Source organism: Opisthocomus hoazin, chromosome 17 (genome assembly GCF_030867145.1).
Source record: "Opisthocomus hoazin isolate bOpiHoa1 chromosome 17, bOpiHoa1.hap1, whole genome shotgun sequence".
NCBI lineage: Eukaryota > Metazoa > Chordata > Aves > Opisthocomiformes > Opisthocomidae > Opisthocomus > Opisthocomus hoazin.
The window spans coordinates 3,433,671-3,574,660 of record NC_134430.1 but is presented as its reverse complement, the minus strand read 5'-3'; the positions used below and the strand labels follow the sequence as shown (position 1 = coordinate 3,574,660).

The following is a 140,990-nucleotide window of genomic DNA, read 5'->3' as shown; positions in this document are numbered from 1 at the left end:
CATCCTTACCTGTTTGCAGAGTTGGGAACAGCGGGGGGGAGCACCTTGAAATGGAAAGGAAACAATGATCTTTTAGTTTGCACAGTATCGCTGTGTGCCAGTGAAGCTGGGGGGGAGGGCAACACGGGCACATTTTACATGATTTCCCTCCTCCCAGTCCATCATTTTTCCTACACAATTAAACCCAAATATCTGTGTGTGTTTCTTAGATTAAATGAAACCTGATATAAAGAACCTATCTAGGTTCTCCTCCTCTGCCTAGAAGAGACTTGAACATATATCTAGCTAGACCCAAAAGCAGGTCGAATCTCATAACCTGCTTGGGATCAAGGACCACGTTTCTCAGTGAGTTCTTTGGCTGTAAACCAGATTCTTGTAGTCCCTGATTTTGATGCTGACATATCAGCACAGCAGCCGCTGCAGTAGGATCCTACAGTATTGTCACAGATGGCTTTTTCCCCCTTTTCAACAAACCGAGACAGCTGTTTCTTGAGGGAATACTGACAAGCTCTGAAGGCGCTGGGTCTAGGTTTCCTCAGGCTCAAGGGGACAGGGAAGGGCAGAGGACAAGCGAGAGATGTCCCACACACACAGAGACTGGTACGGTCGCATTTTTCTATAGTTTACTTTCTGCTGCTATTTTTCCTACCGCTGCAGTCCTCTGTGGAAGCTGCAGATGATACCTGCAAACCACAGGAATACCTGGCTGGAAGGAACCTGGAAAGGCTATCTCGCCCATCACTGTTGCATGACTATCCAGGCCACTCCCGACAGCTACGTCTTCAAGTTCACCACATTTCCACAGAAGAATTGTGGTTTGTTTTTTTTACATAATACAAATCATGTCTGGGGAACTGATCAGTTTGGAAATGAGGGGGGTGACAGATGAGGGCAACAGGTTGGTTGTTTTTTGCAGGGACTTACCGTGCCACACCTCTGCAGGTTGGAAAAATGGACGTTGGGGATAAACAGGACTGGCTGGGTTTCGAGGTCAGTCTCTGGCCTCAGGAACGTGATTTCATTCCCTCTGAAGCCAGAGAGCAAACAGCCTTTCAGACCTACAGATGGAAAGTCCAGTTCATCTCAGTTCAGGTGGCAGTTTAAGAGGTAACTACACGCGGAGAGGGGAAAGCTCCTGCCCAAGGCCTCCCAACAGAAATATCAGAAAAAAGATGGGAGCCCACAGAACCAGGTCTTCAAGGCTTGCCCAGTGCTGTCTCCCCTAGGGAAGGCTCCCTGCCAAGACCCCAGGCCAATTCAGAAAGCTTGGTCAGTATTAATAAAGGGCTTTGAGACCAGGCAAGGACCTGACTGACAGGCTGTTTCTGAACGGTGCTGATTTCGTCAGGCCTGGAAACACCCAGGGCCAGATCTTGTGGAAGTTAACGGACAAGCCTACATGGATTTCAACACGCTTCGGATCAGGTAACAAACACCAGCACTGACCATTGTTATTGGAGTCCAGGCATTTTCCTTTCCTTCTGAACTGTTTCCTTTCATCATCCCGCATTTTCCTCTCTGCTCCCTGTGGGGAAAATAAGGCAAAAATTAGGACATTGACAGTTCTAACACTGGCAAGAGAGAGTTTACTGGACATCTCTGGGCAGTAAGCCCATTAAGGTAAAGGCAGCCGTTATTCAAAAATGCTTATCTCCGAGACCTTCTGCAGGTCATCCTGAACTTTCTGATACTTACAAATTAAAAAACAAAACCAAAATTTGCTTTTAAAAATGAAAAATGCAGATAAAAATAGCCATGAGAATTTTTTTCATGAGAAGATATTTGAGGCTGGGGAAGAACCTCTAAGAAGATGCTCATCTCTCCTGCTTAAGTTTTGACAAGTCTAAAAACTTGTCAAAAATAGAGTTTATGATGAGGCACAATCCCCTGTAGGTCTGATATGGGGAAAACTTTCTAATGACTCTGTTCTACAAGGGCCTCAGCAGTGCAGGTGCATCCCCACTGTCCTGTCTCACTCACCTGCGGGGGGCTAACCACCTCTATTCCTCAGCCCCGACTTCTAGGCTGTTCTAGACTCTCACAACCTTTCTGTTTTTAGTCCTGGAGTCACTGGCCACTAGTTTAAAATTCTTCTTGGACAACCTGGTGGAAAAGCAGTGTTCTACCTTATCGCAGAATATCTTGATCTGGCAGACGGCACGGTGCACCAGCTGGCTGGTTCCATTGCCGTAGTCGTAGGTGTCTATCTGGAGGTTGAGCGGGACACCTTTCACTCCTTTCTGGGAGGAGAAGTCAGTGCTCAGGCAATTCACCCCAATAAATACCTGCAAATGGGAACAGAGATTGATACAGCTTGTTGGTGCCAAAAACATTATTCTCAAACAGCAGCAGGTAGGAACAAAAGCTGCTCTGGAGACATCCTTCAAACCCTCCCAGCATCAGCCAAGTGTGAGCTGTTGGTTTCCCACCGGAGTGCAACCACCAGTCCTTCCTAGCCATGGTCTCCCCGAACACCTATTGCAGCTCTCCATCTCCACATTAACACTGTGGCTATCCACTCCATGAGCTCAGGCAAGCGTCAGACCAGATGCAAAGTCTGCCTGGGGATGTTCGTGCTGATATTTTGGCTCTTTCGTTTGAACAAGGGACGCTCGCTGGAACAGCAATGCCTTGGAGGCAGGGAGGAGGGCTAGACTACAGCTTCAGGAGTTACAAATCATTGCTGCTAGTTAAATGAATATTCATCACACAGTGGTCTCCTTTATCCTACTACTCCTCCTTTAGGATGTTGTTACCTCCAGTGGGAACTTCTGAAGAAAAGCTGAGCACAGACATAACCTGCATTGTATCTCCAAATTACCAACTCATTTGTGTGACCTTGAAATTTCCCCTGGACTCTGGGGACAGAGTTGCAGCTGCTGAAGCTCCCACAGCTCCCTCACCAGGGCTCTGGCTGAGGATATCAGCCCTGAAACCTGATGTCAGATCTACTCAGTACCTATACATAGAAAAGAAAACCACTTCACTGTGGCGTGAAGTTTAATTGGAAGAAGAGAAGTCACAGGTGCTACAGACGACCCAAATACCTGACCCCTCCTGTTGGGCTCCCAGCCTTCGCAGCTCTCTGAAGTCTCACCTTTACCTGCCCCAGGCCAGTACGTGTCCAGAGTTTCTGCTAAGAGTTAAATCCAGTTTTGCTGAGGTGCCCTCCAGGGCTTGCCACATACCTGACATATTTCCATTTCTGACAACTTTGCCTTAAAGACATTTGTTAACCTCTTGGGTTGTAAAAGACCAAGGTCGCCTTTGGGCTAAAAGCAGGGCTTATTGAGATCCCAAAGCAAACCAGAGTTTTCCCAAGCTACCACCTTCAGAGAGATGGGGTATTTATGCTTTTCTTTTTTTCTTAGTTACTTCATCTTTTTTTTATGTTCTCCCCACACTAGATGCAAAGTCTTAATGAGAGAGTCTGAAGAGATGCAGAAGAGACAGCAGAACTAGAAAGATGTTGATAAAAGCTTTACAGATTTTAAGGTCAAAAGGGATCTTGTGACCTACCTGGCTCCCTTCCACATCACACAAGCCACAGAAGGGTGGTCAGTCATTTCTGCATCGAAATGCTGCCTTGAAAGGAAGGTCTTTGTTCCCTAAGCTGTGGTTTATTTAAAAAAGGCTTCACCTACATGTGAGTAGAGGCCTGATCTAGGCTGCCTGCTGCAAAATGCTTTCTTCAGAGTTATCCATCAGCACTAAAAAAACATCTCTGAGCCAGTCTCCGGTGTACCCAGCATGTTTATTAGCTAATGGCAATGCTTAAACACACAGAGAAGCATGGTGTCCTTCCTCACTGTCCTGGCAGACAAACACTACCTGGGGCCACAGGAGTGGAATTGTTTGGGTTTGAAACTCTCCCTGTCTTTCAGCTGAGAAGTGGGGGGAGTGTGCCTGGGCTGTCAGAAAGGAGGCTATGGTTTTGTAGCCCAAAATATTCCTTCCACAAGCAGTTTGTACCTTTGCTTCTTCGTGGATGTTCCACACGAAGGACAGTGCGTTGTAGGCTAGCTCCTCGATGTTCTGTACCGTGTTGAAGTTTTCTTTACAGTCAGCTGAAACAACGGAGAAGCAGTTTATATTCTGGCTGCAAAACTGGTTACATTCCCTAGGCTTTCCACTCCCCAAAAGCCTGCCTCTCACTGGCTCCAAGGCTAACAGAAGCCTTGTAATATACTAGAGGCCATCCTTGATACCACTGGATAAACCTTAGTGTGCATATATAAGGGATAGGCCAGAAATGACTCAAGGATATTGGCTGGTGACGGCTGTTTGAGTAGTGACGTTATGCAAAGTCAATGCAGATTGCTTCTAAATTCAAACAACTGTGTGTCTCGCTCCGAGCCGCAGGGTGCTCAGTGAGGTGCTCAGCTGGATGGACAAAACCTCTGTCTGGCCCAGCATAACACACTGTACAGCCTGCGTGGTGGCAGTGGAGAAGGACCAGCAGCACCAAAGCCTGTTCTAGCTCAGATTCCTGGACTCCAAGAGGCCACGGGTCACATCTGTAAGAGCCAAAATAGTTTTGCAGTTTCTGTCTCTCTGACTGAGGCTTTTCTTTGATGTATCTTGGGCTCCTAGCACATGTGCCTACACTTGGCAAACACCATCTTAAACCCCCAAGAGCTCCTCAGCCAGAAAGGATCTGAAGGCAGCAGATCAACCTGCTCCTCCCCACTTTCCCCCCAGCTAGAATCTGGAGCTTCCACTATGTTACTGTGCATTGGAGTAAAATGGTGCTAGAAGTTATCAACCCCACCCAGCCATCGCAATCAAACAGCCCCACTCGTACCGACGTCAATGACTCTCTGCTTGGCCGTGGGCTGGCGGGAATGCCAGTGCTTCCAGAACTTGAGCTGCTCCGTCGGAATCTTTTCGTTGTCAAAAACAATCATCACAACACTCTGCAACATAGCGAGGATATCCCATATCAGTATACACAGCAGGCTAAAGCTCGGTGATCTCATTGCCCTTTCCATCCAGTGCATCCATGCAATGGCCAAGGGCAGCTCAGTGTCATTGTTAATGTTTTATTGCTGGGGAAACTGAGGCAGACAAGGTAAGGGACTTGAACACAGTCATGCAGGCCGAGACAGAGCCAGGAGCAAACCCGAGATGCCCTGTGTGCCCCCTAATTGCACTGCCCATGAGTTTCCACTGACTCCAAGGCATATAAGGATCCTGTGCTGAGGGAACCTTAGCAAGTATTAGGCTGAAAAGAATTATCTTTTTCTAGACAATCTTAGTTTCAGGAAGCCTGTAAGTCTTGAGACATCCGAAATCTAGCCCCTAAATACCACTCAGGATTAGAGGACCAGGTTTCTCTGCCAGGAACTCACACTCAGCTTAGTCTTGGAGGTGGCACATTCCAGGAGCAAGACGGGGAACCTCTCTCCAGCTCTGACGTCCTCCCACCAAGGGCCTCAGGCAGCCATCAGCTAGGGAGGCCCTTCTACATCCTGACTTTACTGTGAATGGTTTCAACTGCCAGGTAACATGAAGGCTGTTGCTGTGCATCAGAGGATTAGCTTGCTATGAGTGAATCGAACCCATTCACTGCTTTAAGCCAACATGAGCCACAAAGCCATTACACTTCATGTTCAGCTCTGTTCCCAGGCCAGGACAATTGCTGGATGTCTGATTACAGCATGTGTCAGCAAAATTGTCAGCTTGTCTCTTACCTTCACTTTATTTGAGGACAAGTGTAAACATTTGCTGTCTCCAGCTGTCCGCAGCGTGATGGGGTAGAACTGTCCTTTGTTGAGGTAGGCCATGGGAGAGTCCCCGGATTTGATGTGAATAGCTTTGGGTGACCCCAGAGTGTATTCAAAGTCACTTGTATGGAACAAAGAGAGAATGATGAATAAGCACATGCTGCTGTTTCACTCCAAAAGCAAAACAAGGAGACATGCAAGTCTCCATCCTTAGGTTACAGGTTACAGACACTGTACACACAGGAGTCTCTGCCCTGTTCCCCATCTCACACACCCCTACAGCTGTGATCGAGCACCTCCCAGCGCAGCACATACTGATCCTCTCCAGCACCCTGGGGAGCAGCAGTTCTCAGATATCCTCATTTTACCCTTTGGTTTTGGCTTAAAAAAGCCTGTACATTATTGTAACCAGTATTTTTCTGTGGATGGCTACAAAAATATTGCACAATCAAAAGCCTAAACCAAAACAAACAAAAATAGGTACCTGTGATGAGACTTATAAAATGTCCTAAACTCAGATTCCTGTCTCCAAATTCACACCCATAAATGGCTGACCCATGAAAAATATGTCCTAATGGGTCCTGTAAAAACAGGAGGACCTGCAGGACACTGACATCTGCTTCTTTATCCAGGTGCTTACAAGTGGACTTAAAAGCCCAGCTTGTTGAACTCTTGGTCTGGTGGGCAGCAACTTTAGTCTTTACAGAAAAGATCTGCAGTGTTACACAGAGGAAAGAGCCACTGTTGACAAGCAAATTTAAAAGAAGAGCCTGATTTTCAAGAAGCCCTGCTCTTGGGCATTCACCAGCACCTGCGAGCATTCAATCCATGAGGCTATATCTCAAGCTATTTTCTTCTGTAAGGAATCTGTGCAAGCCACCACCTGTACACGAGCCTTCGCACAGACCCTTCAGGTACCCTGGAGTTGAAGATCATCGTATTCCTGTTTAGTCACCAACTCATCCCTTTTTCCTGCTCCACCTCCCCTATGATGCCATCTCTGAAGATAGGTTTGGCAACTCCTCTTATCTAGAGCCAGGAGAGCCAGAGAGCTTTAGTGCACAAATAAACAGCAAACAGAAAGCCTCTCGCTCACGAACACGAGCTGCTGTCTGTGTGAAAATCCCCACGTCTGACAGCTGAGTCACGGAGTCAGGTGGCTCAGGAGGCAAATAAAAAGTGGGAGGTGGAATAATGTTACCTACTCGGAGGTTTGATGCAGTATCTAGAACAAGAAAGCTCTGCCTGAGAGAGGGGTGGAAAGGAGGAAGAAATCTCTCTCATGTTTTCGGAATGAGAAGCAGCGGCACCTTCCAAACTCAAGGCTGACTAACAGTGCTAAACCCAAAGTGAGAATCTAAACCTTAGATTAGGGGGCAGCTGCTTCTCACCCTCATCAGCTGCCACCCTCGTTTTCTCTGTCATTTACCCCATTCCAAGTAGCTTGTGGAAAGATGGTGCAGCCGCCTGGATCTATCTGTAGCACGGGAACCAAGCAGTGCTCCTGGGAAGGGGCTGTAATGCCCATCAAACCCTCGCATGGAAGACCTCAGTGCCACATCTCCCCTTGTGCTGAGTCAACGTGCTGATGAGATGCGACCAGAGCAGCGGAAGCAGTTGGCACTGGATTTACACCAGTTTGGCCAACAGAATACAGGCTGAACCACACATGAACTGGCACAACTCCAGCTAGTAACTTGAATTTAAGATTGGTTTGGTTTTGATTCCTTTTCAGCAAAACATTTGAAACCCTGATCCCTGCTGCCTACTACAAACACTAAAATTCATCACCGCTTTGTGTCTGAAAAGTCATGGAACAGCAACTTGCTCCTAAGACACCGGGGGGACACAACTTGTCTCTGCAAAATCATGAGATCTGTAAGTTTGCAACTGTTACTGTCAAGCCTGGCACTGGGGTGAGGACAGGGAGCCAGTCTTTGCCCAGGAAAGGGACACAGCCAAGTGCACTGGAAACCCAGAGACCATGGATTGGCAGTTACCTCTTAGCACCGTCCGTAGCATAACTCTCGGGGCAAGGTGGCTCTGGCTGGGGTTTGAGGATATCACTGAAGAGTAGTGACTGTAGACAAATGGAAATAAAATAGTCAAAAGTAGAATCTCATTGCTCTGTCCATCCACCTTCTCCCAGACATTACCACAGAGGCCACAGATAAAACATGGACCCTCATTTCAAAGCTTTATCCTACTTCCAAAAACAATATAAAGCCCCCAACAATTCAATCGGAATGGCATCAAGCTTCTAATGCAAAAGCAAAGCTCCCACTGACTCCGGCACGAGCAAACCCCAAACTAGAGACAGCCTCATGCAGTACCCCCTGGGCTGCACGGCCAGCATGTGACCCACTAACGGCTCTGACCTCCTGGGGATCCTCTTTGAAAGTGCTGTCTGGCTGCCACCTCTGCTGTGGTGGGGCTACGGGGATGGTCTCGAAGAGGGAGTTCAATGAGCTGTTGTCGTATACATCCCCTGGAGGGACCATGTAGTTGTCTGGGGTGGCATCCAGCTTGCTAGTGCCTGGTGGAAGCATGGCTGGCTTGTGAGGAGGAGGGACGCCTTCAAGACTCAAGCCGTTCTTCTTCTGTGGCTCACAATATTCTTGGGTCATGGAAACATTTTCAGACAAGAGCTTCATGAGATGGGCTGAGCTATCAAAGGATGCAATCTCTGGGTCGTATTCCATTCCGTGGCAGTGCCTGGTGGAGAAAGGGTCCTGTCTCAAACCAGGGCGGGAGGGTGGACAACCCCAGCAAGCTGTCACAGCAAGAAGCAAGTGCCTTGATGTGCTGCTGGGAAGCAAAGTGCACGGTCTAGCTGCCAGGTGCCCTTGAGTCAGCTGTGTACATCTCCTGCTTGATATAGGAGATCTGACAGGCCCATGGGTGATCTCCACCCACACACACACCCCTCAGTGCAACCAGCAAGAGCCAGAGGTGCTCAGTAGGTAAGAGATGATCACACAGAATCAGAGAATACAGTTTAGACACTGTTTGGGGCTGCAGATCCAGGACCTACATCCATTATTTCTTTATTTAGGCTATTAAACACTCAGAGCAGCAGGGGCAATAAGAAATATAACTGTTATGTGGTCTTTCCATCTTAGGCTTTTTAAGGCTCATTGATACTGTAAGCTGATTTTTTTAAAATGTCTCTTTTTTTTTTAAGGAAAGCTGATTCTTGTACAAACTCACAAACTCCAGGAGCTTAGGAAGCAAAACTCCCAGGAACAGGAGATCACTGAAAACTTGACAGTGCTGCAGTATTGGAAGTGAGGTGTATGGCCCAGACTTCAGAGCAGAAAATACTAAGTATAGGAGCTATCAAGGGATAAAGACATGTGAAAAAATGCACTCCTCTCACACACAGAAACCATCTCTTTGTGCAGCATCCATTCTGCAGCAGTGACTCTGTGACCCTAGCTGAGCTGGGAAAAGATGGCTTATTGCCCCTGTTACCATGCTCAGAAAACAAACCAGCCCCCACACTGGCAACCCACACACCTCTTGGCAGCGTGAGCTACCCCCAAGGGAAGTAAAGCTGAATGAGTAGATCCCACCCACCCTGCTTTGAGTGCTTCACCTTCAGGTATGTGCTGAAGTTTCTGTAATTAATAAAAAACATACCACTGTCCAGAACGCAGTGGCCCTTCAGAGAGGAGAAAACAGCTTAACTCAGCTTACTTACGATGCAGGAATGGAGTAACATTCAACAAGCTTATTCTGTCAAGTAGTTAAAAACAGGCAACCAGAAAAGGTTGCCAAAGTACACAGCATTCAGGAAGGGGAACTGAACTCAGAGTGGCAAATGAGCCCTTAATTTAATAGTTAATTATCTGAAAACCTCAAAGGACAAATGGGAGTCACTGGAAGAGAATCCTGGGAGGCTGGAAGCAAGTGGAACAGAAATCCTTATCAGCCTAGTGAACAGAAGAGGACTTGGTCATTCCCTCCTTGCTGCCAGTGCTTAATCCCTTTCCCCTTTACAGTTGTCACAAAGTAGGAAATAAAGACAAATACTTCAGTTGTTGCCAATCAGTGCAACTCCTCTGAACACAGCTAGACAGATCCTCAGTTGTGTAAATGGGTGTAGCTCAATTTATACCTGCTTGGGATCTGGCCTAAAGAATTTTAATATATGTCTCAGGGTTAATAACCTCCACTGTTGTTGGTAATAACACTGTGCTTTGATGTCTATTTTATGCAAGCTAAGAGACCCATCATGCATGCAAGCAGCTGCAGGAGAATTAGACAGCTATAGAGAGCAAAAAATGAAGCTAACCTCTTTCCTAGTTCATTGCGTCCCATCACACCAGAGGGAAGAATCCTCTTCTCCTTTGGGACCTAGAACAAGGCAGAACAAAGAATATGTTTATTGTTAGATTTTATTAATGGAAAACAGAGGCAAAATTAGCCATGTCTGTGTAGCAAGTGAAGTCTCACAGATAAAACACTGGGTGAATAATAAACACAGGAGGCCTGGGCTCTCTTGCTGCTTCTGCTGTGGATTCCCAAGGTAACCTGAGGCAAGCCACATCATTTTGCTCTGGGAAGGACTTCCAAAAGCACCCAAGTGAATGGGAACATCAGTCCCATTGGTTTCAGTTAGGGCTAAATCATATCCACACTTCTCGAAGCCCCATCCTACAGCAGCGCTGGAAAAATAAAGATCCTAGGGTCTGCAAGGCACCTAGCTATTCCAGCTCCATGTGTCTCAAAGCATTCCTGTTTCTTGTATGAAAACTGTCTGGTAAAAAACCCCACCAGGCTAAGACTCAAGACACCCAGGTTCAGTTTTCCCCCTGTTCTGGGTGGAACCCAGATACCCTCTACAGTATAATGGTGTTTTGTGCCTCAGTTTACCACCCGTGCACAGTGGATAACAGCGGCACTCTATGCCTGGGGGTGTTACAATGTTCATTGCACAAACAGCACGGAGAGCTCAGGAGAGGGGTACTCTCCTAGGGCGGCTCAGCATGTATTTTAACTTCACGCTTCTCCTCTGGGACAAACTCCCCCAAGACATCCAGCCCCGATGGGGACGCACCATGTAGTAGTCATAGAGGAGGCTCAGGGCGGCCACGCTGTCATCATCTCCATTCACCCTCATCATCGCTTTGGTGGCTGCTGTCAGGGGGTTCTCTAGGTAGGTCTTCCAGGCTTCGTCTTCATTGGTATAGGGGAATTTCTGGAAGTTCATGGTGTCATTCTTCATCAGACGCACCGATCTAAAACTGAGCCAGGCAGAGGAAACGGAATGAAGGATACTAATTTTCCACAGCAATTTCCACGCCACCCAGCTGAATGCATGAAGGGCTTCCCAAAGGCCCTGCTGGAATGGAGCAGGGATGCTTTCCTGGTCCTGAACTCCCAGAGTCTCTGGGATTACTGATTCTTCTGCCTGTAGCTACATACAAAATCAGGCCAGAGTCTCTCTGGGGAGGCCGTGCAGGGAGGCAGATGTACCTCTGCTTCCTTCCTCCTGTCCCACGGATGCAAAACACCACATCATCTGCAACTGCTCCTTCCTCAGCAAGCACACGCTACCAGCCAGCCAGCTCACGCACCGTCAAGGTGGGATGTTGGTCAGTAACTTCAATGCAACTTGATCGGGAGACTTTGCAAACTATTTCCTTGAATTTGGAGCGAAAGGCCAGTGCAGCCCACAAATGTAAGTGATCACTCAGTGTTCAGAGAACTTGACCTACCCAGATGAAACCAAACCCTGTCATTTTTCTTCGCTGTAGTTTATGGTTTTTAAATTTAGTTCCAGTCTAACTTAGCTTTTTTCAATCATTTGTATATGATTTTACTTAGAGGGAAACAGAGAGGCAGATCACAACACCCTCCCTTCCACTACAAAATTCCTGACAAAGGTGAGGCTCATGGGACTACGTGAGCTGAGAAGCAACATACCAAAATAATGCCCTGCCTGTCCTCTCTTCTGGCACTTTCTCCAGGTCTCTCCATCTTATGTTAATAAACTGTCAGACACTTAATTACCGAAACATTGGTCATCTTTCCTTTTCCTCCAGCAAATCCTACCAGCAGCCAGCACAGAAGTGCCTCCGCGCATTCCCTGGGTGCTCTGTGCTGCAGGTTCACCCGGCTCAGAGAGGATGAATCAGTGGCCGTACTCCTGTCACGTCCTTCAGCCACGTGTGTATGGTGTCACCACAACAGCTCATGCTGTTCATCATAGAAAACAAGCTTTGTGGACAAAAATTACTTTTTCATCAGAGTGGAAATGTCCAAGAAGGGCAGACTGGTTTTTATTAGCGGAAGAAGTTATAAAGAATGAGAAGGATTTCTTTAAATCTTCAAAGTTGTCAAGAGCAGAACATTTGGCAAGGTGAAGAAAATAGACAGGAATTTTGGTAATGAATTATAAGGAATATGTTGTTTCCATTAAGGTACTCTACGTATGTTTATATTAAGTCCTGGGCTAGACTTTCAAGTGAATAATTCAGAGAGCAATAATTCCTCTTGAAAGGAACACGGCATCTCTGAAACTCCCAGTTATTGCTAATCACGACAGATACTGCCAGCCCCTTCGGTGTGAGCTGCCCACGCTGACAGGGTGAAAAACCTGTGCTCAGCGAATGCTCCTGGGCTGGAGGTAGAAGGGTGCAGAGGTGGACCTTGGAGCGGGTAAAAGATGCTGGTCTGTCCTCCCTGGCAGCTCAACTGAGACAGCTTCGCTCCTGCACATGCACCAATCTCTCACACTGCCATGTCTCCAGCAAGGAATATGCATATAAACCGTGCATGGATAGTTTTGGGAGGCTCCTGGATGAAACTCAAGCTGTCTCCTTGGCTGAGCAGAGTGGCAGCCCTATAACAATACACAGTCCCTCACAGAGCAGCACAAGGGCCATCAAGGGCTGCCTCTGCTGTCCTCGTCACCTTACTATTAAAGAATATGTTGCTTCCACACAGAGTCCCTCCACATACGCGCTGCACAGCAGAGCAGCTAGGAACAGCTCTGCTAATGGCCTGAGGCACCCAGTTCCCACTGGTTTCTACGCTCACAGGGTGGCAGGCACCTGAGCTCAGGGTGGTACAGCGAGCAGCTGCTTCCACGTTACGGTTCTGGCCACCGCCAGCTCCCATCACGCGCTGGTATAACAGAGACGCTGAGTTTGCTCCTCTTCTCCCTCGCACGTCAGGATGATGCACTAACACCAGTTTCACCCCGCACATGAAACTTCACCAGGTGTTTTGGGAGTTTCGTTGTCTTTAGTGTTTCTCACACAGCCCTCCCTCCCCTTCAGTGCGCTGCTGTCTCCAAGGCGAGCAATCGGCATGACTCAGATTTCACTGCTGTCGACTTGGCGATGGGCTGTTCAGTCCTGTCTGGACAGGAATCCTCACCCGTTCTCAATCCGATCTTCTCAAGGAAGAATAGGCAGCAACAGAGCTTGCTGTCAGGGTGAGACTCAGCTCCTATCACTCGTAATCAACACAGATAAACACGCTATGGTAAGATGTAGCAACAAAGCATTCAGGAGCTTAAAAAAAGCACAGATATTACAAGGAAAAATGCTTTGGAGCTTTATTCTCCCTCACCTGAGCCCCCAGCTGAAGCAGTCCTTGTTGTGTGACTCTGTTCCACATCCCTGCCTTGTCACTTTGGTGTTGCACAATCACCATATGCATGAGCAGCTGATGTTTTAGCATTTTATCACCTGGTTTGCACTCAGGAGGCAGAGGGATGTTGGAGGGAGGGGGCTTAAGACCTCAACCACTTGCAGCTGTGTCCAGTTTATGAAGAATACAAGTCTGCAAAGTGCCCTAGCAGCCTGCATCTCATTTTCACCTGTGGCTCCTGGCTACATTGGGCAGCTCTGGCTCTGCTGCTTGCAGACACCACCACCTCATCACTGCCTGCCCCACGCCTCTGCGAGGAGAAACTGTCCCTGCAGCAGAGGTGGCACAATGGAAAACCTGCCCTGCCCTCCGCCTGGCGTACTAAGGCAAAGGTGCTTTCCTAAAGACATTCGCTGTGCCCTGAACTGGAGAGAGCTACAATGTAGGCACGTGTCGCCTTATCATATTCCTGTTAGAAAGCAGCAAACTCCAGCAGAAAGGAGGGATGGAAGATCAGGACAGCAGCATTTTAGGCTACTTCAGCAAGATCCACTGAAGGCTTCAGTCAGGACTCTGTAGTGCTTAGAAACTGCAAAGTCCTTGAAAGTCAGAGGGCCAACAGCACAGAAAACACAGCAGCCCCTTCCATGTGCTGGGAACTGCATTGGTACCACTGAGTTGCGCTGATTGATGCAGCTGAGGACTTGCACAAAGGTGGCATGATGGAGATTGCACGTTTGTTCTGCCTTGTGTCTTTTCCAGAGTCTATAAGATCCCTAGTAGTCACTGAAATATATTTGAGTGGAGCCAGGTGAACAGCCTCGGATAAAACTCTGCAGCGAGGACAGCTCTGCAGATGAGATGTAACACAGACTCCATCCCATCTCACTTTTCCAGAAAGTTCTGCTTTGACCCTGTTCCAGAAGGTCAACAGGGCCAACTGCTATCTGAAGAAAGAGGGTGATTTGAGGAGGTAAGCAGATATGATGACATGTTTAGAGGCACCTTTTTGACATCAGATGCATTTCAGTTCGTGCAGCTACAGGATACCATCATGTCAGTTTGCTTCTACAGCCTGCTTCCAGCTCAGCACTAGCAATCTCTGGGAAGTAGAGATGCAGGAAAGAGACATCCACATCCAGATCCAAACACATGTGAACTTTCCTTTCATCGCTCCCTGTGATGCCCTTTCCATGTGGCTACACCGTGGTTGTCCACTGCAAACTCTCTGCCCTCTGTTTGGCAAAACAAACTTTCCTCTGACAGGCAGTCGCCCTGGTGCAGTGGCTCAGACAAAGCCAGGATCGGTGACTGAAACACAAACACGTGGGGCCAGCGGCCCCCCCTTCTTGTGTGCACAGACTCACCCCCCTGCAGCCTCGGGTCATGTGCAAAGCAGTGCATGATTTGGGGAAGGGAGCAGTCTATTTGTTTCCAAACAGTTGAGAATTTGACACAAGGTGATACCAGCCCCCTTTCCCACTCCATCCCACCCAATCTCTGTTTCCCCTATTTATCTGCCAAGTCTACCATAACAGTGGCCTCCTGATTATGAATAAACACTCAGGGCTGTGCTGAAACAGCAGAATATGCCCAAAGGGTCTAGGTGGGGAGATCAGCCAAGCAGGAAAGATACGCTTGTATTCCTTTTGCCTTTTGTTGCGTTTCAGTGGGTGGTTTTGCCAGCCTTTAAGCTTTGTGTTGCTTGTCTTTGTTCTCTCTCCTATAGCTGATTAGGCCTCCAACCTAAATATTAGCCATGCCAGATGCTGATGGCTACAGAGAAACAACACATTGTCAAAGGAGCAGAGAATCCATGGCAACCAGCAGCATAGAGACCCGAGCCCACAGGACATCAGACGTACCCCAGGCAGTTCACGCAGGTGCTTTCATTAGCTCCGGCTTCATGCACTGCGCTCTCCTCCCCATTGAAATAACCCTGGTGTTCCCCATGAGCCTCTTGCCAGTAATATGGGGAAGGATCAACACTACACTCGAAAGAGCAGGACCGACGAAGAGCAGCATTTACCATGACTGTAGAGATTTTAGCCTGTAAACCAGGCCCCCCTGCCAAGGAAGAACAGCATCCTGCAAAGCGGCTGCTTTACTAAATCCAAACTTCTCAGCTAAATTCTGATTTTACCCTATCTTTACAAGTTTAATAAATAAGGACATCTGAAAACAATGTGACAGCACAGCCACCAGTAAGCATACTGTCACAGGCCCGTCCCCAGTCAGGCAAAAATCCAGACAGTGACAGAAACAGGGAAAAAAAACACAAAAAGAAACATAACAAACACATGGACTGATGATGAAAACATTGTCTAGATGCCAAGTACAATACCGTGTCGATCCATAGGCGTCAAAGGCCTAGGAGACCACTAATCTCATGGACCCCGACCTGCACTGCCTACAGGTTCGAAATATTTTCTCTGGCAGCTGGAAAACAATGTGGCCTCTGTCACTGGATTTCTTCAGGGCCATTTCAGCAGCACGATCGGCCTAAGGGTAATACAGTACGTTAACTTAGCACAACAGCTAGATGTTTTCTAGCCATCCCTCAGCCGTTTCACCCACAAAGACAGTGCACGAGCCTCTCCTTTCCTGGCCACACGTGGCCTGCGTGGCACATGCGTGAGCCAGGCTAACCCCACCGTGCCCAGCCTGAGACCCTGCCCAGATGCACCCAGAGGGGCATCCACCTGCATTCCGTAAGCGCAGAGCAGAAATGTGCTGTGGCTGGGATGGAAAGAAAAGGGGCCATCATGAGCATCTTTGAGAAATGGCTCCTGTTTCCCAAAAGGGTGCTGAGAGTCCTCAGCGTCGATGCAAGCCCAGGAAGGTGGGTTAGCCGTGTGGTGGGCTCTGGCTGTACAGCGGGGAAGGTGCGGTGCGTCCCTGTGGGTGGGATGGAGGAGGGAGGGGATCGGGGCAATGCACACTGTGCTGACACTCAGGGAGACAGAATCCTGCCAAGCTCTTTGAATCCCCCACCCCAGCTCTCCTGCGGACCTGAAACCAGTTGGAACGGTTTGCAGGCTGAATGCAAAGCGGCGTGGAGCCAGACAAACCTTCCAGCGGCAGGCACTACCTGCGTAACACCCAAGGAACTCGCCTGTCTCTTGGCCCTCTTGGGTTACTTACAGCTCTTCAGGACTCACAAACCCAAGACCTGAGCTCAGTATTCTTCCATTTTTACACCAGCCTAACTCCTCACTTTTGAAGATATTTATTATCACAGGAGGAAAAACTGAGGCATGGGGACTGACACTAAAATTACTTCTCCAAGGCTGCTCAGTGAAGATGAGAGAACAGAACCAGACCTGAACCTCTGTGCTAAACCTCGCCAGCACTGGACTGGTTCCTGCCTTTCTAGCCTGAAGGGCTCCCTGAGCCGATGCAGTGTGGAGTGATGTTTGGGGGACACCAGCTGGTATTGTGTTTTACCTGATAACATCACCCTCCAGGTATCCACCCACACAATCACATTTCACAAACGATTCGTGCTGTAGTGCCTTCCCTGCCTAACAAAACAAATGACAGCACAGAATTAGTTTGCAGTTCAGGAATTACGGCTGATTTTTTCCAGAAGCAGTTTATGATGTCAGATGCTTCAGTTTTGAGGTGTCCTGAGTTTCAGGATGATCTGCCTCCAGAGAGAGGACACACAACCAGGCCCTGCACAGTGCCTCTGACTGAGCATCTGCTACCACCTGGCACTTCTGGTCTAAACTTCACTCGCTTATTTTCACTGTAGACAGAGAAGGACACCTCGTGTACACAAACCTTCATCTCTACCAACACTTAACACACGCAGACGCACACTACGTTGAAGCTCGCAGTCCTTCAAACACCATAAGAAAGATTACACATGATGAGAAGAGCTTCCTAACTCCAAGAGTTTAGGTGCTTTCAGTTGTCTTTTTGTTCTCAGTGCTTATGGATTCCTACCCCCAGCTTCCACATCCAAAAATCTAGCTACTTACTATTTTATTTTTCAATTCTGCTATATTCACTGACCATAAGTGCTATGGCTTTCAAATTAAAAAAAAAAAAAAAATTCACAGTTTTAGAAGACTTGGATTAACAAGAAAATAGTAGCAAATAAAGAGATATGCAATCTTTTGCAACACAGTTAGTTTCTTTTTTACTGCTCTTCAGGTAATCTGGCTTTAATCTAGTAATCAATTATTATGGGTTATTTGTACTGTAGCAGGGCCCAGAGGCCCTGACTGAGAACAGAGCCCAGTTTTACTGAAGTTTCTATACCTCCCTCTTCACATCCTGTCAGAGGATCCTGCAGTAACACACTGCATGGTGTTACATATTTCTGTGTGAACATTAGCACCCATTTAAGGAAGCAGTAAGAGCAGAGATTAATATTAATCGCAAGGGAGGTTTGGCACTTCAGAGCTATATGTTGAGTCTCAGGCTTCCTACATGCTCTGAGAGCCCACAGGACAGTTTGGTCTCCCATTTTAGGCTGGGATGTGCTGATCTGTTCCTATTGCCTGCAAATTCAGTCAACTAACAAGCATGGCACCTGGGTTTGAGCTGGCTGCAGGTGGGCGAGGTGACTTCACCAGCGAGTTGCCCAAGAGGATGCAGGAGGCGTGTGTCAGGGCAGGACACTCGCCACAAGCCTCACGCGATGCCGCCTGCTCCCCTGCCCTCTCAGGCCATGCTTGCCCCATGTCTGGCAGCAGCTCTGTACCTTCATCAGCTGCACTGCGGACTATCTGCAGACCTGCCAAGATACAGCCAGGGTTGGCTCTCCCCTGTTGTTTTCCTCTTTCTTCCCATCCTGGAGGGACCTTTCAGGCTGGCCAGATCTCAGCTGCCAGGATCTCCTGTAATGTGCTTGGCTGATGTACTCTGTATGTACACTCCAATGTATTTGGATTCAGAGAATCCTCTGAACACACATCCCCCAAGGTCAGGCAAGCCTTTTGCTTCGCTATTTAATTAAAAGAATTGCACCATGTGTTTCAAACACCATTTTTGCCAAATACAATTCATCCCATTCTAGGTATAACCCTATTAATGCATTTCTTGAGAGCAAGCATCACAGCTCAGACAGCAAAGACAGAACGATGAAAATAAATGAAAGCTCAGCACAGCAGGTGGCTGGCACCTGGGAGCCTTGTCCCCTGGTAAGTGACGCCTGCTCTTTTCCTCTGAACACTTCTGGTTATGAACACGCTGAGGACAAGGGACATTTTTGGATCAGAGCTCCCCTCACCCATACCACAATCATCACAGCTACCAGCCAGAACAACATAACACCTCAAGGAATAACAACAAACAAGCCATCACGTTTTGTTATCTTCCAAGCTTTTGAAACTTGGGTACCAGCAATGGAGTCCCAGCCAGAACATAATCCTATGCTATATAATCAGTTCCACTGATGAAGGTATTGTCCAGCTGTTGCCTTTACCATCCACAAGCACACACTGTTTGGGGATCCCAGGCATGGATCGGGAGCAGCCTCCCTGCTGGTCAGCTGAACTGAGGCACTTGCAGGTGAAACGTGAGTGCAAGTGCATTCTCAGTTGAATACTTTACAACAACGATCAACAATTTAAACACCAGACTGAACAAAGCAGGAGTAGATCCTCATCAGTGTAACTGTCTTTATTCTACAAATTTATCTGGAATTATACCAATGCACCAATCAGGTGAAAATGTGTCCCAAAGCATCAAAGCAGAGATACTATGTAAATGTTGATTTATCTCTGCTTTGAGTCTGGAGTTTATTCAGAGGGCTTTTACTCCTTTGTTGTGAATTGCATAGCAGTTATTTGATTGTTGTTTCTTTAAATTACAAATCTCTCTCTCTCTTTACATAACTTTAAAAAAAACACAAAACAACCCATGTCTCCCTTGAAAGCGTACCTTGCTTCAGCATGGTTATCCCTTGTGTGCTTTACTGCCAGGATTTTATAAAAGGGCTTTAACTTTTCATTCACCAGGAGCATAACTCAAGTTTTAATAACACACCTTATGCATGACAAAAATTTGCTTCTGGCGATCATGGTTTCGACCACAAAACCACAACTGGGAGTAACTCCTGGTTAACTCTTTCAAGCCCACACATTGCAGAGTTAGACATAAATTCAATTTAGAAGACTATGGAAATTATCAGTTAGAATATTTTATAATAGGCAAAACATCTCATTCTCTCATGCCACACTAGTCTCTTCCCAGTCCTTTCTGCGAAATTAAAGTGGCAAAGAGAGAGATGAGATTATTCTCCACATCATTTTGGGTGACAGCCTCAGTTCATGGGGATATCACAGCTCCCTTAAAATCTGGGCACACGTTCACAGCTCGGGTCCATCCTCCCTGTGCTCAGCTTGGGGGGGGGGGGGTATACAACGAACAATGGCTGGGCGAGACAGACCAAAGGCACTGCTGCCCTTATCAGATCCCCTGCGCGCTGCTCCTCAGAGCCCCTTCCTTCCACTGACGTCTGCGAAGTTACAGCCTGTGTGCCTGGGTGATTACCCAGAGGTTAACAGCTACTGCAGCAGTCCCATTGCTCAGATGCTGGGCTTTAGCAGCTCTTCACAGGGTTCCTCCTCCCCGGTGACACCTTTTCCCCTCACAGGAAAAGGAAATTCTCACGGAGATCTGCCAACGTGTCCTCAGGTTCAGCTGGGGAGCGTTTTGCCCCCGGAGGGAAGAAGGGGCAGCCCCAGCCCGGGATGGGTGCTGGGAGCTGGGGCCCCAGAGCCCACAGCACGCCCTGCCGCCTGCCCGCTCTTCGGCCCAGCTCTGCCTCCCGACCCGGATGCTGCTCCCAGCAGTTCCCCCTCTCTCATGTGAAAGGCACAGGGGTTAACAGGCCGTTAGCAAGAGAAAAGTCAAGCAACCATGTAATTCATCAGGTAACATAATGCCCCAGTCCATAATTAGTAATACATCAATCTCATTCTGCAATGCGCTCTGTACACAGACAAACGCTCTGGAGCATTTGGAGAGTAAACCGCATGGCCTGGCTAAGTTTAAAAAGCATCAACTCTAAATTACCCAAAGAGTTCAGAAAGGGAAAATTCAAGTCACTGATTCTTAGTCAATCCAACCATATGAATCCAAGTATTTACATAAAATAATAATTAATGCTGTACCTCTTCAGGGTTCCTAATTATTAAGACATTAGCTGTCACAACAGCCCTGTCAGGCTTGTAAACGCACACAGGTATATGTTTTTCTTTCAAATTACACCTTCTGAAGCATGGTATCTGTACACAGATGTATACATGGCCATATATTTCTTGACATATTTCATTACAGACAAGTATTTCACACAGGGCTATATACCTAGATGTTTTTTTAAGACTGGACTGACAGCAGCATTCACTGCCATTGTTCAGTATTCATCCAGCCTTCGCTACACCGTGTCATACCAATATGACACTTGTTTGCTTTTATTCCAGAGGTGTGAGGCATGGTATGCTGTGCAAATCCATACCATCAGTATCCAAAGTCCAAAATATTTTGGAGGTCTCAAAGATTAGAAGCAAGAGTTATACAGGATCAACAGAATGTTAAATGCTTTTTCTTGTTTAAAAAAAAAAATTATAATTACTTGATAGAATCATAATGAAATAATCAATTGTAATTACTTGACAGAATCATAATGTGAATCTATTTACTTTTAAAAAAAGCAAACCCATAAAAATAATAAAAAAAAAGGAACATCACATAACAACCCCCACCCCCAAAAAACCAGAAAATTATCGAAAACTGGTAAATACTTTGGAAGGTATTTTCTAAGAAAAAAAACCCACAGAGTCACTGTAGCATACGTTAGGTTTTGCTGGATAGAGGCAGAACAGACTTGCCTCAACAGAGACAGAAACCCTGTGTGTCAAACTTTAGTCTGGGAAAAAAAAAAAATCAGGATCCCGATTTTAAACAACTCTTAAATAATAATAATGCTAAGAAGTGATTCCTCCTAAGAGCAGCAACAGGAGAGTGAGGATCAGAAAGTCTGAAAAACGTTTGCAAACAGCTGGAGAGGCAGATAAACCTGAGGAATCTAATCCATTCAGACCCAGAGCACTTAAACAAGCCTCAGAAGAAACACGCAGCCTTTACAGAGAGGAGTGGGTAAACAGAAAAAAACTCTACTTACTCAAGTTCATTGGACATATTTCCCCACGTCCCCAAATCTTCGCAGTCGGTAAATTCTGATGACTTCTCTCTCCTAGTGCCTGCTAAAGAAAGACATTGCCTGCGAGGTGTTTGATTTATGCTGAGGTTTTGCGCCCAGGTATTTCGCTGACAGGCGGCTGGCAGGGCTGGGGATTGGCTGCCGGCACAGGTGCCGTGGGACAGGTACAGCTACAGGTACAGGTACACCCAGACAGGTGCAACGTAACCCTCTGCCTGCCGGCCCGCGGATGGGGAGAGGGAGCGGGGCGGGGAGGGAGGGAGGGAAAAGCCCCGGGGGGGAAAAAGATAGGATAAAGGAGTGGAATCAGTTATTCATCTCTGTGATAATTAGTTTCAGTTTGGTGGACGCGTTCCATAGACTGCGATGCCAAATAGCTGTCATTTTTGTGAATCTGGGGGTTGATTTGTCCTTTGCTGTTTCTTTATATATAAATACGCAGACAAAAATACATACATACATATAAAGGAATAAATTAGGAAAGAAGAAAAGCCTCTTAGTTCCCTCTAATTCCTAAATGGTAATTGTACTGACAAGCTCTTTCTTTCCTTTTCTCACCTTCTCTTAGTTGCTCACTCCAGAAAGTCTCCGTAGGTGGGCTTTTTTTTCTCTTAAAAAAGTAACTTTAAAACCCCAAACTATTAGATGCCAAGACATACAGCAAATATACCAGCTCAGGGGATCTCTGCATGACACTGGACATGGAAGGAAAACAGGTCTGCAGGATAAGTGTTTTCCGTACCGTTTACGCACGCTGTCCTGCCTTCCGCAGCGCAGACAACAGCGTTACCCCAGCCCGCACGGGACGGCAGCGGGAAGCCCAGACACACGCCGTTCAGGAACTGGCTGCAGGAATACCACCCAGGCAATAGCTCTGTAGCAACTCACCTGTAAACGGGGAAAAGATTTATGCAATAGAACAAAACTCATCATGGAATCAAGCACTCCTGTTGGATGGTTTCTGTCATCCGTGTTGCAATGAGGAGGCAAAGGATGGGCTCAGCGGGTGACTCATGTTGACTGGATTTGGAAGGCAGGAGAGGATTTTATGAGACAAGTTGGTACAAGCCTTAAAACAAAGGGGAAAAGAAAGGCTTCCACCACATGTTCTCACCCCCCATCGCTGTCTCACTCACTGAATCTGTCCCACTCAGCACCCTGCACCAGCAGGTGAACAGAAGAAAACTTGTAAGTCTCCCAGCTTGGTGGCAAATGGCCTTCTCAGCGCACTCAGGCAGGCATACGGCATGTCTACACAGGCGGATGTGAAGACAGAGTGTATTTATTTGGGTACAACACCCTTCAAACACATCTCTATGGCTTGTGGCTCGGAGCAGGGCCAGCTCAGAGCGCAGGAAGACTGACCGTGGCCTATCTGCAGTGGCTTGACAAGGATGTGCTGGGCTGAGCTTTGCCTAACCCAGCCAGCAACCATCGCCCTCTACTCTGCTGTGCGAACTCCTGCCTGCCAGGGATCTAGGGACTGGACAAATTCTGTTTTCTGGGAATGAAAACCAAAGGTCTGGAGCAATGCAAACTCCATTGAGGATCGCTGGAGCACAGCAGCTGCCAAGACCTTGTACAGCAGAGGACAGCAATACCCAAAGGTCAGCTGAACGCGGGCTGATGATCAGAGTCAATGCTGTAGCAGAGACCACGCAGTGGTGAAAGTGCAAAAAAAGAAGAGGAAAGAACACGCATGTCCTATCCAGCCAAGGAAAGCACAAATCTTATGCAATGGTGGCATTAGTTGACCAATATTCTGATTATACGTTTAAATTAAGGAAACCTTGCCCAGTTCATGATGACCAGAGTCTAGTCCTGGGTACTTGTCCTTTACCAGGATCCAGGCAGAGAGTATTTCACTGACTCTGGGGAGTGCAAAGAGCAGCAACATCCCCTAAGGCGATTTCCAAGTTTCTTCTAACCTTTCAGTGAGACTTACCAGATTCCAGCAAGAAAAGTGACGAAGGAGAAAACACTAGCTGAGCCAGACCATGCAGGGGAATGGCAGGCACTGGATTCTGACCTCCACAAGGAAAAAACTCTGTCAAAGAAAAGAGGGGGAGAAATGTGTCTGGCAAAGCTGAGCAGTGACAGGCTTTGCCTTAGTGAAAGGTGCCCTGCAGGCCTCAGTGCCACTGTGTCCAAGCCAAATCCACCTCTGGACAGAAACGTTCAGGTTTTCAGACTTGGCCTTTTGCAGAACAGCAGAGATGATGCTGTCTGCTGCTCTGCGATAGGGAGACAGGAGGAAAATTAAGCCACTGGGCGCTTCTGCCTGCCCGGCGCTGAGCTTTGTAACCAGCATGCTGCTGACAAAGCCTTGTTCCTACCTTTGGGGGTTTAAGCCCACCCCTACTGCACCTGCAGCTCACGCACCAGAGCTCGGGTGGAAGCAGGGCCAGTCTGGGCTTACCAGGCTCTTGGTCCTGCCGGCCCGTCACCGGCGAGACTTCATGCCCTGTCCTGCTTCAGTGTGTCTGGAGTCTGCCTGAGGAGCCACGAGGTCCCTTGGGAAGCTGGGAAGCACTGGCAGAAAGGAGAGAAAAACAGATTCTCCTTTGAGCAAATTAAATGGAACTTCACAAGGACAGCTGTGACTGTCTCTCTTAGTTTTACTAATTCTGTTTTTAAGAATAAGTTTCTTCTTAGCTTTGCTGCCAGTGATCCAGGACCTCATCTTTTTCCTGCGAGGATCTGAGTGCAACGGCAGACTGAGAGCCTTTGCTAGCTAGGAAGCTGCGTGCTCGTTCTCGCACAGTGTCTTATTTCTGATGCAATTAGCTACGCGCCTACCCGCAGCACTGAGGCACTCTCCCAGCCTCCAGGAATTAGGGCGCCCCGGTAAAATCGCTCACAGCAGAAACCAGCCCCTGTGTCAGTACTGTGAGGCCTGTACATACGTCTGCCTTCTTCACAGTAACACCAGCTTGACTTTGCTCTCCCAGACACATTTTCAAGGCCATGAACATGTTACCGGCTGCCTATCAATCACCAGTGTTCCCACAGACAGAACCCTCACAGCCTCCCTTGAGTGAGGTTTACACTATCGCCAGCGAAAGAGGATCGGGACCACCCCAGCACACACACACCAGCCCTGGTGTGAGGTGTCCTGGTGGGACACAGGGACAGTCGGCACTGCCCGGGCACCGCGCTGCCTCCAGCGCCCGCCAGCTCCTGCCCGACGGGACCACCCTTGCCCTGCCTCTTCCATTCTCTTGGGCACCTTGTCTTTTTTGTGATAATGTATGTTTTATGGCGCCTGAGAGGCCTCCAGGCCTGGACGCCTAGACAATCCCTTTGACTACGATTTCAGTATTTTTAATTATTATTTTCTCTTTTTTTCTTTCATTTATACTCCACCCTCCAAGAGTATCTGGTGAGCGGGTGGGTTAGAAGAAAGAGACCAAGAGATACATTCTCTATGCACAGAACCCTCCCACTTCCCTTCCACTCCCCTGTTAAATATACCTTGGAACAAAAGCCCTTTATGATGCTCTAAAAATAAAGCATGCAGCAGTCAAGGCAAACTGCAAAGTTTAAAAGAGAGGGCCAAATTTTGCTCACAGCTACACCCTCTCTAAGGCAACAGGGTTGCACTTGTGTTTGGATTGTTAAACCCTCTTTAAACATCCAGGGGTAGGCTGTGATTAGCTGCATTTCGTTAGCAAGAGATCAGCAGCTCCATGATTGAGGACAACATCACTCATCAGGTCTCCAGCCCGCAGATGCTGCTGCCATGTTGGAAGCCGGCTGGGTTTGCATCTAGAGGAGTTGCCCAAGCTGCAGCACGGCCCTGTGACCATGCCACCCCAATGTTCCTATTTCTCCTCTGCCACTGATTTGCGGTGTGACCTCAGATAAGTGATTTCACACTCCTTGTTCCCAGTCTGGCTTCTTTTCTGTAGAACTTGTAAGAAACTTCAAAGCAAGGGCTTTAATCTGTTTAGGATACATGGCTTTTCCCACTGACAGCTGTCAAACATCCTTTCCAGTTGTCCTGTGATGTGCCAGGAATTTCAGATGTCTTTGACCAAAGGTTATTAAAACACTTCAACAATTAATATGCAGTAAGAGGAAGCAGCCTGAAGCAGGTTAAAGTGAGCTGTTCTCCAAAGGGAGATGTGGCTGCTTCAGGTGCTTTTCCAGAAAAAAACATAGCTTGTGCCATAGAAGTTTGTAGAAACCTTTGATATCCAGACCAGAGGCTCTTTCCCAGTGAGACTCCCTCTGCCTCCAAGAGCCTTCTGCTTGGGAAGGCAGAAGAAGGAGCTGAACTGGAACTTCCTTGGGCTGCAAGCTGTAGTCTGGCGGGACTGCCCTTTCGCTGTTTGTACAACACATAGCACAACAGAGGCTCCAAAAGTCTCTCTATAGTCCTGTTGTCATAGTAATAATGAGGAAAAGGAAAAAAATAATTTGCCCTTCTGAAGTGAGCCAGAGAAGCAAACCCCTCACTGACCCTTTCTCAGCAGTTGTTTTCCAGTTAGGTGAATGCCTCTACCTGCAGGGTATCTGGGAAGCCGGCTGGCGCTGCTGGATCCTAGTACCACTAAACAACATGACCCAATGCTTAAATGTCTGTTTAATAGAGTCAGGCCAGTTTGTTATTATCTGTTGTAGCCCACGGGGCTATAGGAAAATTCCTGTTGTCTTTATCTAGTTCTACCAGTTTTTACACAGCAACAAGTTTGGGTTGCAAACAACTGACCCAACTAACAGTCTTCAGGGCAGCCACCTTCAGTTTAAATAAACAAACACGACCCACCGTCCCAGCCAGCTTCTCTTGGTGGAAGAAACTTCGCTTTTCCTCTGCGTGCTCCGACCTGAGCTTCTCCCGTGCTCTCACTCTGGAGCTGACTTTCAGCACATGCATTTAGCTGACACCCATCAATCCAAACCCAGCTAGAAGAAACTCACAGCAGGGAATGGACATGCCAGTTCAGTCTACAGAGGGAGGGAGCAAGTTGGAGATGTTGCAAGGATGTGCTCCATTTCAGCCAAGTTTGCTGCCCAGGCCCAGGATTCCTGGGATATTCAGCTACAAATATGTACAGGGAAGGAGTCAGGGTGAGGTTTCACAGAGGAAAACTTTAAAAGAGATTTCAGGCTGGCTCCAAGTAAACTTTGTCTTCTAACTCCAGCACCCAACAGTGAGCACATGCTGCAGCTCTTCAGCCATATCTAACTCACAGGGCTTCCTTCCCATCGACTGTCTCATACATGCAACTTGAAACACAAAAGCACTCTTCCTTTTGCAAAAAAACCAAGGAGTTGAATTCCCCCCTGCCCCAGTGACTGCCACACCAGGAGCAGAAGGTGCTGTCAATGATTCCAGCAGTGCAAGGAAGGGCTCAGGGCTGGGCCCACAGTTACCACAGTGCTGCGATTCCTCACAGAAACTTATTTTTAAACATGAAACCAGATTTTAAAATGGACCAGATGCAAAACATCAGGTATTGCTCCCAACCATCTCCCCCACTGCTGCAGCCTGATCAAAGCTGCCTCCCTTCGGGAAGTTATCTGATGTCAGCCAGTGACGCCATAGCAGAGCTGAGCTTGGTCTCAGACACCTCAGCCGACCCCATTCATCATTAATCAGCTCTTCATGAGCAGAGATACGGAAATGTCACTGGCAGAGGTGTCCCAAGCTGCTCAGAATAAATTACCCTTATCAGCCAGCCGGTTAGATCCCAGCAGCAGAGATTGGGGCTCAGATTCAGACTCCAGCTGAAGCACGAAGTGTGTTTGGATCCCAGTGTCTGCTCGATTCACGCAGTTGCAGAGATGCCAGTTCTGATTTGCATCTCAGTACAGGACAGAAATGGGATTTCATTCAGAAAATTCCTAAGTAGCAAATAAAAAAGGAAATATTATGAATGAGTATCAGTCCATCCTGTTGGACTATAATAAGCCTGCTCAGGGAGCCTGAAAGGCATCTTTACGTGACAACTTGGTTTCTGTAGCTAATTAGAAAAGCTCAGGCCAGAGATACTTATCTGTGTGCAACATCTGGAACTCATAATGTCTCTGGTTTGCTAGCTTTCATGGTTTCATCACAAATCTGCTGATACTTGCTGTTGTTATTAGTTTATTTAGTTGCCTTTTTAAAGCCTGACTTCTTGTAATCACATGATCATGTGAAAGTTTTCTCTACATAAAAATTTCTGTCCTTCATGCTTGTTGCAAAATGCCTCAAAACACAATCCCTATAGGCTCAGGAATGAAAAGACAGAAATGAAAATGACTCCCCACACACCCCACAACGTTAAGCAATTTTAAAGCCAGTCCTACATCTACCAGGGACCTGGCTTGTGGTTTCTAAGCCAGCTCTGTGTTTGGCAGGGCCACGGCTCATGACATACTGGTGCTAAGGCTGGTCAGTATTGGAATCATCAAAGCACTCTGCAAATTTTAATTATTTCTCACTTCTGTTCTACACCTGTCATTATTCATCCAAACCAGTCATGGGATACTGGATGGCTTGGGATGGCTGGAACTGGCACACAACAGCAGTCGTCCTGCCTTTCTCTGTCTCAGCACTTTGGCAGGAGCTGACTTTCCCACAATACCTTGAGAAGACAGCTGTTGGACTTGATTATTTATAGAGAAGAGGAGGAAGAAGTTGGCTCTGCAATCTTGATTTGACTCTAAAATTGTCTCTGGAGTGGGGATTCTGTGCTTAGATCCCAGGCCTGGTTGGGAGCCACCTTCCGCTCCCGAAGCATTCAAATGAAAAGGTAAACGCAGAGGGAGGGGAGAAGCAGCGAGGCTGGGCAGGGGCCTGGTACATCAACAGTGGGAACTGAATCTCATTTCCACTGAGAAAACTGGAAACCCCTGCCAAAGGCCCTGCATGAGTCACCCAGCTATGGACTGATACTGCGCAGGTAACACAGCACGAACTTCTGAATAGCCTTGTGTGGGAGAAGCACCCAGTGCTTGGAACTCTAGTTCTCAGCTCTTTAGAGGCAGGGAGGGATTGCCTTTGAAAATCTCCAGCAAAGAGGCCCAGTGTTGGCCCTGCTCCCTCCCCAAAGGCTCCAGCTTTGTCACGCTAACATGCAGCCATCAAAGGGAAGCGGAGAGCCCCCTTCGCAAAGTATGCAGAGCCCACAGTGTGTTGGATGCTGCAGCAGAACCCAAGCAAAGCTGGCAGTGCTGAAGCCTCCAGTAAAAATTACAGTTCTCAGCTGGAGAAAGGGGAAACTTGAACTTTTGGACGTAATATTCTGGTGCAGGGCCAGCTCAAGGGAGCTGCTGCAGGACACCATCTTCACCTGACAGCAGGAGGCAGTTGGCGGCTCTCTGGGTCCCCTTCGGTGCTGCACACTGCTGCTGCAAACAGCACTCTGCCAGCACAGAGTGACAGTAGGGAAAACCTTATCAGGGGGTTACGGGGCCTTTCTGCCTCACCCCAGCACCCCCTCAGCTGCACAGTCCTCCTCCACCCACGCTGCTGTCCTGGATGAGGCAGTGATGGGGTGAGGATGCAGGTCAGCACAGCCAGGCATCAGGTCTTCACCTGCCAGAGTACACACCCTGCAGCCCGTCTCCTGCTGACACCTCTGTCAGAGACCAAGAGCTGCAAGGAACGTGGGCTCCGCTCTTACCTCTCCCTGTCAGAGCTACAGTACACAAGCAGGCACACGGCAGCTCGGAGGAGCCCCAAAACTCCACCAGCACCCTCTCTCCCAAACATCCTCCCCATGGCTCTGAAGTCTAGAAGAGAGAAAGCAAAACAGATACCCATCTGCTCCACCTTCTGGTAGTGGGCAAGCTCTCTTTGCTTCCTAGCTGGCACCTGTCTATCATATTTGATACCAAATAAAGGCCCACTTAATTCTGACTCACTCTGCCTGCTGATATTGCCTACTTTTCCTGGCTAGGCCATAATCAAACATCAACAGTAAAAAATCTTGCCATCCTAAATGAAAGCTAAATTCAAATCATACCAGTGCATCGCCTTCGCAGGTAACAAATCTAACCAAACCTTGTAAGAACTTATTAGACCTTTCTAGATTCCCCAGCATCTAGGTCAAATGTATAAATCCATGAGCCTTCCTGCACAGCAAATCCAGTAAATAAAATCGCTGTTTGTCAGCCTGTTAGGGCTGGAACTCCCTTCATGGGGCAGGTTGTTGGTGGGGGATTAACAGAAAGTTCACTGCAAGGTACCAATTGTCCTGTGGAGTGGAAAAATCTCAGGTGGTTTCGCAACATGTAAAGAGATGCACCAAGAACATCCTGGGTGGCAGTTAGCACACAAGGGCTGCCGGCCCTTAGGGGCTTGGGGATTTTCCTTCCTCATAGAAAATGCCTCCTGCAAGAAACACATACCTATTACAAAACAAACTGTTGCTTTGGCTGTGTTAAATAAATAAATCAATCTGCTTTTACTTCAAGATCTGAGAATCAGCCTCCCATCTAAGCTGACACTTTGCTATTTTCCCAGCAAGTACAATATGGCACCCAAATACCAGGCACTGATGGCTAGGTAAGGCCTCTTGAGAATGGCAAGCCGATTTACCTGCAAACCTCTGATGCTGGGTCTGAGCAGCAACGGCCCTCACCATTGATATTCAGGGAGGATCTGTTCCCGTAACTTGTCTCTAAGGCACTGAAATGGAAAGCAGGAGACCAAAGCGCTGCTCGCTGCACATCCGTATGCCAGAGCTTTGCCTCTTACAGCCTTTGTGGCTGTTCCAGTCGGAGGCCTGTTTGGGCAGTCCCGCACGAAGCGCTTGGACGGGTGCCATCCCTGGGGCTCTCATGGGATTTGCAGCCCCGACCGTACTGCAAGTAATTTTATGCGAGTCTTCGAAAAATTTGCCTACCCTGAGTGTCTAGTCACCCACGCAAACCACTAGTGGAGATGTGACTTATAGCAATGCATTTTTACCCCAATTTGAAACAAGATCAAACAAATTATACTGCACCAGCATAAACCATGTCTCTACTGGAGCCGGAACTGGTACTTGTGGCCAAAACCCAAGAACAGATGAGTCCTAAAAATGCACAAAAAGGAAGCTACAATTTTGTCTGAAGGATTTATAACCTTGACAGTAAGACCTTTTCCTGTGAGCTCCTTCTGTAGCTTTAGGATTAATCACTGCCAGTGAAATCAGTGTCCACTGCTCTGATTTTCAGCATAGAATGGAATCATTTTAGGATGAACTAGAAAGATCTAATCTGAGTCAGACCCAGGAGCAGCCAGACTCAGAGCTCAGTGGAGAGGCAAAGCTGAAGACGAGGTTCAGCTGAAGGATGCCAGATGGTAAGAGAAAGCCTTGTTATAAGAATTTAAACGTGTTTTATCCATTCTTGAATAAAAGGTCAGACAAATGAGACATGAGGCTCCCGCCTGGTCTACCTGGCTCTCTGTTGGGGTTCTTGCACTTGAAGGAGCTCAGTGGGTAGGCAGGGATAGGCTTACTCTTTGTCTTAGGTCTGCACTGCCTTGTCATTCCAGCTGATGGGATTAATTGCATTAGACTACTTCTTCACCTCATCCACGCTTTGGAAGGAGCGGGAGGACCATAGATGGGGAAGAAAACACAACCTAAGGAGTTCTCCTTGCACCCAGCCACTTAATCCTACTATATGGGACAATATCTGGGGAGCCCAGCCAGCTGGCTGGAGCCAGCGTTGAAGCTTGAGTGCAGACAAGTGCCAAACAGGGCAGTGCAGGGCCCTTGTGAGCCTTCCCAAGGGAGATTTTGGATTGTGGATTGTTCTTTTCTCCCACACCAGGAAAAGCTGCCCTTCACAGTGCCTTGTGGTACAAGCAGGTGTTGTGTGGCAGTGTGCAGGCGAGGGTATTTGGAGACTCTCCCCCTTGGCCCGAGCGTGACATTTGGCTGACATTTCTACAGAGCCCATCCTTGCAGTATCAGATCCTTTCTCCCTGTCATCTCCTGTGTCCTAAAGACCCCAGGCAGCTCCCCTGGCTAACAGAAACACAGATCGAATTCTGGCCATTCGCTGCCTGAGGTCAAGCTGTAAAACGAACAACCCAAAATTGCCCCGAAAGGCAGATGTACTAATTAGAGAAACCTTGGGTGGCAGTTCTGAGTACGATGCTTTTAATAACTGCAGGGATGTTGAGAAGCAAATAAATTACATGATGAAAGTCTACCAAAACTCAGATATGTAATAAGCAAGACTGGCACCAAGACTGAAGTTTTGCCCCCTGGGCTTGGCATTTTGTCTGATTGCCTTTCCAGATGAGAAGGTATCTGGAGCTTCCGGTCCTGCCGACTACTTGGCAGAAAGGTATTTCTCAACAACAACCTGAGGAATCATCCTGGGAAGGCTGGAGTTAGAGAGCCAGCACTCACTGGCACTTGGGGAAGTATGGCCAGGTTTTCACCAGGAAAGAGTGACCAAGGTTCCTCTCGTCTCTTTTGCACTTAAAGTGGACATAAACTTGAAATGTGCTTAATACGGTGAAAAGCTAGCCTTCGGTTCTTCTCTTTGCCAGTGCACAGATAAAAATGGTCTGGGAGCTCCAGAGGTCTGGATTGCTCCCTGTCTGCCTGCGGCCTCTGACCCCATCAAGTGCCCCACGCTCTAGTGGTTTATCTTCCCAGCCCTCTTGCAAGCTGAGAAAACCTCTCCTCTCTTTACGCAGTGAGGTATGCCTTTACCTGGCCACACAGCACAGTGCAGAGGTCCCCATGAAAACAGAGACACAAATTGTTCACATCTGCACAGCACAGCCCGCACATCTGGGCTTGCCAGCCCAAAGCCGCACACAGTGGGTCACGTGAACCTAATGGCCTAAAGCCCATTCTCCCAGCCGTTCTCTCTTGCAGGGCCAGCACACCTGAAATGCCCAGCACAGGGTCACACAAGGAATCACTGCAGAGGCAGAGCCCCACGCATCGCACTGCAGGGCAGTGGGGATGAGAGGGACACCCATCTTGCCGCTTTTGCCGGTCTATGGCATGCAGCAAGGCTCCTTGAATCTCTTCCCTCTCTCCAGCTCAGCGTGTTACATGCTCCTACACATCCTTCCATCAGTCTGTGACCTCTTTGTGCCCCACATTGGGGCTATCTGTGCCCACCTTCCAGTTGTGCCACCCCACGACAGCCTGGTCCACACCCCTCCCTTGGCTGGGATCTGCATGCACCCATTGCCTCTCCCAGCACACACCAGGAGCACCCATGGCCTCCGCTGACGCTGGGCTCCTCTCCCATAACCTCACCTTTGTGGCCTGACCAACAGCTCTACTAAATCTTGCAAATGAGGGTCCCTAATTACGGGAGGTTTATGGCCCCCTCACAGTTTGCTTAGTCCCATAGGTCATTGCAGCTTTCCCCCAGGGCAGCCCTTGCTTGAAAGCAAACTCCCCCCCACACAGAGACCCCACTTCCAGCATCTCGACCAGCAGAGACTATCGCTCCCACTGCCGAGGAGCAAGGCAGGCGGGAAATGTCTGCCCATCCCTAGCCCATAGCTGCCCAAGGATCCTTCCACCAGTGTCTGTATCACGCCTACAAGAGCTTCCATTCACTCACAGGCTGCTACATGTCTCAAACAAGCCACACACAGTTATTTTCAATGGCAATTAAAGACTAACTCTTGTTTCAAGGGCTGGACAATGAAATTGCAGGAAGAGCTGCCCTGACCCAGCAACCATTGTGTCAATGAATACGCTGGATTGAGAGATGCTGACGCTCATCTTGGCTCCAATTCACTTTTAATTCTCCTGGCCTGAAACCCTGCAGGAATAATATGGGGAGCTTGTGGCCATTGCACGGGGATTTGGGAGCAGCACCTGTTTTAGGAATAATCAGCCCAGCAGGAGGAAAGTTTCTTTCGGCTGGCCTATGAGTATTTACATTTTTGACCCTGTCTCAGCGTGATAATAGTGCACTGTGTCAATCTTGCACAAAACCTCGCAGGGCTCTGTGACTGGTTTGTCCTGACTCCTGCATGGCTCTATTATGATTTTTCAAAAGAACCTCCATAAGGGTTGAATGACCTCACATTAGTGCTAATTTGGGGCTAACTTTCCTATTCAGCACATAACAAAGCAACTGGTATTTACCCAAGTCCCATAAAGTGGCAGGGACCACACACAATCTAACTGCACTCAGGCTGGACATGGACAAAACTCCACCCTGGCCCTTTCAACACTATGCCCAGTTTGTAAGAGAGAGAGAGGGAGGAAAAAATAGGAGAGGCTGACAGAAAATCCTCACCCAGCCTGTGCCCAAAGCACGACAGGCGGAATTAAGCATCCAACAGTCAACCTGAAGCAGCTCCACTGCTGTCCCACACGAGACTCCGTACTGGGAAGAGGCAGTGGCCATCCTTTTCGTTCCCCTACGTGGCCTAATTGCAGCCTGCTAAGTCACAGACCCACAAAGCACTTGGCTGCCTCATTCCTTAGCTGCTTTTCTTCTCCACAGGCTCCTTGTGAATTTAAGTCATATTAATTTAATGCTAGTAAATCACCCTGCACTGCTAATAAATCAAATGTCTCACTGACCTTGCTTCTGGGAGAGGAAAGGTTTGGTGGAAAGAAAGCAGCGTGCAGGCTGACTGCACACCGACAGCTGCGTGACAATCGCCACAAAAGGAATTGCCAGTCTCGTCCCCATCCCATCTACCTCTCTGTGATTAATGACAGCGTAAAGCAGGGCAGGCTGAAAATAACAACGAACCATGACCGATGTTCCGAAGCACAGAGCTAGACACACATCTTCAGTGACAGCAAACTGGTGTCACGACTGGAGCTGAACAGCAGATTTTACACCAGCTTGGCTTGCGCTGCTCTGAGGCAACGCGGCCCAGCAACACCGGCCGAGGGTTTATTCAGTGCCTCATTCCACTTTGTCAGAGGCTGATCTAAAGCACAAGGGCTTTTATTTAGCCATGTACTTGCCCCCTTCCCATTGCAATTAAATAAGGTCAAAAAAAATAAAAGGGAACACAAACATGTTATTGGCCAAGTGAGTAAACATTTCAGGCTCTTTTGCAATCATTAATGATAGTACAAGGCATGTGTGAACTTCCTGCAGTTCATTCTGAATTCACCAATGCAATTAGGGTGTCTTTTATGCAAGAGCTGAAATTCACCTAGATTGATTTAACGAGTATAATTTCCTCTTTGGAACGGCTGGAAATTAATCATCACTTCTCCAAGCTCCATCCGGAATTCACTCCGTCAGCACAACACACAGCTATAATGGTGGCATCTAACGAGGTCTGCATGCTGACTACACTCTTGTTGACTTTGTTCAAGTATTTCCTATACTTAGAATGGGAAATATCTCAAATATGCAGCAAAGTCAACCATCCCAGCAGAGCGCACACTGATTTTTTCTCTTGTGACAAACATCACACAGACAATAAACCAAATTCTCTTCTTGCTCATACCAGTTTTCATTGAGGCAACTGCACCAATTTAATTGCATTGACCCTAATCTGCAGCAAGTGAAAGCGGCAGAAGAAACTGATGAAATATTTTGAAGAGAAATAAAATAAATATACCTAACCAGTTACATCTCTAAGGAGCTGCATTTGCACATGAAAAAGTCAATTTGTGCCTGCAAATCAGGTAACTAGCCACCTAATTCCCTATTTTCATGACTACCTGCCCGATTTGGGTGTACAGCTGTAGGATTTGGAGAGCTGAGAGCAGTGAACGCCTGAGAATGTGCCAGTGACAGAATTATCTGGACTTCAAGAAATCTATTCTTTCTTGCCCATCTCAAACTCAATGAAAATCTATAAATGGAGTCAGGCAAAGAAAAAACAAGAACAACTTCATAGCGTATGGGGACACCACTTAAAGGACGCACAGCTAAGAGAATAGAATGCTCTAGAAAGAAAACTGTTTTGTTTATTGAAACAATTAATACAGCTTAAAAGGAAGAGCACTGGAGTAGGTGTGAATGAACTGCCCTTCTCAAAACTGAGGTGTGGCTGCTCCAGAGGTTTTCCCAGCATTTTGCTGTCTTTTGATGTAAACCACAGAAACTAAACTATATGAATTAAAATAAGAGCTCCTTAAAATTCACTAGTTCCAGGATTATTCTTGGGAGCTGACCCATCCCTAGAATACCCCACAGGTGTACAGTCACAAAGGAACTCACATGAAAGTTTGGGCAAGTCTTTGTTGACATCTTCCACCCCAGTGTTGACCCATTTCTAGCCATCAGTAGTTTTCAACATTTTCTGAATGAGAATCTCTATAAATTTTCCATTCTTCTGTATATAATCACTTTAAACCAACTGACAATAAGCTTCCTTTTCTCAGTTACCATCTGCAGACCCACCAGAAGTCATGCAAGTCCCCTAGGAGTCCGTGGTTAAGAAGAATTGATCCCCAACACTTTATTGCTTCTCCAGCACATATCATACTCTCTACTCAGCCTCTTGGGAAGAGCCAGGACTTACTCCAGCATATTTTTTCTCTGGACAATAACAGTTAGCTCTGCCACAGAAGCTGCATATTGGAAGTATTCTACAGGGACCATCTAATTAAAGATTACAGCATCCCTGGGAGATATAACAACCCATTTGATTCTGTCTATTGATAACTGGGGAAAACAGACCCAAAGCTGAAGTGTCTTGCCCAAGAATGCAGCATGAGAGAGCAGCAGAGCCAAGATAACAAAAAGCACTACTGATTCCTGCCACACTTTTCAGATTCTAGTTGGGATTAGGGAAAAAAAAAAAAACCCTCCTAAAATCTTCCTTCTGCTAAGTTTCTGCCTCTCTTTGGAGCAAGGACAACTGGAAATCAAATGAAAATATCTCCTCTTAGAAGACCTCCATCCAGTTTTGCAAATAAACAGATAAGCAGCCACCCAGTGGGGGGAAAAGATAATAACTAGCTGGGCTCCGGGATGCAGAAAGGTGTGTGAAAAAAGTTTCAAGGATGGCAAGATGGATGTGAAGGAGATGGAATTACAGACAGTCCTAATAAGGGAAAGGAGACCTGGAACTTCTCGTGAAAAAGAAAAACCACAAACAAACCTGGGAGATTCTCAGAGCCATGGAGAAAGGAGTAGGGAGAGGAGAGGTGGGGTAAAACTGCACGAAGTAGGAACCTGCCACAGAAAACTGAGCTATAAGTCTTCCCTTTTATCTAGAGAGCTTTGGGGTAAGAAGGGAGCAAGAGGGAGTAATAAGCATAGGTGCTAATTGCATGGAGCATCTCCATGGAGCTTTAGATTAAAGACTCCAGCACCTCGGGGGGTGAAGGAATCTGTTGATCTTGGAGACAGTATGTGGGGCAGGCAGCTGCACCCTTTGTTACTAACCTGCCTCCCTTCCCCATCTGATCATGTAAATGAGAGCTACAAATGCTAGAGTTTACAGCATGCAACATCTAAGTTGGGATCTCTGGAGAGACAGGGATGGATCTATTTACATGTTCTGAGTTATCTCTGCAAATGATCTCTTCACATCTGTAGAGTCCTGATGAAAGTAAAAACATTGTACCCAGGTATTTCTGTTTGTGCTTGTGGCACTGAAGACAAAAAGGCCAGATTCTCTGCCTGTTTTACACCCCCTTAGCACTAGCATTCGTTATTGTCTGCTCCTACAAAATATGGCACGTCCTTGACAATGAATGTGTGTTTTTCAGGGGAAGAACCAGGGCCAGATTCAGTCTCATTTGCCAGCTCTGCTTCAGCTTGGCTGCAGATCTTCCCCAGATGCCAGCCCCACATGGATGATGATCCTGCCACCCCTAGCGAACCTGCATGGCATCAATAACTTCTTAGAGATCTCCCTGCCACGGCAAAAGGGTGGGGTGGTAGGAGTGTGGACGTCAGGCCCGATTAGCCCTACTCTGGTGCTCCAAGTTATGGCAAAGCCCTCCCCATACCCCTTCTCCACCTGCGATCCGAGTGTGGGTGAACCCACTGCTTGGCAGCAGGGATCAGCCTAGGTAACTGTAACCCTGTTTGGAGCCAAGAGCAAGGCAGGAGGGAGGACAGCAACCCCTCTGCTCTGCTTTGCCAATAGCAGAGGGAAACAATATGAAGAAAAGCCTCCAGTGTTGGAGGAGCAGAAATACTTTTTCTCCACAGACACCAGGGCTATGTGGCATTATACCCCCGACTCTGTGCCTGCACTACCATTCCCAGGGAGATCCGCGCGGAGGAAGAGCAGCCACAGCCCTCAGATGCGGTAGCCATTGGGCTCTGTGAATCGCCTGCCTGCCCTGAAATGTTTAAGTACCTTCTCTTGCTGCAGGATGATGGTGGCCTAGGACTGATGAATTCTCCATTCTTCACATGCTTCTGTGCCTTCTATGTGGCTGACATTATGTCTGCGTCATTGAAGATTTTGGTTTTGAAGAGTAGATGCTCATATGTTAACCGAGCAGTCCTCCTTCCTATCAGCAAAGCAAGCAAACTCAGCCAGTCCCTTGGCCATTGCCAGCAGAGGAGTAGGGGAAAAAAAGAGGACAAAAAAAAAGCATCAAATAAACCAACCCAGGAATCAGCCTCTGGAGCTATTTGTAACAGATGTACTGGCAGGTTTGTAATTGCCTTCCTATCGTTATCAGCTGGAGCTCATGCAGGCTCCGCACTCCCCAGCAGCTCCACAGCAGGGATCCCAGGGAGCCAGCTCTGGCCTCCACCCCAGCACACCGAGCACTTTAATGAAGTGTTGAGCCTCTTCCCACCCCGGCGCTACCCTGCAGACTCAGCGCTCCGTGCGATCATGACAGCGGCTGTTGCTGAGGTCCACGGCTTTGTCTTGGAGCCACTGAGAGAGACACGCAGCAGTTTCAGTCCCTGCCTCTGTTAAATCTAGAAACTCAGGAGACAGATCGGAAGAAAATCTCTGGATTCCTAGATCTCTGGATCTCTTCCTTTTTTTATATAGTGTCCTGTTGCCTTCCCTTTTGTGTAGATTACTCCAGAAAAATATCTCCGACAGAGTAGCTTGCACCCTTCCCTGCCACATTTGCTACAAAGAATGTCTATGCTGGCTTAGAGTACATACCATGTTGTGAGTAAGCAGCTTGTGCTTTCCATTTTTACCAGGGTAACCACTCTTGGTTATCTTTGTAGATGATCTTGCTTTCAATAGTATTCTTTCTTTGAAATTAAAAAAGATTTCATATGATTTCATATAGCCCCAAAGACTGCAAACCTCTCAGTTTGGAAGAATCTCCATTATTTTAAAAGAAAAGAAAAGTGTGTGTGTGGGGGAAGTTCTCATCCTTACTTATTGGAAAAAACATAAAATGTAGAACCAAAGAACAAATAAAACTAATTGAGCCCCACGCTTCCTGACTTTCGAATGCATAAGGCTCATTTAAAGAGCAACAAAGATGGGTGGGGATACCATCAAATCTCCTTGGCCTGCGCTGTGGAAAGATGATTCAGAGAGAGCTCAGTGGGGCTGTCCTGCTTATGGAGGGCACTGCAAAAACTGCGCTCTCTGCTAACAGAACCATGGTGACAAGAAAAGGAAACCGCTCCTCCAGCCTGGCCTTGCTGGGGGGAGGCTATTTGCCCCATAGCTGTGACTCCTTCCCGTCCCCACGCATCTCTCTTTGAAGTCCTGCTAACTGTAAGGCCAGTCTTGCGCAGCGAGCTCCATCCTGCAAGGTGCTGAGCACCCTCAGCCAGACCGTGTGGGAAAATGCGGGCTCTGAGTGAAATTAGAGGGCAGCATATGGCAGGGTCCTAAAAGGAAATAGCTGTGTCCAGTGCATAGCAGAGCAGAGGAATTTGCAGCTGTAGGAAGGCGACTGAGACAAACAATGTTGACTGGGTTTCAAACTTGAGCTGGAAAATTTTATGACTGCAAATAACACTGGCAGTCATATAACCCAAGGGAAAAAAATAGGGGTAATGAAACCTCCTGCTTCAGGGCATGAGCTGGTGGCCTGTAGGGACAACGGAGGAATTTTTCCTCCCATTCACAGCGTTGCTCAAGTAGCTGGGTGCATTCTGTAGGAGTTTCACCATCCATAGAAATACAAGGCATTGACTGTTGATGGTAAAAAAAAGAAGATACTGCACTGGACAAGCCACTGTCTTGATTTGGTAAGGACATCTAACAAAGAAGTCAGGCAGCAATACTGCCATGAAGTGAAAGGGACATTGGCTGAGAGTCCAGCCCTGGGGACCTAACGAATCAACAGCAATGCTCTCCACGGACCAGAGATAAACACGTCAGACACAAAGAGAAAGAAAAATGCAAGCCAGACTGTTGTGTTTTGACTCTTAGCTGGAGCAGACTACTCACTGCACTTAATGCTGGCCAGCCAAATAATGTGTCTGTGGAACTGATTTTATATTCCCATCTTTAATAGCTAAAGACTGAGCAGCTGGATCTGTGGTTCTGTCTGGGCTCCTCTCCCTCCTGAGTGCTGCCAATCCACTGATACAGGGAGGGTATGAAGCTTGCTGGATGTCTCCAAAATGCGTTATCTCTAGCAGGCAGAAGTGTCTCCTCATGGTCAGTCTAAATCAACCCAGGACCACTTCACTGATTATTATGTCAGGATTGTCCTTCCTCTGAAACAGTTCTCATTTTCCCAATGTTTGCCTTTCGACATATTTACGGTGAGCGACCATATTCCCACTTGGCGTGGTCTTTCCCAGGTCACAGAGCCAGTTCTTGCAGTCTGGTTGTCCTGGGACCCCCACTCCAAACCTCCCTCACTGTCAGTCTGCCTTCCACTGGCCGCTGATGACCACACCTATAGATATTATTTCTGAAGAAGCTTTCCCTGGCTTTGTGCAAGGGCACTTTGCTTTTCTAGCTGCCCTGGCAATACTCTGCTCCCCCTGTGCATCCTAATGTCACATTTAGCTTTCTTTTGCTTCTGCCTAGTCCCCATAGCTCACAGATCTGCTGTCACCACTCAGCACACCCAGGTCCTTCCCTTCTTTTGTTATCTCCAAATTAAACACTCCCTGTTAATAGCTGATTAGTTATTAATCCCTGAATGTATAAATTTGCATTTTGTACTTTGAATGTCATCTTACTTCTGCTGCTCTGGTCCTGAATGTCACACTGCTCTTTCTGTAGAATGCCCTGACCCTCCCCTGCTTTTGATGATAAAGTCCGGATGGGAGTCAGCAGATTTCATCAGCACACACTTTTTTATTTATTCTGAAAAAAATGGGTAATATCAAGCCCAAAAATGATTCTAGAAGAAATCCTCTAGTAACCTCCTTCCTGCCTAGTACTTTGAACATTTACCTATGGGGTAAGTCCTCCTGCCTCAGTTTCCCTCTCTGCTTCAAGTGAATTACCATGTCCAGACAGAATCTCATTTTTATGAGGTCTCAGGCATTGCTACACACACACGCACATGTGCGTGCGCCTGCACCTGTGCTCGCTGAGGATACCTGCTAGGAATCCATTTCTCAGCGACAGAATGATGGTCTATGCAGTTCTGAAGTGGTGTAAACCTGAGCTTCCAGGAAATCTTATTCTCAGACCTAAGCTGGCTCGGAGCCACTTTGTAATATCACTCTCAGCAGCCCCATACTAAGTAGCTTAAAAACCCAGACATCAGGAGTCAGAGTCTAGCAAACGGGCGCAACAGCCTCTTCTGCCCTGTAACACTTTCAGCAGCTCCAAAGGCACTCAGATGCAAAGGGATTAGGTGGTTTATAGGACCAAAGCCTGGCAGATTTCCCTCCAGGGCCCCCAGCCTTTTGCTCTGTCGGTCATCAATCCTGTCAGGCTAGTTCAGAGTGTCTCTGCCTTTACTCTTAGTGGATTAAGGGGTGGTTGAGCGGTTATTTTCTCCTGCTTTGTTGCTTGGAGAGGGGGCTGCAGAGGGGAATGAATTACATCAGATAAATACATTAAACTGTCACTCAGAGAATTAACTGGAAACCCCGGTCCCTCCAGGAAAACAGTACAAATGGCAAAAGAAGAAAGTGCCACAGTGCTCTACTGTCATTCACACAGATGGATGAACACGGACATAATTTTTCATCCCAGTAATTAATTTCAGTGTATTACTAATTGTAATAACCGTCAATTTCTAATGAATACACTGGGCCTCATCAGAATCCTGGCACTTAGTTGTCACAATTAAAGTAACTGTAGTACTCCCTGAGCAGCGGGCTCAGTCCTTCCATCTCCTCCCACTCAGATCAGAGTCCACAGCACCTTATGGCCGTGAAGCAAGGCAAGTGACTGCAGCATTATCCCAGAACTCATGGTCTCTGCTGCAGATTTTCTATAGGAGTCTGAGGAATACTCTCATTACCTTCATCTCATCTAGTGATGACATCAGGCCTCTACTGCACACATTTATTTGGAAGTAAGCCTGTTAAAAACGCAGAGATGATTCAGATAGATAGATACCAGGATCCACAACAAACTGTCTGCTGAGAAAAAAACATCCTAGGGAATCCTGCTAAAAATGTCTCCAAAAAAATACCCAAGTCAGGTTCTAGGTAGTGAGGTATTTTAAGTCAATACAACTTACTTGTCATATCAGGAGACAATTACACTAGTTGAGATCTTAATCCAGACTCACAGAGCGGCAGCAAAAGGAGCGTTTGTCATTTCCTCTGCACAACTTCACCAATTAGAGACAAAACAATGGATTGCTACATCTACCATTAATCTTACACTTCTCACGTCACAAGCACACTATAATCAAATATAAAGAAACAATTATTAATTACAGCATTAATACCTTAGTCACTATTCTGATCAAAACAAAATCCAAGAATTTTATCACTAAACACTCTGTCAAATGAGGAGCAAGAAAACTACATGCACATTTTGGTGACACATCCATCATAGGCGCACTCGCTTTAGCACGGGGACTGCCTTCTGCTCTGGGCTGGTCCAGCACTTAGCACAGGGGTCCAGGGATTGCAGACACTACCACAACAGCAACTAAGTTTCCCATTAAGATAGATGTACCTTATTATCCAGAGGTGATAGTCACCATTACTACAGCAAAATACTCAGAGGCAAGTCAGTAAATGTATCAATTGTTTTCTTCCATTTCACGGTATTCCTTAAAAGAACATAGTCTGAGAACAGCAATCAAGGCTGTAAGAGCCAAAACAGTTAAAAAGATCAATAACTTTCAGGTCAAAGTTAAGGACGTGATGTGACATTAAAGTACGCTTCTCTACATAGCAGAAATCCTGACTTTGTGAAGCTACGTGGAAAACTACTGATACCAAGATTTCCCAGGGCGTTTAGTCAAGGCAAGACTTGCAGCAAGTGGCATTATCCTTTACCGCTCCTCCTGATGGCAGTGGCATCAGGATTTCACAGTGCGTTTAAGCAAGGCAAAGATTTGTAGTGAGAGGCGTTATCTTTTACAACCCAGCTGCTACAGCTGAAAAAACAGAGATGCTTTTGGGCACTCAAACACGCATCTAGATCTGACTCAAAAGCAGTGAAATTCAAGCTACGTTCAGGCCAAGAAAATTGAGTTTAAGGAAATTATGCGGATCAATTAGACAAACTGAGAGAAAAAGTGGTTGATATTTGTGCCAAGTTTTTGCTTGTTAGCACAAGTTCATGTGATGTTAATAAGGCTAATGGACTTCCAGGCTGAAACAACTTCATATTTTATTGGCTCAGGGTATGGACAGATGCGGTTCATGATTGCTTGCGCCTGTCCGTGTAAATATGGCCTGAGCTGTGGGCAGTCATTTACTGAGTCATTTCCGTGCTCTGACACGATCGCGATTTACAAATCAGGTAAGCAGGTATAATGTTATCACTGAGCAATGATTTTTTAATGAAAATTTTTGGTTCTGGACTCTGAGCCAACTAAATGGTTTAGAACAACAGGTGAATCTGAAGATGCTTCGTGCTCCCCTACAAGTCTCTTCCCCTCTGTTTACTGCAATTCTTCCTTTGCACCTCGATTGTAGGATCCTGCGAGCGGGGCCCTATCCAGCCTTTGTTCAGACTGCGACACATAAACAGCTATCTGCAGTCAGTGGGAGACTTACCTGACCCAGGACTCAATCAGAGTGGGGGGGGGGGGTCGAGATTAAATACATTTACATACATGTAAATTTTTGCCGTTTGCTGTGCAAAAATATCCTGTCTCTGACATACGGGAAAATATGGTTCTGACTCAGAATTGATGCTATCTTTCCAGTCAAGATTAGAGTCTATATTGTGCAATCCAGCTTAACTCACAGTATCAGTTGCTATGCAAAAGACAGTGTTTCATACAGAGGTGTGGTCTTTCCAATGATTGCAACAAATACAGACCACAGCTGGCTTGTCATTTAGATCCAAGGGAATTGGAAAGCGCAGTCAATTTTTCATGTTTCATCTTAAAATAGACTGATTATACCTCATAAGATGTGGACTGACCTCAACTCATGGTGAAATTAATGGGATCAAGAGCTTTTGAATGTCTGCGAAGAAACTGTCCCGAAAGACAAAAAACAGAAAAGGTGAGAGCACTTTAAAAACAAAAAAAGAAGAAAAAAGTTTTTTTCCCACAGGAAACTTCCATCACTATTGTATTTTCCCTAAGGACATTTCTGTATCTGTCACTAAAAATTACTGCTGTCAGCGGTAATGCATCAGCACAAACCGGAGGGCTGGGCTTTGGTGGTCTGAAAAGGGATGTAAACCACAGTTGTTTTTAACCACCAACTCACCTTAGCTCCAGTGAACATATTTGTTATGCAATAAATCCAATTTTGTCTGGAGAAAAAATGATGTTGGAAAGAAAAAGTGTGTGTTGTTTTCATAAGTGCACGCCTGATGCCTAACCAAGGCTGAGAGAGAGACATTTCACTCAGGTAAGGCTGAGCAACTGCCAAAACAGAGGTGGGAGAAAGGTACGTGATAGGGAAACACCTGCAGATGTGTGCCAAAACCCTTTAAACCCCTGAAACAGCAAAACTGTCTTCCATCAAAGCCCCTAAACAAGTGCCTTACAATTTCAGTGGTAAAAGAAACAAGCCTACAACAGATTTCCTCCATAATGTGGAATAACGCCCAAGAAAATTACACTACCAATAAAAAGCTAATGAAAAGGTCTACTGGGAACAGTTTTGCCCTACAGATAACTTGTCCCTCCTGATCTTAATGAATTCACTTGCAATTTTGACATGCTTTTATTACAGTGGCACTCAACGCCCCAGAAATCTCAGTGTTAGGTGCTGTTCGAAGAGATGGTCTTTGTCCCAGGGAACATGACGTAACTCTTAAAAAGGCAATGATAGAGGCTGCTAATTATTCATTGTTTGCACAGGGAATAAAAAAGGTTTATATGGAACTAACGTATGGGTAAGTGTAAGTATCATTAGTAGTAATTATAGTAACTGCCTCTATGATCCTCCTCTGTTATATTTGAGGCAGACTTCATTTCTTAACTACAGGTTTGTCTGCTAAAAAATCCTCTTTCACAACAGACAGCCCATTGCAAGCCGATGGCTGCCTTCACATACCCTGCCACCGTTGTCGGGCTGTCTTCCAGCACGGAGTGGTCTCCTTTGAGCTCAGGCTAGAGGAAAGCTGCAGCAGATTGGTGCTACGTTTCTCTTCTCAAAGGTGTTTACCAAGGGCTTTGCATGGAGAGATTTAATGCCAGCACTGTGGGGGTTGTGAAATCATCCAAGGAAAGGGACAGTGGAAGGCCCTGACCCTCTACTTTTTATGCAGGCAAAATACTGTCTCACTTCAAATTAGCATTTAATAGGGGAACACAGATGTGAGGAAGGGTGTCTGCTGCCTAAATGGTTGTTGCTGGGTAAGGGCAGAATTAAACAGGATGAGGAGGGCGTGGACAGCAGATAGGGAATGGGATCTCTCGTGATGCAAGAAGCATCTTTGTGTGATGGCACAGCCCAAACTGGAGCTCGCAGGCTGTGGCAGTGTCCACCCAGGTGGAGGTTCACCACCATCCCCCTGCCCCAGAGGGAGAGAGGTTTCCTCCCCGTGCCTGAAGAAAGCCAGAAGAACCATCAGGGTGAAACGGATTTTAATCCCTGTTGAGAAAATGCAATGGTAAAAGTAGTCTGCTCAGCATGTGCTCATTGCAGAACCCACGCAGGCGCTCAGGGCGGGTCTGTTTGTCTCTTCAGGGCCACAGAAACCAACAAACAGCAGTGGGGAGAGGAGTTACCGCCATATCCTCATCACACCCACGCTCTCATGAGTGGCCTTCTTTCTGCCTAATGAAGTGAGGATTAATTAGAGGAGGCAAAGGGCTTCTACAGACAGCATTGTCAAGCGCTGCTTATTGCTGTTTGTTGATTCAGCTAGGCATTTTGTAATCCCTCACATTGTTTTGCAGTGACTGCGGGAAACAGGTGAAAAAGACACTTCGCTTTACCAAGTTCAAGGCACCTATGCAGACTCTTTAGAAATGAAGGCTGATGCCGGATAGTACTGAGCAATAGCAAACATGTAATCAAGTACTCAAATACTCCCGTTCCTCTCCAGAAGATAGCTAAACTATAACACCTAGGATGGGAAACAATAAAAAAATTGGTTTTCTATTTTTTTCAAAAAGAGGGGGAGAATTTAAAGGGAATTTGTCTTTGGCACTTAATTCTTTTAAACAAAAAGTTATTTTCCCTTAAAATTTTCTTACTGACACACTGTTTATATAATGGGGAAAATAGTGTTCAGGGAGGGTGTGGTGACTTGCCCAAAAACAGAGCGGGGAGGAAAACCCAACGGTGTTTGCTTTACTCCTTGACCACACAGAATATAGTACACCTAGAGCTTAACTCTTCTTTGTCCTTTGCAATGTCCAGGCTTCTGTACCCATAAAAACAGAGCGTGTAACGTTACTAGCCCTTAAGTAATGGTCAGCGTCCATGCTGCCTTGCTGTGCCAATGCTTCAACACGTAAGGCATCAGCAAGCCAGTCCTTGCTGTTCCCCTGCTTTCCATACAATTCTGCTTTGGGCTGGGCTGTAAACTAATACAGAAAAGGGTCTTCTAAACTTTTCCCTGCAGAACCACTTAGTAAAGGACAAAGTTACTCTCCCAGGGCTGAAACAACTCTTATCTCCCTGGCCAACCCACCGGGATGTTAGCAGTCACTCTCCTGTCATGTAACTCAAGTCTGGAGAGTATGAACAAACATTAGCAGGTTTAAACCGCCACATTTCTGTATTTGGGCTAAGCAGAGCTCAGGGCAGAGATCCAATGTTGTCTTTGTTTGTACAAACCTAACATAAAAAATAATTAAAGCACTGAGTCCTCATTTTTCCCCTTAGCTCCTTTCAAGAAAGGTTAGAACTTCACCCATGCACTAAAAATTTGAGGCCCCTTTAAAAACTCCCCCTGGATTATATTTGCTCTTGCTCAGCAGGATAGATGACACATTAGATTTCATCTCATTTTCTCAAGACGTGACATTTTTGTTGGCTCATGTAAGGGGAAGATATCTCATGCCTTTCTGAAGATCTTCGCATGCATGAGCACACCACAGAGCAGACAAAGCCTTTGCCCTTCCCAAGAGAGATATTTTGAAGAGGGATGTGCTATGAGGGGGACACAAGGCTTCCTAAGCAGTGCCCATCATGAAGAGAGAGCAATCATGGTGGTAAGGGCAGAAGTTCTGGCCCATTCACTACAAGATCCCATGGGACCTCCATTGAAAACAAGAGCAAGGTGTGAGTAGCAGTGTCCTGTCCTGCAGGAACAGCCTCTGGGGTGGCTAGGGTGCCGGTAGCTCAGGACTTCAGGTGGGAACGACCAGAAGACTGGTTAGCGGGTTGTGCTCCTTTCCTTTTCCTCATTTTTCACCCCACAGCTCGCTGGTGCCAGGGAATACATGTAGCGTAATGCATGCTGCTATGGCTTGGGGACTGGGCAGTGTGAGGCATGGGCACAGCTGGTGGCAGCAGTACCTGCGTGCTGATACCGTCAGCTGGGACACAGCCTGTTCCTAAAGGACAAGTCCAGGAAACCCCTGCCTGCCCTAAGGAACCAGGAAGATGACTTCCATTCATGAAGGATGCAACAACAGCTCCTGCACGCCTTCAAACAGGCTGAGCAAGACTCCTCCTGAACTATTGCTCCACTCTCTTCACTGGACATAGAGGCCAGAGGAACCATCCCTTTACTTTCACGGTGAAGGAAGATTTGCTGTTTTGAGGTATTTCCTAATGGTCATGCCAATAGCCTCCTCCGCTCATTGCTTCCTCACTCCTCTCCAGAGTAGCTGAAGGCTATGAAAAACGCTGGAGGTCTAGTAGAGTCCTTTCAGATTGATGCTGAAACTCCTAGAGCTTGTCTACATGGCAAAAATTCAAGGAAATCCGTTTGAGTTCATGAATGGTAATAACTTAAGATAGCTCAGTAAAATGGCAGTGAGCTGTCACATAGATGCTCCAGTTCAGAACCAGACAGAAATACCTGAGTCAGTTAACCTGAACTCACTTTCAATTAAATTACCATAAATCCAAAGAAGGCCCCTTTAATTCTAATTGAGCCTGTATGGACCATTCTAACTCTAACTGAATCTAGTGGTGCTTAAGTAGCTCAATTCAAATTCACACTTCTAAAACACTGCCAAAAAAAAGCTTGAAAACACCGTGGGAGTATAATACTAAATGTTCTCAAACAAGGAAACACACAAAAGTAGTGCAAAATAAGTATATATATATTTAAAATGTCATGCTTTTTCTGAGTTAGTATATTAAACTAGAGATGTCATCTAACAATGTCTTGCTCTCTACGGATTCTGTCGCTGCCTTGTGCCTTGCTCCAGGCCCTACTCCGAGTCCTCTGGCTGACTCACTGGGCCACCGCAGGAGCCGTGTCACTGAGCTGCGGTCTCTGCTGCTGACCTGGCCACGCAGCGGTGCCTGCAGCGCAGAGCAAAGCAGGAGCAGAGCTGGGCAAATCGGCTGAGAGATGAGAGAAGCCACAAACAGAGCTACACACTTACTAATGAAAGCAAAGGGCTTGCAGAGCAAAATGACCACATTAGACCTACTAACAGTTGTTTCTTCCAGATTTAATGAGCTTGCTACAGAGGAGGTGTGCTGGGAAGGAGGGTCACTAGTCAGGGTAGGTCAGACCAGTGGCATCCAGGAAAGAGGACAGGAGTTTAGCCCTTCTCAGGGAGGTGAGTGAGCAGCAGTTTGAGCTCTCAGAGCTGCAGTGCTACGCCACGTGCTTGTTGCCACCATCACTCTCACTCATTTATTAGCAATGCCAGTGAATGTGAGAGCTCTGCCACGCTGCCTATGGTATACATCCCACCCAAGCTGGTTTTAATCTTAAGAAACAAGAGGCAAGAGGGAAGACAAACCGTGCTTAGAAAGGGTATGCCTCTTGCTCGAAGTCATACAAGAGATCCACGAGCAGAACTCGGATCAAACCTGAGACTGATGCCCTTTCCTCTAGACCAGGCTGCCTCTTTCTTGCGTTCATGGGATAAACAGCTCCGTTTCTTTGCTCTCAGTGCACTTCATCTGCTCTGTCATAACCGTCCTAGGACTTCACTGGACTGAAGTTAATGCCTATACTGGTTTTCCTCAAGCCTGGTTATAAAGATTACGTGTTACCACACCTGCCTCACCAGGTAGTTAAACACTAGACACAGCCTGCACCATTCTGAACAGAAAAATCTGTACAAGAAACATACATTTTTAATGCAAACACATTCCTAACAGCACAAAGGCACCTGGTGAAGACATTTCCTCATTGCTGGGTGCATGTGCCCAACTGCCATTAGCACTAAACAGAAATAACAAGAGCCTGGGAAGACCCATCTTCTTAGGTGGAGGCTTATCATAGTGCCAGGTCCTCAGAGGAGACTTTAGGGTGATTCTCAGGGATTAAGTCCTCCCATTTCAAATCACTGACACTTGACATTTCCAGTTCAGCTGCAAACTTGTAAAATCACAGAAGAAAGTGAAACCAGGCCACATTCGTACCAAAAGAACCAGAAACATGTGCAAGTCCCCTCTCAGCCTTGGCAATGCCCATGCTCAGTTAACTGAACTCTCGAGCAATTTTTTGTCTCTGACCATTCCCAAATTGATTTCTTACAACATCAGAACTGACTACTGACTTTCAACTTATCTGATAGAGTTAAAAGAAAACACCCTGGCAATGCCACTGCATCACAAGAGAGGCTTTGATCATCTGGAACTGCCAACGCACCTTGAAGCGTGTTAAACACATAGACTTGGCTGATTGCATCTGCCTGTTTCCATTAAATGTACCTGCAAGGGAGCCACCCGCTGAGCAGGGGCAGGATGAGGGAGAAATGACCTGGGTTTTGGGTTACTGGATACTCCTTGAGGCTTTTCATCGGAGGAACTTTCAGCACTTTGTGTTTAGCATGTCACCCACCTCGGGTAAGCAAAGGAGAGGTGAAAATGCATTTCTGAATAAGCTTTCGGCAAGAACTGACCTTTCCACTGTGGTTATGAATGGAGAAACCTTCCAGCAGTAAAATCCTTCAACAGTTCTCCCGGGCTTTGGGTGCTCACGTAAACCCAGTGGCTGAGGTTCAACTCCCTGGACAGCAGGTGCTACCAGTTCATGCTGGTGATCCAGAATGCCACGCTGGACACTGCTATACTGGGGATTTATCCCTCCCACTCCCTGCATAAGTCTCCCTGTGTACAAAGGCCCTCCCAGTTGAAAACAGCTCTGACGCTGCTTGGCTCAAGAGCCAGAGCACAGATTTTAGACCCAGCTTTAAAAGACTCAGATGAGGGGAGCAGATAGAGACAAATGCTGGAGTAGGAGACACACTGCTGAGGAAATGCTGTGGCACTTCAACACAAGCTCTGTGCAGAGATCTCAGAAAATGCCTTTTTGGTAAAAAAAATGTAACCCATTTCCATCAGCCTTTTATTTCTTGCTAATAGTTCAGGACTCTTCCCAGTTATCCTCTGCAGCATGAAACACAAAGGCCACCTCATCCCCTGCCCTCTGGGAATGGGACTCTGGCTTTGTAGGTTATCTGGGGTGGGTGGGGGAGGAAGTAGGGGAGAAGAACAATGGGGTGCTGTGCAGATGATTCGCATTAATTTTGGAAGGAGTTATAAAAAGTAAGCTTTAAAGTCTATCCTAAATATAAGGATTCAGCTGATTGAGAACTCATCTGCTTCTATCTCTTGGGTAATCGTGAATACACTTCTGCTGTGTCACTTCAAAGGCGCAGCACAGCTGGGAGGGTTTTCATCAAAGCTTCTGCATGTCTGGGGGAGGTTTTCCCCCCCATGAATATACATCACTGGAGGCTCCTTTTCCCAGCTTTTCCCATGCCTCTCTCTGATTGATCCTCATTTCATTCAGATGAGCTCTTCCTCTCTGGATGGCTAAAGGGCAAGAGACAGCTCTCTCCAAAGCTTTCCCACTCGCCTGGATGCCTCTCCGAAGATTTTCCTCTCATCAGAGTGGGGGAGGGAGGGAGTTGTTCAGACAAGAGATTGAGCCTTTAAATTAAATTCTTGTCATCTGAGGGCTGGGCCTGATAGTAGCGGGGGTGGGAAGCATATTCTCCCAGTATCGGGACTCTGGCCAGATCCTCATCTGGTGTAAATGTGTGCCAGTGGACTGATCTCAGCAGTCATGTCATCAAAACTACAAGCCTTAAAACACTCCCCTCTGCAAGGCAGCCGGTTGCTGGGTGAAACCAGCATCATCCTCTGTGTGTCTGCCCTGCGGAGTACGTGAGCTCCACAGACTAGGAACTCTAGCTGAAATTGCTCAATTCCCCTCTTTTTCAGTGGGGAGGGAGGGCTGGGCAGCTGGGTGGAATTTCAAACACTCAGCCACCTTCAGCCAGGTTGGGATTTCACAAGAGCCCAGACCCTGTGTGCACCCAGCACGTGCAAAGTGCTGGTGGAGATCTGGGCCCCTCTCCTGATCTCAGATGGGAGCTCAGCCCTCCTGGAAATTCTGGGCCCAGTGCCACTTGGTTACAGCACGTCTCCTGGCTGGTGGCCAGATCAGAGGAGTCTGAACCTCATCTTAGCTCTTCTACCCTCCACCCTCTAATTGTGTACTCCCTAGGGCCAAAATGACCCCAGCACTCGTCAGGTCAGGACACTGCTGAAGAAACTGATGTGCACTGTCTTATACCACTGGCAAGGTTGGCGATGTGTTACCGTTGATGATCTTTTAAAAAAAATGTTATGAATCCCCTGTGCAGTGACCCATGGAAAAGTGACAGCATTGGAGATTATAAATGTCTGCTTGCACAGTGAGATCTTCCTCCACTCCTGAGAGAATCCTCAGCAGATGGACACCTGCTCTGAGAGCAGGAGAGCTGCACAGCCACCACCCATCACCCACCAGCAAGTTTCACAACCTTGTGTCCTTACAGCCTCCTATGCATCCTATCCCAGCTCAGAGCCCTGTAAACCCACACCTTGGACCACTACCGGGGAGATCAAACCAGGTCCCCAAGGACGTGTCATCCTCATGGGGACCTTTCCAACACCATAACGTCTCTTGGCACTTATAAATCTTGTCCTCCACGCTCAGTTCCAGGCTGTAACCCTTCCCTCCACAGCAAGAGTCCCTCTGGAGAGGCATTCAAATCTGGGTCAGTTGTGCTGGTGCTGCATGTGACTGGGACATTTCTTCCCCCCAGACAGTGATGGGATTTTCCCGCACCAGTCCCTTGAATGGATAATTGGATCTTGAATAGTTTATCACTTCTTTCACTGGGGTGTGTGGCTGGATTTACTTTGACACAAGCCCCTTTCTGAATTGCAAGTTGGCAACAATGAAAGGGAGAAGTCTTTAATTAGTTATCTGGCTAATTAACTTTTACTGCACTGTATAGCTTTGGCATCCAAATACTGCAATGCAAAACACTGCAAACATTCAAACAAAAACTACCCACCCCACCAGGAAGCTGCTGTCACTGGGGGCTGCAGGGGAACAGCATCTCACAGCCTTGGCCAAGGTCGTGGAAATCCACCTCTCACTGCGCTGTGCTCCCTGGCCTCCCTGCACATCCACTCCTGCGGATAACTCACCTTCTGATGATGATGTTCACATTACAGATACAGAACATACATGGCTTCCCCATGTTGTACATGGCTTCCCCATGTCATGCTCCTCCTTCCTAGCATGTGCACTCATTCTACCATTGGGTGAAATACACACAAGATAAAATTTATTTCCTGCTCGGAAGGGGTATGTAGAGATCCCTGCATCCCCCTGCCACGTAGGGGAGAGTTTCACAGTCAGGACCAGTGTACTGGCATCCCTCCGTCCTGAGCCAAGAGACAAACCCCTCGCATCAGGCAGGGTGATGCCATATCACACACTAAGGGAATGCTCTCAAAGAGGGATAAGCTCTGAAGCCTGTGGGATGACCCCCAAGAGCACAGTTTGGCTCAGAGAGTACAACAGACAGGTTGCTAGAATTAAGTCACTCTCTCTGTTGGAACATGCAGGGTCCCCACTGCTTTTCCCACGCTGATCGGTGAGAGCTAGGGGTTTCGGGAGGCACGGTGCCCCCAGGACGTTCCCGTGTTGTTATATCTGCACCTTGTGGGCTAGCACATGTTTTACTCTGTGTGCACTGGAGTTTCGCCGTTACTGCATGTCCAGGCAAGCTCCCTAACTGCTTTCAGCATGAATAAAAAGGCACTGTAAAGGGGAAGGGACAGGTTTCAGGAAAAGTGAGAGAAGCAGCATAAAACGGGCCATCAGCTTGAGTCCACTGCCTAATCAGTCCCATCCCACACGTCTGCCCTGCTGCGCAGAGAGGCACAGACGGAAGGGAGACGAGTCTGGTCCCAGGCTGGGATCCAAACTAAGTCTACTTTGTTGTAGTTTGGACTTCAGCTAAGATCTATTTAACTGCTGTATTTAATTTGTTTGTGGTAGAAAAGGATTCCACTTGCTGGCAGCCCAACTCAACCAAGTAAAATCAGGGGCGATACTTTGCCCCCTTCCTGTACTCGTCCATGCAGAATCCGGGGAATCAGCTGAACTGCCAGCTGACAGGATCGGTGCCTTTGCTCAAGAGGCAAGTTGCTGCCTTTGACGTTACGCAGCCAGCTGCCCAGGGAGGGTTGCTACAGGAGGATTTCAGTAAAGCAGCACTGTGTTTGCACACCACAGAGTTGCACACAAAAAGCAGGTCACAGCAAAGGTAAAAATGAAGTCAGCTCGGAGCTGCAGCATGAGTAACCACTGCTACACAAGCGGGCAAGGCCCTCTCAGCATCCTGTAAACACGCACATAAGAGACTCTTCTCCACATTTGTTTGCTGTGAGCAAGTAAACCTGATGGAGGGAATGATTTCACTCTGTGAGCACAGGGCTTGTGCCTTGTTCAGTAGGGGCTTCACTTTGCTGAGAAAAAAAAAATCTCTGCAGATTTGCACTTGCTGAACGATAAAGCGGCAAGGGATGGTGCAGGAAGGATGGATGAGATCACTGATTCAGGGGAGGAGATGAGGCGAAGGTTGTCCCCTCCTGGTACAGACATGCATGCTACCAGCTCTCCCTGAGCCAGAGGAACTAAATCTAGAAAGATGGAGATGCCTGCGAAGCTCCCATTTTTCCCCCCAGCAATGGCCCATCCAGTGTGAGCTCCTGTCTTCTCCCAGGGCAGGCAGGCAGCTGCGCAGCCCCGCTCCATCAGCGTCGCAGGGGCATCCAGTCTGCCTGACTGCAATGCTAACGGTAATGAGGCTTACAAGGGAGGAGAGTCCTCTGACCTGTGACTACACGCTGCTTGTGCAGGCCTGACACAGCTGTGAAACGCTACGCTCTCCTTAGGCAGCTCCTAAAGCCGTGTCTAAACACCCTTAATACCCGTCAGAGTAATGAAACTATGACACAGGTACAATCCTTCAAACAAAGGCTGACCTAGAGGGTCCAGGTGTCTTTACAGGATTACTGTATTCTCCTTACCATGCAGGAGGAGGCTATTAAACGCAGACACCCTTTAAATCATGACCCTTGTATCAGGAACTGAATCAGCTACAGGCAAAGCCCTAAGTTCCTCTAAAAACCCTGCCCCAGTAGAAAAAATAAAGGACATGAAATGATTCATAGCACTTGTATGGGGAACATTTTATGTTTTTGTTTTTGCTTTTGCTTTTCATTTAAAATCATTTCAGACTCAGTTCGAAAAACAAATCAAGCCCATTCTCTTCTCTTCCTCCTGGTGACAGGTTGCCCAGATGCCTGTCTGGGTCAAGGGGACAGTGCTGCATTTTATTTTACCATCTGGAATCGCCCAGCCCTGCAGATTTTTTAACCTCTTCATTCCCAACAGCATTTTGTTCTTTGATTGTCCCATCTTTTCCCCATTTTTGCTTTCCTAAACATTCCAAAATAATTTTCATCAAATCTAAACACTCAGCAGCCTGTATGTCAGGCTAGTTTCTAAGCACAAAGAGTAAAATATTTCCCCTCCCGAGCTGGAGCAGATCAAGTACCCCCAGTTCCAGGTCAGAGCTAAGCCTTCAGCAAAAAGATTTTCCAGGGATAGGAAAGAAGGTTCAAGTTCACACAACTAGTTCACTAAAGCCAGGATCAGGCTCGCTGCTAGAGCTCCTTGGTGTTTACAGTCTCAGGCTGTCACTTTGATATATCTGCTCCTCTCAGAGTATGTGCCTTGTACCCTGCTGCCAAAGCCACAGCTGCAGCCACTCGCAGGGGCGGTGGCTGTTTCCACAGTCCGCGTTCCTGGATGGCACGAATGCCTTTGCCATAAAACTCGTCCTACAGACCTACAAAAGCCAGGGAGAAAGAAGGGAGAGCTGGGCAGAAGATCTGCCAAAGATGAGCGTTGTCTGAGGGAGAGTGATGCTGCACCTCAGGTCCAAACTTGTCCTCTCGGTGTGAGAAATTCAGGACAGGGGAGGAAGTTTCCAAAATTGGTGACTTTTGAGTTGTTTGAAAATTTTCTGCCCCTCCCCTAAGTGTAGGTTTCCTTGAAAAACCTCCACAAAACTTACACGTGGTTTCCAGGGAAAACTTTGGAACCTGGTGAAGTCTAACTTTCAATTTCAGATTACGTTTTTTGTTTAGTTTGGGGCTAATAGAATATTTTCTCTTCAGACACTACCATGCTCATTCACTTTTCTGAACAGGTGGTGAAAAATGTTGAAGGAAAAATGCCTCTCCTGCCCTCGGGTTTTATTTGCCCAGCTCTGAAGACAGGCCCATACTGCACACTTTTGCCACCACAGTTACATCAGCTCCACCACCTCCAGAAATAAAGACATTAAGCCAAGAAAAGCAATCTCGCACTGGTGAAGATTGCACCTCCGCAAGAAAGCTCTGCAGGCAGCTTCCTAAGCCAAAGACGTGACTTCCCGACTGCCAGGCCTTGGGTTCGCGCCTCTGAACTGCTATGGGGAAGTCACCAATTTTTTCTGTGCCTCAGTCCCCACCTGCACAACACCTGTGTACACATCCGTCTCGAGAGGGATACAGGGCTACGTTCTGGAGAAAGGACGAGGAATGCTACACGGAGTGTGGGCTGCCTTGTGAGGCGTGAGCACATGTACAGCACCGAGCGCAGGGGCGGCAAGCTCAGCTGTGGGAGCACTACAGATCGCAGGTGCTGCCAGAACTGTCTGCAGCATCACGCCCTTAGCGAAGCAGAGAAGTTAATTAAATAGCAGGAAAGGAAAAGACCATTTAAAGAGCTGAGTCTGAATGACTAAAAGTCTTAGTCACTCATTTACCAAGATCTTAGGCAAAAAACTCCTTTTAAAATAATTTTTATCTGGATCACGTTCCTTTAAGAAATTTCTCAAATCATCCAGCAGGAACTACTGGGAAATGTCAGCCTCATTGCCTGACACTTTCTGCACCCAGCATGTTTGTGACAACTGCCACCTCCTCTCTCTGCTTGCAATGTTCCTTAGGCTGAGTAATCTCACCTAGCACAGGACTAAGAGAGCTGCTAGAGAAGAATGATTTTTGTCCTGCAGATAATCAAAAATTTTCTTCCCAAAAAACGTTAAATTGAAACTTTCCAGTGTTTCAATAAAATCCTTCTCCTAATATGTCTTCTTGTTTCATTCAGGAAGAAAAAGCCTTCACATTTCAGAAAGAAATAAAAATCAGCTGCGGAAGGCTCCAGGTGGAGGCTATTTCAGAAGGCTATTTCACATTTTAAGAAATACTGAAAACGTTCAGCCAGCCCTTCACGCAATATGGTACTGATAGAAATGTAAGAGCACATCGGAAATGTTAAGCATGCTGCACTTATGGATCAGTGGTTTGGTTTCCCATGGTGCCATTTGTACTACAAATGCTCTGCTGAATTTTTTCATATGTGGGTTTTTTCTCAACAGGATCAGTTATCCTCCCAAGCTCACAGAACGCAGCACACACAGTTCTGCCAGAACAACAACACGGGTGGGATAAGAGCAAAAGGAGGAAGCTGGAATGACAGTACTTTATGCTGCCTGTTGCCTCCAAAAGCTTCATAAAATCAAACCCCAGCCCAAACTGTGCCTTCCTCCCAAGATTAAGCCTATATTTCCCGCAATGCCCCTCCTCAAGAAAGGAAGCTCTCAGTCAGTCTGACTCAGGAAAGGTTGCAGGGTTTGCCCTCGTGGTCTGAATCATCTGTTGCATGCAGAGAGGCAAGAGGTGGGAAACCGAGAGAGTCCCCCAAGCATCATCGGTATTACAGCAGTATGCAAAGACCCACCTCCAGATGAGGCATTGCACTAAGCAACAACAACCCCATCCCAAAGCATTTATGTTTCATATGAGTAAAACAGCAGCAGAATGTAGGCACAGCAGCATGACTTGCCCAATGATGAAGAGCGGTACCAAGCCCAGCCCTCTGCAGCAGCAGGCATCCCTGCCTGCAATCATCAAGTCATCACAGGCCCGAAGACCCCACAGCAGGCTCCCAGCACGCCAACGGGTGCAGCGGTGCTTCCCACCCTTCGCACACGGCTCATGAGTCTTGCTCCTGCTGGCACCGGATCCGTTGCCTGCCTGGGCACCTAAGGCCAGTCAGACAGGAGAGCCAAACTCCGTTGTGTACAACGCAAACTCAGCGCCTGCCATTAGAGGATGCTGTTGAAAATCCTCGTGTAGGCCACTGTACAGGAGGGTGTTGGGCAATGCAGAGGGCGGAAGGAGTTTGAGTGAAGCTTGCCAAGTTTTCAAACAGGTCTAGATGAGAGCTTGGAGGAACAAATGTGTTTTGTGTGATAGGCAGCGACACCTCGTGGCACAGCATCCCCCCCAGCCCTCCCAGTTTGCTGCCAACTTTACACTTGTTCACTTGTTTTGTTTTTCTGGGACACGTTCTCAGTCATGCTAAAATCAGGGGGTGTTTTGCCACAGAGTCCGGTGGAGCCCAGATTTCAGGGCAGATGTTTCACAGGAAATAACGATGATGATGAGATTCACCTCTTGCAAACGCTTACTACAGAACACATGTCATCTTTAAGAGAAGCTGCCTGAGGGCTCTTAGCAAGCCCTTGATGAGACTGGCGCTCGAATTGCTTCCTATTTCATTCAGGCTGCTACAGGAAGCCTAAGAGCCGTGTGTTGGTACTAGCTGTGCAGCTTTGATGCTAAGGGGGAAGAGACCTAGGACCCTCCAGCTGTTTAGCTTTGGTTTTTTCGATATAAAAGATTATAGTTCTTTTTGCATGAGAAAGAGAAACTTCATAGAACTTAAACAGAGGTAGCAAAACAGCCAAGGAACAAGAAAAGTAATGATAACAGAAGCCCGTGGTATGAAGAAACGGAGATTTCTGGAGGAAGTTGTGACTGCAGAAACTCGTAACTGTGTCTCCTCCTACGGGCTGAATCGTACCATGTTCAGGGAAATGAGACATCCGACACCTTCCTGGTAAGCATACAGGCTTTTGGGACTATACATCCAGCTCCATCAGCTCTTCTCCCCCTTAGTACCCAGAACCTGACCTTCACATGTAGAGCCATGGGCTGTCTGCCGGGCTTGGTGAGTTCTCCATCTGGAGAAGACCCAGCAAAGCCCCTTTTCTCTATGCCGCTGTTATCTTCTGTATATAACTTCATTGACCCATTTCCTTTCATCATGGCCCAGGCTTGGAGATGACTGATGGGAAGAGCAGGACAGTAGACGTGCCAACCAAGCAACACGACTGATCGCGCTGTTTCTCCCCCTTCTCCCTCTGTGCACAGGACGCAATGGCACAGCTATTCCAAGCACATACGCCTGGGCACGCTGTGCTTGTAGTGTAGCTCACAGCTGAACCAGGATGTTTCCTACTGTGTTTCTGATACAGGCCAAACAGAACTGCTGGCTCCGTGACTTTTTGCTTTAGGAAGACATGTGAAGCTATAACATACAGCGGCAGCTTGGGAACTGAGCTTTACCCCAGGAGTTTAAAGGTACCGCATGCTGAAAACACAAACACCTCAAGAGTTTCATACCTGTGAACGCCAAGGCCAGCAGCCAACGTGCTCATCGATTAGGCAGTGCAGGGGCCAAGAACAATCCGTGTGTTGGCACAGACCTGGCAACTGGTCCTGATCTTGACTGATATTTCTGGGTTGATGACAAATAATGACAAGTGGTAACTAAGGCATAAGAAAATTGCAGCACTGGCATCTAGCAAAGCCACAGGATTTATCAGAAGGCTCCACGTCCTTTCATTCGCCCTCACTCTAGATGGGGCAGATCCCTGTCCCATTTCTGCACTTCCCCCATCTGTAAAGTGGAGCAATTCCCTAACTTCTGAAAAACATTCTTCACCTGGTAACACAAATTAAAAGAAAATCCTTGGTCTCTTGTAGACACAAGGCTATCAGAATATCACATACTACTGACTGATTACTGGTTTTTATTATTGCTAGGTTATTATCAGATATCTCATGTAGTAAAACCTTATTTGATTTCTATTAATATTTCACAGCCACATAGGTAAACTCCAGAGGTCAATTTTTTAACGAGGTGCCTCACAAGTTAAGGCTTGCACTGTTTTACTGCTTTCCTTTTGCCCGTAGCCTGTGACAGAGAACAGCTATGTTACACTGGAGGGCGTAGTACTGCAATCTTTACAACACTTTTCTGTCATCAAAAGCACTCTCACATCTGCTCCTTTCCTGGTTCAACGTGCAGTGCTATATTTGGGCCGTACCCGGAAGCGAGACTGCGTGTGCGCAGTTCATTAACTGCATGCTTCTCCGTAATTCGTACAACTTGATACAAGAGAACAACATGATGAAGAGGTAGCAAGAAAAGAAATATGCTACAAGTGGAAAAGTTCTCCTTCAGCATGTCTATCTGGAGAGTCAGAGTCCTGACGGCACTGTGCTTCCTGCAGCAGACTAGAGGTACAGTACAGCTGTCTGTTACTTTTCATTTTGCTATGCCACGTGGCTTTGCTTGTAGGAGGAAAGACAAGTTTTAAGCAGTTTAAATGGGAATTATTCACATAAAGTGAAATATTCCACTGTACAGAAATGGCAATTTAAAATCTGTCTCTAGAATGTGTCTCGCTGAGGGCTAGCGATACATCTGTTCTGGTACGTATGTACATACATATCTACCGGAAACAGTAAGCACCAGGAAAGTACAAGTGGCAAGCCGGTGTGCTGCGTCTTGCTGCATTCACGGGAAGGTCTGCCTTTGAAGAACTGGGACTGAATGAGCAGCGTGAGCCAGCTGGGCCTGCCACATCCAGGGGCCAGGAGGTGGGAGTGCAAGGGAGGAGGGTTGGAGTTTGTGGGGTTGTACATCAGGTCACAGCGAAATCCAGTGAGACCACGGGGGAAGCCACTCAAAACTATAGAACAGGATGGTTCAGGAAAATGTAGGTCCTAATTTGAAAAGCTGTCCAGATGAAGATGTTTTGTAAGAGCTGAGGAAAGCATGACTACATCGCAGACACACTCGCTTCCATAGCCAATTTCCAGTCTTCAATGAACCGAGCTGCTCTGCTGCAAATTTCAAAACCATGGTCAAATCCAGGTGATATTTCCTATCCCCGAAGATATTTTAAATCACTCACATAATTTTCCCTTTCAATCAGGTCATGTTCAGCTTCCCGCTCCTCAAAATGTTACACTGCTGTCACAGGATTTTGACATGATTTTGACATGGACTCCAGGAGAAGGCTCTCCACCAGATGTGACATACACTGTGAGGTATGAAAGGTAAGCGCTTACAAAGGATGTCTGATTGAAAGTATGGCACAGGGCAAACATCTGTGCATCTATATTAATCATTGCCTTTATGATCAGTGGCCTGGCTGCCTCTTTGCACCAAAACCAATCTTTACCCTGCTGGAGAGTACTCCAAACTCTGAGCAAGATTCGGTACCCATCCTCCAAAACACTTCCTTCTCTTGCTCTATAAATTATAACAAAACAGCATCTTTAATATTATGGTATGCTTGTTTCTTCTTTTAGCCAGGAACGCATGGACAAATGGATAAAGGTTCCTCACTGCAAAAATATTCACAGAACCTTTTGCAATCTGACTTGTGTGCTTCCAAAATTTGTTAAAGTCCGGGCTCGAGTAAAAGCTGTTTCTGGGCGATTCACGTCGCCATGGGTAGAGTCGCACTTCAAGCAATACTATTTGGATGGTGAGTGTCTGTTACGTTACAGCCTGAATGAAAGAACATCCCAACAACAGTATTGGGCATGAGCAAATGAGTAGACCACACACCACAGAAGGAGAAACAGTGACAACCAGCTTTATGAATGATAGAGGTTTGTGTGAGCACAAACAACAATGAGCCATGATAATGTGAAAATAGATTTTGCAGCAAGTGTCAGAATTTGTTCATCAATGATCTAGGTGAACAAACTGGCTTCAAGCTTTCCACATACCTGCGGGGGTACACTAGATCAAAAAGAGCTATTCCTTTGCTTTCCTCCTTCCTTCACGTCTATCACAAGATAACAGTTAGAAGAGTAGATGAGTCACAGAAAAGCATTACTTCTGTGAAGCTAAGACACAAGCAAGCACTATTCTTATGTCTGGTCACTCAATTACAGTGGAACTGGCTCCTCCTGTGCTAAATGTGAACGTCAAGGAGAACTTAATCCATGTGAATGCCTCCTTCCCTTTGGCCACCTGTGTGGAGCATTTATCTTGGATGTATGACTTGAACCTTTGGGAAGCTGGATCTGAACACAAGGTCAGTAAAAGTGGCACTTCTTAGATGAAATGGAGGAATGATGCCCTGCTTGAATTGAAATGGCTTCAAATTTCTGGGCAGGGAGGGACTGCATCCAGGGCCTGGAGAAAATGAAATGGCCAAACCAGAGTCAAACCAAAGCCAGAGAACAAAAGTAGATGTGTGCGTGTGCATCCTTATTTTATTGGTAGTTCCCTATTTTTATCAGGAAGAGGTGATGGGGAGACTACACTTTAGTCAGTACAATAGGGCAATATCTGAGGTTTGAAACAACTAGTTCAGGTACTGCTAAGAGCGTGCCGTGGCAGAACAGAGCACAGCATCAGCTGGAATTCCCACCCTAGAATCCATAAGCCCTAGGAGAGACGCTTGCTACAAACAGCACGAAAGACATGACGTGCCTGTCCATGCACCTTCCCACCACTGGAGCCACGCAAAATAACGAACTAAAAAGGTAGAGAAACACCACCCAATAATGAAAGAATCATCTTTCCAACCCTCTGTTCTTTATGTTTCTAAGCAGAAGCAGTACGAAGGTATGTTTAGGAAGAAGACAGTGACTATCGATACCACCGCACTTAGAGGCAACTACTGTTTAAGTGCCAGATCATCCTTCCAAAGCATTGACTTCAAGCACAGCGAATTCTCCCAACCAGTGTGTGTGCTATTAAACCACAAAGGTATGGCCCTGCGGAGAAAAGGATGTGGTGAGACTCAAATGGTATTAGGGCAAGTCAAATATTTCCACCAGAATTAGCTATTTGACAACAAAAAAGTGCTTCCTGTTAAATGGACTGGTTGGATTTTCTAGTGAGAGGTTCCTGCTTTCTGTAGAAATATTTTCATTAAAAAAATCCAACCCTGAAATATTTTCTGAAAATCCTGAAATAATGTACTTGATTTATGCTCAAAATGAAATCTGGGGAATGTTCAAATTTATACTGAAAAATACGTGAATAAAGCCTCATTTTTTACCTGCTCCAAGTAAGGCACTGGCTGATATCAATATTCATTTGTGGCTGTGACTCTGACTTAGAGTCTGATCTTAAGCAAGTCTGTTATCCTTTCTCTCCATTTGTAAAATAAGGATCTTGAGCCTAACATTTCCTAGATTGCTGAAAGAAAAGCTGAGTATAAGAGCCCATTATTACTATAAAATATACCACCAGCAAGAGATTATTTTGTCTTTTTCTTTTTCAGCAGTGGAATGGAAGTTCCCATTTTCTGCCACGATCCCTGTGTTTGTCCTCCTTGTCTTTCTGACAAGTGCCTTCATCATCTGCTTGCTGAAACAAGATGCTATGCGAAAGGAGATGCCTCGTGCTTTGGTATGGCCCAATGCTGGGGTCCCCTCCTGACTCAAAGTCTTGCTGATTTTCAGAGGGTAACCGGGGAGGAGTGGGGGAGTTCTGTGCTTCTCAGTTTTGCTTGCGTAAGTCCCCTTATAGGTAAGCTTTCATTTTGGCATGTCCTATATCCCAACTTTTCTTTAAAAAGCATCACTAACTGACTGATCTGTGTGTCTTGTTTCTTTTTGCTGGTAGGATTTATCTCAATTAAAAGCTGCTGGACCAGCTTTTCACTGTGAGCCTAGTGAAAAGGAATTCTTCAGGGACTATCTTACCTGCACAGAGAAGCCAATGTCACAAAGGAAGACAAATAAAACCTCAGCAAGAAACAAGCCACCATGGATGGCTTCTTTCTTATCATCATCATCAACAGAAGAGGAGGAGGAGGAGGAAGAGGAAGAAGACAGCAGCACTTTCATCCCATACACTGAAATGCCTCAGTTTCCAAAGAGACATCTGAACTGTCAATCACCCAGAACAGCTCAGGGGAAAACTGGCTTGGACTCCGGATCTGGAAGTCTCTCTGTGGATAGTGAATCTGTGCTTGACCTAAGTGCCTTGGGTTTCTCATTCTTCCCAATGAGAAAGAATGAGGTCGACACCTCAGGATCTCAAGGAAATGAGAAGGCATCCCTTTCTTACAGTTCCTCTCTGGGAACAATATCCCTCACTGATGTGAGATTCCCAGGTCCCCGGGAACATGGACAGCATGAGACAAACAGGGATGAAGGCCTGGAAATGACTCCTCTTCAAACACCGATGGAGGAGATTTGTGCCAAATTTCCAGCCAATGAGCACTACCTGCAGAGGAAGGCTCATCATTTCACCAAGTGTTACCAGAAACCAAAAGCTGACCTGCACGCCCAGATCGGTGAGGTATCACAGCTCAGCAAGGATCCCAGCACTGAGTTGCTCATTTCCTTTCAGACATTACAGGTGGCAGAAGACGAAGGTATTGCAAGTGACTGTGACAGCGATAATTTTACCGAAGGGACACCTCCCGCAGCCACGGTGCTAAGTGACACATTTGAAACTTAAAATATGGGGGAAAAGTATGATCACAAGTTTAAATTCAAAGGCTACGAGCACACACATTACATGGGAAGGAGCTAGAGTACCCTAGCAGTTCTGTGGCGTGCCTGGAAAACATCAGAGAGCTCCAGATACCCGGGCAAGGATACCTAAACAAGAACAAGGACAAATAACTGATATTGGTGCTTTTTGTATTTATTCACCTGGACAGAGTTTTTTCTACCGATGTCTGGCCTATCAAGGCATATGGCTTTAGGGACACAAAAGGTGCATTTTTACTGCTAAGTAACTAATGTACGTTCACCATCCCTCTGTACAAGTACAGCTGTGATAAGGTGTAAAGGCTGTGGTATGAGGCACACTATTTGAACCCAGCCGGGGTGAGGCATGCAGTGACACCTCATGTGGGTATCACACAGCAAACACACAGTGCCTTGTGTTCACCTGAGACCTCAGAGCAAGGTGACTTTTACATGTGAATTATGAAAGGCAAAATACCTCTGAGACAGCAAAACCACGACCCGGACCTGTGTCAAACCATCAGCTGGGTTCTGAAAAGACAGTGTGATGTGCCTGCATTGTGATTTTGAGCCAGGATGAACTGTTAATGTTACATTTGCTTCTTTGTACCAGCAAAACTGCACCCCTGCTTGACTGGAAGTACCATACAGAGACATTTAACAACCTTTGTTTTTGCAGCATGAAAAGATCTTTACCTCAACCTACAGAGATCACTTTCTGTGTTTCAACAGCATGAAGTCAAAGTGATAAATGTGCAGCATGTTTATTTATTATTTTTTTATATACGTATATACTTACTGAAGCTGAAATTTCCCCTGCTGTGCAGAATGTCTGAGAGCTGCTTTATGCAGAAGCAATAATATTTTGATATATAACTCCATGTATGTGTGTGTTTATGCTTCCCAGAACTACAAAGGGTGGCTGCAGCTCATCCCAAAAAACACTATGTTTTAAAACATGACCCCATCACAGGCTTCCTAGTGCTTTGATCTGAGGAGAATCCTGCGAGAATTCCCAGCCAGGTCTCTCTCCAGGTCACTGAAAGACCAGGGCTGTGACCATCTCTCTGAGCAAAGAATCAAATCAGAAGTTCACCAGCAAAAGACACAGGAGAGACAAGGCCTCCCTTGACTGACCAATACTGACCTTTTCAGTGTATTTTTAATTCGTGCTCCTCGCATCTCACAGAAACATACTCTCACATTTTATTCCTGTAAAAGGACATGCAGAAAAGCAAAGCGTTAAAAGAAAGAGGGAGACACACAACAGCCATTCTCTGCATTCAGAATTGTCGCAGATGAGGGAAGGGTGTTGATGGAGGGTATTAAAGCTGACATCTTCAGAGAATCAGGAGAACAATATTAGAAAGAGACAGGGGGTGATAGGAGAGGTTGGGAACTGCTTTGAAAGAGGAAAGCAAGATGTACTAATTAAGGTCCTGAAGCGAAGTAAAAAGGGGAGGTGGGAGAAAAAATTCCTTTTCTATTTCGAGTATTTTTCTTTTTTTTCTTACTTGTCCTCCACAAAGTGTCCTTAGTTACATCCTGCATTGTAATGTTCATTCCTGTTCATTTAGAAATATCTAGATCATGCAAATATAATCACCACCTATTCTCTTGTGCAATCAAAGAGAAACCCCCAGGCTTTGAGTTACAGGAAGCTCAGAAGTTGTGTAACCTCTACAAAAATATGTTGACATGTCACAGCTCTGCAGATAGGGCCTGGGATCAGTTCTTTGTCTTGTCCAGGTTTTCTCAGGATGGAAGCAGAGGTAAAGGCTGCAGGTCAGGTGAGCTGTGCTGATGGAGGCAGCATCCCACTCCTCCATGTTTGCTTTCACCAGGGCTTGAGACCTGCTTTCCACTGCAAAAGGGTCAGGGACAGCCAGAGCACAGTGTTCCCTCTTCCAGAGCAACTGGTCCATACCTTCACATCTTACTTAACAGTTGTAGCTGTATAAAGAGAAAAGCAGCTCTTTGCGCTCACTGGAAGAGGTATGATCCCGTCAACCAAAAAACCTGGACATTGCTCATCTACTGGATAAACGCAAGAGCTGGAATCAAATCTCCTGGATCAGCAGTCACTCGGCTTCATGCAGTCCTCATAGAGTGGGGCTCTAAAGCCTGAGTCCTGCAGCAGCTCAGAGGAGATAACCACCTCGGTCTTTTTGGCCTTAATCTACTATCTTCACAAATTGCTGGCATGCAACATTTTTCTCCTCTTTCCCCAGCTGTGCCAAGTCATAAGCAGAGTTCCATGGAAAATCTGTGTTACGAACCTCTCAGTCTGTTTTTGACTTTAGGAACTAACTTCTGACAGGCTCAGGCTCTACAGTTTGGAAGTTGAAAGCCAAATGTTTAATTTTAAACTTGGAACCAGACTTTTGGAGATCTTCAGGTACCTAAATATTCAGAGAGGTGTTTCCTGGGCTATTAAAAAGGTAACATCTCTCTAGAAATAAGGGCAGAAATAAAGTTTTAAATTACACTCTCAGAACTAAAGTCTCAGGTGCACTACAATTTCCCTCACCTCTGCCCTATGATGGGTCATCACACAGCAAAAGCACAAGGTAGTCACGAGGGAAGAAAAAACAATGGAAATACCTTAGGAAGCTATTCAGGAAACACCCTAACAAAGAGTTGTACTTAATTAGACATAGGCCATACTGGTGGATAGGTGTGTCTTGTTTGATAAACCTCTGAGGCGTCTGCATTTGTCCAAGTGAGATGAGAAAGACAAAATGACAGCTATGCATCAGTAGCATGGTTTGAAGCATACAGCCCCGTTCATGTCGAAGCAAGGCAGGGAATAGAAACAACTTCAGGAACAGAAAATCCATGAGATGAAGAGGTAAGCAGAAGGGGTAGTGATTTCTATCACATCTGGCCACAAGAATAGGATACTGAAAGTAGTGTGCTTTCAGCTTCAGAAGCACAGGTGGCTTGTATTTTGATTTTGCAGGTGTGATGTTGCTTATGGGACTCACTTGTAATAATAAGGAAAAAATCTAGCATGTAGGAGCTTTGAATAGACTTTAGACAATATAAGAGCATGGCTCATAAAGTTATCCTACGTGGTTTAGGGCAGATATTTCTGTTAAAGCTTTTCTAGGGCTGAAGCAATTGCAATTTGAACAGTTCTCAGTGCTCGGAAAGACGGTCCAGTTGGTGTTGCTTTGGTGGAACCTCAGCTTTATGCAATGGTCCAGTTACTCCTGGGCAAAACTGAGGACAGGACCTCTCCATTTTGTGAACAATTATGACCATGCGATAAAGTAAGCCAGAGAAGTAAGCCAGAGCAGATATCCAGTCTGTGTTAAGGGAATAGATATACTATAAAAATTCAAAAATCGTGGCTAAGGTTGTTTCCTAAGCCTCAAATTCAGGCTGCATGTGTGAAGCTTTCTGCACTTAGGACATCTTGGGTAAAAAAAGCAGCATGAAGCTATACCAGTTCTTCAGCTGTTACACCCATCTGGTGGTTCTAAATCTGCATCTCCTGGAGACAGGCAATTAGTTTTCACTTTTGACCAAAGCGGGAAGTGTCTCTCCCTCTTCTGAGAAAAGCCTGAAAATGTAACTTAACAACACCCTAAAAAACCAAGAATGCTATAGAAAAGGAATTATATCTTTTCCTTGTTTATATTTCATACAAACTCCCAGTTCTTACCACATGGCATTCATAATACTCAGAACAGAGCCTTATATTGTAAGCAGTCACAAAAATAAACTGTAGGTCTACAGTGGCCTCTGAGAAAAGCCACGGGACAGCACGTGCTCCTCCTACGGAATGGCTACCTCCTTCCTAGGTCAAATGGGAGAACCTCTGCAGCCACCTGGTAGTGTAGAGTCACGGCAGATGAGGAGCTCATGCTCTGCCCAGTATGAAGCAGGGATGCATGCTAGTCATTTGGCTCCCATCCAAGGCAAGTATGAACAATAGAAGAGCTTAAAAACTAAGGATCTGGCTGACTTTCATTTTAAGGAAGTATTCAAAGGTATTGCTTAAGGAAAAAGGTGTCTTGCTTGCAGCAGTAATAAAACCAACTAGGTGCACAGCACTAAGTTATAATTTCTATAGGTTTAACAAGTCAAAGTTGCCCGACCAGAAAAGCAAGCCCCAAAACTGAGAAACCTCAGTGAGGGCTTTCAGGCAGGAAGCTCTTTATCAGCAAAAAGGTATTTGGCTCTCTTTCAAAAGCTGGGGATTTTCTAAGCCTCTGGCTTGTGCACCTTTGCACAGTTAGATGTCCGTACACAGCAGGGGAGAGGTGCTCCTGTTGTCACTCTTGCATTCTCTCTTACACATGCGCATGCACCTTTACCCGGTGACCTCAGATCCGAATGCAGGCGGGACAGTAGCTCTGCAGCCTGTTACTGAGCAACAAATCCAACCTGGCCTCACAAACACGAATTTAGCACTTATAAAAGGTGATTCACCTGCACACAGGATCAACTGCCTGCTCTCCCAGCCCAGCTTGCATAGCTATTCATGAAGCAACTTCTGATCGTCTTGGCTGTATCTTCAGTGGTCGGTAAGTCCTGACTTCTCCTTTCCTGTCACTGATCGTGGTGGTTTCTGTTTGATCCTGTAGTATGGGAGGTAGTTCAGTCATGTTTACTAAAAGAAGACCTAGAGAATGAGCTGTTGTCTGAGGTTGTTCAAAAGCTCTCTCTTGTGTTGCTCTCTCCTCTCTATTTCAAAGTACTGTTGGTGTGCTCAGTGCTTTAAGGATTACTAGGGAGAAGAAAAGATTCCTTCACTTCAAAGCATTTGCCACTGATGTGTTACAACCCAAATTCTGCAGGAGTAAAGGATATTCATCGACTTCGGGGGGCTTTGGATCAGTCCCCCTGTGTCTTAAGCTGAGATGCAAAGGACTACAAGAACCAACCTGATTTTAAAAGAGGTAGAAACCAATAATGTATCCCTAAAAGCCATTTAATCCTACTCCAGATGTGGCAAGCTCACTTCTCGGTGAATCAAGGATAAACTTGCTAGCTTTTCAAATGCCAGCTATTCAGCAAGCACCCTTATCATTAATCTGCTTTTGTGTCCGTGATCTTATACTGTAGGGAAGGCCTCTTCAGAAACTTCTAAAACAGAGGGACTTTCACAGTGTGGAATATCCTGGTTTTTCCCTGCCCACACCTGACTTGCTTGTGTTACGCTGCTTTGCATAACTGTGTTTTGGTATGGATAAATGTGGGAACACAAGGATTTCCTACTTCTGATATGATCAGAGTACTGGTGACTCAGTTTTCACGGTGCCCAGACAGGGCAGCCTACCCACTTCATACCGACTGCTGCCTTTCTTCCTCCTCAGGAAGACTGCACTGTCTTGCATGAGCAGAGGCAAGTGTTGAACTGCAGATTAGGTCAGGACAAAATCTGGACTAGACTGCACTCGATCTCTGTGTTGCTTCCCTGCCAAAATGCCATACACAAGAAGACTGAGAATTGGATCTATGCCCTTCTGCCTAATTCCCCTCCTATGCAGCAGGCTAGTGTAAACTGCTGACACTCAGTTCTCCTCCATGGAGGCAGCTGGAGGGAAAGCTTGGAACAAGGATCCAGGAACTGGTATGGTTTAGTCCCTGCTCTACCACAACTGCTCAACGTGATCTTGTCCAAGTCACCCCCATTCTGGTCCTCAGTTTTTCCGTCTGTAAAGTGGTGCTTATCACACCATTTTTTCATGGCGGGGGGAGGGGGACACTTACTGATTTTGAGTGTCCATTTACCAGCACCATAATAGTACTGTTCATTTTCAGCAAGTGCAGGCTGAAGCCCACGCATGTTCATAGTGTTTATCAATACTGCAAACCAAGAGCTGAGAATTGCCTATCTTTGAGGATGTGTCTCTAATTTGAATTTACAGAGCTTACAAATTCTGAAGGTTACTCTGCAAGTTACAAGGTCTTGTGAATCAGCCTTGAGAAAATTTTGCACTGTGTATTCTCATGACATCTCATGACATGAGACATGGCCTGCTCAGAGCCATTTGCTGTAGGTGGATCATGGTGGTATTCTGCTCTACAGAGGCAGCTCAGACCAGGGGCATGCTTATCAGGGGCAAGGGACATTTCTGCTTACCACAGCCAGAGCCCATCCTCTGTGGGGAAGAGGAACAGGGCGCAGACAGCAGGGAGCTGAGTGAGTTGTTTGCCTTCACCCTGGCACACCCTGATCAGAGTCCAGGCATGAGGTCTTTGTGCGACGCTCTGTACAGGCCATCTCCATCCAATAAAACATGGAGCGTGAGAGGGTAATGGCAGTCACATCTTCAATGAGGTGAAACTGATCTCAGCATATCACTTCCCTGAGGATGGGCAGAAAGCAGAGACATTCATAGACATGAATTTAGCCTTGAAAACAGATTCTTAGTTTTCCAGCCATTTAACTGCTTGAAAAGAAACCTGAGAAGCAACTCAGAAGATTCTCTTACTGACATGAGTTTTTGAAGTTTTTCTGTAAAATTTCCTGACTCACATTTCTTTGGGATGAGTCAACAATCTGCAAGGTGCATACAGTGACGTTTGCACAGTTTGAATTCCTGTTCTGTTCACGCTTCTGCTTTCCAGCCCATATCTAGCAAACTGGAATTGGCATGCCTGATATTTCTGTTCACTAAAAGGCTGAGCAGCATCGGATCCATATTCATCTGTAGGCTGAGATGCCAGAATATGCATTTTAATACTAGTTTCTTTGCTCCCCTAGGCATTGTGACTACAGAGAGGTCATCATGTCTGAAACGTGCAGCATTTTCTTCTACAAACTTTGAAAACATCCTGACATGGGAAACTGAAGCAGATATCCCCCCTGGCACTGTATTTGATGTCCAATATAAACAGTATGTGAAGCTTGCTTCTTTTTGGGATTCTTTTGTTCTTAGGGCCACTGTTCTTGGAGACAGAAGGGCCAAGAAAGACAAGTAGATTTTACTGTTTCTGTGGCTTTACTGTTATGGAAATGGTTCTGCTTAGACAAGAACTCAGTAAAGGACAGGATTATTTAAACTAGTAGATGGTGCTCAGTTAAGCAAATACTTCTACCTCTTGGGTTGCCAGCTTCACTCCATTACTGAGCTACTCTTTGCCTTCAGCAACATCCTTCTCTCCATTCTGTAGTTTCTTCACCTGTAAATACAGTTAATAGCAATTGTCTTCCACTGATTGAGTCACTAGAGCTAAGAGAAATCAAACCAGTGCTACACAACAGCTTTGTTGCCTTTCAGTAAATCTGCAAACTCTGCAGCAAACTTGCACGCACTCATTCAGTGTCAGAGCTGGACAAAGAACCCCAGAGTCACTGACTCACAGGACACTCCTGTGTGTGCCTTCAAATAAGCTGCACTTCCTCAAGGCGATACCCATGCAGAAGCCATCAACGAGAACAGGTTAAGGGCTGTAGTCCAGGGGAAATTCTCTGCCATTGCATCCCCTACCACTGGCTAATTACAATAATGAATTAAAAAAATACTAAGAGTTGGCAAAACAGCTTGTTTGGATCATTCCAGAGAAGGGCTGTATTGCATCTGTTGTACCAAACAGACTAAAAGGTTTTTTTTTCCTAAGGTATGGAGAAAAATCCTGGTTTAACAAGCCTGAATGCCAGAGTATCATGCAGCCTTTCTGCAATCTCACTCGTGAAACAGAAAACTTCACAGAGCATTACTACGCCAGGGTGAGAGCCACTGGCCAGAACTACTGCTCCTCCAATTGGGTGCGCTCAGAAAGATTTGAACCCAGAAAAGAGAGTACGTACGCTGCTGAAATCTATTAAATCCTGACTGCTAGCGATTCACCCATGTCTCACTGATGTTTAGGACAGCATTTCCTCTAATTTCAGTATTGCAAGACTCTGTGTTTGATAGGAAGGGAGTGAAGGCCTGAAGAAGGCTTAGTATTGGGCAAGGAGGCAAATGAGCAAAGGGGCAGGGCCTTCCCTGAGGTCTGACACCAAAGTGGGATTAGAGGAGAAAAGGAAAAGCCAGATGTCCTTGAAGGAAGAGCTGGTATTAAGGCTGACAAGAGGCAGAAAGAAACTAGTAAGAGACATGATGGGCAACGTAAGGACAGCTGCTAGTACAGTCACAGAAGCTATGAAATGCGAACTCCCGAAAATCCGGACGAGTGGTCAGACCAATGGACACTTAATGTTCCCAACACCTAAGCGAGCTCTACCGCAGACATACAACATAGCCTTTGGGAGCCTTATTGGCTCTGTGACTAAAATTTTCCCACTGCATATTTGTCAAGATTAATTTGAAGTGGCATTAGCTGTCAATGATTACGAAAAGCCTTCAGATCTTTGCACAAAATAAGCTATGAAAGAGCCATAAGTTGCTTTGATCATTAAATATACCCTTCTCATTGGAGCATAGGCATTAGCACCCACAGTGAGGTGATCCTGTCCCCCAGAGCCATTCTTTTCAGTGTGACGTTTTCAAGCTACGTGGCCTTGGAGGAATACTGAATGCTGCTTTTAAATATGCTGGTATAGAATGGCTTAATCTTCTGTTTAAATGTTGGGTGTAGCATATGCCTTTCACTGAAGATAAGTGTAGATACAAAAGAGCTGAACTACTCTAAAGACAAAATCTGATGTAGGGCAGGAATGGGAATTTCCTGCCCTGTGGTGGGATTTCACACTCATCACACATGCGTGAAGGAGGATGTCCCTGTGCAGGACAGGGAAGCAACATGGAAACTGAGAGCACGGTCCTAAGAAAATGCCTGGTGAGAGAATTTCTTGGGACAAATGCTGGCTAAAGGTGGCAGAATCCCAAGGGAAGACAGTCTCTCCAGTTGCCTGATTTTTCCTATGCTTAGTGAAATACAGCTCAAATACCGTTTTGTATATAAACAGAAGTAATAATTTAGAGTGAGTCTGGGGTATAAGATGTGTATAAGATGTAACAAGATGATCTGATAATGTATCCGCTTTAATCTAACAGCTGACACTGCCTGTTCTATCTTTTCTAGCTATTATTGGAGCACCAGAAGTGGAGTATTTTCCTTATGTACGGTCCATAAAGTTTCTTATACGACCCCCCCATACTCCACTGAGAGGTGAGGATGACCGCCAGCTAACCATAGAGGACATTTATAGCAAATTTGGTGCTGTTAATTATCACTTAACAATATTCAACCAAAGGACACACCAAAAGGTAAAGCACAACCGCAGGCCACTAGCCCACTTTTATAAATCACATTTCGCATAATATGGAGCTTATACATGATGGATGACATTTCTGATGTACAAGGGAAAACCTCAGAGTCTTTGACTCTCAGTAGACAAGAGGAACTTCAAGCATTCTTCTAAAATTCTAGAAAAGAAACTGGAGTTTCCAAGGGTACTGTATTAGTAGCAAAAAGTAAAACTGCTGGTGACTAAAAAAGAGAATGACTTAATTAGTTCAAGACTTAAGGAACTGAAATGCAGGAATAAAATACAGTAACAGTAGAAAGTAAATTATATATTTAGAATTCCATATATACAGAATTATTATAGTCCTATAACACCTCATTAGAAAATAGAATTTCATGCTGAATTTTGCAATCTGATTTGAAGAAAATGCATGCATTTAATCTTTCTAAAATACAGAATTTGCCTTTATTTTAAATAGTTGACAAAGAATCAGCACAACAAAGAATTTGAAGTTTCCAACTTGGACCCAAACACTGAATATAATGGAACAGTATATATCTCTCTCCTTCAGAAGAGCAGCAAATCTCAAGTATTTTGGGTTAAAACACTAGCAGGTGAGGCTGTTAACTCTACTAATCTAAAGTCCATCTGGGATAACGGACACATAAAAGAGACCGATTTTCAGCTGGTGTAAAGTAACATAGGCTTGCTAAAGATTCTGAAGCAACACTGACTTTCGTAATTTAAAATTCTAGTGCTATGAGACTAGACCTAGAACATCATTTAGCTAATCTCATGCAGTTTTCCTAATCTTTCTAAAGCTACATTTTCCACTTGTTCTTTCCCCCACTGACCAGACAACACATGGCTTCTCTACTGTTTCGTGGCACTTGCGTTCTGTGCCGGACTGGTCTTTGCTGCAATTAGTTATGTGATCTACAAATACGTCAAGCAACACAGTGCACAGCCTATGTCTTTGGTAAGTGTTCTTAAGCCATTGCAGCAAATCTTTAAAATGCTCAGGACTTTGTGCATGCACTTAAATAGCATTGCTAACAGAGGAGGATGAGTGAGCAGACAAGAGCATTGTCTAGGCAATCACTGCAGACTGCTGGCAGGTTAAAGACAGGATGCTCAGAACTTTCTCCAAGTTGGGCCCCCTTAAAGGAGGTATCAAGTTAGGCAGCTAAAACCTGAAGCATCCTAAATCATTAGTTCCCCCTGAAAACCTGGGCCTCCTTAGCTATCCTTCATCACCCATAGCAAGCACTGATTCTGTATGCTAAATGAGCTTAAGGGCAATCTATCTCCGTGCTCTGGGGTTTAGGCCAAATTTTGCAAAAATGAAAGCAGGATTTTTTCTTCCTCATATTTTAGGGTTGCACAGTTGCCCTGATGCATAATGAGAGATGTCTGTATTCCTCTGAAGGGTCATTGTCCAGGAAGAAAAACAGAGTTCTTTTGTCAACAGAGCATATCCCTGGTGGTTGTTACTGGCTTTTACTGATATTTCTCCAGAGAAAATTTTAAAGAATCTAAAGGAAACCTTCAAAGTCACAGCTTCTTGTAATAACTCATGTTTATCTATCTGCTTCAACAGGACTTCAGAGGGATTCCATCATTCCAGCCTCTTACACTGACAGTGGAGCATATTATAAAGCCCATTAATTTATGCAAACCATCACTTCTCATCCCTGAAGTGCAGTTACCACAGATTAGCCAATATTTGCACAGAGCACCGGAGCCACCATGGTCTTCCCATCCGCTAGAAACTGCCTATCAGCAACAGATGGATGTACCGACCTTCCAGCCGCCCACTCAGCCTCCCTGCTTGCCCAGCACAGCTCCGACTGGTTACGCTCCTCAAATAGCTGAGCAAAGCGTTCCTACTGCCACGTCCAGCACAATTCTGCCCCTCACCTATGGGGTGTGCGTTGAAGGCACAGACCATGTTGACAAGAAGAATTTGCAGCCAAACCAAATGCTAAAGCAAGTTTCTCCAGATAGTTTTGTTGGTGGGAAGCTTGGAAGCCAGATGCTGGGCAACAGCTGCAGCCACTGGAATTACAAAGAACAGAGGCCAAACTTGGCATTGTGGAACAACAGTGACACAAGCAAGTCAGTTCTCTTACAGGGGAGCCCTGGGCAAACACAGCAACTGTTGTTGCAGACTGATGGAATGGAAAGCAACGTGCATGCATCCCAGCTGTCGCTGCCTTTGCTGGAACAAGGAGGATGCTATAGACAACAGACAGCAGAACTACCGCTGTTATTGTCTTCAGTGAACGTTGACACAGACTATGTTCCAGAGGGTGAATCGCTGTCATCTCTGTCAGCAGCCCTCCTTTTCTCAGTTGGTACTGGTAACAACTTCCCTGGAGAGAACAACACAGAGAGCTGGATGTTGCGAGATTCATTCTCACCTTCTGCATATAAATTGCAGTTCTCGGAGACTCAGGAAACAGAAATGTTAACAGCAAGAAAGGAGCTAAGCTGCACAAAACTGAGTAACATTGTGTCCCAAGACTCTATCTCAGATGGGGCCAATGGCACTCCTCTCACTATGCTGTTCAAAGATTTGGACTTAAAAGTACTGTGGGATCAGGATGAAAACACAGAATTCTATTAGGATGACTTAATGATACTAAAATCCAGATTATGTTTGCTTTCATGAAATAGCAGCCTACCCTGCAAACCGTGCAATGCAAATAAATGTAGCTGATCCTGGATGTATTAACATGGCACAGAGCTGTCAGAATGTTTCCACGATTATTCTGTCGGGGTGATAGGTACCTTTACTGATATAATTACTTCTTGGTATGCTGCAATACTGTATTTTCTGCACTAAAATAACAGGCCTTTATTTCTTGAATATTCTTCAAATTTATTATAAATTGGACTACTTTAAAAGCTGAGTTAAGATTCAAGCTCAAATTCCAGATTCCATTTACTGAAAATTTAGCAAAATTCACAACAGAAACTGTATTTGCTCTTTATCAACACCAAAAATCCAGATCCAAGATTCACCCACCCTTTGAAGAAATTCAGATGCAGATGTATGCAAACCTAAAAGAATTAAATTTATCATGGTACAGTAAAACAATTAAATATATATTGGTATTCTACCCTTGGATATATGATTCACGCAAAACAATAGGCTACTTCTTTGGAATGGACTTTGCCTTTAAAGCCGTCATTGAAACTGTGGTAATAGCTCCCGAGGCAGCAATTCTGTGAAACTACATGTCCCCTGTCCTGTTGTGCTCTTTCATGCTTGTTGAAAGATAAAGCCTTTTTCATCTCTGCAACAGATTAATGCAGTCTTGGCCTAGTTCTGACATATTTCTCAGCCGCTGCTTATTTCTTTCTCTGCTGGTAACTAGTGGTGTCCCCCAGGGGTCGGTACTGGGCCCAGTCTTGTTTAACTTCATCAATGACCTGGATGAAGAGTTAGAATGTACCATCAGCAAGTTTGCTGATGACACCAAACTGGGAGGAGTGGTAGATACACTGGCAGGCTGGGCTGCCATTCAGTGTGACGTGGACAGGTTGGAAAGTTGGGCAGAGAGGAACCTGATGAGGTTCAACAAAGGCAAACGCAGGGTCCTACACCTGGGGAGGAACAACCCCAGGCATCAGTACAGGCTGGGGTTGACCTGCTGGGGAGCAGCTCTGTAGCGAGCGACCTGGGTGTCCTGGTGGACGACAGGTTAACCATGAGTCAGCAGTGTGCCCTGGCTGTCAAGAAAGCCAATGGGATCCTGGGGTGCATTAAGAAGAGTGTGGCCAGTAGGTCGAGGGAGGTTCTCCTTCCCCTCTGCTCTGCCCTAGTGAGGCCCCATCTGGAGTACTGTGTCCAGTTCTGGGCTCCCCAGTTCAAGAAAGATGAAGAGCTACTGGAGAGAGTCCAGCGGAGGGCTACGAGGATGGTGAGGGGACTGGAGCATCTCTCCTACGAGGAGAGGCTGAGGGAGCTGGGCTTGTTCAGCCTGGAGAAGAGAAGGCTGCGAGGGGACCTAATAAATGTTTATAAATATCTCAAGGGTGGGTGTCAGGAGGATGGGGCCAAGCTCTTTTCAGTGGTGCCCAGCGACAGAACAAGGGGCAATGGGCACAAACTGAAGCATAGGAAGTTCCATCGGAACCCGAGGAAGAACTTCTTCCCTCTGAGGGTGATGGAGCACTGGAACAGGCTGCCCAGGGAGGTTGTGGAGTCTCCTTCTCTGGAGATATTCCAGACCCACCTGGACAAGGTCCTGTGCAGCCTGCTGTAGGTGACCCTGCTTCAGCAGGAGGATTGGACTAGATGACCCACAGAGGTCCCTTCCAACCCTGACCATTCTGTGATTCTGTGATTCTGTGAAATAGTCACACATTATCGTCTTCCCTTGAAATCCCCAGGGATGAATCAGCTAGGATCACATTCCACACAGGCAGGAATGTGAGGATCTACACTAATCTCAGTTCAGCTCTCAATCTGAGTTTACAGTACTCTCACTTCATGCACTCAGTAATCTACGAAGGAGACTAGGGAGGTCTTGAGCTGCTTCCTCCCACCCTTCACTGACACCATTGATGAGGAACATGCTCCATTTGCATGATGAAGAGGAGCGTATGACTGCAGAGCCCTCCTCTTCTCCTGTTACCAGCACACCCACCTCCAGGGCTGGAATGAACCAAACCTAATGTAAACTGAGAGCCAAATTCCTTTAGCACTGCACCTTTACAGAAAGCAAGCTAAATGGTATTTATTCAGGGAACAGAGGAGGCAATTATTTTTCATTAAGAGGAAAACATAGTTCAGCCTGCTGATTTCCACTGGTGTGGTGAAAAAGTGTGTCTCATGACATCAGTTTCAGAGGAGAATTGAAACCGTTTATAGGAATAAGCAAGACTTTGAATGGTATGGGGAAGTACTCACTTGAAGAGCACTGCAGGGAAAGGCTGAACAGAAACAAAACTCAGCTGTTCCCACCATGAGGGCACTTAGGTGTTTTCTCAGTCCAAGCCAGCTGAGGCTAAAGGCTAAATTCCACTTGCTTTCGTGTGATTTTGCAAATAAATCATAGCCTTAGGAAGTAAAGGGGTTTGATGGTTCAACCCAGTATTAAAGGAATAGTCTTAGAAACTTTACAGGCAAAGGTTCAGCTCCTAATTCCCCCATCAATAATGAACAAAGAACTATGGCCATGTCATATGAGGTCAAAAGGTCGAAATGCCAGATGTGGTGAAGAGGTGTCATGGCACAGGGTATGAAAGGTATGAATACATGCAAGGTCTGGGCAGCAACACGGAAGGACATTTCCATTGTGCTGGCTTTACTTCATACCATTCAGTATCAAAGGCTTTGTGGAATGTCATTTGAGCCATTTCATGTACTGTGTATTCAGAATATCCACCAACTATACCATCAAAAACAATACACAGAGAAACACTGCAGTTATAAGAGTTGGAGCAGCCCAGCTGTGTTGTTTCCAAGGAATTCGAAACCCCAGGGGTAAATAACATTCTGCCCCACTAACTCCCCCCTGGAGAGGCTGCATTTCAAGCCAATGATGTCAGTTACCTTATTCAGAGTTGCCTGTAGGCTGCATATCTTGTGTCAACAACATTCCCAGTGATGCTACTCAGGGAATAATCAAATGCCACAATGTCAACATTTTGGCTCATGTTGTGAAATATAACCCTCAGCGCAGGATCAGTATGGGCAGCGTAGTGTGGAAGGGAAGGGGGCCTTAGGAGAGCATTTGAAGATGCTGCTAAAAACTACAATGTTTCCTATTTGAAAGCCTTTTGAAATCCCTCTGCAGACCCCCTGCCACAGGGTCTGATCACGTCTAGCCCCTAATAAATGTATCATCTTGGTGCCCCAGGAGGAGAGATGGGATCTAGGCGCAGAAAGCCTATGGCCAGATTTTTAGAACATATGTAGGTGCTTAAAGATGCAAAGTGTCCCATAGCTGGGATGTCGATCTCTTCTTCGGGCACCCTGAATAACTGCAAAGCTCCGTTGCCTCTGACTACACTCCAAAGCTACATCTGGCAGGAATGATCCTAAAAGCTCACAACCCAGCAATTGCCCATCCTGTGCTCGTCTGTTCTACCCCTAACAGCAGCAACTGTAACAAACAGGGAGTGCAGCCAAGAGACAGACTCTGTAGGCCATGTCTTAAGGACATGACTGAGAGTATTATTCTCAACTTCCTGCTCTGATCATGGCTAAGTCAATATTTATCTTTTAGGCCATGATATACTAAGCAGGAAGAGATCGATTCTTATCTAACGAGTCACCTCTTAAATGTAACAGGAAGACCATCCCTTCTCAAACTCTCTCTTCAGAAAAGCTTAGAAAGAGATGTTGATGCTACTGAGCGTTACTATAGCTGTGCAAGGAAAGTGCTCATCCATCTCCCATCAACATGTGCTGACCTTATTGCCTTCTGCTTCATTGCTTTTCATAATCAAATTGATAGCCTTGTTTCAAAATGCAGCACAGCAAACAGCTACAGTAGGATCTAATTACCTCATTCTCATTCTGTGTAAGAAAATTTTCAGATAAACTGCAAGATTTCAGCATTGTTTCAAAGGTGTCCCCTGCAAGCCATCTGTATCTAACAACAGACTGTTCTTCATTTAGCTTGACTTTTCCAGATAACAGTTTTGATAGCTCTAGATGATAAAAACTAGAAGTGCCTTGCCACAAAGACCATGCTTATTCCTAGGCAGATGTCACGACGATGACAGGTGAGCATTGCAGTTCCAGTTGTCACCAGGATATCAGCATAGCAGGTGGCAGCTGTAACCCTATAGCAAACTATTACTCTTTGTCTTCTCAGCTAAATCTGGGAGCTGTCACTTAGCCACTCCTCACACCAGCAGCCTTGCTCATAGCTCACCAGGGATCCTTGCACAGGGAGGAACATATTGCTGCAGACTGAGGCTCACGTTCTGCCTCGTTATTTGTTCGTTATTTGTTTTGGCATTGAAAGGTGCCCAGTCTGAAGGCTACAAAAAATCACCGATGTTTTTTTAATAGGCCTTTAAGGAAAATCTTACTCAAGGAACAAATTACAAGCTCCAAATTCTGAGGACAGAATGAAGCAGAGTGGAGGGGCACCTCTGAAAGTATTAGGGACCCGGATAAAATAGACTTTGTAACTCAGCTCTGGCATCACAGTGACCGAACAGTATTGCTGTTACTGATGGGGAGGTATGATGCAGAAGAACTGCTTCAGCTGGATCACAGTGCTAACAGTGGCCTTACACTTGCTGGTTCAGAGGATTTAAAATGTCCATGTATATCTTCTTTCTTCTCAGATTGAGATAGTGAGAGCTCTGAGACATGATTATAAGATAGTTTTGTAACAAAAAAGGACAAAAGTGGTCAGCATCCATATGAGAGTGTAAGTTAAAACTCTTCTCCTTAAAACATACAGCAGATGGTTGATATGACAAAGATGAATGAAATTATTAATATTAAGCAGAATAGACAATAATTACTCATTACCTCTCATAATACAAAATTCAGGAAAGCAGTCAAGTGGTCATGCAATTGTTCAAAACCAATGAAAGAAAGTGTTCCTTCACTTTGACAGCTCAGCTTGTAGCAAAACGTATTCAGTGATGCCTGCCCAATAGTACCTGCTTATTGCTTCTTCAGGAATGTCTGAAACAGAGCCACTAAATAAACTTCCCACACAGAAGTCCTTGTAGCTCTAGTGCTGATCCTGCTGGGTTTCATCTTTGTTTTATTTGGATGGTGAAGCAAATAGAGGTTCTTAGAAATGGATCCTATCGATACGGGCAGGGTGACTCAAACTATGCCAGATTAGATGATGGAATTCATTTCCACAAGGCCTTGTGGAGGCCAGAATCAGAAAGTGCTCAAAAAGGAATTAGGCAATTTATCAGGGATTGGACTGTTAGCAACAATCAAGCATTGTGTCCAGCTCAGGAGACACTTCGGGCCACTCTCAAGAGACAGGACACTGGGCTGGACAGACCTTCAGCTTCATCCAGTATGGCAATTTTATGTTCTTACATACCTTCTTTACAGATTTCTAGCAGCTCTGAGAAGACCACTACTGATGCACTGACTCCCCAGCCAATAAAATGTAGCTGGAAAACATCTGGCTCACAAATTGGTATTGCAGCCTCAGAGCTTTGCTATTTTCAAATCTTCATCTCTACTTCTGACACCACAAAAAATACCAGCCACTTCTCACATTGCTGGGAAGGGTTTATCCTGAATGCTGCAACTGCATGCCTATCTCAAATAAATGGAAAACCAGCAGTCTCTGTTCTTTTACCCTACCCCAGACTCTTAGATACCACCGTGGGCAGCTGGATATGTAAGCTCACCCAGTATTGTGGCAGCAAGCCTTCATTTGCCTGTAATAAGGAAAGTATAATAGTCACAGCCAACCAAAACATAAGAGCTGCTGTTAGCTGCTGATCTAATTATACACTGACATAATTTGGCTGGAATTGGCATTCACTAAAGAGATGTCAAAGTAAATGATTTCACTCTATTATGCAGCAATGGCAATGTTAGCCCAAGGGAAATTGCTGGAGGAGATTAAAATATTCATAATTCATTTTAGATGCTTTGTGAGCTTCTATCCTAAATGAGCAGAGGATCATCCAATACTCCTATGCCTGAATTTTGGAGGCACCTGTCTTTCCTTATATCATTTGGCAAAGGCAATAACTTGCCCGATCTGAAAAAGAGCTTGTGATTAGTTGCCATTGCAGTAAAGAGCTCCAACTGCGTAACCCCTGCATGGGTCTCCCCATTGTCATTGCGATGGCATGGTAGGATGCTATATTTAAGACTCCAGGATGGGCACCCAAACATGGGGAACATTCTTTTGGGGAGAGTCATTCTTAGTGTCATCAACAGGGAGAAGGAAACGCTCCTTTGTCCTTTCAAGAGGACAGGCACCCTCACTGTAGTCTTCACAGGGTGAGTTTGGTTTATCTGTAAATAAACTACTGTTTATAGCAAGAGTTAATAAGATCTTCATAGCAGCATCAGTTCTTTTGTGTGATCACTTTATTTGAATTACACTTCAGAAATAGGCTGTGCTTCGTGATTATGTCTGCTTTAAAGTGTCAATACTGTTTTTCCAGTGTTGTTCTTAGGAAAATACTGTTTTACTTCATGTTTTCTCACAAGAACCTATGCTGATTTATTGGTCTGTGCAGAAAAAATATATACTTGGATTGAAAAGTGTAGGCTTTAGCAGATCAGAATTCTGTATTTTTACAATAAACACCAGATTATAAAGCCCTGAAAATTTTCCAGAGAAAAAAAAACAAACATCATATAGTAAAAACTTAACCTGGATCGGTAACTATTCATGATGTTGTTGGAAACAAAGATCTGATGCCCAGTAGTCACACTGCAGCTGAAATAGTCCTGAATAGAGTGGTGTTCTATGAAATTACAAAGATATTTTTTTCCATAAAAGCCTGTTTTATTTTCTCTTTCTTACACTTGCTAACATTTCTTTGTTTCTTCCAAAGTTAACATCTACTGAGGAAATATTATAATGATAATTCTGTATTTTCATTTGCATTTGGGAATATTTTGCATTTACCACAACAACTCTGCTTTTGCATACAACTGTGCGTTTCCATGGCCTATTTTTAAGAAATTTGTTTATATTAACAGAAAATTGTACTACTGGTAAAAGTTGAGAGATTGGATTTTTTATCATTTTAGGATTTGAAAGCAGTAAAATTAAAATCCAGGTGCAAAATTTGCCAAGAGAAAATTTCACTAATGGAACATGAGCTAGGGAAAGATTTACAAGTATGTTTGAGCAAATATTACTCAGCAACAATTACATTTCCACAGCTGACTTTATAAACTAACCTAAGCTCTTAGAAGTTAAAAATCTGAACAGTTTAAGGATTGTGCTGTACGTTTCTGAACCATTTGCAGGACAGAATGAGATAAGGAGGTAAATTCTTTTAAAATTTGCTTTTGTTTAATGCCCACTTATTAGTCAGTGCCTAAAAGCAGCACCCTGCGTGTTCCCAGAGGAGAGGCTGCAGCAACAGCCTAGTTCTTTAGCAGCTAATGCAGGAGATGGATGGGAGCCAGGAGTGCTGATGTTTGCTCCCTGTGTTTCACCTGTAGTAGTGGGATCTCTCCGGGAAGGCTTCTCTGGTCACTCCAGGGAAAATCTGGCTGTTTACTGAGCAACCCCTTTAAGGCTAACATTTTGAAGGATGCTATGTTTTCTCCATGATTTATCAACCCTTTTCTAAGACCTAAGAAGAAATAACTGATCTCTCGAGATGCACTCAAAGGACTGGATAAAGCGCGATCCTCTTAAAGTATTGAATTGTAACTGTTCTTGTCAGCAGCCTAGATACTCAGATGCAAAGACAGGCTGAAGACGTGCTGTTCTGGCAATGGCAACTGGAACTGGTTAGTTCCAGGAAATCCATGTGGATTTTCCAACTATCACAGACACCAAGTGATTTCTGCACAGCAGCCTGTGTGTTTGGTTCAGCAGTATTGCCTTACCTAACCCCTGGCACATTTGGACAGGGTCAGAACACGGTGGGATCACAACGTGGGTGGCAGGTCACAGGCTATTCAGCATCATAGCTACTCCTGCAATATAGTTTCCAGACTAAAAATCTGCTTATTTTCTAAACTTTTCCTCCGCATCTCACCGCCTGATGTTCCATACCTTATTTTGTCCCTAATCTTCCATGTCCCTCTGATCTCCCTTCTCATGATGCTCCTCGCTCGTCTGCATGCTATATTGGGGGTCTGATCTAATGGAACTCCCTGGAAGAATATCCACCAGATTTAGAGCATAAGATCAGTCCTAGGAAAATAAATCTACCCACAAAATGCTGCCTACCTACTCTTCTGTTACAGCTTCAGCTTCCTTTCCAGACTTACTAATTTCTTCATCTCACTCCATTCTTCACAGAAGCATCAAGAAACAAACCCCTCTCATAGTTTGAATGCCAGGAGACAGTATTATATGAACTTTCATTCATGGCCCTTGAACATCAAAGAAAAGCAAGGACTTAATGATAACTTAAAGAGATTCTGTTAAGGTGTCTTATTTGAAAGGCCCTTTATGTTTTATTCTATTCCAGCAAGAAAGTTCATTTTTGAATTCCCAGCATGGGAACCCGAACCTTCTTCCACCACAGAGAAGAGGAGCAAAAGGAGGAGAGGCAACAGAGTTTGCAAATGACCTCCACAACTAGAAAGAAAAAGTTCAAAACCAGGTAAGCCACAGAGTTAGGCCTAGGCCGGTCCAGACAGGACTTTCTGCGCTCAGTACTGAGCAGTCACAGATTTGTTGAATTTTGAGTTTATGAAATTATGGAACTTTGTCTGGATTCTTTTATGTGCATCTGCCTCTGGAAGTGAGGAAGAAGAGACTTTCAGCCTTTCAGAGTTATCCATAGCAGCTGCCCTTGCCTTGACCTCCGAAATACCACAGTAAGTCAGAAATCATTATAACTCAAATACAACCATTGTATACAGTATCACCTTCATATATAGGGGTCACAGGTTCCAACTCACTTCGTTGGAACCAAAAAGACCAGGTTCAATCAAGAGGTTCGTCCTTTAAGAAGAAAAACACCAGATCTCAACTAAAATCGGAAAACAATATCATATCACCTTGGTGCTTGTGATGATGAGTAACATTGCCCTGGTCACAAGCAAAGGCTTAAGAGAAACCAGATTTCATAGGAATAAATGGAAAATACAGAGTCAGATTAATAAATTAACAGTGACAAATGGAACTCCTTCTCTTTCCTAGAAAATCTTGGCAGTGATCCTGCTGTCCGTCCTTCTGTGATGGCTGAACAACCTAAATAGTTAGCAATATCCCTCCTCCCTTTACTCCTTCTCCCAGTTCCCCGCCTGAGATTAAAAGTGGTCATATAGTGGATCCTCTTCTTGTGCCATTAAACTGTTATATCTCATGGTAGCACTGCTGGTTCCTACGAGGCATAATTGCCTGACATTCATACCCATACTGCATGCAAGCTGATGTTTCTGTCCTTGCCACTTACTCCAATTTAACCAAAACTATGTCCTATAAAACAACAAAAAAGAGCAAAACAAAATAAAAAGAATTATCCTAACTTCTGTTGGCTTTTATCATCCTCTGTTGCAGGGATTACAAGACAAAAAGAGAAGCTGCCATCCTAGAGCTAGAACAGAGGGGACAAAAGAGAGTGCGGTTTGGGAATGACATGGAAAAGTTGGAAAAGGAGGTTATTCGGAACTGCAGACTGCTGCGAGTGAGAGCTGACCGGAAGGCTCTTCGGAGGAAGGTCAGATCAGACATCGCTGTTGGCAGCAGAAATGCCACAGGATTAATACTGCTAAGACTAACTAGCATTCGGATAGGATACTAAACCTAATTAGGTGTTAGGACAACCTCAAAACAATTATAAATAATGGCCTTATACTCCAGCCACTAAAGCATTATCACACACGTCCCTTTTGTAAAACAATTTGTGTAATTAGAACATAATCCCTTTCTATTGCCTCTATTTAGTCTATCCTTGTCACAGGCTGTAGAAAAGGCACGCGCGGAGAAGGAATACATCGAGCTGCGTTCGGGGCGACCGCCTATGTTCTGGATCCCCCTCAGAGTACATGCCGTCTGGGAGAGGATGGAAGTGAAGCTGGCGTGTACAGTCCTGGCTTCCCCACCGCCGCAGGTCACTTGGTATGCCAGTTGACAGCAGTGCCTCCCGCTGCCCACGTGGCTAACAGTCTGCGTGTGTTTCAGGAAGCAACCAGAGGACTAACATCTGTGTCCCACTAGAAAGAAGGAAGGGGGAGCTTCAGAAATCACAGAAAACACTTTCATTTCTCCAGTGCCACTGTCAGGATCAGTAAAGACATAAAGTATTCAGTGGGCTGTGGAGGTGGTGGACAGTCCTATGGGGCTCCTCCTAGGACATTCATGTAGACTTCCCTGCTTCCCCTGGTGCTGTACTCCATCCCGCACGCAAACTCGGGATTTAAGTCTCGGAAACCAGAATCTATTGCCAGCACTAAATCACGGCACACAGACACACCATCAAGGCTTGGCTACCTTGGGCACAATGCAAGTTTGAGTATTAAACTGCTATCGATTCTACAATTTGTAAAATACAAACCAACTTTTTCATTTACTCAGCTTTGCATATTTACCAGTCCACAGCAGAGGAAGTGTTAAGTACTGGGCCTGACTGCATCATTCCCTATTAATAACAGAAGGAAGGAAACAAATGAAAGATCACCTCAAAAAACAATTTGCAAAGTGTACTTTGATCAGTATGTTACAGTGCCTGACCATTCCTCCCATGGAAGGTCTGAAGTATGCAAACATTTGGACTACTAATGACTTTGTAGGCAGCTAACTCCACTACTGTCAGAGCTCCTGACATCCTGTGTCCTTCCAGAACAACCTCTTTGAATTATTCAAAGAGCAAAGAGAATATGAACCTCCCACAGATCCCCAGCGAACACGAAGTAAGAGACATCTGCTCAACCTCCCTCATACAACCTGCAAAGCAGGGAGCGTAAATAGAGGAGGAAGCAACAAGCCGACGCTAAGCTGCCCGTAGGCAGTCTGCAGGCAGCCCCAGGGAAGGAGCGCATGCAGGACTATGGGAGTGGATCTAGATTAGCTCCAAGGCTGCTTTGGATTGATGTTGGAGACCTGTAAAAGTGGGAATTGTGTCCGCTCCCCTGTTCTGTTGTGCCTCTGTTGTGTTTGACATGGTTAATCTTAAAATAAAGTGTTATCAGTCAATTTCTCTGTCCTTTCCTAAGCAGCATGTTTCCTTTGTGTTCAACTAGGTATAAGAATGGAGTCCGTATTGATCCTCGCCTAGCCCCAGCAGGAAAATACAAGATAAAAAACAAGTTTGGGATGCTGACCCTGCACATCAGCAGGTAATGTACATGCTCTTGTCTGAGTTGCTTTTTCAGTTTAATAAGATCTGCTCTCCTGAAACTCCCAGTTTGCGTATGCCAAACAAAAAAAGATAATTATTCTGGAATCTGACCCTGCTTGACTTTAGTGTGTCCGAGCTAAACCTTTTCCATTAGGAAGCAATCTCAACAGCAGTTCATGGGGTTTAAAAATCTGAAAAAAAAAATAAAAAAAATTAGAGTCTTCTTTATTTTTGCTCCTCTTTTTAGGCACGGCCAAAATTTTCTCATTCCAGGTAGGGCCATGCACATTAAGAGCACTTCACAAGCAGACATACCAATGTGATTTAGGATGGATCAAAGCAATCAGAGTGACATTAGTTCAACTCTGTGAATTACACATGTGATAAAAATACATGCATATCGCCCGTGGAACCAAGTGTTCCACAGGTCTTTTGCTTGTTCATTACTTGTAATTTTTTGCTTCTGGGTACGAAGAGAAAGAATTGACAACTAAGTATAAGAAATCCTTTTAATCAAAAGGAAAAGTAGTTTCAATATCTACTTCTAACTTCTGGGATTAAACGGAACCCCTTTGAATTTGTCCTGTGAAGTATGAGCAATAACTGAAACCTAAATAGAGGGGATTTTTTTTTTTTCCAGATGCTCCATGGAAGATTCTGCTGAATATAGTGTTGAAGTTAAGAATCAATATGGTGAGGCTTATTCATTTGCTACAGTGCTTGTCAGGAGTAAGTAGGAAATGTTCCTTTGCTTTTAAATTTTCACATCTTTTAGATTCTTCAAAATATTTTCAATGCTATACATTATATCGTAGGAACATACAAGCACTCTGGAAAAACAGCAAAAAGTGAGCACTCTGTTAACAGGAGAGGAGAATTTCTCTCCGTTATTAGTGAGGGGGAAGCACAATTGGGTGAAATAATCCTTATCTAGCACTAACTAATATGTATCTGGCTGATATAACAGCTTCTCTTTCTCAGTCACTTCTGGACACAGGCAAAATCTTTCAGATTCCATACGGACACAGCTGTTCTTCCACTGGGCTGAAACTATACTAAATTTAGGTACCTAATTCTTCTGAACTGATATGAAACAGCCATACAGTTAAATACCTAATAGGCTTAGAAAGAGTCTGCTGCACTTCTAAAGAAAAGCAAGAAATTGGTTAACAAGTAATGTGGGTTTCAAGGGGACACCTCGGTGCGATATTGCATAGAATATCCTATTTCTCTCTCAAATTGGTAACTACCAAGGGCAAATACAAGATTTTTTTCTTTGGATCTCTGCTGATCTTAAAATAACTGGCGTAGACTCTGTAGATACACATTCTGCACAAAGCCAAAGCCAGACATATGGCGAAGGAAGTAAACTACCAGTACTTAAAAAGGGAAATTATATCCAGCTTAAATAAATATGCAGTGCAGTCTCAGAGGATCACTGTTTAGCTGTTCACATATCATATATATACACATATATATAAATAACAATTGTGTCATAAAAAGCCTGAACAGAATAGACCCACAGAACTGTAGACAACTAAATGCTTCCAGGGGACTGACAGGGTCCGGAGAATAATTCAAAGAGTAACAGATAAATAGGAAGGGAACAAGTTTGCTTTGGACATCTTACTGGTCATGAAGAGATGGGTTTCTTCAACTCCTTGAATTGCAAAGCCAGCTTGAATGATATTTTTAGACAGAAGAGGTCTTATTTGGTTTACTTAGTATATTTATTGTTAGTGCTTTAATATATTCTTGGCTTTGTCATGGGCTATCATCATTACACTTTGCATGCCATATTTTGATCACATCTGAATACCCTTTAGGGATACAAATGCGTACAGAAGAATGTGACTCCAGAATTGTAATAGAAGTGTATTGTTTATGATATCTTCCAGATCCTTTAATTAACCAATGTCAAAATTCAACATATCTGCAAATATGCAGCACACACTAGTTCTAAAGGAACATGTATAATAGCCCAGAAAACCTTCATTTGCTAGCCTTCCCAGATTCCTAAATTCCCCTTACCCTAATGCAGAAATACAGAAAAAGTTACCAGGTGTGCAACGCTTCTCTTCTATAAAGGTTCTCATAGTATGTCCAGAACTCAGGAACTGGGCCTTTGCCATGAAGCAGAAGCAGCTGTCTGAAAAAAATATCCATGGCAATAATCATATACTCCTCCCAATTCCCATCAGCATCTTTAGGATCAGAGCACGCATGATGGTAGAACAAGAGCTGTGGTCCATCACAGGAAACCTTGGATGGGACTGCTCTCTTCACCTCTGAGTGCTTCATTAAATTGTCCTTTATCAGGCCTGATTAGCATTTCAAACAGCTTGCGAACATTGTTCCTTCTGATTGTGGGTGAGAGGCCCACGCTGTTCCTTCTCCCTTGACCCTGTCTAATGCCATCCCAGTAACATGATTCTTCCTTTTGCTATTTGCATTTAACATTCTGAAAATAGAGACTACACCGAGGCCTTAATCCTGCCTCCACTGGAAACATTCCTCATCTCCCAGGCAGGCTGATGGCATCTCTTCTCCTGGCCCCACGCTGTCTGGAATGCCCTTGATGCCAGGGCAGGGTCTCTGGGATCCGTGGTTCCTACAACAGAAGTTCACCTTCCCTAACAACATCACTGAGGGTCTCACAGGACCTGGGATGAAGCTGTGCTTTGCCTCATGTTCTTTCTTTTTCTTTCCCCTTCAGCTATTAACGTTTGGTCCTCATCTTTTGCTTACGAGTGAGCTTTGATACTGCCGGGCTTCATTCATTGAAACAACAGGCACCATTTTATGTGCCTTTCTTGTGGCTTACAAAGATAAAAAAGCAAAGTATCTCAATTTCATCCTGTGTTAAGTGCATCAGTTCTTAGACTTCAGCTCCAAATAATTTCATTTTGTGCTGTGACGCCAGCTGTTCTCACAGGCTAGATCAGGTGAAGCAGGGCAGCATTCACATACGATACCTATAAAGAACCCATGGCTGTTGAAACAAGTGATTTGGTAGGAGCCACTCTTCCCTTGACTCCAGGAATTACCTCAGTGTCTCAGGACAGATATCCTTTCTCTTGGTTAAAGCTTGAAGTCCCAGTCACTGGTAGTCTTCAAGAATCCCACATCATCCTCTGGGAATGCTGCTAAAACCCAGGGGTTTGGTCAAATTCCACTTGCAGTAATGTTTATGTCACCAACAAGTTTTTCTTTCCTTTCCCATGCTGTATGTGGCAATGAGTAGCTGTCATGCTCTGTCTCCAAACAGGGACATAACTGAAGCATTTCAGTTATGGGTGCTCCTAGACTGTCACACCTCTGATTTGGACAGTACCGTATCAGTACGTTCATACGACAAAAGCTGTAGCTCCCTGTACACATGCTTTCATTCAGCATAACTTTCCCAGTGCAGCTTGAAAAGAGAGAAGCCAAACTGAAAAAGAACTTCCTTAGCTATGAATAACTGTGTGCACATGAGCGTTTAAAGCAGTACTACTTATACTGGTATAGTCATATGAACAACTTCCTATGTAGACGCATCCTCAGTTGTTTGTGAAGGTCATCAGCTGTCAAACTAATTAATGTTTTACCACATGATGACACTTTGAAGGTTCCCATTAAGAGCTGGGTTGATGGAAAAACATATTTTGCTGAGTATCACTGTATGTTTTTGAGGGGAAGTTAAACACTGGCATGAGATTTGCTAAACATATTCTCTTCTTGTCTTATAGAATATTATGGAAAGGAGTCAGGATTTGATTCAGAAATATACAGAAGTGAGTAAATGATTGTTGTTATTATTATTTCTTTTATTTTTACAGCCTGAAGCAATTTGATCCTCTTTTTCCTGAGCTATAGCTTTTCTAATTAGCCTGACTGCACATGTAAAGGGCAAGGCTCAGGTACCACTCTAAATGTGTGATTGATAGTAAAAATACTACAAGGAGGAAGGCCCTGCGAAGTCTCTTTATCATGTTGACTTTTACTCTTGTTTCACAGGATCCCTTAAGGCCAGAGAGGCAGATTTCGCTTTTCCACTGAAACCCTTGTTTTCAAGAGAAAAGGAGCCTTTCACCATCTCCTGTCGCTTCTCTTCTGATTTACTTGAACACCAACGAGACATTATCTGGTTCAGAGATGGTTTGTATGCAACAGCTAAGTTTATATCCATTTACCTATATGAATATAACATTTGAATTCATAGCTGTGATCTAATATTCACAAAAGAGAATTAGAATTCAGGATTCTTCAGCTGCTCTCAGCTCTTCTCAAGCTACAGATACTATTATTTCATTTGTACGCTTTCCTTGTTTGTAAAAGCATGACACCACTAAAATGTTTTGGAAGCAATGACATTTCTGCTCATAAGAATAGTTTCAGAGCCTTAGTTCTATACAGTGAAAGCACCAAGCGTTTGAAAAGCCAGTGGTTCTCTAGTGAAAAAACCTTTTGCATATTCTGTATTGTTCCGCTGGCAATCAAGGATTTCGATCTTAGCCAAACTGATAATCTTTCTGTGCTATGAAGTTTTGGAAAGCAGAAGCAACGCAGCAAGACTGCTCTTGCCATTCCAGCCCTTCTGCCAGAATCAGCTGTGAAAATAGCAGGACCTATTGAGTTTTAGTGATTTGAGGAGAATTTGGGTAAAATTTGTATGTCAGATCTGATAAATACACACAAAATGCACAGTATGTGCCATTCCATTTTCTTGGTTTTGAGCACCACTCAGACAAAACATCCTGCATGCTGAGCAGTAATGTATCCTCAGTTAGGGCTGGCATAATATTTGACAGACTTCAGAGCATCCAGTTACCTGATGTGAAGAGTACCTTTTACTCACTAATTCATCTGAAGCCGCATTTTATTACTCTTTTTCACTTGGACTGCAAGCTCTTCAGAACAAGGACCATGGTTTTTGCTCTGCATTTGTGTACAAAAGGAACAGAGAGGTATAGCAACAAAGCAGGATCAGAGTTCACAAGTACAATTCAGTGGCACAATAATAATACCAGGAGTGTCCTACAGACCCCTCATCTTGCTCTGAATTTTTTTCTGTATTCAGAAATATGCCACCCCTGACTCAACCAGCTCAGGTGGAGTTCCTTTACTCCTTCTCATGCTTCACAGGAGAGTTGCTGCAGAACTCTGAATGTCGGGAACTAAAGTACCAAGACCAGGAGGCTTCCCTGAAGGTGTCATGTGCTTACAAAGAAGATGAGGGATTCTACACAATCCGCGTCCCCTCACTGGATGGATATAAAGAGCAGACCACTTACGTGTTTGTTAGAGGTATAAGCAGGATTCTATCCTACTTGGAAAAAAACCTCCTTTCCTAATACCTTGGCAAAAAGCAATTCACAACCTCATTCACAGGAAAATGTCTCCCAGTTTTGTGCATGGATACATTTATTAAAATGTCCAAAAGTTATTTTCAGTAGTGATTTAGGTATTAGAAAATATGACTTGTATTACTGGGATGTAACCCCTTACACACTTAAAATTAAGCTATCGAATGAAAATTTTGGTAGAGAGAAGAAAAAAACCTAACCATTACCACCTGGTGTTTCTATAGATGCTGCAGCAGAAACTGCTGGTGCACCCGGATCCCCACTCAATGTGAAATGCCATGATGTGAATAAAGACTGCTTGATTCTTTCTTGGGTAGCACCCAGTGATAATGGAGGAAGTCCGATCCTGGGATACTATATTGAAAGGTCTCCATGTTCATCATCTTCGAGCAAAAAAAGCTCATGATCATGTTGTGGAAAAACCATGAAAGAACTCCATGGGCTGTGTTTCATTTCAGGTGTGTGGCTGGGTCAGAGGACTGGGTCCCATGCAATGACAAGCCAGTGAGAAACTGCCGATACCCTGTCCTGGGCCTTGCTGAAGGACAGACGTACCAGTTCCGAGTAAAGGCCGTCAATAAAGCAGGCATCAGTCATCCTTCAAGAGCCAGTGATCCAGTTACAATGTATGACCCCAGCAAGGACAAGAGAGTGACAGGTTTGTACTAACACCAGGAAAATGTACTCCTTAACTACAATGTGAGGCTGCAGGTATAACTGAATAGTTTGTCCAGAATCTCCCTGTTCTCACAAATATCACTGCAACATACTGCCTTGCTGTGTGTTTGCTGAACCCATCTCAATACTGTTCTGAACAGAAAAGGATCAAAATGCCAGGTATGACATTTCATTGCATGTGCAATGAAATATGTATAATTATGCATGCAACAAAATCACGTGCTCCTGGGCTCTGTCTTTTTTGACAAGCTCCAAGCATCTTTTCTTAGTGGATAACATTGCCCTGTTTGACATTACAGTTATTCCATACGACGAAGGCAGGATGATAGAAATTTTCAAGGATGACCTGGAAGGTAAGTTCAAGTTCATACTGAGCCATTCTCTCAGAAAGAAATTATTGTTACACCACAAGATCTGTAATAACACTGCTCTGGAGAAAACACACTTAGAAAAATATATGGTGAAACATCATTGTAAGCTGCATAAGGATCAGAAAGTATCCTAAACAGCACAGCCTTTTATAATAATCTTGCTTTGCTTGTATGTCCCCAAAGGGTTTAAGTCTCCTCCTTCGTATTAAAGAATCTTACTTTATATTTGGAAAGCATAAACCGTTTTAAAACAACTTTTTTTTTTCCTGTCATGTTATAACTAAAGCATAGCCTGCTCTGACTTCCCACAGGACATATTAAAATTCCTTTGCCACCCACCAATGTTCATGCAAGTGAGGTCAGAGAAGATTATGTGGCTTTGGCCTGGGATGAACCAGATCCAAGAGGCAGAGAGCCACTGAATTATTACGTGGAAAAGGTAAGAAAATACTATCATACAGAAGGGAAATTGCAGAACAGAATAATTTATTTCTCAGATGGTCTATAGCACAGGCAAGGCTATTCACTGTGTCCATAACTGGAGAATGACAGCCTCAAAAATGGCTTGCTCAGCCTCTCTCCAGCTCCACAGTTTACAGGAGCTATGATCCTGACTCTTGACACCAGCTCAAGTAGTAATGATTAACAAAGAATAAACAAGCAAGTTTTCCACCACAGAAGAGTAGCAGAGTTTTAACAGGAAAACTGTTCCTGTGTGGAAAAGCTGTGAAGAACTCCACAATAGTTCACTTTCCTGTTCCCAACTAATCATTTTGCTGGTCAATTAGTATCTTCTACCAATCTCCTTTCATACACACTCCTTGCCCACCCACTGTACCATTTCTGCTGCAAAGCGGCCCTCTGTTGCCAAGTAGAAAGAGTTTGAGTATATCGACAAGAATTACATCATTTATGTTTTTGGTTTGTTTGGGGTTGGTTTTGGTTTTGTTTTTAACACTACTTTCCTGTAAAGATCAGCTTTGTTATTGCTCAGGACGGTTTTAAGCTTGAGTTACAACATGAGTTGTAAATCATCACCTTTTTCTTTACAGTCGATTGTAGGCAGCAACTCCTGGCAAATGGTTAATCTGGATACGCCAGTTAATTCCCCAAGATTTGCACTCTTTGATCTTGTTAAAGGAAAATCATACTGTTTCCGTGTGCGATCTGTTAACAAGTATGGAATCAGTGAGCCATCCCTGCCCAGTGAGCCTGTAACTGCTGGAGAAAAACTGGGTAATTATTTCATTAATATGCTCTACACTAATGATATGGAAAAGGAGATGCACTACGAAAGTAACATGTGGGTCCCCCTGCCCCCCCTTTCCTTTAAACGTCATGGTATATGATTACACAGCAGTTGCTTTGATATCAGGAAATCTCTTAAAGCCTTAAATCCTTGTTTAATTACTTTGCAGTTGGTCAGTGCAGTGTGAATCTAATGAAGCAATGATGGGGGAATTACATTTAATAAAATAAGAAACAGTTGAAGCCTGTGTTTAATCCAAGTATGCTTCCAGCACTGTGTAAGAGAGAGGTTACACAGACCAGTGTTGGAAGGAATGGTACAACTGCCGAAGGAGCCTATTTCTGGGGGCTTCACACAGAACAGCAATCTTCGCAGGGCTCATTTGTTTTGTTTTCTTCCCGGATTGAGCTGACAACAGTAAGAGATGCAAAGATTCATGCCCATGTTTCCATGCAAGGGAGAGGAATATGAGATATGGCAAACCCAAACATAAAAATGCAGGCTGTAGAGTGGGACAATGTCCATGGTATTTTGCTCTAACTTGAAAGTGATGCTCTGGAAAAGGCGAATAAATCAGACCAACTTACTTATGATTTTTTTTTAATTTATAAATTTTACCCCCCCCCCCCTATTTTTCTCTGTGTTTTTTTTTTAGCTACTCTGCCTCCACCATCTCAGGTTTTAGCTTTCAGAGACACCAAGACATCTGTTGTTTTGCAGTGGGATAAGTTAAAGGATGGTCTGGAGCCTCTTGGCTACTACATATACTGTCGGGAAACTGGGACAGAAGAATGGCAAACTGTCAATAATAAGCCCGTGACATGTAACGAGTGAGTTCAGCTATTATACTCCACTGAGAGAAGATCGGGTGCCAACTTGGATTCCTCTGTTTATTGCTGGAGTTGTATTTCAGATTAAAACAGAACCTCCTTCTTTGCACACGTGCACACATACACCACGTCCTCTTTTAGAATAAAGCATTGCTCAAAGTCTCACTTTTACATCAAAAGCCAGACTGACAGCAAAGTCTGTGTGTATCTTCATACACTCTGGATCTGCAGAAAGTAGACAGACCTTGTGGCACCAGCAGAACCACACTCCGCTTTTTTTGCTTGCTTTCCAGTAGAGTAAGTTGGTGTTACTCACACATATGACTTAGAAAACCTCTCTAGCTGTGGGGGGTCACATCTCAAGCAGAAAAAGTGCATGAAAAAGTGCTACTTCTTCTACTGACAATGCCAGTCAGCTGTGTGATACCTCTCTATCTGATCTATATCTACTGTCTGATTTATTGGTAGCTATTTTATGTGACACAGTGCACTTTAATTTGTAATGGTAAATAATTATTTTCTAAGTAACAATGCCTTACTAAAACGTATTGCTGTCTGTTCAAAAGACTGTTTATCTGTACTTTGAACAAACACAAGCATATTCACTTGCTCTCCTAGATTTACTGTTCCTGGGCTGCAGCCTGGCAAAGAATATGTCTTTTGTGTGAAATCTGTCAGTGAGGCAGGACTAAGTGAAAGCTCACCAGAAACAGATCCTATCATTGTAAGGCCAGCCATTGGTAAGTAGTAACATATATATGCACATACACACAAAAATAAAATCCCTCAAAAATGTATCTATCACACATAACTATTATTACATGTAGGGGTAATAATGTTGAACAGAAAAGCAAAGCAAAGCAACAGGGAACTGATTTTCTTGTACCCTGCAGCTTCTGTCATCACTTATACTTGTCAAGGGTGGACAGAGTTAATTAGCATTTTGACTTAGCAGTGTGTTATATTCTCAGAATTAATTTGGCACTGGTACAAGTGACCATTTTAAGTGCTTAGTTATGCTGGTATCTTGAAATCAGCATTGTGAATTTCTCCAGGGCAATTACAAAATTCTGCCAACCACATTAGCCCGTATCTAACCCTCCATCTTCTCCATTTTATTGACCCACTGCTTCTATCAATTCTGTCCCAAAAACCATAAAGCAACATGCAAGAAACATCCTGAGACAGACCCGTGACTTTTGCTGTGATTTCCAAATAAGAATCTGGTCATTTTCAAATAGTTTTACACTGAAAATGTGGTATTATGTGGCCTTAACACAAATAGAATCACATCTGGTACAAGCAGACAGAGATTTTCTCAGTCCAGTTCATCCCATACCTCTTTTCCTGATCCCTCAGTCCCAAGCCTTCACTGAACAATACCCTGCTTTCTCTCTCCTTTTGCTGCACAGCTTGTCCATCGGCACCACATGGGTTTGCTCTTCTAAATTGTGGGAAGGCTGACATGACCATCAGCTGGAAACCCCCGAAGCGCAAGGGAGGAACAAAGATTCTGGGTTATTTCCTAGATCAGCATGATGCATCTGAACTAGATTGGCATGAAGTCAATATTCAGCCAATTCCTCAACGAGTTTATACGGTATTCATTTCAGATATAATACTGTCCTTCTTGAAGCGTAGTGGGAACCGTTGCTATAACAAGGGTTGAGCTGTTTTTCCTCAACTCCCCCTAGTCTAGAACTCTCCCCCTACCATCACAAGACTACGACCACGCAGGGCTGTACTAACAATTTGTCTGCACTTCTGAACCCAAAGGTCAGCAACCTTGAGGAAGGTCACCTGTATGAATTCCGTGCCTGTGCAATGAACATGGCTGGTGTTGGGGAAGTATCTGAACCCAGTGACTTGTTCAGATGTGAGGAATGGACAATGCCAGAACCAGGTATCTCTCATGTAAAAACAACAGCCAGAAAAATATTACCAGGTACACCAGTCATCTCCTTATGCTTCTGTGAATCCAAGGGACTTCTGAAAAATAGAAGGCTGTGTAAGGGTGGCTCCCAGTACAGAAAAGCATACAAACACTTCTAGGGAAGTTCTGATTCAGATGTAAGCTATTATTTCTGTATTACACTGATACAGCACCCAGGTATTTTTAATAATGTTTCCAGAGAATGAAGAATCTGGATCAAATATCTTAATGTCTTTGTATACTAAACAAATAACATTAAACCAGCTGATGACCTACCTCTACAGTTAATTAGCATAGAAAGCATCTCCTGCGGACCCACTATTCACTTGCTATCTTAATACTCTCTGCTTTCTGATCTCAGACTCCAAGTGCACCCAGTCGCATTTTTTAGTGTCACTGTTTGACTGCCTACCCTTCTTTCAACAGGCCCTCCTTATGATGTGAAGTGCACTGAAGTAAGAGACTCATCCCTGCAGCTGCGCTGGGAAGCACCATTGTACACAGGAGCAGGTCCAGTTACAGGGTATTATGTAGACATGTGTGAAGAAGGGTCAGAGGAATGGAAACAAATAAACAAGCAGTCCATAGCCACCACCCACATGAAGGTCTGTACACATACTTAGCATCCAAGTGTGGCTTCTCATTTAGTCTTACGTTAATTCCTGTCATTGTTTCCTGCAGGTTTCAGATCTGGAGACAGGGAAATGCTATATTTTCCGAGTAAGAGCACTGAACAAGGCTGGAATTGGGCCCCCTTCACTCCCCTCAGATCCTGTGGTGGCTAAAACCAAACCCGGTATAATACTGGAAGTGATGAGATTGTGCAAGTCTGTAAATACTTTGATGATTCCAGTAAAAAACTGCTTTATGAAACATCACCTACATGTTTCATAGCTAGAAAGAACCTCAGTCAAAATAACGAACAGCAAATCAAACTGCCCAAATGAATTTACTCTATAAATGCTGTACATTGTCTTCTGGTTTTTTGTTTGTTTGGGGTTTTTTTTGAGTTGGATGTTCAGAAATTGATCTGGTCTGGTAAGGAATGTTTTGTGGGTTTTTTGCTCATGCAGGCACACATGAAATTGAACTTGGGGTTGATGAAGAGGGTTTCATTTATCTGGCTTTTGAAGCTCCTGAAAAGAATGACTCCTCTGAATTTATCTGGTCAAAGGACTATGAAGGACCACCAGATGCTGACAGAGTTCAGATTGAAGAGAAAGGCAATAAGTGAGTATATAATGCACTCTGAGAAAACTAACTGTGGACTGTTGAATAAAGAAGACATTAAACACTGAGAAAAATGTGAAGCCAAATGTTTCCCTCTACTTCCAATATTCAGCTAAAATACACTACTGAACTGCAAATATCTATTCATGATTCTCAGCTCTCGTGTTCACGAAATGGGGCATTCAGTGCAACCTTCACATCACAAAAGGGAATCATCAGCCATCATATATTTTTGCCTTGCTCCTCAGTGTCAGATATAAATGACAATGAGTGCTATATTTGATGTTCTAGGTGTATCAAATGTATTGCATTCTGCTACAGAAGGCATGTTTTTTGACAAAAATAAAATTATTATTATTTTTTTTATTTCTAAGATCTAAGCTGATATTGAAAGACCCATCAGAAAAGGATCTCGGTATATATTCAGTTGAGGTCACAGAAGTAGATGACGATATCTCTGCCAGCTGCACTTTAACAAAAGAAGGTAAAACCTAATAATTGACAGGAACAAAAATCTAATGCACATAATTTTCTAATATTAGATGTTTGGAGGAAAGATTCTCATGGAGGAATAGTGAGTGATAATGACAGTGGCATCATCAGAAACACGTTTCCCATTCCTTGAAGGCTCAAGGGCAGTTTCTTTTACAGTCCCCGAAGAAAAGATTCCATGCCCCTGGAAGGTCATTTTTCCATTACAGTTCAGATTTCATACACAGCTATGTCATCACAGTGATTTAAAACTTCTTTAATATGTTTCTTGAATTGATACAACCAACATTTTATTCAGACATAACTAAGAAACATCTTCACAACCTTCTCTAGTCCTCCCCGCTATCAAATGTTTTGTACTTATTATCTTCTTCTTGACAGAAATAAAGCTCATTAACAAATCAAATTAAATTAATACAATGAGTTCATTTTGGCCTAGTTGTACTAATCTAAATGACTTGTTATTCTTTCCATTTCAGATCTGGACAAGTTATTGAAACATAGCCATGAAATCAGGAACCCATGTAAGTTGAACCAGTAAGAAGCCACTACCATATGTATAGACTCTGAAAGGGGAACCCTGCCAGAAAACTGGCTGAGCTAAATTCTGTGGTTTGCCAATGAATTCCCCTCCGTGGTTCTCTCTGTTTTCCAGTGATCAAGCTGATATCTGGATGGAACATTGATGTTCTGGAGAAAGGGGAAGTGCGGCTGTGGTTGGAGGTTGAAAAGCTGTCACCGAATGCAGAGCTGCATTTAATCTTCAACGACAAGGAGCTTACAAGTACTCCAGTATGTTTTGTTTTGAATTCTGACTTACTTTCCTCCTGATGAACAGGGAGACAGAGCAAATGGGTACATTCCCAGTTTTCTAAATTCCCACCAGACATTTTGATGTGTGTTTTTGGAAGATTCTAGGGCTTGGTTTTCCACTGTGCATAAACAGAAAGCTACCTGTCTGGTTCTCAAGCTGTCCAGTCCTAGTATCCAGCAAGGCTGCTGCACTGAGGCTGTTAGTTCAAGACAGTGTAATATTCCTCTGTGCTATGGCCAGCAAAACCTTCAGCGGTAACACTCAGAGAACATCCCCTCCTTATCCAGCTTTCCTGTTATCCCCTCCCTCCTGAAAGGCTGCCACCAACAATCTTGCTGCAGCAGAGACTTCCCTTTTATAAGGGAGTTTTCTGAGAACAAACTTCAGCCATGTGTAATTCATCTGATACTACAAATGTACCTGTGCAGGACAGACAGCTTTGTCTTTGATGAACAAGCTTGACTCCTTTCAGTGAATACTAAAGAAATACCATCTCTCACAATGAGACAGGATATTTTTCTTCTGCTTTACCAAGCAAAGCCACAAGCTTTGCACTCTGTCTCTTTGAACGGAATAAGGATAAATCTCATTAATTCTAAGAGCAGATCAAAGTGATTTATTTCTCAGTCTGAGGCACTGGAAGTGCACTCCAACCTGCTGATACAGTTAAAAAAATGTTCTGGCCTCTTTCTTGTCTTCCCATATCAAGTTAATATTATAACATTTAAAAAGTATTTGGAATGACAGGACCAGAGGGGAGAACAGTTGAGAATGAAGAACAATATAAATCATTTGCCTGTCAGTTAAATGCAGTGTAGCAATGCCAAGATAACAAAAAGAACAGACATAACAAAGGGACAGGACTAGCCCAAAGAATTCCAGAGCTATTATTGTGATGTTGGGGTGTTTTAACACAATGTGTAGCAAATTTATTGAAGGCTTTGTCTATTCTAAGAACTGTCTTTTCTACACTGGAGAACTGACATGGTTATCCATGATTACAAAGTAGTCGTCAAGCTCTTTGTAATGACAATATTTGCTTAGCGCAAACAAGGCAGTAAGGCATAACGATGGTATTTCTGTTTAAGCGGCTGGCAGGTTTTGGGGTGTACGTATAAAAGGTTTAGTAGTGCTTGCACGATGTGAAGAGAGTGACAACATTACTCCTCATTGCCCAAATATGCAATTACATGCCACGGATGTGTAGTTAAGTGCAACGCTTCTATTATACTAAAAATCTTGCAGGTTCTGGTAAGCTGAAAAGTCTGTAATATCCAACAAGAAATAACGTATTGTGTTATGTGGTTTCAACAGAAACTTTCTCTCAGAGAAAAGTTCTGCTGTAAGCATTTCTACTATACTTAGGTACATAAACTAATAACAGATGAATCCCAAAATACTATCAGAGTGCATTGGCTTCATTACTCCTGTAAGATGAGGGAAATCTGTAAGGATGCATCTGTAAAAGGACTGTAATGTCTGAGTGTTGCAGAAGACGCTGTGCCAGGATCTGGCCCTGGAACAGTTCTGCTGTGGAAAAACTATTCAGTTTATCATATTTCCTTTGTTTTACACAGACACACAAAATAAACTTTGTCAAAGGAAAAGGTCTCATAGAACTGATAATCCAGAATTTCTGTGATGACGATAAGGGGACGTACACAGCCAAGCTGCAAGATGGAAAAGCTAAAAATCAATTCACCCTAGCTCTTGTGGATGAATGTAAGTGGAAATTCAGGATCAAATATAGATTGCCTTGCTCGGTGGAAAGTTTTCCAGGCACTTAACACCCCAAACTATTTCCAACAGTGATAAAGGCACACTGGGAATGGGAAGAACAAGTATTTATTTTAGCACGCATTTAAAGTCCAGGAATCACAAAAGAAATTATCTGAATTTCTTTTAACATAAATTGAAGCTTTTGGTCTTACAAATAGGGTCCTTGATGACAAAAATGATCTGCCAAAGCAAAACAGCCAGTGGAATGCTTAGGGGTTTTTTTCAAATGTTTTACATATTATTTTGCTATGGCAAACTGTCTGTGTCTTGGCAGTGAACTGTATGACATTTATTATTTCATGGACTCATTTATCTCAGGACAGGATCAGACTGAAAATTCAGCGTATTTAACAGCTGGTTAGTTGCATTAAACTGAATGCAGTAATGAAACCAGTGTCAATGGTACTCGAGGACAAGTCCAAGCAATAAAGCAAGCTGAACATGAAACATAGAGGGTCCCTGCATATGCTAGTACAGAGAGACATTTTAATTAATTAGAAATAGAAAGTAACAAGATTCTCAAATACTTCCCTACACAGTGTCTGTCTCTATTTTCATTTCTTGTAGTTTGCTTTCAAGTGACATTCTGAAGCTTCCAAACTTTATGAATGCAAAGTGTCTATAAAATGTCAAGTCTACTCCACTCCCTTTACAACCAGTGGAGAGAAAGAGGCACTTTTTATAGAGTGATTCAGCACATGTTAAGTTCAGGATATAAAATAACTTTGATGAATTGTGCTCTAAAAATGCTCATTTTTCTTTACTAACAATGCAGCAAGTAGAGATAACTAAAGTTACACGTGGTTGTCTAAAACGGAAGCAAATTCTATGCTCTCTGCCTTCTTCTGTGTTTCTTACTTTCAAAATATTTTAATTTCAGGGTTTCTAGCCAACCTTTCTGAATGGTCAAAACCCCTATTTAATATCCTAAATGCATAAGGGTCAGGTCTTCAAAGACATTTATTTTAATGAAAATAAATGCTAGTTTCTGAGCAACCAGTACAATGAAAGAATGATGGCACTAATCTGTTCAGGGTCCTCAGTGGGGACCAGAGGTGACTGATGCACTAGAGATGCCTCATAAACAAATGCCACAGCGCTAATGATAATACCTTTCATGATCAGAAATTTCTGAAGTGTTACACTGAGAAATAGTGAGGGGTTTGTTGACTTTAACCATTGCTGTTCTCACAGGTTTTGCTAAAGTTGCAGAGGAGGCTGATGCAAAACGGAGAGCATGGAAGAAAAAGCAGGGTAAGATAAACTGAAGGTTAACGACTTGCCAGAACTATGCCAACAGCACGGCAAAACCTGAGCAAAGCTATTTCACTGAGTGCTCTAAATACTTTTCTTTATCATCTTTTTTAAGTGTATTATTTAAGATGATTAATTCACTAGGATAAGATTCCTTATGTTAAGATACTCTGCAAAATAATTTATTTAAATAGTTTTAGCCATGCTAGCCACAATCCTCAGTATAGATCTTCTGCATCAGTGCTGTAACACTGAACATTTCGGATTCTGAAAATTGTCCAATCTGAATATATATCATGTAGTTAAGATCCCCTCACTTTCCTTGTAGAAAACAGGATTCTTCATATAAATTTAAAAAGAACCATGCATTTCACTTTCATTTTTATCCCCTATCTTATATTAATGAATAAGAAAATTTATAAAACAGTTTCAGAGAAAAAATACTACAACTGGAAATGTGATCCCCTTCTAGCAGGAATAAAAATATACACTTAGTAACAACTGTGATACCACACTAGACTATAGATCCAGACTCCTGTCTTCAGCGATGCTTAATACAAGATGAAAGTGTATATAAAGTAATCTGTCCCCCAGTTTACCCTCCCAGAATCAGGAAGAAAATCAGAACGTATATGGCTTTTCTGTTCTATTGCAATTCACCTGGGAAATACCTATCGACTCCTACACTGACCTGATGCAAAGCAGAGTCATAAAGGACTGGCTGGGCAGCGCCGTTAACTATGTTTTGAGACAGGATTCTGCAGTGCAGCATTCCCCACAGACCGTCCCTGGGTCTTCACCACTAGATGGAGGCATTTCTGTAGGGAACACTCAAGAGCTGCAGAAATGCACTGCAAAAGACATTTCTTTTCTTTTCTAGGTCCACATTTTATAGAGAATTTGAAATGGAAGGTTACTGAGAACTGTGAAGTACTCCTTACCTGCAAGGTACATACAGCTATGTGATGCAACTACAGTCTGAATTGCTTCAGCATTAAATTTTAGATGTGAATTTTAAGGGAAGGGTATGAGCAACGCTCATCCAAATGCTTATTTGCAGACGAATGAAAGTTAAGAGATGGTATATCTTGGACAGAAAGTTTAAAAGAGAAGGAAGTTTCTAAGATTATTCAGCAATCCTCTAACGCAAGTGATGTTTCATATTAGAAGGGAATCAAGACATTCAGAAATAAAAGGCATTTGGGACACTGACTTCTAAATGTTAACTTTAAACAGGCAACAAATCTGAGAAAGGACACCAGCTTCCAATGGTTCTTCAATCAGAAAGCACGAGCAGGTGGTGTGTTTGATCCACAGACTGGGATAGGAACTCTGCGCATTAAAAAGGTGAAAAACATAGAGCAGCACAAAGGCTTTGGTGATCACATGAAAATGCAAAAAATATGGATTGATCATATTAACAGTCAATCTGTGTTTTGCATAGTGCCCACTAAATGAATGAAATTGAACAAATACTAAGAAAAGCACAAAAAAGAAACTAATTAACACAGTTAAGTCTGAATAGTCTGAACAAGAAATAACATGGTTTTAACAGTGAGTGGTTGTTAAAAGTTTAACATGTCCTGAGTGGCTAAAAAGAAAAGTGTGGGCTAATTTGAGTCTTGTTTGGGTTGATTTTTCATCTTAATTTCAAACAGCTGAATCACATATAGAAAACAAGCAGATAAATGTAAGTGAACAGGGATCTCTGCTCACACAAGTCTTGAAGACCAGCAGGAACGTTGCAGGCTGGAAGTCAAAAGCATTTGCAAAGCAACACAAGCAAAATTTATGGAGCAGTGGGAATTCATCATCACTGAGTCCCAGACGTATCTGTAGCTTACACCACTTGGGGCATGCAGTGGCACAGAGTAACAGGGCAAAAGTGGAGATGCTGACTCTCCACAACCGACAACGTATCAGTTCATAATGAACCGGGGCCCGTTTTAACCTTTCCAAGGAGATTCTGGGGCAAATTGCCTTTTTTGCCCTCCTTTCTGATCTGTCCAGCCAAATTAATTTGGAGGGAAGAATAAAATCTCAGCTTTTCCCCATTTTCCAAATCCTACCCTGTTTCAATGATACATGAAATTTCTGTTGGGGGTGTGTGTTATGTGTGTTTGGTTTTGGGCTTTCTGGGGCTTTTTAAATAAATATTACATTTGTACATATGTATTTGCTAGATAACCAAAGCAGATGAGGGCAAATACAAAGCACTTGTTTCAGATGACCGAGGAGAGGACTACACCCAACTTGATCTCACAAAAGGAGGTAAGAGAACCTTGTATCAGGCAATAATACACATTCACACCCCTGCCTGGAATTAATTTTGGATTTAAAAACAAATATCGTAACTTTCTATCACACTGTTAAATACCATAGTACCTACATGCTTTTACAGGGATTAAAACCTGCATAAAAAGTTACTGGTCAAATTTAAAGAATTTCCTGATATAATATAGCATATGTATATATATGCTGATAATTTTAAAAATCACAAGTATTTCATGTGAGTTTGGAGTCATAAAATGCACTATGTGAAAGAGTCTCATATTCTGCAAGAGTTACACAGAGCCCAACGAACAGAATAAAAGTCTCCTTTGTATCTGATCTCAGAGCTTTTCTTTGTATCTGTCCGTACTGTACTTCATTTGATAATCTACAGACAACTTTTCACTCCTGGAAGTTCAGCCAGTCCTCCGAAGCGTCACGAGAACAAACTTCCATTTCCACTCTGCATCCCCCTCCAACAAAAAAAAATTTGAGGCTGACTTACAACAACAGAATAGTTCTTAATGACAACAACAAGTGGAAAAACAGTTACATGTTACTGCAGATTCCTGCTTTACTTTTCAGTGCTCTGAATATGCTCTGGAAATTGAAAAATAAATACGCAGTTCTGACATTCTAATGTCATTTACATATATACTCATTTATCAAGCTCTGACCGCATTATAGATTCTGTCAAGCACCACAGTTAAAAGCTCAATAATGTTTCAGTCACTTCAATTCAGCATCAATCAGAAGATTCTGCTTCCCAAGATTAAATCCTACCCTGACATCTGGAATCTATCACTTAAACTTGCTACATAAATCTGCTTTCTGTGAGGCAGTCTGTCGCACACATTGAGTGCTAAGGAAGATAGAAGCATCTAAATTTAGTTACAAATGCTCAGCATCTAAAAATAAATGAGTCAGTGTAAAAACTCCATTCCGAGCAAGCTTTGCAACAGAAAAAGACAACAAATAACTACTCGATATAATACATCCTAAACATAATGAAATTAAGTTGGTAGGTCAGATGTGATTTGCTAAATATTGTATTTATAGACAGTTAAATCTTTATGTTTTTACAGCCTTTGAAGACCTTCTCAAGGAGCTGTGTAGGATCAGTGGTATGTCATTTTCTCTTCAGCTGACACAGTAATAATAGAAGGGGAGAAATGTGGGGTGCCACGATCAGAGCAAACTGCTCACAGGAGCTGTCCCTGGGTTTGGATCAAGCACAATACCATGCACTTACTGTCCCTTAAGTGTTAGAAGCACCATCAAACTGTCAAGGAGGATGGTCAGTAAATAAAACCAGGGACATAAAACCCTCTGCACTTACAAACAGTTATGTGACCTTTACGTGCCAGCAGCCTGCTCCTTGTCACATCATGCTGCTATGTGAATTTGGCCAAATTGTATTATTTCTATCTATGAGATGTGTATTCCAGACCCAAGTCCATAGAAAAGATGCTGAAATTTTTCTACCAGCTGCTAAAAGATCCAGGGTCTTCAAGACATAGAATACAATCCTACTTTCAGCTAGCCAGATTCTCCAGAGAGAAATGTTAATAGGTTTCTTGGGAGTTTGTTTGCGTAACATGTAAAACTGTACTTTCTTGAACATCCTCCTCAATTTCAGTCTTTCAATTATACTATTAGCTCTTTCTGCTACACCTCTGAAAATTCAGCCCACTGCAGAAGGCATCAAAATCTACACAGACGTGAAGTACTACACAGACTACATGAAAACAACTTGGTATCATAAGTAAGTCCCCAAAAGATATTTGCAAGGCTTCTGGAGTACTGTTGCTTGTAACTGTTTATCATCAAAATGAAATATGTTGGGCCTGAGCCTGCAGCTTTTTAAGGGAATGGTAAATTTGTCTGAGTAAAGGCTGAAAAACACAATTCACTCTGCATCCTGAAACATGTCTGGGAATTCCAAAAAAAGCAATCATGTTATTTTTATCTTTGCACTGCAGAAATATTTATAAGTGATCATCTTTACTAGAATAATAATGATGCATTTAAGGTCCTGCTCAGTTACAGCCACCTTGGTTACAGACAGCTAAAGAAGTTCTTTTTTTCAAATTCTTTATTTCTACTACTTAGGACTTCCCTAAACCACTCCATTCCCCCACTCTGAAAAACAAATATTCCCAAACATTATAAAATTATTTCCAAACACTAGCTAACAGTCTCATAATGTCTTAAAAAAATAGAGAAATGGTGTTTTATTAGATACCACCTACGCACATATGTAAGGAGGCCAATTTTCAATAACATTTAAGGGCTAAACACTTACAAATATTCAACATCTAAATCCTATTTAATCTCCTAAATAAGAACTAAGAGGTCTTTTGTAGACTTTGTAGAGCTTTGGCAAACTGCCTAAAAGCACAGCGAGATGCCCCACGAGATTTTCAAAAGTGACTGAGTACATAACTCTCCATGAAATTAACAGTGACCTCCTGACTCCCACTCCCTTATTCTAACCAGCAGGTCTAAAAAAAGTTAGTGTTCTAAATTATACAGCTCTATTCAATACTATTGAAATGATATCATTTGTTTACTTAGGGAGAAACAACTGGAAAGCCGTGACAGACTGAAATCTGGGAGCACAATGAATCAGATCTGGCTTCACATACTGAACCCAACAGATGCAGATAAAGGAAAATACACCCTGGAGTTATTTGATGGGAACACCTCTCACAAACTGTCAACTGACTTGTCTGGACAAGGTAAGCTGAGTCAAACAATAGCATCATAGGAATGATATATACCTGAGCTGCTTTCCAAGATTCATTCAAATCATGGGCAGTGATTCTTCCCTCCTTTATTTGAGATGGAGCCGCAGTTCCATGACAGCACGCTATGAAATTGGGTTAAGACGGACAGTGAAGTGCCCATAGAAGTCAGAGGAAACAGGGGGAGACGAGAAGTGTGCAGCAGCAAGGATTGAAGCCTTTAGGGAACCTTTCTGCCATAGCGTAAGGCACTCCTGGTGAAAGGATGAGTGAGAGGGCAGCTGCTCCTGGGATGTGTTCGATTCCTCCATAGGCCAACAGAGCTTACAGGTGGGATCCTGGAAAAGAGAATGTGGCTTCAGGTTTACCAGGACTTTTCCAGACTATTCAAAGTTAGGGTTTTTTCCTTCCCTTTGGAAAGGGAGTATTAGATCCCACTTGTTTCAGTAGTATATAAATAGATTCATATTTCCTTAAGGCAGATATAGATACTGTCTAGATGATAATTATACATATCTATGTGCACAAACACCTGTGATTACAACATTGCTGCATTATGTTAAATCTACTAAGTCAAATGAAATAAACAGCAACTTTCATTAAGGCCTTTTCATTCCTTGCAGCCTTTGAAGATGCCCTGGCTGAGCACAGAAGGCTAAAGTAAGTTCCTCCCTAAATATTTTCACAGTTGAATCTATTTTGAGTGTCATACTCTGTATTGAGAATACAATGCCTAATAAATAAAACCACTATAATTTACTGTCTCTCGCTTTCAGGGAAGCAGCAGTAGCAGAAAAGTGTAAGTAAATTAATCTCCTTCCTTCTGTGAAACAAAGCCAAGTGGTACGCTGATAAGTAAAACTAAAAGGTTGTATTTGTTCATTTCCAGGTCGTGCCAGAGTTGTTCAAGGTCTGCCAGATGTTGCCACCATCATGGAAGACAAGGTAACATTGAGTAACTGTTTGTATAATTGGCCCTTGCACAGACATAGAAGAATAACTGATAGGGAGAAAACTACTTGTTTTCCGCTCCTGTATGTTCCTAGGAACTTTCCTGAGCTACTGCAGTTGCGAAAGGTGTGAAGTGGTACCATCCACAACACTTGTACCAGCCCCCTATATTGGTGGTGCTTCCAAACATGCACGTGCTTCTGCACATATAGGTGCTCTTTGCGGCACAGAACCTCCTTCTTGCAGGTTACAGATGTTACTGCGTCCTAGGTCTGTTTCACAGCCAGAGCCTTTCTGCTGTCTTCCCATTTTATAGGATTAGTCTAAGGCCTCTAAGTGCTGGACTTGATTTTCCCAACATATAAACTTACTGCTTACATTTCTGGGTCACATTCCCCTTTACTGGTACACAGGCAGAATAAAAAAATCTGTAAAGTAATTGCAAATTCACCATGTGCCTATTTAAGAGTCACTTTACAATGTAAGAAAGCTACAGAAAGCAGCACAAATATGAGTCAGGCACAGTGAATTCAGTCAGGTTAATCCTGATTATACTGGAGGATAAGAGGAAAAGGAGTGGACAGTCCTGGAATCTCACCTATTGAAAATCTAAGAGAGTTGATTTTTATTTTTCTTAATTTCTCATCAACTGGATTTCCTTGCTCATTTACATTTTCATAATCTATTTCTGCTATCTGTTTTACAATAGACCCTGTGTTTAACTTGCTGTGTATCTGGAGATCCTTACCCAGAAATCACTTGGTTCAAAAATGAGAAGGTTATCGTCTTTAAAGATCGCTACAAAATGGATGTGAAGGGGACAGTTGTCACAATCACCATAGAGAAAGTCTGCAATGAAGACACAGGAAAATACAGCATCTATGTCAAGAATAAGTATGGTTCTGAAACAGGGCAGGTTACTATCAGTGTCTATAAGCATGGAGAGATACCAATAGGAATGGAAGAAGAGGAAGTCCCAGCTGGGACTGTAATGAAAAAGCCTAAATGAACTAGCAAATTATATCTCATTGAATTTAAAAGGAATTTAACTCCGTCGAATTCCTTTCAGTGTCTCTGCCATAAAATTCAGGCTTATGTCTCTAGTTTTATTTTAGTAATCTTTTAGCATTCTTATTTTGGTAGTTGTTAGAAAACAATTCTTATGTGTGTGTGCACGCACATGTGTACACAGGCCTGTTCACCTTACGGAGAAACTCTTTCCTAGTAAATCTGTGTGTGAAATACCCGAGGATTCACGTATGAGAACCAGGCTTTCAGTGGAGTTTTTTTTTATTAAATCACTATGTGTTATTGATTATCTTGTAGCTGACAAATGCTTGTGTATGTGTATTATTAAACTTCTACCCTTGGTGACACCTCAGCACTGTTGTCAAGTGCACCCATCTTGAAATCGGTCAGCCTGTCTGTGTGTGGGAAGTTAGGAATTTCCCTAAGTACTGTGCTGAATCAGGGCCTTGAAGTATGCACCTTTACAAACCTAAGCCATACGGGAAGAAAACAGGGCAGTGACATTTTCAAAGCTTGGTTCTTTACAGAGGAACATCCTACTGGACACCTATATTCTTTAGAATTAAAGAGATTTTTATGTTTATTACTTATGTTCAGTTATTTTGGATGTAGAAAAGTCTGGCCCCTCAACTTCTCTGAAGCCACAGCTACACTCCCAGCTTCTACCAGTAAAACTGCCATAAAAAAAGATTGCATTCCTAATACAGCCATCCAGCTAAATGCATTTATTCAGCAAAATAGCATCTTACCTTGCTCCACAAACTAGTATAAACTGTCCTCACAATAGCAGTATTTTTCCCAGTTATATGAGGGACACTGCTATTCCAGTGTCAACATGAACGAGCACAGCAATCCTGTACAGGATTGCCAATCATTTGACTAAAGGCAGTTACATTTCAGACATTATTTACATTAAATTTATATAATTTATATCATTTAATATAATAAAATTAAAAAGTGAGAGCTTAGCTAATTGTCTAGATTCATCTTATAGTGAATGAAGAAAAGCAGACCCTGATGCCTGATGGCATCATTAACATTACTCTACAGTAAAACAGATGAATCGTGTCTTAAAATAACTCTAGTATAAACATGTACCTTTTAGAGCTCATGTGTGTTACACCCCACACATAAATACAGCCTTATTCATTAGCAGTACCTCATCCTTGCTACTCAGATATTATCATATGTAAATACAATTACAAAATTGTCTTTTTGTGTGTGAATTTTCTTTAAAATGACATACTAAAAGTTGTGAATTTGTAAGAAAAAGTTCAGCATTGGTTTTCTATTTAAATAGAAGAATTACTGACCAGCATGGACTAATAAAAGTTAACTTAGAAAGGTCACCTACCCCTGGGATACAGGCTCTATTTGAATTAAGCAATATAATTGCAAGACACATAATCTAATGAATGTCTTCCAAAATCAACAGTCATGCTTGCACAGATAGCAAGGAATATCACTCAATAGCTATAATGAGTGAGGAATTCTTGGTGTTATTGGTGAGAAGAAAAATAATACATCCTATTTACTTCTTTCATTTCAGTCTCCAAGCAATGTTCCATGTTATTTTACCTTTAGTCTTCTATGTATGCAGTAATTATTAAAAAAAGACCAAAACAAATTGAATTTAATACATATGTAGATGCACATTACTGACAGCTACTGGATAAAGTAATAACTGATGGTGCCACTCCAACATAATTTTCCGTGTCCTCAAGTAATAGGAGGACCGCAATTTTGGAAGAACTAGCTGTGGATTTTAAGTCATCAGGACATCATTTAAGTCCAAGCGCCCACGGTACAGAATATTGTGATTATTAGGAAGTTCCTACTGCAAGACACTAATTACCTCTCTTCTATTGTAAATTATGCCATTTTATCTGAAGAATTCTGTCCAAAACACAGAAAATGTATTAAACACAGAAGTTGTGAACAAAAAGAAAACCACGCAACACTTTACAAGTTATGAATAACTACCCAAGTTCAGTAACCCACAATAAACATAACATCCCAAACCAGCTGGTCAAGGTAAGGCTTTCTACAAAGCAGAATGAACTAGAGGTTATGATCATTAAGAACAAATAAATGATTAATAATTCTTCTTTCACGGTTAATAATTAGCCAGTCATCTCACAATTTGGGCTGGCTTTTCCCTTTCCATAAATACCATCTGAATGACCAGGGACAGCCCTCGCTTTTCTGCTAGCACCACCGCCCTAAACTGCGTTATAACATCCATAATGGCATTCAATGGAACCTGGCAGGTCTATGCTCAAGAGAACTATGAAGCGTTTCTGAAAGCTCTTGGTAAGTGTCTAGCTACTTCTGAAATAATTTGCTCAGATTGCAACACTTTGCATGACATTTTTTATTACTGTATTTCTATTTTTAAATTTTGTTTGGGAAAAACTACCCCCTGCCAGGAAAGTCTGTTAAGTCTAATTTGGAAACGGAAAGAAGCTGAAAATTGTACAAATCAATGTAGAAATGTTACAGATAACCCCCAAATCGGTATCTTAACATTAGATGAGTCTCTCAGGAAAGAAGAGGTATATCAGAAATCAACTTGTTTTGATTAACACATAACTTCATAAATACATTTAACTAGAAACAAGTTGTCTATGATGTATACAGCTTTCCAATGTGCTATTGGTAGTGCACGCACTTTCTACAGCACTAGCGATTAACATATGTGATAGCTGTTTAGTAATCCTTAAGTAACAGACTTGGTGGTTATGACTTAGTAGGTGCCTACATTAATAAAAATGCACTTACCGTCTTGACAACCTTGACAAAACGTTCACATTGAGGGTTTTAAAGGTATGTGAGAGACATTCAGTAGAATAAAATTCAGTTACAGTTGAAAAGCCTAGTCCGACAGTATGATGCCTGAACCAATCCCTCTACTGCTAAAGGTAATAGTCCCAAATCATGCTAGAAACACCCCAACAAGGCAGGTCGAGGTTACTTGCACTGTTGCAGCTCTGACTACACCGATAACCCCCACCTCCAATCTCCCTGGGAAGAGGGAGGGAAACAAAATAATACACACATGGTTTTCGTCATGGAGAAATGTCATCACGTGGCAAGCCGCTACTGAAAGAAACAATACATATTCTGACACAAGACTAATGAATATAATATCAAAATCTATACAGACTAGATGGAATGGAAGAATATGCCCATAGATAAGTGAGGAATCCAAAATAGGATTTGTCTGTTAACTTGGACATCCCTTCCTATTACTGGTTTGTATCTTTTGCACCTTTATCGGAGAAAAGCATTTGCTATTTCATATCAACACACTACTTCATAACAGAAAAAGTCCTTTTTGCCTTTTTTACAGCATTGCCAGATGACCTTATCAAACTCGCCAAAGATATCAAGCCTATTATTGAAATACAACAAAAAGGAGATGACTTTGTTGTGACATCAAAAACACCCAAGCAATCTGTAACTAACTCATTTACGCTTGGAAAAGAGGCTGACATTACCACTATGGATGGCAAAAAGATGAAGGTAATGTATTTCGGGAACAGGTGCATCTCTTCATTCACCCTTATACTCCAGTTTCTGTGTATGAGTGAAATGTGTTTGTACCATTTCTATTAGCATACATTTCTATCATTTCAACAAACAGAAATGTTGCTTCTAAAACTCTTATTAAAATGCTGTGGTCTCCTATTTAAATTAGCAGATGTGATTATGAAGCATTGGTATAATTTATTTCCTATTTATGTAGTCCCCTACTTATTCTAATTAAATTTCAAAATATAAAATTTTTTGTCATTTTTAAATCTGCTTCAACAGTGTACTGTGAACATGGTAAATGGGAAGCTTTTGTGCAAATCAGAAAAATTCTCTCATGAGCAAGAAATTAAAGGAGGTGAAATGGTGGAGGTAAGTGTTAGAAAATAATGGCACATTAAGAAAAATGCTGAAGGAAAAAATGTTCTATGTTGTTTAGCTCATAGTGTAGGCTCAATACCTTAAACAAATCCTGGCCCCAAAATTACAACATTACTTGTAGAATTCCTTACACATGCTTAAATCTGCAGATGCAGAATTTCAGTATTTCAAAATAACCACAGTTAGTGGAAAATATTATTAGTATCCTTTATTATTCCTGTTTCTTATTAAAACCAACTGCCTTAGATGACTTTCCTTTAAGCATTCTTCATACATTTACTACATCCTGCTCAACAAATCTTTTTATTAATTACTACCCTGGGGCTAATTCTAGGCACTGAAGTGTGAATGGCTTTAGCTGCTGAGCATGTTGCAGAAAGACTCCTTGTAAATTCCTCTAGAATACTATAGCAGTGTTTCCACCCTCAGATTTATCCACAGCATTGGCTCTGAAAAGAAAGTAAAGGCTGAGCCAAATCTGAAAATTTACAACACACTTGTTCCACCTACAGTTCCTCAAAGTTCTTCAGTTAGTTCCAAATTGTCGGTACTGATGAAGAGCTCATTAGGCTCCCAAGAAGTGTCCACTTGGGTAAAGACTACTACAAGAATGACAACTACCTACATTGCAGTTCTACGGTTTTGGGCATACAATTTACTAAGATCATTTTGAGTATGTCAAACTACTTTTCTAACATTAAGTAAAGCAAAACACCAGGCAAAAGACCCCATTGTTATTTGGGACAGTGGATTTCTATTACAGGAAGCAGATCTTTCTGGTAGTATCCATGGTAGCTCTTAAAACAGAGTGATAAAATGTAGTTGATGATGGCATTTATATTTAGATTTTCCATCTTCAGAACTGGTTCTGTGAAAAAATTCTCTTTGGTGTAAATGTTATACATACATTTATAGGCAGATACTGTAAATGTATTTACTTGTGGAATAAGAAGGATTCAGATGTAAATTACAGAAACTTCTAGACATTTAGCTATAAATAGACTTCCTAAAGTCTAAATGAAAAACAAGTTATGCATATTTGTCTTCTACAGACTATAACTTTGGGTGGAGCAACACTTGTCAGAAGAAGCAAGAAACTTTAAAGACAGATCACCTTCTTTGTGACATCTTTACATACCTAAAATAAAGTGCAGTCTCCACAAAGTGTGATACTTGTTATCTGAAAAAAATAGTAGAAGGAAATAATTATGACTTCTGTTCTCCTTTCACACACATATCGCTTCCCGTTATTATCAGACTGCGTTTTCCCTTACAGTTCCCTTCTATACTCAGAGTGACAGAAGTCTGTCTCCCAGACAACCAATGCTGGACATTAACTGGAACATTATGATTTATCATAATAATCCTTGGGAGCAGACAAAAGCTGACATAAATGCTTCTTGATTTCTTACATACTCAGTGAACATATTCAGCTTTAGTTCCTTTGTCTAATAAAGTTTAGTCTTCTACTAAAACCTTTTCTCTATAATCTAGTCAGCAAAGAACAATTAGACATTTGTTTAGTTGATCTGCACCACATGTCTGTAACAGGAATAGAAACAGTAATATTTTAAAAGCTATGAAATATTTAACAGTCATAAACAATTACAAAGTAATAATAGGAATGACTGCTCTTAAACTGAAGTACACAAGAGTACAATTAAGCAAAAATGAGGCACTACAAGTGCAAAGGGAATTGAACATTCTTCCAACGTACTCGCAGTATCTGCTTGTCACAGTTCAAGTTTGTGAAGCTCAAGCTCTAGACCATTTAGGTTCAGATTATGGCAGGACCCATGCCTATAACCATTTCTCTGTTCACTGCTGATTAGATCCTACTATTATATTAGTGATCCTATTTCATACTTTTTAAAGTCACCGCAGTTCTGTTAGAACTGGTCTCGAGCGTAAGACCTCCATGAAAAAATTTGCTGGACTGATTATGCAAAAAAAAAAATCCTCATGGGGACATTTTATTCTAACTAAGAGCGCTGAGTCTACATCTTCCGATGCTAGGAGAAGAGCAGTTTGTGAGGGGGGAGGTTGTGTTTTAGTTAATAACACTTGCAATGTGATAAAAGCAATCTGAGAAATGTATTCTCATTCTGGGATAAGGCTGTCCTCATGAGGAGTTTTACTGGTGCAACTGTGCAAGTATCATTGTGTTCATTTTGCTTCCCAGGCAGTTCTAATGCTAAGTACTCTTTTGTAGACTGAATTAAATTCCATGTGAGTTACACATAAACAAGGTCAACAGAACAGAAATCAAGACACTGGTAAAACTCAGGGAGCAGGCTGCTTTAATGCATCCATACTGCAAAAAGCCATATAAGAGCTTGAAACACTTCTGTTTGGAAGTTGCTGGGTAACTGCTGCTAACTCCACAAAGAAACACTACAAAACAGAGCGTAGTTTTCCAACAGTAAATTCATAGAACACTGCAAGTCTTCACTGACCAAATGCTGTATCAGTAAGTTGTAGGATACAAAATACAAGATGCTTCAGGTTTATTTCTAAACCAATGCAGAGATTATTCATTACTCTGAACACTACACTTATAAACCCTGTTACAAAACAATTATTTGCTTTGATACATTATGACATAAAATGGAAATGTTGTTAAAGCAAAATGCATATGTATTTGTTTGGTTTTAAAAGAAACATTAAGGTCTTATTTTTGTTCAACAACTACTCAGGTCCTGCTCACTTGACATTTTATGCCTTGCAAACTCGCTTCTTCCCTATTCAAGCCCTTATCAAAGTTCCACCTCAACACATGGCAACTGATATACAAAGGCGGTTTAAATTATAGGCTGTAGATACTACATACTAAAACCACACTAATCCTATACGGAACTTCAACTGATGCTAAACCATTTTTAATCGAAAGCACTAAAAATTCTGAAAATATTACTTCACCATACTTACTTCACAATTGCAGTGATTTAGTATTTCTGACAACTGTGCCAATCTTTTCAATCCAATGGCAATATTCTCCTGCCACAGCACATCACAGATTTAGGGGGAAATACTTGGTGCATTTCTCTTCATGAAGTCAAAACCTGAAGGATTTTGATCAGATTGCAAACCTTGCCCCATTGCCCAAAGTAATTGATCATTTCTGGATGACAAAGCCTTATAGGTTTGGACAATAGTACTGAATCCACTCCTCTACAAAACGAAGTGAATTTTTCTGCAAAGGACTTCATATTTATAATCTTATTTGGATCTTGTTGAAAACTGTTCATTTCCAATTTGAAAAGCTCTGAAATGGTAATCCTGGCAGCAAGTATTTCTATCCATCACCAAACTCCACTGTCCAGTGATTCCATTGTTTTTCAGAATGCCTAGAGAAGGAATTTCTTCTGCTTTGTGTCACTCACTCCCACCATAACTTCAGTCACTAATGTGCTTTCTTGATTTTCATGTTCTTTTGATGACTTCTGTAAACAGACCTGTGTATATACTGCGCAAGGTAACAAACTCAACCTGCTGCAAGCGCACTTAATGCAGAATAATGTTAAATGTAAATATTAAATGCAGAAAACACTGCCAGAGAACCCCCATCTCTTTTCAGCAGAGTCCTGAACACAGACCACTGTGCATACAACCATCATAATTTTCTTTTTTTCAGAAGAGCAGCATATATAGCTGACACATATCTCCTGTGTCCATGATGGAACTTCATCTGTCACTCAAAACCTGGAGAAATGTCAGGCAATTCTGAGTGTGAGAATGCCAGGATACGAACAGTGGTGACCACCCACGAGCCTTCATTCATATCCAGCCATTAAACAGTGTAAATACTCTACTGACAGATGTCAGGGCTGCATCAACTCTGTGTCTTTCTCTCTGACCTGCGGTTTGCTGAAAATTCCTCACATCAGCAAAGATGCAGGCGTGCTAATTATTGAACCCATCCTCAAATCACCTGTAACTGTTCAGTCACAGATCGGCCATTTATTTGCCTGCATACTTGTGGTGAGTCACATATAAGGTGTTAAGAAATAATCTCTCTACCTGCCTACTTTATTATTCTCATTACACAAATGGCTTTAGTAAAAAACGGCTGGTCCTTTGCAAGCAGCGCTGCTCTACAGCTGGCTGATGAAAACTGCCGGGGCATGACGATGCTGTCGCTGACGGGGCCGCAGAACAGCGATCCCTCGAGCCATGGGAAAAGCTCCCGCGCAGCGAGTCCTACCGCCCGACCCCCCAACCCGCCGCTGCCTCAGTCCGCTGTGCTGGCCGGCAGCGCAGGGCGAGCCATGGCGCCGGGTGCCGGCGGCGTGAGGCAGGTGCCGCCCTCTCTCCTCACAGCCGCCATCTTGCCCGCGCGAGGAGGCAGCTCGCGCGCTTCCCCCTCTTTCGGCGGGAAAAGCCAGCCGCCGCGGGAGCGGAGCAGTGCGCATGTGCGGGCGGTGCCGGAGAGCGAGGAGGGGCGCTCCCGCCCGGGCTGTGAGTGACGGCGGGCGGGCGCTTTCTGCGCAAGCGCACGTTCCGGCGCCAGACCGCGCATGCGCGCTGAGGGTAGGGCCGTTTTTGGCGCCGGCCGCCTCTCCGGCTTCCCCCCCAGTGTTTCGCTCCTGGCGCGGACCTCTCGCCGGAAGACCCGCCGGAAGTCTCGCGAGAGGCGGCGGGCGGGCGGCGGTGGCGCTGCGTGCAGCTCCGGAGGGGTCTCCTCAGCCGCTCGGCTCCCCGCAGCGCCTGGGCCCTGCCGCTCGCTCGCTCCCTGCCCCGCGCCCCCCCCCCCGCCGCCGCCATGTCCCGCTACCTGCGCCCCCCCAACACCTCGCTCTTCGTGCGGAACGTGGCCGACGACACCCGGTGAGTGGGGGCGGGCGCCAGCGGGGCGCGGGGGCCGCGCAGGCTTTGGCGGGCTGGCTAGGCCGCGCGGGCGGCGGGGCGCGGGGCCCTCCCGCAGCGAGGGAAGGGGACGGGGGGAGCTCGGCCCGCTCCCGCCTTAGCTTTCTCCCTGCCCTGCCTCCCGCGCCCTTCTCCATTTTCCTCGCGATGCTGCTCTGTTCCCTCCTCTCCACGAGGATCGGTTTGAAAACAGCGTCCAGGCAGAACAAAGCTGAGCTGGGAAGAAGCGGAGCTCTCGTAGCCGCGTTGGGGTTTGTCCGGCGGGAGATGGCGGCGGGATGTGCGTGGCCGCTGCCCCCGGGCCGTGCTCAGCAGCCCCGGGAGTTTCGCTCTGTTGAAATACAGCGGGTTTTATTAGAAGGGAGAAAACGGCGCCTTTGCTGTTGGTGTCCCCAGAATTCTTGGCGTGGTTGGTTCCGTTAGCGGGGTAATTGCTGCCCGTTCAGGTGGAATGTTATTGCATTAATTATGCCGCGTGTCCTCTTATGACACTCACTGTACGGGGGGGGGACACGGGGATACACAGTGCTTTTTCTCCGTAGTATTTGTATTGTGGCAAAATGCCGTAAGGAATAAATATGTGCAGCAGCTCAGTGAAAGAAGTTTTCACAGTGAATTGAAATAGTTAAGCAGTGTGTATTGTACAGGTTCTTGTTCATTGCTTGGATATTTTTAGTGAACTGCTAGATTTCTCCATTTCTGTTTTGCACTTTATTGTGTCCTTTTTGTGTTTGTTGTCAGCTGGGACACATTTATAGATCATATTCGTATAGACGACACATATGAGTTAGAGCACTCTTCCATTGTTAATTATTGTAGAATTTGCATGGAAGTCTCTGTAAGGTCTAGTTGTATAAAATACAAGCATCGGTTGTCAAACTTGCTGCCTGGGCAGTTTGCACCAAAGCTGTTTAGCAAATAACAGAAGTGTGAGCATGATGGAATGAGTTAAGAACCTTATTGTGGTTAAAAGCATAAATAGCTTCAAATCAAAAAATTTAAAATTTTTTTTGCGTGAATTTTCTTTTCTCTTTTGAATAGTTTATTTTACTGTAAGAACAGTCAGGGAGGACTGTTAACTTCCAGACTTTTTAAAATAGTGTGGGTCCTACTGAGGCTTTCACCATAAGCTTGTGATTAGACAGTACATTCTTCCTGGAGATTATTTCATTGTGAGATCTTGATGTTGGTTGTTGTAGTCGCTTTCTGCTACCATTGACTATATGTATGCACTGTAGATTCCTTCCCAACCAGTGACAAAGAGAAATGAATGGTAGTAACTGTTCCATACCACATAAATATGGTATTACATCAGTCTTTCTCGTACAGGTTATTGTCCTCAAATGACACAATAGTACTTGTAAAGAAGCTGATGTGATTAAGAAACCGCTTGGTTGAGGAGACAGTAGTTGTTTCAAGTATAGTTACAGATCTGTTCAACAGTTTTGTGCTCAGCTCTCTTAAAGCCACCTCTTTGGAAAAGCTATCCTAAGGGCATGAATGGTTGCTCACTCAAGTTTGTTCTATTTGATGTGGTTGTAAGTATTGATTATTCTATGGAAATTAGTACGTGTGACTGGTTTGTTCTCATACTGTTGATTTGGATCTTAGAGTTGAAGTTTGCATGTTGCAAAATCATTGTTAAGAGTTACACGGGGTACTTGAATAGCAGTAATTCTTAGATCCTTCTTCTCACTTTCTTCCCACCTTTGCTAGTACATGCTGCGATGGATTGACTAATACGTGTCACTTCTCAGTTTACACTTACATTTTAGAATTGTGTTGAACACTATTTTCAGAATGCCTCAGTATGTCTTAAGCATCCTGAGTCTGGAGTGTTTCAGAAGAGCCTAGTGTGTTGCTTAACAATGAACTGCTCAAACACTTTTTTCCCCTTGAAATGTTTTCATTTATCCTCTACCAACTGCTACCAAAAAGATGGGTGGTCATGTTGGTTGTGTATTTAAAAAAAAACAAACCTATTATTATCATCATCATCATTATTATTATTTTGGTATATGTTTTGTAACACCTTAAATAGGGGGAAAAAATATAAGATATTTGTGATATTCTAGGTCTGAAGACTTGCGCCGTGAATTTGGTCGTTATGGGCCTATAGTCGATGTATACGTTCCACTCGACTTCTACACTCGTCGTCCCAGAGGATTTGCTTATGTTCAATATCCTTTCTTCAGATGGCTGATTAGTGAGGGGTGTTGAAGTTTGAAATTCAAGTTTGTGTAAGAGGTAACAAATCTAAATGAAAAAGCAGTTTATTTTTGTGTTGTATCTAATAAGTGTCTTATATTGTGATGCTTCATTATTTTTGAAGATTAACTTCTCTCAATTGTTCTTTGCCTTTTTGCAAAACTTAAGTCCAATAATATAAAAGCTTGCTTATGTCACTGAGATTAATACTATATGATTTAAATGAAAATTTATCACTGACTCAGAATTGTCTAGCACGTTTTTATTATCACTGGTATGTAAGTAAACTTGTGCTTAGCAAACTGTGGCTGGTATTCATTGTTAATTTAACAAATGGAAACTGGAATCACTTGATCAAAATCAGATTGTATAAAAAATGAGGTGAACTTCGTTCTTTAATATTGTCCCCTAATTTACTGTCCTCTGTTGTTGCCTCAGAATGTAAAGCTGTACAGTAATGGCGACCCCAAAGAGAAAGCATGAAAGAACCTTTAGAGTAGAGTTCAACAATTAAGGCAAGTAGACAAGCCAAAGACCTCTTAAGGATCAGGCTTGAAGAGAAGGGAGAGTTTGGGAAAAGAAAAAATAAAGAAAAGCTGGAAGAAGGACAAGCCATAATGGGAGACAAAGCTTCGCTTTATCTACAAAAGGGGGAAAAGGTTGTTTTTCAAAGTAAAAGATAAAGCCATCTGTCATTTTTGGCCAAGCATCTCATGACAAGTCCTTCTGACAAGCACTTAAAGAGTTAAAGGTCAAGATGAAGTTGAATGGTGGCCAAGATTAAAGGAGTCATTCCTGATGTATCCTACAGAATAACAGTTTTTCTTCTGTTTGTCACGTAAGCAGTAATTTGATGAATGATTCTGGTTTAGTCCATTGACAAAACCTGTAATATTTCTCATGTGAGTACTACTGTAACTGTGGTCTTGAATGAAAGTGCATTCGTTCTTGGTTTATCAAGATAGATACCTACAACTTGATAGTTTATTTTCCGCATAGATGATGCTGATGATGAACTGAGTTGCCCCAATGAGAAAGGCAATTCATTCTTTCAGGTCACATAGCTGGAAGAAAGTGTGTGAATTGCAGTAGTGCTCAGTCTTGCTAATTAAAATGAGTAATGTCTGTGTTACGGAACATCTGACCTGATGGATAGTGTAGGGGTTTTGGGGTGTGCTTTTATCTCAGACTGTTGAAAGTCTGTATGCATGTCCATGGCATTACATAATTTAAACTTAAAATCAGTTGATGGAAAACAAGGAAAGCTTTATCCCAATTCTAAAATTAATAGGCTCATGTTAATTTTTACTGTTGATATATCTAACATAATGTAAGAGCTAGGGTTTAATTTTAGTAAAGTCAATGTAGTGGAGGGAACTGAATGACCATTAACAAATGTATTTTGAAAAGGATACCGGGTTTTTTCCCTTGCATAAGTACAAGTGGGAGAAGAAAAAAGTTAGGATATCACATAGCAACTGCTTGCTGATGAAGTTCATGGTCATATTATGAGATTTTATTACAGTTCTCAGATAGCTGGTGATTAATTAAAAAAAAAGTACACTTACGAGTGTGTACTGTAGCATGACCAAAAGAACTTAAAACCAAAAAAGTAAAATTAGAAAAATAACTTTGTTTTTTTTTATTTTAAATACCAAATCTGTAAACTACTCAAATTCCCAAGTACCTTAACACTCACCACATTTGAAGATGTCCGTGATGCAGAGGATGCTCTCCATAATTTGGATCGAAAGTGGATTTGTGGTCGGCAAATAGAGATCCAGTTTGCACAGGGGGATCGGAAGAGTAAGTGCCTTGCATGTATTTAATCAGACTATGATTTTTAGCCTTGATATTTAGTGCCAGGCAACATTACATGTGTTATTGCAATATGTTCTTCCTTGTATATAAATAGTATGTGGATGTTTTGCCTTTTAGTCAGTAACTATTAATTACTTGTTTTAATTAAAAATAGGTAACTAACTACAACGGTCACTTACCACAATCTGATTCTTGCTGCTAGCTGAAAATTCTGAAGAGCTTTCTTTGCAGAAACATCCTGTTGAAAACTCTCCCTGTCAAAATGAGTAGCCCAGTTTTAATGCATTTTAATATTTATGTTGTGTTGGAACATATTAGTGATTCTGTGTTGACATTTCCCAGTGCAGTCCAATTTCCAGGATTGAGGTAATGTCTTCATTTCATTTGGCTTCAGGATAAAAGTAAATTTTAAGGTATCTCAATTCAACATGGAACAGACGTTTTATTTTCTGAATAGGTAATTATAAAGAGAACTTAAATTTCTTTCCCAGCTGTTATTTGTATGCATACTCTTAATACACAGATACAGATATCACATAAAAATAAAGCATGCTGTTGGTAAACCTAACACATGCTTGTTGATCTAAAACAGGACTACAATACTCATGTGCAGCTTGGGAATAAAAGCGCCTTAAAGAACTTTCAGTTAAAGCTATCAATCAGACAACCTGACTGTCCAGGTTTCCCTCAGATGTGCACATTTAACTTTCATTGAAGTCAGTGGAAATTATGTACTCTGAAGGACAAGCTTCTGTCCTGTGTATAAACATTGGGATTTCTTCTAAGTTTCTGAAAAAAAATTAACAAAATCTAGCTTAGTGTTGTAAACAGCAGTACGTCAGACATTAAAATTGTAGCCATTTAGTACATATCATGTTTGTTGCAGCATGATATGTTTAAAATACTTTGAGCAAGGTCTATGAGTTTGAATGAGAATGGGATTTAATACAGAGTAAAGATAGCTGTGCTGCTTAGAGAAAATACAACAGGAGACTACTACATTTGTTCATCCTTCTTCATTATTTTAATAACTAAGCTACAGAGTGACTGTGGATCGTTGTACTGGCAGGGGGGTACTTTTAGAATCAAGCTTCTCTATATGTGGCATCCATTGCTGCTTCTGTATAAGCTGTCTTTTAATCATTAAAGACGAATGTGGATCAGGTGTAGTGCATGGTGCGGTGTAGTCAAGACAATGGGTGTTTAATTAATTCCCTGTTAGCCTTCACTTTTTGGATGAATTCAAGAATGTCAGAATGTTTCAGTCATAGGTTTGGCCTGTCATACCAGTTTCCAGGTGGCCTGAAATCACCTTAGCCAGTTTTTTGTTTTATGGAGTGTTAGTCCTTTCTTACTGGTTTTTGAGGTGGTTCAGTGGGTTTTTTTCCCCTAGGTTTATAGTGCCCACAAGGCTGCATTAATTTTTGTCCAGTGGTTAAAGCAACAAAAGGCAAATGGTATACAGCGATCTCTCATCTGTCCTTTTCGTAAACATGTCTGCTAGAACTGTGAATTAGGCTTTTTGCTAAGTACCAAAAATATGGATTAGTAGTGTCACTAAAGGGAAAGTAGGGCATCTTTTTTAATTTGAAATGTTAAATATTGCTATTTTTTACAGCACCAAATCAAATGAAAGCCAAGGAGGGGAGAAACCTATACAGTTCTTCGCGTTATGATGACTATGACAGATATAGGCGATCTAGAAGTCGGAGTTACGAAAGGAGACGTTCTAGAAGTCGTTCTTTTGATTACAGCTATAGAAGATCGTATAGTCCCAGAAAGTAAGTCTAGTGTGTGTTTGGCTTTGACTGCACAGCAGTCTGTTGGAGGAGAAACACCACATTGACTATTTAATTGTTAAAATTTGGAATAATCTTTTTCTATACTCACTTTGTAATTACTTGTGGGAGTTACATATCTTGCATGCTACATCAGATCAGAAATACTGAATGAAATTATTCTGTGCTTCATTGAAGAATAACTAAAAGCAAATGCACAGCTTGAAAAATAATTTATTAAGCATTTGTATAAATATATAGGTATTTGTCACCGTTTACTTTTTCTGATGTACCTTTTTAGCAGTAGACCTACTGGAAGACCTCGTCGTAGCAGAAGCCATTCGGACAATGATAGGTAAAATATTTTTTACATGCTTTAAATTGCAAACTAGATCACTGTATTCCTTTAATGATAGGTTTAAAAAAACATTTCTCCTGCAAAAAAATGGTAAACAATTTTTAATGTACTAGATGTCTAAGAGTAGTGTCTTTACATTCAAATCTCCTCTCTCCCCTTTATTCTGATAGGTTCAAACACCGCAATCGATCTTTTTCAAGATCTAAGTCCAATTCAAGATCACGATCCAAGTCACAGCCCAAGAAAGAAATGAAGGCTAAATCACGGTCTAGGTCTGCATCTCACACCAAATCTAGAGGCACCTCTAAAACAGATTCTAAAACACACTATAAGTCCAGCTCAAGATATGAAAAGGAGTCGAGAAAAAAAGAACCAGCTAGATCCAAATCACAGTCAAGATCACATTCTAGATCTAGGTCAAAATCCAGATCAAGGTCATGGACTAGTCCCAAGTCCAGTGGCCACTAACAGTGTATCCATGATGTTTTTAGGCATGTAAGATTCATTTACACGCAGTTCAGTTTACTTAAATTATCAGGAATATGATGTTGCAACAGTGCTAAAAAATATTTTCTTTGTCAGTTTTCCCTGTAGCCAACAATGGTTAAAATTAAAACAGTGTTGAGAAGCCACTGAGAGAGAGTGAGAAAGAGAGAGAGAGAATGTCCACTTGGTTAAACGTCATAGCTACCGATTTGGTTGTGGTGTCTCTATGTATATTTTTGTAAAGATTTGCATTTTTAATGCTTAGATATTGGTGATGACTTGATTGATCGTAACTTGCAACATTGTCCTATTAAAAATGTCATACCCGTAAAGAAGTTGGTACCAGTTTGTGCTGAACAGTTAAACTAACTGTTTAACTTGTTCTTTAATGCTGAACTTTGTGATGAAACAGAAAACTGGACAGCTGTAGTGCAACACTGACTGCTGTGAAATGCAGACTGGCAATTTTATGTTTCCATTGCTCAAAGGCAGGTTTCTGTGTTCTCCATGCCCACTGCCACGAGTAGGTTGGTAAATGGAGCTCTATGGAGAGACATTTTTGAGATTTCTCTTTAACCCTGCCCTCCGGAGAGATGGTACTAACATTGCATGTACGCCATGGGGAGAGAGTTGGTCTTGGAAGCTCATTCAGAGATTGCGCAGTGTCAGGACTTGTCAGGATAGAGGCTTCGCTGCTTTTGACCTGGCTGCTAGTACTAAATGTGTGAGGGGAAAAAACCCTTGAAATGGAAAATTAAATTCAGATTTCAGCAAATGGCAGAGCAACTAAATATTAGGTTGTGTGTACATTTTATGCAGTTTTTGTATCTATTCTAAATTTTAGTGTGCAGTTAACCATAAAATTGCTTAGTTTTCCTGCTGTTAGATACAAGTAGATTGTGTCGAGTTGTGTGTGTACAGTATATAAGAACTAAACTTTTATGCCAATGACTCCTGTGGTTAGTTGGTGTATTCATAGGTATAAAACTGTAGCCATCTCTCTTCTTAGAGTAACAAAGGCTTGCTTTTACACATCGAGAAGTATTTGGTCAAGCAAGCCTGAATCACTTCTTCCTCAGAACGGATAGTGATTTGGTTAAAAGATTTCATTTTACTTAAGAACAAATGTTTGAAGTTGGATATAAACAAGAGCTGCATCTCTAGCTATTTAGTTTATCACTAATACAGTATATTTAGTAAATTGAATGTGAAAAATAACAAAACCAGTGTGTAATCTTACCAGTATTTCTCTGGAAGGCAAGATACTTTGTTATGAAAATGGCTTTTGGCGTTGTTTTTTTTTCTATTTACCTTCAAAAGCCAGCATCAAACACCTAGTGTTCCTTGCTGTCTTACGTAGTAGCATATGAAGACATCGATTTCAAAAAGTTCCTTTCTGAGAAATGTTTTAGGTTTGGATTTTAGTGTTTTCAGCAGGGCCTTTGAAGAAATGCAGATGGCTTTTAAATACTGGCAGTGGAACGTGCTTAGGGGGTTGGTTCTAGAATCTTTGTACATTTGATAGTATTTCTAACTTTTTCTTTACTGTTTGCAGTTAATGTTCATGTTCTGCTATGCAATCATTTATATGCACGTTCCTTTAATTTTGTAGACTTTCCTGGATGTATAGTTTAAAAACAGCAAAAAGTCTATTTAAAACTGTAGCAGTAGCGTGCAGCTCTAGCAGAGGAAAGTTGTGGGATTAAACTTTGTATTTCCTTTCTTATAGAGGCTTCTAAAAAAGGTATTTTTATATGTTCTTTTTAACGAATATTGTGTACTACCTTTAAAACATCAATGTTTTGATCAAAATAACTAAAGACCCAGCTTATTTTCTGCTTGCTGTAAATTTAGCAAACATGCTGTAATAAAAAAATGAAGGAAATACGGATCCACTGGAATTATTGTAGCTTTAGAATTTGACTCCAGAGCATGGTTAGGAGTAGAACTATGCATCCCTTATGGAGTAAAATCCGTACTATGGTATTTCAGTAAAGTCAGGAATTTATCATTTAATATCTGAATAGGTATCATGTCACATTTTTAAAGGGTACTAGACAAAGTAAGAGTGATAAGCGTATGTTTTAGTCTAATATATTGACATTTCTTTTCCATTAACTTTCATTATTGCTGGATGGACTTCCCTATGGTTATAATTCAGATATTATTAGCCAGGTTATGGACTACTTAAAATCAGCAATTGAAGATTCATGTAGAACCAGATTTTTGGTATCACTTTATCGATTTACATTTGCTGAATCAAAAATTGCACCAGCAGTGGTGCTCTAGAAGGTGGTAAAACTTTGTTGATGACATTTAAAATTCAAGCTGCCTCCTGGCGTGTTTGGTATTTACAACTGGTTCTTCTTATGCCACTGAATGAAAACAACTCTGAAAAGCACTTAACTGCTTTGATAAACCCACTCTTACACTTTGTAAGTTGAGCTCTGATCGTCTGGTAGCTGTCCATACAAATGGCTTGTAGCAGCAGAAACCCCCGCCCTTTGTCAGCTTTCTTAAATGAATGTAGTCTTTAAGTCTAAATTCCTGCTTAAAAGCAGACACGTGGCTGTGTCGTGGGAAAGCGTGGTGGTGTTTTTGTCAGCAGCCTGCAGAGGATTGCTGAGCCTGATGTTCACCCTAGACCAGCCAGAGTTACAGCTGGATGGGTGGGGAGGAGGGGGGAGAGCATCTTTGTGTCCAGGCTGAGGTTCTAATTTGACACTGCAGAGTAACAGTAACTGTACCTTAAGTATTTTGTCAGCATGTCCTTATATTGTGTGCCTCAACATTTATGTATAGCACAGTTTAAATTTTTTTTTTTGTTTTGAAAATCCAATTCATTGCAAGTATAATGTAGTATCTGACAGTTCTGATGGTTCTTTCTTTCTCTCCCAGAGGTAGGACTAAACTTTGACTTGACTTGTGTATATGAACAAGCCAGAAAAGCCGAACACAAACCCACGATGTTTCAAGAGTGCATGAATAAAGATGTTGTCCTAGTTCTTGCTCCCATGGAAAAATTGTGAAGAAGCTGTTCTGTGGGCCTTTCAGTTGGGGACGAGTTAGCAGGATGTGGCCAAAAGGGCAGGGAATGTTTCCGCATTCGTGCGAGTCAAGCCACAGCCCATCTAGATAACATCTCCCTTCCTTGATGCAGGTCTCCTAGTCCTGCTCTAAAAAAAGCAGTAGCCTGTCTTGTGCAAGCTACCTGCAGGTTATGCACAGCTGGAATGCAAGAACATACGCAGGCTGCAAAAGATCATGTATAGGCATCTTTCTTTTGGAGTCTCAAGAACGGTGGGAATTATGTTTTTCTGTGGTGAACTAGATTTTGTCATTCCTGCAAAATTTGTAGAATTGAAGTAGTAATGTAAAAATTCTGCTGAAAGTAGTGGCTGTGCTCCAAAGTATCTGCAGCGTGTTGATTTATCTCAGCAGTAATAGAAGGCTCTATGGGAACTTCTTTTTCACCAAAAGTCCGTGCACCCAACTGATAATTAAAAATCTTAAATTTAGTGGTTAAGTAGCTGGGTGTTTAAATTAGGGACTATAATAGACTGGTCTCTGAAAGCTAAATGTTATCCTTTCTATGTCTTTTAAAGATGTTTAAATGTACAGTATAATGGCTTTATTCAAAGTGGAAACTTTCAATTTAAATGTTATTTTGAGCTCTCTTCTTGGAAAGAGCTTTTTTTTTCTGACTGTTTAGTCTGTGGTAACAGCTTGAAATCTGTTCAGAGAAGGGCAATTGGATTGATAGACATTGCAGCACTGCTACTGGATTTTTTTTGGCAGAGATGTTGCAGATGAACATTTTGAAGTACAAAGGGATAAATTTACACATTTTTAGGACATAATCACCCATTAATAATTGCTGGTTTTCTCCATTTATCTTGTAACTTGCTTAAAAAGTCTGTAGTCCATTGCTATAATATTTGTCTAAAGATGCTCTTACTGATGAGACTATTATAGGAAGGGAAGACTATGTACCCTGTAGTGTGTTTGATCAAAAGATGCTGATGTTTTATTCATACACATCCTTTCTTCTTGAGTTTTGTGTTCCATCTGTGCAAATAACCCTGTGAATTGGGAATAAAATGTACAAGTTTTGACTATAACTTGAGAGCACCTTCTGACTTAATTAATACAGCCGTAGCCTGTTGGAGATTGGTCACTGAGCGGTGAAGGCCCGAGGAGGTTCCCTCTAGTGCTGAGCCGGCCGCAGAGCGTGCTGAGCTCTGCTGAGCTGAGCTTAAGCTGCATCTGCTCAGACCAGCTTGCCTGGCTTACAGTTGCGCTTTCCTGGGCAGAGCTATGCCCTTCAGCAGGCTTTGGTTTTGTCATGTTAGTGTTCATTTCCCAGCCCTGGGTTCGCAAACCCCCGGCAAGGCGTGAAGGAGAGGGCTGTGGTTGAAGCCTCTGCTTCATCATAAAGCCATTTCCAGCCTATTCCGACACCCAGCCTGAAGGGACACACACCATGTGTCCGTGTTTCTCAGGTTGCTGGTTCTTACCAGATAAAGGGAATTGTAGTTTCTTGCCAGCTAAGGGTATGACAAGGGGGTGTTTAAATACATGCGTCAGTATTCTGAAGTGTCAGAGCTTTACAGAACTTCTTAAGCTGCCAAGATGATGTAATCCCACTTTTCTGTTACCACCTTAAAATAAATAGATGCTTTTAGGGGGTGAGAAGTTTAGTTTATTTAAATTTTTCTTGTTTCCAATTTGTACATTTGCCATTAGTAATGGACAATTTGAAGCCGAGTACACACAATTGTAACTGGGATACAGCTCATTCACTGGTGAAGGTCCAGGTCGCAAAGACGTACATTTAAAGACTGCCAATTCCATCGTATTTGGAGCAATAGATTTGTAAACATTCAACCAGCTGCCAATGCATTTTGAATGTACAGAAAGACATCTCAAAGAACATTCCACAATCTGCGAAACTCCCTTCCACATTAAAGCACTGTTTTAGTCATTACTGTATTTTTACATAACCTTGGATTCTGTTATCGCAGTTCAGTTGTTCCGATTACAGAATCAACGGAGCTGTGACAGCACTGAAATCCGTGCGCTGCCCCATCTGAAGTTCACATATTCTAGCAAATACTGGGACAAGTGAATGTTGTAGCATTGATTCATTTTAGGAACAAACACTTGCAGTATTTCAGTTTCGTCAAGCACCCAAACTCAGCCATTTGCATTCTTGTGAAACATCCAATTTGATTTCAAACACCTTTGTGTTTTTCATAATTTCATAAGCACCTCTCCTATACATTCAGAACATTATCTTAAACTTCAGCAGCTTTTTTTTTTGTTTTTTTTTTTATTTTATTAAAAAAAGCCTCTTTTGCACTGATTTTACTTCAAAAATGAGCTCACAACCAAGTAAAACGTGCATATTCACTGCATGTTAAGTGCAAGGGCACAGCCACAAATGTCTTTTTTTTTTTAAACAAAATATCTTCTTTTAAATCAGGCCATGTGCTCAACATGGTCATCTTACATTCACCAGTTTTGTACTAAAAAATACTTCTGTGCAGGAAAGCCCAGCATAAATTTACATATGCTACAAAGTTTTACATTTATTTACATGGCTCTGTCTTCCCTATGAAAACACTTTAATACCTGCCACAAGCTACTGTAACTTACAACAATTATTGCAGGGTAACGTAACTACTCCACCTTTTCCACAATTTTAAAAACATGATACAAAAATGTATTTCAGAACTCATCAGTGCAATGGAAATACAAAGGATGTGTTTAGGTTTTGGCAGTCACCTGGCAATGCAGCGTCCTTAGTTGGCACAGTCTGACTCGTGAAGTATTGCTAGAGCTGAAGCGAGGTAACCACCACTTTGCCCGATGTGCTCTTCCATCAGGAACATGCACTGATACAGTTCCTAGATCTAAATTTTAGTCACAGGCTTGAAATGTTTGTCCACCAATTCAGGAGTGCCAAATCCAGCTCACAGATGTAACCAGAAGAATCTGTTCTACCTAGTACCTAGGTGGAGGCTGCCTCTGCTCAGCAAAGCTGCTCTGCAGAGTTTAACTAGCAAATTTTACATGTTTGAAAAGCAGCAAAGTACCTGACTAGAACTTTCAGTGCATGTTTTTCAAGTTAATGCTGCATTAAGTTAGGCAAAAGCTGGTTTTCTAACACCACACCAAAAAGTAGTCACAATTCCAATTTGGAGAGACAGTCCCATTTACTCCTACAATAAATAAAATAAATGGCGACTGTTCAGGATTTGATTAGGTTGATTACAGGGAAAATACTTATTTCACAGTGAAGTGAACACAGCACACAACTTTTGAGGTAAAACATTAGGGGAATGTAAACTTCCCCCTTCTTTTCCAAGTGACTAACTACATGCAGCAACAACATCTAGTTCTGTACACCTCTGCATCTGGAGTTAGGAGTAAGAACTCTCAAATTTGAAACCCTGTAAATTAAATAACTTTAAGAATATGAACAGTTACATCTCAAGCCTGGACTTTAAGTAATGTTTTAAGCTGAAACGTCATTATTTCTTTATCAGAAGGTTTGAAAGAAACAGGTACCCAGTGGCTTGGTGGCTTAGGAAGAACACTTGGTGAGGGTGGCTCACTAAATTTTGCTCCAGCATAGTTCTGATTGGTTTGAGGTGTGAAAAACAGGTTGCGATCTGATAAAGTAGGACTCCAATTTTGATTACTGGGGAAATGAACATTGTTCTTTCCCCCTTTCTGCATGGCCTGCCATGCACCAGGTGACGAGTTGCATCCATGTCCTCTTTCTTTTTTCATATAGGTCTTCATCTGCGAATTCTGGTCTTTATTCTTCTGCCTCTTTTTAAGTTGTTGATGGTTCTTGGTGGTATTTCTAGACTGGGGAACTGGAATGTTGAATCTTTCTCCACCACCCATCTTCAACTTAAATGTCACCTGTAAAAACGGGAAAAAGTCAGTGGAGTTTGCACTACTACGTTTTTTTAAAAACGGAAAATATTTCAGAGAATTTTTAGATTCTAAGCAAGGGACTGAAATCCATCTGACCAAAACTGGTGTCAGTTGAAAGCAGCAGTTTTCCCCTTTACTGGATGACACTTCAATAATATCTAAGAACTTAGCTGACACACTCATGAGAACTGAGTTACAATGCAGCGTTATCTTCCCAGCGGGAGATTACTGACTCTCTGCAATGGCTTAACAATTCTGCTGCTGATGGCTGACCAGCACGTCACATACCAATCCATCCCTGAGGCACTGTGCCCCAGTCCCCTCATCAACCGTCACGGCTTTCTCTACCCAGTTATGAAAACGCTGGTCCTCCAGGCAGCCCAACTACTGAATATGCCACTTCCTTTTCTCCTCAGCAAAAGGTGTTACTGGAAGAATGTGAAAGGCACACTGCTCGCAAAATACACTGCCAAATTTAAGGTGTTAGTATTTAATACTGAAGACATTTAAACCAAGCTTATTACACCTAAAGATGTGGGCAAAGCTTGCGCTGATAAATCCACTCCCGTGTCTTTCTGGTAAGTCCCAAGAAATACTCCAGCAAACTGAAAACAGCCTCAAGTGGATAGCAGCCATCTGTAACTGAACTTCCAAAGGAGACAGCCAGATACTATCACACAGTCCTTGGCACCTTCCTGCTGGCTCTCCTGCAGATTCCCCTCCCACCCCTGTTTACCTTTCAGTTGTCTTCTCAGATTGCACGCTCTCCAACTCTTGGCCCCTTTCTTGCTTCCAAGCCTGAAAGAGTAGGTGCTGCCTTTTGCTGGACTCCTTCCTTTGGCTAGGAATAGAAGTTTTCATGGGCTGATCTGCTGTATTCAGCCAGGGAGCCGAGCCCAACATCGGATTCTCGGCACAGAAGCTCCAAGAGAGAAGTCCCACTGCATAAAGGAGAAAGAAGTTTGAACTCAGGTTAAGGAAACAATTGCTTCCCTTTCAAAACAGAGAGTTCATATCAGTTATGTCTTATTTGTTAAAGCTGACGATATACTTCAAACTTTAAAAAAAACAACCAAACACCGCAGTATTTATCTCACTCTATTTACATAACTTCACCATCACACTTACCATTTCACAACGAATAGCATTTTTATCATGCTATATATAGATCTTGTAATAAATAGTTAAGGAGCAGCAAGAAACTTACCCTTTTTTTTTTTTCAGTAGGGGCAAAAAAGTCAAATCCACTGGAAAATATTTTGGGGTGAACTCTTAGGCAACCAGCGCTTCAATGCATCACTCCTGGCCACAAAGGAACCCTTCCTGAAAACCACCCTTGAGCTCTGTGGGACCAGGACAGGACAGCACCGCCCCAGTTACTGCCCAGCAAGGGTCCCAACCCTCCTCCAGTCTCCACCACGCAGTTCCAGTTCTAATCAACTGTTTTTTTCACTTTCGTTAGCAAAATAATTCCTCGTTAACTCGACACTAATTTCCTATTTAGCCTATGGCTCATCCTCTCCTTAAATCTTTAATTAAGGCTCTCCAGTTCGTTCACCTCCCCCTAAGCGATGTGTCACTCCCAGCACCCCCAGCCCATCTCTCCCCAGAAGCTCCAGGAAGAGCCGCCCAGCTTCACTTCCAGCCTTCGCCTTGTAACTAAAACGAAGGGCCGAGGTAACGTCGTCAGCGCCCACCAAGCTGCTGTTTGCTCCCACCGGAGCCGCCCGCACAGCCCCGGCGCTTGCGAGCGCTCCGTCCGTTCGTCTCCAAACCTTCTCCCGACCCCTCGCCCCGCCTGACCCCGCGGGGAGCCGGGAACCCCCGGCTCCACTTCCCCAACAATGGAGTAGCCCAGGGAGCACAACATGGCGGCGACAACGCCCGGCCCTTCCCGCACCGCTCCTCCCTTACCGACTTCTGTCCGTCTCGTTCGCCCGCAAGCACAGACACACACACGGGCCGTTAGGAACCGACCCCGCTGCTCCTCCGCCGTCTCTCTCCGACACCCCCCCCCCCAAAAGCAGCCTAAATTGCTCCACCAACTCCTTCCGCTGCCCCTCTGTCTCCCACACAAAATGGCTGCCGCCTCCCTACGCCGTATAACACCCTCGTCCTTCTCCCCCCCTCCCCAGACCACCCTGCTCCAGCCAATGGGAGCGCGCTGCCTGTCCTCTCCGCCAATCCGAGCCAAGCCCCGCCTGTTGCCGGGCGGAGACGGGGCAGACCGGGCGGGCGGGGCCGCCGTTTGAATCTCCTCAGCGCAGGGCAGCTCGGGAGCGGCCGCGGCCCCTCCGCGGGGGTCCCGGGCCCGGCAGCCAGCTTCCCCCCTCCCCCCCTGGAATTACCACAACAAAAGGTGGGGGCGGCCACGCCAGCTGCCGCTTGGGCCTTCAAAGAGGTAAAAGAATTAACAACAACAACAACAAAAAGACCCCCACCCTCCTGCTGTAAGAGGGTTCCCTGGATTCAGCGAACAAAGAGCAGAACACAGCCGGGCCGAGACCCCCCGCAGCTTTCGGGTCGCCAGATGGGGTAGCTGGAGTCCCTCGAGCCCGTACCCCACACCGACATTTACTTCAATAATTTTTAAAATTTAAACATAATTGAGAGGGATTTTAAATCTCGAAACGGAGGGAGCGGCGCGAAGGGAAAAGGCCCTCCGGTTTTGAACTGCTGTCGTGGGGAGGGGTTCAGAGCTGTCCAGGCCCCGGCCGCTGTTTTCATTCGCGTACTCTTTTATTTTGCCTCATGTACACCGAAACCCATGAGATTCGGCCTTTGCCGCCACGCACAGACTCTCTGAAAACGACCCCAAACCAAAAAACCCGCAGACTCCCAGCGATCTGGGGCCGCTGCCAGCGCGTAGGGGCCCGCCCGGCACCGCGCAGGGACCGGAGAAAAAAAACAGGCAGCAACTCCTTCAGTTTAACACCACCAGGGCAGAGGGAAGTAGTTAAACCCAACCCATGAACAGTCAAAGTTTCTCTTTTGCAGTATAGACAGACACCTTCAGTTCATTAAGGTACCCTGCACTTTGAGCTACAGAATGGGAAAATCACTGCCTTCTTCCTTTGTCTGTAAACCACTGAAAACAGAGCTGGTTTCCCACGGAGCAGCACCTGGTTGTCGCAGGTCTGAGCCATCAGAGGGTCTCCAAGCACCAACAGGACAGCGTTAAGTACTCCGAAGAGACGCTGTGTCTTTAAGAAGTTTGCATTTCATTATGCAGTGTTCCTGAACAAGACGCGGTATGTGCTAATACAGAAAATGTGTTGACATAACCGAGCCCAGACCTTTGTTCATGTTTTTTTATTGTATGTTTGCACAAACCAAGCTGAGATTAATTTGTTTTCTCCTTGTGCTCTGTATTTCTTGGCATAATGTTAGGGCTAAGATCCTTTCAGTAGTTTTCATTTAAAAGACGACAACAGTATCTGCTGTAACCAAACACACATTGAAACTCCACCAGTTATCTCAAACAACTCTCCTATAATGCACATCAGCAGATTTTTGCTTTGGTTCTATCTTTAGTGTGTTTATATCTGCTAAAACATCATCTCAGTGTGCAGATGTTTTTAAGTCAGGACATGTCACTGAGATTTAGAAATAGCATTTTACTGGCTGCAAATGTGCTCTCTTGTCTGGGGAGTGGAACAGCCACGTACTTTTCAATTCAGATCAAGGATGACACAAGGTCTGGCAGTTTTTCCTCAGTACCTTTTAGATATTTCAAAAAAATCTTGTCTTTCAGAATTGGCTCTGGGGTCAGGCTGACAGATTTAGCCAGAGGGGAGCAGGAAATGTCAGTGATAAACCAGTCCTACACTTGTACAGAAATTGTTTCACTGAAACACACCAGGAAACAGTTGAACACTCCAGTAAATTGTGTCATTGACAGTTCAGGCAGGAACACAAGGGGTATTTTTAAAATCAAAAGGGCAGGCAGTCCAGAATATCTGAAACACCATAATGCCCAACTTGCAAACAAAGAGAAAGCCATGCTTCACACTTCAGCTGCTAAAACCTAGGGCAGGTTTGCTCTTCTGCAGTGGAAGAAAAAGAGGTATTCCCAGAGCTGTGGTAGCCCTAACATGTATGGAAGCACTCAGGTGCCTGACCTGGACTGGACTGCATGTCCTGAAGACACAGCACAGACTCGGTCCCAGGGTTCAGTTTTGATCCCTTATCATCAAGATCTGAGCTCCCTTCAAGAGAAGTTACTTCACTCCCTCACATAATGATTTTTAAACCTTCTTTCTTTTTTCCAATGGCCTTCCAAAGCTCATAGCACTATATTGAGCTCAGTTAGATGCGGGCAGGCTGTCTGGGCTGCCTCCAGGAGCAGCTTACACCCACTGCCCCTGCCATGCAGCCCTCCATCGCTGCAGCCGAGGTCCCAGAGGCTGTGCCCTCAAACACACTGCTTGAACAGGCTGGTGTCCCCAACTCTGACCTTGCTGTGCATTGCTACCTGGAGACACAGGCTCAATGACTTCACAACACCTGTGCTACATGCACTTATAACCTATTGTACAGGTTTTTTTCTTTTGTGCAAATGTCTGCTTGGTCTGGATTATTCTGCTCCCTCTAGGTAACCCAAGGCTGACTGCAGTAACTACTGAAGTTTCCTCATGTTCCCATGAAGCCAGTTTCTTCAGTAGGATCTACATCACCCCTCTTGGCCTTCCACCAAACTTCTGCTGCCACAGTGACAACAACTTAAGGTTTTTCCTAGCCACTATTATTTTTCACTCAGTATCTCCATTCCCTCTCAAAGCAAGTGTTAATACCAGCCCAGGGAAGTGGCTCCATCTGTGCTGGCATTGCCATAACTAGCAATTTGCACAGAAGTTCCAGTGAAGACAAAGTTCCCAGAGCTTTGTTAGCCCCAAACAGAAATGCTTCCAGCTGTGATGGAGATGGCTCTAACCACACACATAATACCAGAGCACTTCCATGGAAATACCCACTGATGGACACTGCAGGAAGTAAGTGCCACAGATGAATCATTTGTTTAGTCAGTGGTAAACCATTGCCCCAGTTTTATTCCACAGGTGACAAGCTTCTGGTGGTACATGATTTTTAGAGCCATAAGAAGTAACACCTTGGCATTACTAAGAGTCCCATGACACACTTGAAACTAGTTAAATGTTTCCATTTGAGCCAAACATTAACCAGGATGACAATCTTCCTAAGTTTTGCTTGTGTGGGAGATGTGTTGAGTCTGTATTTTCTTAAAAATCTGCATGAAAGTATTGAATATACAGTAACATTTAGAATATCTTTTATGCTCTTTGGCAGCACCCCTGTTTCTCGATCAGATAAAGCTCAGGAAATCCAGAGCAGTGAGTTGCAGGAACTAGGTGGATATTTCAATCTCTCCAGAGTAAATAGAGAAGAGGTACAAGGCAAGTGCCCCAACAGTTCAATAAAAGTATGTACTTTAATTGCTTAAAGGTCCTTATAAGTTTGTTGTTCAATAAAGCAGAGGCAGAATACCTAAAGATACTTTCTATGTAAGCTGTAGACGTCAGTTAGGTCAGTGTCCACCAGTACCTGAATTGCATCGTCTCCAGAGTAAGAGTTTGCTCCTCTGCACTGCTGAAACCAGTTACGTGCTCAGGAGTGTCTCTGGGATCATCTCTCCTTTGTGTGACTGCAGGGTGCACATTTGTATAGATGCGTATACACAGAACACTACAAACTCAGCCCCAAGTGTGAGAACACCATGGACACACAGCTCGCTGAAGACGAGTTACCCAAACCCTCAGCCTTGTTGCCCAGGGGGGTTTAAAGGGCTTGTGCTGAAGCAGCTTCATTGCAACTGATTTGCAAACTCTGTAAATAAAAGCATACCCAGGCATGACTCTCAAGTCACACCCTGTAGGTTTTCTGTCTCGACAGCTCCCCGTTCAAATCCACACCAGCACTGAGTCACAAAAGCCCAGAGGAAGCTTCAATCCATTTAAATCAATATGCCTGGTTCATATTCTATCAACAGGAAAAACATTTCATCCTCAGCCCACCTGCTGCAAGCAGACCTGGCTCTCCAGCAGGACAGCACAGCCAGGGCACAGGCACAGCCTTACAGGGCCAGAGGCCAAACTCATCAGACAAGCCCTGCTTTTCTCACACCAGGTGTTATAGGAGAGAATAGGTCTATTTTTTTCTGGCCATTTCCTCTAAGCCTGCAGTGTAAAGCCACACGGCTCTCTGATTCACACCTTATCAGCAGGAGCAGTGCCTCCACCCTCAGCCCTGCCTGAGCCACTCAGTTCTCAAACTCAGCCCCAGCACACACCAAAGTCAGAGAAACACAAGCAAGTCACCGCCCTGCCCCAAAGCACAGCCACATTTTCTGCAAGCCCTGGTGACTAAGCACCCCATCACATGAGCTATGTCCTAACAGCAGCCCCAGGCTTGTTCCCTACTCCTCTAGAGGCAGGGACACTGCTACTGAGCAAGACCAAGCTCACAAGCCCTCTTCCCCACTGCCTACACAACTTTTCTTCAAGCCTTGCCTTCAGCACACGGTGGGACCAGAGCTAGCAGCTCACCACAACACATCCCCAGCCAGCTGGCATGCCCACCCGGCAGACACCCTACAGCCAGAATACCTGTGTGAGGGCTGCAGGAACAGCATCCCTCCCAAGGCCATCTCCCCAGTTCTGCTCAGCCTCCCTCACTTGGGGAGATCTGGTACTAGCAGCAAGGCAAGGAACACAAACTACTGCCAAGACTGTCCTGAAGAGTTCAACAAAACTGATAATGCATCTGGCTTAAATACCATAAAATCAGGTGCACGGAATTCAGATCACCCCACCCAAGTGAGAGTGGAGGGGGCATTTAAAGCCCACCCAGCCAAGGTAGTCTGTTAGAGCCTTCCTCTGGTGATGGTGTTCCTTTAGTTTGCACTGTTTGTAACTTGACTGTGCTTCTATTCCAGGCCAGCAGGCACAAAGACAGAAGCAGAATGTGACCTTACTGGGACTGCTCCTTGGTCCCAGCTGTCAACCCTGCTTGTGGGGGTTTCCCAAAGCAGGGCTGTTCACAGCTATGTTAGCTGCAGCTGATGCCAAGGGAAAATATCCAAGCTAGAGGGGAACAAAAAGCCCTTACATTACAGAAGTCAGCCTTCAAGAGCTTACTTTCACACTGGCAGGACATTTTTTTGCTATAAAAGAGTCCAGAAACCAAATTACAAATTTCTAGTTATGCTGCAGTATTAATGTTTCTTGCAACATGTGCTCTCTCGACAGAACGGCTCTCTTTGCAGACAGGAAACCTGGGTCTGCATTTCAGGTGGACATGAAGCTGTGACAGAGCAGGGAATAGGCTGAGTGCTGCTTTTCTAGCTCAAGACTAGTACCAAGTATCATTCTGTTTTTCGCAAGCTCTTTGCAGTCTGATATTTGTTCTTGCAAAGAACAATGCGTCTGTTCCTGGGAGCTGAAATGGAAGCTGTTCTTTTTTGAGGCAGAGCTGATAACCTGGCTCTTCCCCTTTGCTTATGATGCTTTTGCCTGTGATGCCTTTCATCTTTATTGTGGTTTCCACACACAAGATCCAAAGTGGAGCTTTTAAAAGCGTCCACCCCTGAGCGGCATCGCAAGGGGCAGATGGGCCCCAGGTCCCAGCCATGCCTGAGCAACCCAGCGAGCTGGGGAACCCACTTTTCCTGTCCAGGGGCCAAGGGGAAGCGCTGGCTTCCCAATTCTGTCTCTTCCTGAAGCGTCCGCAGACCGATGTCCCTGTGAGCATTGCGGCCGTCCCTGGAGAGGGCAGCCGAGCATTGCTGAGCACTGAGCTCTGGCAGCTGCTGGGAGACTCCCGAGCCATGACTGATGGCAAAGCAAAGATCTGGAGAGCGAGAGGTGTAACTGCTGTTCAAACCCAGCACGAATCCATGGAATGGGGGGAACTGGGATCCCCGCAGGAGGGAAGCTTGAGTTCCTGCTTGGGAGAGGGTGGGTTGATGGTGCTGGGATGGGGCTGTGGGAGGAGGCTGGGACTGTGCTGGGGATGCAGGGTGCATCTGGGGGTGAAGCAGCACCGCCTCGCCTTTGCAGCCAGTGAAACGTGTCCTCCCCACTGCGTGTTGTGTGGTCTTACCCAGCCATAACCTGGCCAATTCCCTTGGGATTTTGGGCAAACACCAACACCAAGCCTTGAGTAACAGGCGATACTGTCCCTGGTGCTCTGGTGTCACCTGCCAGATGTCCCTGCTTTCCTGCAGCCACAGCACAAACTGCAGATAACCAACTACGGGCAGCTGCTGCCCAGCGGAGGGGGAGAAGCGGTCAGCTGCGAGGAAGGATAGCTGAGAGCTGGTAGAGCAGAGACCTCAGCCTCTGCTGCCCTCCATCCATCGTCACCACAGGAGTATGATGGTGTAACTTAAGACCTTAAGCCATTTCCTTTCCCTTCCACTTGCAAAGAGAAAATGACCTTACTCTGCTGGCATTAGCAGAGCACAATTGTGTACAAAGTGGCTTGCCCACTTTCCGGGGCACAGGGAGGTGGGATTCTTGCTGTTAATGGGGCTGGCAAGCACACAGACAGCAATTTTCTGAGCTTGCCCT

General features: G+C 43.9%; 7 protein-coding genes across 15 annotated transcripts in view; 5 read left to right on the top strand and 2 right to left on the bottom strand.

Moving 5' to 3' along the window:
- Window positions 1–10,869, bottom strand: part of GRHL3 (grainyhead like transcription factor 3) — a 17,518-nt gene extending 6,649 nt beyond the window's left edge. Inside the window, exons 1-11 of the mRNA XM_009931072.2 lie at window positions 10,789–10,869; window positions 10,024–10,085; window positions 8,105–8,441; window positions 7,727–7,806; window positions 5,694–5,847; window positions 4,805–4,916; window positions 3,973–4,067; window positions 2,127–2,285; window positions 1,447–1,525; window positions 925–1,058; window positions 10–44 (exon numbers count right to left, since the gene is read on the bottom strand). Coding sequence (XP_009929374.2) covers window positions 10–44; window positions 925–1,058; window positions 1,447–1,525; window positions 2,127–2,285; window positions 3,973–4,067; window positions 4,805–4,916; window positions 5,694–5,847; window positions 7,727–7,806; window positions 8,105–8,441; window positions 10,024–10,085; window positions 10,789–10,854 — 1,313 coding nt within the window. The 5' untranslated portion in view covers window positions 10,855–10,869. The remainder of the gene's footprint in view (window positions 1–9; window positions 45–924; window positions 1,059–1,446; window positions 1,526–2,126; window positions 2,286–3,972; window positions 4,068–4,804; window positions 4,917–5,693; window positions 5,848–7,726; window positions 7,807–8,104; window positions 8,442–10,023; window positions 10,086–10,788) is intronic.
- A 48,732-nt stretch (window positions 10,870–59,601) lies between these two features.
- IFNLR1 (interferon lambda receptor 1) lies at window positions 59,602–64,778 on the top strand. The gene is made up of 7 exons (XM_075437952.1): window positions 59,602–59,730; window positions 60,429–60,552; window positions 60,808–60,986; window positions 61,402–61,544; window positions 62,068–62,224; window positions 62,745–62,872; window positions 63,089–64,778. Exons 1-7 carry the CDS (start codon window positions 59,643–59,645, stop codon window positions 63,929–63,931), a joined length of 1,662 nt encoding a protein of 553 aa, XP_075294067.1. The 5' UTR covers window positions 59,602–59,642; the 3' UTR covers window positions 63,932–64,778.
- Window positions 64,779–68,301: 3,523 nt separating this feature from the next.
- On the top strand, window positions 68,302–76,356 carry IL22RA1 (interleukin 22 receptor subunit alpha 1). Of its 2 annotated transcripts, XM_009931093.2 has the most exons (7): window positions 68,302–68,480; window positions 70,667–70,799; window positions 71,524–71,705; window positions 72,934–73,118; window positions 73,578–73,713; window positions 73,957–74,078; window positions 74,700–76,356. In XM_009931093.2, the coding sequence occupies exons 1-7, from the start codon at window positions 68,438–68,440 to the stop codon at window positions 75,726–75,728; spliced, it is 1,830 nt and encodes a 609-aa protein (XP_009929395.2). In that variant the 5' UTR covers window positions 68,302–68,437; the 3' UTR covers window positions 75,729–76,356. The 2 variants fall into 2 exon arrangements, with proteins under 2 accessions (XP_009929395.2, XP_075294060.1); XM_075437945.1 differs by lacking the exons at window positions 68,302–68,480; window positions 71,524–71,705 and having other exon boundaries at window positions 70,714–70,799.
- A 7,901-nt stretch (window positions 76,357–84,257) lies between these two features.
- On the top strand, window positions 84,258–110,369 carry MYOM3 (myomesin 3). The gene is made up of 36 exons (XM_075437862.1): window positions 84,258–84,364; window positions 84,507–84,581; window positions 85,267–85,426; window positions 85,670–85,827; window positions 86,949–87,044; window positions 87,687–87,775; window positions 90,778–90,822; window positions 91,046–91,186; window positions 92,174–92,335; window positions 92,619–92,760; window positions 92,853–93,052; window positions 93,372–93,425; window positions 93,755–93,882; window positions 94,496–94,679; window positions 95,348–95,522; window positions 96,141–96,262; window positions 96,935–97,122; window positions 97,299–97,425; window positions 97,882–98,060; window positions 98,137–98,251; window positions 98,529–98,685; window positions 99,060–99,169; window positions 99,657–99,701; window positions 99,833–99,969; window positions 101,569–101,713; window positions 102,965–103,024; window positions 103,905–103,972; window positions 104,261–104,371; window positions 105,208–105,295; window positions 106,381–106,419; window positions 106,955–107,060; window positions 107,873–108,036; window positions 108,666–108,702; window positions 108,819–108,841; window positions 108,932–108,987; window positions 109,703–110,369. The coding sequence occupies exons 1-36, from the start codon at window positions 84,258–84,260 to the stop codon at window positions 110,000–110,002; spliced, it is 4,293 nt and encodes a 1,430-aa protein (XP_075293977.1). The 3' UTR covers window positions 110,003–110,369.
- A 1,816-nt stretch (window positions 110,370–112,185) lies between these two features.
- Window positions 112,186–115,101, top strand: LOC104326302 (fatty acid-binding protein, liver). Of its 2 annotated transcripts, none has more exons than XM_009931075.2 (4): window positions 112,186–112,335; window positions 113,375–113,547; window positions 113,839–113,928; window positions 114,990–115,101. In XM_009931075.2, the coding sequence occupies exons 1-4, from the start codon at window positions 112,203–112,205 to the stop codon at window positions 115,038–115,040; spliced, it is 447 nt and encodes a 148-aa protein (XP_009929377.2). In that variant the 5' UTR covers window positions 112,186–112,202; the 3' UTR covers window positions 115,041–115,101. The 2 variants fall into 2 exon arrangements, with proteins under 2 accessions (XP_009929377.2, XP_075294152.1); XM_075438037.1 differs by having other exon boundaries at window positions 113,354–113,547.
- A 3,394-nt stretch (window positions 115,102–118,495) lies between these two features.
- Window positions 118,496–129,575, top strand: SRSF10 (serine and arginine rich splicing factor 10). Of its 5 annotated transcripts, none has more exons than XM_075437708.1 (6): window positions 118,496–118,764; window positions 120,879–120,985; window positions 122,716–122,817; window positions 124,451–124,613; window positions 124,915–124,965; window positions 125,139–128,345. In XM_075437708.1, exons 1-6 carry the CDS (start codon window positions 118,700–118,702, stop codon window positions 125,434–125,436), a joined length of 786 nt encoding a protein of 261 aa, XP_075293823.1. In that variant the 5' UTR covers window positions 118,496–118,699; the 3' UTR covers window positions 125,437–128,345. The 5 variants fall into 5 exon arrangements, with proteins under 5 accessions (XP_075293823.1, XP_075293822.1, XP_075293826.1 ...); XM_075437707.1 differs by having other exon boundaries at window positions 118,498–118,764; window positions 124,912–124,965; XM_075437711.1 differs by lacking the exon at window positions 125,139–128,345 and adding an exon at window positions 128,353–129,575 and having other exon boundaries at window positions 118,506–118,764.
- Window positions 129,576–130,133: 558 nt separating this feature from the next.
- PNRC2 (proline rich nuclear receptor coactivator 2) lies at window positions 130,134–134,472 on the bottom strand. Of its 3 annotated transcripts, none has more exons than XM_075437713.1 (4): window positions 134,320–134,472; window positions 133,613–133,748; window positions 133,142–133,346; window positions 130,134–132,390 (listed from the first exon to the last, which is right to left on the bottom strand). In XM_075437713.1, the coding sequence occupies exon 4, from the start codon at window positions 132,370–132,372 to the stop codon at window positions 131,950–131,952; it is 423 nt and encodes a 140-aa protein (XP_075293828.1). In that variant the 5' UTR covers window positions 132,373–132,390; window positions 133,142–133,346; window positions 133,613–133,748; window positions 134,320–134,472; the 3' UTR covers window positions 130,134–131,949. The 3 variants fall into 3 exon arrangements, with proteins under 3 accessions (XP_075293828.1, XP_075293829.1, XP_075293827.1); XM_075437714.1 differs by having other exon boundaries at window positions 133,613–133,728; XM_075437712.1 differs by lacking the exon at window positions 133,613–133,748.
- Between the last annotated feature and the right edge of the window lie 6,518 nt (window positions 134,473–140,990).

Excerpts from the sequence above, each read along its gene's own strand:
- PNRC2 (XM_075437713.1), bottom strand. The coding sequence starts at position 132,372 with ATGGGTGGTGGAGAAAGATTCAACATTCCAGTTCCCCAGTCTAGAAAT.
- MYOM3 (XM_075437862.1), top strand. The coding sequence starts at position 84,258 with ATGGGAACCCGAACCTTCTTCCACCACAGAGAAGAGGAGCAAAAGGAG. Across the intron at positions 92,761-92,852 it reads CTGGGATACTATATTGAAAG|GTGTGTGGCTGGGTCAGAGG; the intron begins GTCTCCATGTTC and ends GTTTCATTTCAG. Across the intron at positions 97,426-97,881 it reads ATGGACAATGCCAGAACCAG|GCCCTCCTTATGATGTGAAG; the intron begins GTATCTCTCATG and ends TTCTTTCAACAG.
- IFNLR1 (XM_075437952.1), top strand. The coding sequence starts at position 59,643 with ATGCTACAAGTGGAAAAGTTCTCCTTCAGCATGTCTATCTGGAGAGTC. Across the intron at positions 59,731-60,428 it reads CTTCCTGCAGCAGACTAGAG|GTCATGTTCAGCTTCCCGCT; the intron begins GTACAGTACAGC and ends CCTTTCAATCAG. Across the intron at positions 61,545-62,067 it reads AAGCTGGATCTGAACACAAG|AAGCAGTACGAAGGTATGTT; the intron begins GTCAGTAAAAGT and ends GTTTCTAAGCAG.
- SRSF10 (XM_075437707.1), top strand. The coding sequence starts at position 118,700 with ATGTCCCGCTACCTGCGCCCCCCCAACACCTCGCTCTTCGTGCGGAAC. Across the intron at positions 122,818-124,450 it reads TGCACAGGGGGATCGGAAGA|CACCAAATCAAATGAAAGCC; the intron begins GTAAGTGCCTTG and ends TATTTTTTACAG. Across the intron at positions 124,614-124,911 it reads AGATCGTATAGTCCCAGAAA|CAGTAGACCTACTGGAAGAC; the intron begins GTAAGTCTAGTG and ends GTACCTTTTTAG.
- LOC104326302 (XM_075438037.1), top strand. The coding sequence starts at position 112,203 with ATGACCAGGGACAGCCCTCGCTTTTCTGCTAGCACCACCGCCCTAAAC. Across the intron at positions 112,336-113,353 it reads AGCGTTTCTGAAAGCTCTTG|TCCTTTTTGCCTTTTTTACA; the intron begins GTAAGTGTCTAG and ends TAACAGAAAAAG. Across the intron at positions 113,548-113,838 it reads TGGATGGCAAAAAGATGAAG|TGTACTGTGAACATGGTAAA; the intron begins GTAATGTATTTC and ends CTGCTTCAACAG.
- IL22RA1 (XM_009931093.2), top strand. The coding sequence starts at position 68,438 with ATGAAGCAACTTCTGATCGTCTTGGCTGTATCTTCAGTGGTCG. Across the intron at positions 73,714-73,956 it reads TTGGGTTAAAACACTAGCAG|ACAACACATGGCTTCTCTAC; the intron begins GTGAGGCTGTTA and ends CCCACTGACCAG. Across the intron at positions 74,079-74,699 it reads GTGCACAGCCTATGTCTTTG|GACTTCAGAGGGATTCCATC; the intron begins GTAAGTGTTCTT and ends CTGCTTCAACAG.